The sequence below is a fragment of the Leopardus geoffroyi genome, chromosome C3 (genome assembly GCF_018350155.1).
Source record: "Leopardus geoffroyi isolate Oge1 chromosome C3, O.geoffroyi_Oge1_pat1.0, whole genome shotgun sequence".
Classification (NCBI taxonomy): domain Eukaryota; kingdom Metazoa; phylum Chordata; class Mammalia; order Carnivora; family Felidae; genus Leopardus; species Leopardus geoffroyi.
In genome coordinates this window covers 25,573,581-25,704,318 of record NC_059338.1, presented here as the reverse complement: position 1 = coordinate 25,704,318, position 130,738 = coordinate 25,573,581, and the positions used below count along the sequence as shown (strand labels likewise).

The window sequence follows — 130,738 nt, the reverse complement described above, 5'->3', positions numbered from 1 at the left end:
CCCAACTGAACAGCTTCCTGACTAATTGGGAGGGAAGGAGGGAGGTTTAAGAGAGGGTTGACATGGGGAATGGCCAAGGCCAGGGCACAGAACGAAGGTGAGCACCTCTGCCCTCCAGCCCAGCAGCAGTGTCCACAAACCCTGAATCCACCTGGCGCTGCCCAGACCGCCTCTCACCTCGGGTACACACAACCTTCTTGCACACACGTCTTCCAAAGTTCCCAGCATCCTACTCTGTCTGCCAAGTCAGCGTCCAGGCTTGTTCTCCCAAGAGCACTTGGAGAAGGCCAACCCCCAGCCGCACCTCCTGACTTTCCCTGTCCAGTGGCCTCGTAGCCAGCCATAACCACTTTCCAATCCGCTGACATCCTTGGCGTGGCTGCTTTCAGAGAAGGACGCAAATGCTGAGGTTGGGTGATGTCTTCCAAGGTCATGAAAGTAAGGGGCGGACCAGGGCTTGGTTCTCAGCCCAGCACCACTTCTGCCCCCTGGACTTGCTCACCCTTTTCAGGCAGCCGGTCACCAAACTATAGGACAGTTAGTGCTTGTTGGGAGACATAGTGGTGGGAATTCATATATTCATATATGAATATATGAATATGAGAGAGACCATGAGCCAGGGAGAGGGGCAGAGGGGGAGAGAGAGAGACTCTTAAGCAGGCTCCGTGCTAAGCAACAGAGGGCTTGATCCCACGACCCTGGGATCATGACCTGAGCTGAAATCAAGAGTCGGACACTCAACTGACTGAGCCATCCCGGTGCCCCCCAAGTCAGACTTTTTAAGCTAAGTTGAGTGGGGGGTCACCTGGGTGGCTCAGTCGGTTAAGGGTCCGACTCTTAGTTTCCGCTCAGGTCATGGTCTTACTGTTGTGAGATCTAGCCCTGAATTGGGCTCTGTACTCACAGCACGGAGCCTGCTTGGGATTCACTCTCTCCCTCTCTCTCTCTCTCTGTCTCTGCCCCTTCAGTGAGCTCTCTCTCTCTCAAACACACACACACACACACACACACACACACACATCAAAAAACAAAAACAAAACAAAAAGCTGAGTTTGGAAAGAGCCCAGACAGACCTGATATTGATGAGACTCCCTACTACATGCCAAGCACGTGCGGAAGCATCACTGACCCCTCACAACAGCCCCGTCGCTCTCCCTGCTCTGCAGGTGAGGACAGTGAAGTTAACTGTCTTCCCCAGAGTCATCAAGCAAATAAGAAACCCAGGTCTGTCGGCCATACCAGCCATTGGTCTTCAAGGAGGGAAAGGAGCAGAGAGAAGGAGGTGTGGACAGTGCGGGGCCCTCGGAGCCAGGGGAGCCAACACAAGGCAGGACTCCAGGCTGCCGCTGCTTTGCTGGAGCACCTCGCGAGACCACCGTTGTGGGCAGGCAGCGATGGTCACCAGTTCACAGAGGGGCCTGCCCCTTTAAGAGTTCCTGGGGGGGACAGCTGTTCTGTCTGTTGTGGAGGCTCACATGGGTGGGGGGTATGTTGGAGGTCTATGGCGGAGGGGCATCAAGGCACTCTGAGCTGCCCAAGAAAGCCTGGGGCCCCCAGCGACAGGTTCGCACCAGGCTTCATATGTAGTTAGCGCTCCAAACCTTTCAGTGCAGAAGTGCTTCCAGAGAAGGCAGCTGGAGGGCCCGGTGAGTCTGGTTATGAGCTGAAGGGGCGGAGGGCGTCAGGCGCCATCACCTGGCTCTCTAGCGACCAGGCTAAACAACACAGGCACGTGTTTCCTGGACACCCCCGCCATCATGTCCTTATACCTTAGGGCTCGGGAGCCTGCCCGTTTCACTGGAGCCCTGGGCAAAAGCACCCCTTAGCGAGTCATATCCCCCCTGGTACCACTGTGCCATCTGCTCGTGGAGTAGGTCAGGGATCCCGGGGTCTCGACTGACCTCTCCCTTCACCATGCCCGCTCTGCCGGGCATTTGTAGTTTGCAGCTGCCTGACAAAAGGTCCTAGTTGTGGATGGCTGCAGGGGTGGGGTGGGACCTGGGGCTGGCTCTCCGCAGCCCCACCCTTCCCTTCCTGTGGGCTCCCAGTCGCCCTGCCCCTCCGGTCTGGTCCAGTCCCCCAGGCCGCCACTCCCTTCGCCCTGCTCGGCTGCTTGGACCCGCTGAGGGTCAGCGCCGTCGCCAGACCTCCTTGTCTTCCTCGAAGCAGCGCCCTTGTGGCCCATCTTTCCACCTCCGTCCGTTTGGACCCCTGCTTCCATCTTGAGGCCTCCCAGCACTCATGAGCCCTTCTGTCTCCAGAGCAAATCCTCACACCATGAATCGGTCGCTGGGCCCAGGACGCCGAGGTGCATGGGGTGCCCTCACCTTCCAGGGGCTCAGCCCTGCTGGCGGAGAAGGTGTCTCCATACACCTTCTTGTCAAGTGCTCTTTGAGTGCCAGGCGCTATGTTGGGCCCTGAGGATGGGGCAGTGAAAGAACCGCCATGTCCCTGCTGTCAAAGAGCTTAGAAAGATGTCACCCAGATACACACATGGTACATCCAGGGGTCAGAAGTGTGATAGGACAAAATTGAGCAGGGTGAGGACAGATGTGACGGCCGGGGGTGGGGGCTCTGACAAGATCAGGGGCAGCCGTGACTTGAGGGGGGGCGGGGAAGGTGGACCCCCAAGGACAGAGCATTCCAGCAAAGGCCCCGAAGGGAGCGTACTTGAGAATGAGCAAGGAGGAGGCAGGCTGGAGCACAGTGGCCGGGCAGGCTGGTGAGGCCGCTGGGGAGCACGTTGGACATGCCAATGCCTGGCTCCAGCTCAGATCGGTTCGCTCAGACCTGGCGGTGGGGACAGGCATCAGTAGTTTTTCAAAAGCTCCTTAGATGACCCTAATGGAGCGTGTGCAAGTGAGCAGGTTTGTCAGGACTTGAACCCAGGCCCGCCCGCCTGAGCAGCACCACCGGCCTCCTGGGGAGATGTGGGCGGCCGGCGGCCAGCACAGAGGATGCACAGCTGGGGTCCTGAGGACTGGGAGCAGCACCCTCGCCCTCCAGTCACCTACAAGCAAAGGTCACCATAGGCACCAGAGGGTTAGCCAACAGTCACTGCGCCCCCACCCCACCACACGCCCCCTGCCACCAGCCAGCTCCTCCTCTGGGCCCTCTGGACCTCCCACCATCCACCAATGGGAAGGGCAGCATAGGACATGGAGGCCGGAGGCCGCTGTGCCTGGCGGCCTTTCTGAAGGTCGGTGCTCAGCTCCGATGAGGGTGTGCCATCGCCCGAGACAGGACAGGACGGGGCAGAGGGTACGCTGCCTGCCGGCGCCGCCCCCGCCCATCAGCCTCTTCTCCTCTCCCTCCTTCCCTCCTTCTTCCTGGCTCTCGCTCCCTTTTCCCCTCTGCCACGCCCTCTTTCTGCCCCTCCCCCTTCCTCTTTGCGGGGGGAACACTTAACCCTGGGGAGCCATCAGCTGACCTGCCCTTCTCCCTGAGGAAGAAGATCTTGCGGCCTCCCCAGCCCGAATCCCTGAAAAGCTCTCCTGAGGCCAAGCTTCCCTTTCTTTCACCCTCATCCCTTTTCTAGTGACGTCGACACAAGCAGGGGGCATGGGGCGCTGTGGCAGTGGCTGTGCGGCCGTGGGGGGTGCAGCCAGAGCGTGGCAGGCACGTGGCTTTGTCCTCCTGGATGCAGGCAGCACTCCTCCCTGCTTGGAGCTTCTGCCCTGTTCCTATTTCCTGACCCCTCCCCCCCTCCCCTCTCCCCTCTGTCTCCTCCTTCCCCTCTCCCTCCTCCCTCCCTGCCTCCTTCCCTCATTCATTATTCATCTGAGGGCTCCTGACAATGTGCCAGGCTCTGTTTCCAGTACCACCCGGATACAAACTTGACCCTGACTTAGACCCTACTTGGGGGAGCTCAGAGTCGGAGTCAGTTAGGATGTGGTCTTGGCTTCCTCTCATGAGATCTCAGTTACTTGAGGGAAGGAGAGTTGTCTTTTAAATTTTACCAAGTTCTTTTCTTTTCTTTTTTCCTTTCCTTTTCTTTTCTTTTCTTTTCTTTTCTCCTTTTCTTTTCTTTCTTTTCTTTCTTTTCTTTTCGTTTCTTTCTTTTCTTTTTGTTTTCTTTTCTTTTCTTTTTTCTTTTTCTTTCCTTTTCTTTCTTTTCTTTTCTTCCTTTTCTTTTCTTTTTTTTCTTTTCTTTCTTTTCTTTTTGTTCTTTTCTTCTTTAACATTTCAAACACAACAAAACCTTTTTATGCCATCCAGGTTTTCCCTGGAGGAGGGGTCAGCTGGGTCCTGGGTTCCTGAGACGGAGTCTTACACATCCAGGGCTCCAAAATACACAGGCCTGGATTCAAATCCCATCTCTGCTGCTTGCAAGCTGGGCCACCTTGGGCATGTTACACCCCTCTGTGCCTCAGTTTCCTTCTCTGAGGCATCACCCTTCTTCACAGGATTGTGAGGGTTCATGAGAACCCTGGGGCTGGCACCCAGTGCTCGGTAAACGGTGGCATGGGTACGCTGCGCGTGCCCACCCTGGTCCCCAGCAGCAGGGATTCCAGCCCCCTCCTTCCCCCCGGGATCCCAATCCTGGCATTAGAATTGGCCGCTTTTTCGTTTCTTGCTTTCTTCACCCTTGATAAGATCTGTTATTTTCAACAATGTATTAGGCACCTTCCATCTCAAGGATTTTGCAAGCCTTTAAGATGACCTCAGCCCAGAGTAGTGTCTCCACAGAGCTGGGGAAGGAAGCATGGAAAAGTTTACAATAAAAGCATTGGGTCAAGGTGTCACTCAAAGTGGGTCAGCTGCCTTCTGAGGTAGCCAGTGCTCTGTCCCTAGAAGCACTGTGGCAGGGGCTGGGGGAGCACCTGTTGGGAGCTCTGGGGGCGTGCACTGCCTCTCCTAAGTCCTACTGGCTTGCAGAGGAAGGGGCCATCTGGGTCGGCCGGATCCGTACCTGGTCTGACACTACTCTTTGGGTCTCCACTTTGCCAAGCGGGGAAGCAAGGTCTGGCCCACAGGTGAGAAGCATTGCTCAGAGTGGCCGAGAAAAATGTAGTAAACCGTGGCTGTGGGTTGCAAACCTCCTTCCCCCTGGACTCCAGGAGGCTTGGGCCACCCTCCCAATCAGGTCACTCGCTTTAAGACCAGACTACCTTGGCTTTTCAAGAGCTGGGACTGACTCTGGGGTGTGGGAATGAACAAACCTGGGGTTCCAGAAGCTGGAGCTGTTGAGGGTGGGAAGGCTGCCTTGGGGAAGAGGGGATGGGGCCAGGGGTTAGAGAGGTGATCCTCAGCCACCTGTGACTGAATGCCTCTGGCCAAGAGTTCCACCTGGTAATGGAAAGGACGGCCCAGCTTCACCATACAAGGTAGCGGGGAAGGTCAGGATTCACAAGCAGGGCAGAGGTCAAGAGCAGAGCGCTCTCTAGTGCCTGGCTGCCTCGACTTGAATCCTGTTCCACCACCTCCTGGTTGTGGGGCCACATAACATGGCTTCTCCGTGCCTCAGTTTCCCCATCTGTAAAATAGGGTGAGCGTAGGATTAATGTGGAGATTAAACGAGTTAATACATAGGGGTGCCTGGGTGGCTCAGTTGGTTAAGCATCCGACTTTGGCCTAGGTCATTATCTTGCCGTTCCCAAGTTCGAGCTCCACGTCGGGCTCTGTGTGGACACCTCGGAGCCTGAGACTGCTTCGGATTCTGTGTCTCCTTCTCTCTCTCTCTCTGCCCCTCCTCCACTTGTGCTCTCTCTCTCTCTCTCTCTCTCTCGGGAATGAATAAACATCAAAAAAAATTTTAACGAGTTCACACACGGAAAGCACTCAGAATTTATTGGCCACATAGAAAGCACCACATTAAGTGTTAGCGTTGTTACCTGTCTCCCAGGATAGAAGCAGACATCACTCACCCTCTGTTTTCCCAGTGAGTGCCATGAGGGAGCACTAGAGGGAGGAAGTACTGGGGGGGGGGGGAGGGGGGAGTCCAGGGATGAATAAAACCCCTTCTGTCCTAGGGGAGCCACTCTTCCTCCCGAACTGCCATCAGAGCTGGAGAATTCCGACGTCCCTTATCCTAACACATCTATGTTCCAGGCAGAGTGCTGTGAATTTAACAAATTGACTAAATTAAAAAAAATGTCCTTTGTTTCCTTCAACAGACATTTATTAAACCATCTCCTTGGCCCAAGCAACCCTGTGAAACACTAAAGATTTAGAAATAAGTAAACAGTGCTCTCTCCTCAAGGAACTCAACGTCTGGTCAGGGAGAGATAAGCCGATTGCGGGAATAATAATAATGGCTTCGAAGTGGGCTTCGTTTATCTGCTCCTCACAGATGCCCGGGTGATAATCCCAGTGGGTGGGAGTGGCCTGCCCGCCGTGAGCCTCCCTCCCCTCCCCTTCCTCAGCCCCCACAGTACCTGTGAGTGTTACAAGCCTCATAAAGTGAGTTGCACCTTTACACTCTAGGTTTGGGTCAGGGTCGTGAGGAAACATGAATGAATATAAAAATGAAACGTCTGATCCATCAGGAATCTTCCCACTGATGGTCCTACCGGCATCTTCGCAAGGTTCCCAAGCCCTATGTTCCCCAGCCACTGAGCCTCTTTCTCCAACTGTGTCTGACCATCCACTCTGTAGTGTGACCATCTACACTCGTGCCGCTGGGCCAAGGACCCACCCTTCCCGGAAGGGGCTTCCTCTCTCAAGCCTCTGCACCTCCAGAGTCCATCTGTCCGTGTTCCCTCTGCCTGGACTTCTCCTTCCACCTCCCTCAGCAGCTCCGGCTCAGTCAGACTCACTGGGCCTTGGCCAGGTGCTTCCCCTTGCTGGGAGTCAGCGCCCCTGTCCCTAGAGTGAAGGGGGGCCCCAGATGCCCTAGAGTGTCCCCTCTGCTCCAGATTTTACACCAACCTGTTTCCACTTCAGTGTTTTGTATGAATCATTTCCCTCCCTCCTCCTTTCAAGCACGTCTCAAACTCCCCTCCTCCAGGAAGTCTTCCGTGATCCACCCCATGAATATTTTCTGTGTGCTCAGTTCTGCCGGCACCAAAGTGCTGACACTAGGGCTTCGGGGGGTCTCAGCCTCTCATAACCCCCATCACCCAAACGTCACCCAAATACACACAACCTGAGTAAAACCAGAGCTTGACATGGTAATGTGACCTCGAGGTAAGTCATCCAACACCCTCCACCTCCAACCAGTCCTACCCCCAAGCCTCACTATCTAGAAATTCTAACAGCCTGCGTTCTGTACTCGGGTTTCAGTGTCTTCCTAGGGTTCAGATTGTAAACTGTCTGGGCGGTCTTCACTGCCACCCCAACTCTAACTGCTTTGTTAGGCGAACAACACCAGTTGGTGAATTTGTTTGCAATGACTGAGGCACTCTCATGCACACGAGCCCATTTTGCTCTGAAAACATCCTGTGGGGTAGACAGGGCAGGCACGATTACCCCATTTCACGGATGTGGAAACTGAGGCCCTGGGACGTTTAACACCTTGCACACGGTTAGTTAAGTGACAAAGCAAGGTCTCCCATCAGGTACACCTACTTGCCTCACTGAACTAGTTTTTTGCCGGCTCCGATTTTAATCCGTTCCAGTGTGGAGCTGTTGAGCCCTTGGCCCCCAGAGCTGGCAGGGGAGCCAGAATAAGCAAATTTGACTTCTAATCTGACTCGCCCAGCTGGTTCGGAAGACAGCCACTCTTCACCTTGCCTCTTCCACAGCTGCTCCGGGCCCCTCTCTGCACCCCTCCTTCTTCCCCCACCCTTTCCCACTAGCTCTGGGAGCCTTGGGATGGGCGTGGGGTGGGCTCCCAGGAGGATGTGAGCCTAAGGACAGGCGGGATGTTTTTCCGACTCCACATTGTTCTGCCCGTGCCCATTGTGTGGGCTGAGAGCTGGACGTCACCGAGTCGCCTGGCAGGCTTTCAGCAGAGCTGGGGAACATTTCCGGAGGGAACTGACCCGTTATGAATGATGGAAGCTTCTCACAAGTGTTGGCATTTCTTTGGTTGGGCCAGACTCGGGGAGCCAAGGCAAGGAAGACTCCCAGACTCCCCACTCCTGGCAGCCGGCTACCAGACTAAAGGTCCCAGGGACCTTGGCTGACCCGTGGTTTGCAGAGAGGGCCTAGTCCCACAGCGAGAGGGGTTTGGGAATGTAAAGTGGAGGGGAAAGGGGTTGGGGGCGAGGGTGGGATGGAGGACTTGCCTACGAGGGGCCAAATTGAACGGTTATTCTGTTTACATCACCTGACTCCAACTTGGGACGGCTCACACCTGAGGACGGGAACCGGATCTGGTCACCTTGGAAAGCTCGTGGAGCTCATCCTACAGGAAACGCGGGTCAGAAATGTGTTAAAACAGTTCGGCGTTTGCCATGGATGAGTAATGCTGGGTGTACGCCCAGCTCTTCCCTCCCAGGGAAGGCATTTAATTTGTGCACCCCCCCCCCCCGCCTTTACCACGTGGCTGGGTGTGCCCCCGGAGAGGTTCCCCGATGTGTATCGATTTTCCCACAGTTTGATTTCATCCTCAAGAGGCCGGCATAGTAACCCGCTTCTTACAGATGAGGAAAGCGTCTCACAAAGGTTAAGGAATTAGTTCCAGACCACACACACACAGCTATTTCGTGGCAGAGCTGAGCTTTGAACCCAGGTCTGTGACGCTGCAAAATCCACATTCTACAGCAGGATTTCTCAACCGTTCGCATCCATAAGAATTGGTTGGGGTGTTAGCTAAGAATGCAGAGTTCTGGGCCCCGTCCCCCACCCCACCCCTCAACAGAACAAGGTTAGGTGACTGGAATCTGCATTTTTTGCCAGACAACACAGGTGACTCTGAAGTGGCTGGGGCACAATCAGAGAAACACTGCCTTGGGGTCTGGACTGCCTTCTGTGACTTTAGCCAAAGAGAGCACCAACCTGGTCTGAAAATGTGGGTGCAGCCCGATGCCCCTGCCACGACCTCACGGTGGCCTCACCTCACGCACATGTCCCTTGCCTGAGGAGTGAAACCCAGGAGAAGCAGCCTGGAGCCTATTGAGGACGACCAATCTGCAGCCTAGAAAAGTCTCCCGTCGCCCTTTACAACATGTTAAGCCCACAAGCGAAACCTGAGTGACAAAATCAGGGATAAAGGGGTCCTCGTTCATCCCTTGGATGTTTATGGACCTCTGCCATGGGAAAGGGTTTGGGACAGACAGCTGAGATCCTGAGCTGGCCAATAGTACAGGTTTCTCAGAGCTGGGTGCCTCCAGGAACCTCCTGCTTTAGAATTATTTGCTGTGTGCTGCGAATTCAGAACCCTGGGCCCCAACCCAGACTCCACAGTCAGAATCTCGGGGCCGGGTGAACTCTGGAAATCTGCATCTTAAATACCCTCCCCGGGCGATTCTGAAGCAAACAGAGGTTTGGGAAGCAGTGCGCAAAGGGTCTCGAAGGCAAGGAACTCCTGCGGGGATCCCAGGAAGGCCCCACAGCTACAGCATTGGCTGGGAGCCCTGGGGGGCAGCTGTGGGTGAGTGGCAGGAGGGTCACGCTCGGTGCGTGCAATTCTGGGTTTGAATCCTGAGCGAGTGGCAACCTCCCTGAGCGCAAGTGCTCACAGGCTAGATGAGGATAGTCTGGGCCACCTCCCTGCATCACCATGAAGACCAGGGGGCATGCTGTAGGCCCTGAATGGTCCACGGCACGGGTGTGGTGGCACGAGTTTATTCTAGGTTTTTAGGCAATTCCAACAGAAGGATCCTGGCAGCATCTGGCCTCCAGCTGGCACGGACACACTTCATGCCCCTGGGGAGCCAAGAGCTGGGCTGGGTGTGGGGGGTTCAAATTCAGAATCATGACTCTGGACTCTGATGGAGTGGCCCGGGGCATCCTTAGAGGGTCAGGGCTCAGGCTATGGCCCACAGGACCCTGACACCCAGATCAGGCCTCGAGGGCTGTTGCCACCCCTTCACTGCCCTGTCTGTCTGTCCACTCCCCTGTCCATCTGCTTCCAAGCCCCTTTGCTCCTCTCCAGGAGGTCACACTAAAAGCATTGGCTCTGAGGGGCCAGCTCAGGCCCTTCCTCACTCTACCCTCACTGTTCCTCCTCTTGTCTCCCTGCTGTTGTCCCTACCGAGCTGGGGGACCTAACCGTTCCCCCTCTCCACCACCCTCAGCGGCTCTGAGGACGCTGCCCGCTCTTCCTTGACCCGCATGCCCTCTTTTGAGGCTCCATTCCCCACCCACCCCGCGAGAAGCCCAGGGTTATCCTTAGATCCGCAGCCAACTCTTTCCGGGGGGGAAGGACCTGCTAAACTAATTCACACTCAGGAGGTGGACGAGGCGTCCCTGGGCCCTCGCCGGGAATGTGTGCGCTTTACAAGAAGCTGCAGGAAGGAGGCAGAGCAGGGCTGGCAGACGGCCTCTCCCCTGGCAGCTTGGCCTTGCAGTTAAGGGCACAGGCTCTGGAGCCAAAGGGTTCAGATCCCGGCTAGACCATTCACCTTGGGTCACCTGCTTTACCTCTCTGTGCCTCAGTTGCCTTGTATGCAAAACAGAGATGTGGTCAGCGAATCCATTTCCTTAACACAAGAGAGCACTCAGAACATGTCTGGGACGTACCAGGTCCTCGGTAAATATCAGCCATTAGCGCTTATTAATGGAAGGGTTTCGGACACGGGAGACCGTTAATGGTCTGGGCTCCATCAGTAACTGCCCGTGTGCACCCAGGGCCATGTGCGCCCCGCCTCCAGCCTTCGTGGCGCTCTCATCCGAGGGCGATGCTGCAAAGGGAACCAGTGTCCAGACTCTCAGGCCGAGACTCAGCCTCTTGGGAAATCTGGGGAAGAAGGGTGAGAACAACAGTGGCCAGATTAGGGGCAAGGTCTCAAATAGCATCCCTGAAGCCAGGGCAAAAATGGACGGGAGAGGAACTTGACATCTTCTCCGCTGTCGTTTCCTTTAGGTTCAGCTCCCCTGTGAACTGGGGGCAGGGCTTGGTGAGAGATGGGGGGCACAGGGGCGGGGGCGCAGTTTATGAACCACTGGGTCTCTGGACTCTGGGAAACCGGGAAGGAGTGGGATTCTCTGGCAGCAACTTTCTTCTGCAAAACGGAAAGAAAATTCAGGTCCTCCAGGCAGGGAGACAGACGGGCAGGAGGGCCCTGCTCCAGTCACCCCTCCGGCTCCCACCCCGTCCCTTCTGGCCAGCATCCCTCCAGATAGGGGCGGGCAGGAAGACTGGAAGGCTCCTGGAGGGCGGGGTGGGGGTGGGGGTCCGTGGACAAGTCTCTGCCGCAAATGTCACCTCGTCTCCCAGCCCCGTGTTCTCCAGGGACATGAAGAAGGGGACTCCTCTACTTCCTCAGAAGAGCCACCCCGGGAGAGCCCTGTCTCCTCACACCGGACCACTGGGAGGGGGTCCAGCACCCCTTGTTGGTTTGGAAGATGTGTCCCCGTTTGAAGAATGCCACTTAGGTAGGGGGCCCCGCGAGGAGGGGAACAAGGACTGCGGCCAGGTCAGGCAGAACACCAAGTTCACACCCTAGACACTCTGACACGCAGAAAGGAGACACCGAAGCGGAGACTGCGGCCAATAGTAATTCTCTCAGTGCCTCCATCTTGCAGAAGGTGGAAGAAGCCATGGGGGAACAGCCGTTAGGCCCACACTTTCCTGGCACTCGGGGTGAGTCAGGGCCTGCGCCGCACCAGGAAGCACGGTGACTCATAAGACAAGGGCCACACACATGAGGAATCCAGTGCAGAGGGGGACGGTGGGTTACCCGGCCACAAAGGAGGGCGCCCCTGATTCTATCTGGGAGGGGGGGATATTTGAGCTGGACAGACTGGGTCGCATTACTGCAGGACAGGGGAGAACAGCCAAGGGGCCGTGTTCACGGGTCATAAACCCTCCCAGGGGTGCGGGGTGGGGGGGGGGAGGGACGGGGAACCACAGAGGAGGATGCAAATGCAACAGGGGCCTCAACGTGCACATTGAAGGGATTCCTGCAAACAGTGGGGAGGGGGAACATACATGGCTTTCTCCTGATCATTAGAAGCAATATATCTTTATCATTAAAAATTGGGGGAGGGGTTCCTGGGTGGCTCAGTTACGTGCCCCATTCTTGGTTTCAGCGCAGGTCATGATCTCAAGGTTCTTGAGATTGAGCCCTGCGTCGGGCTCAGCACTGGCAGCACGGAGCCTGCTTGGGATTCTCTCTCTCTCTCTCTCTCTCTCTCTGCCCCTCCCCCACTCTTGCTGTCTCTGCCTCTCTCAAAAATAAATAAATTAAAAAAAAATTTTTTTATGTTTATTTTTGAGAGAGACAGAGACAGAATAGAAGTGGGTTAAGGGGAGAGAGAGAGGGAGACACAGAATCCGAAGCAAGATCCAGGCTCTGAGCCATCAGCACAGATCCCGACGCGGGGCTCGAACCCATGAGCTGGGAGATTGTGACCTGAGCCGAAGTCGGATGCTCAACCGACTGAGCCACCCAGGCACCCCTCAAAATAAATAAATTTTTAAAAATTTAAAATAAGTGAGGGGAGAAACAGAAAAAGAAGAGAGAAGAAAATTAAAATCACTCATCTGCCAGCTACCCAGAAATAACCACTGTTAACATGTTGATGTTTTCCCTTCAGATTCTTTTTTTATAAAGAGAACTTTAAAAAGAGGATAAGTATGATAAATACAATATGTAATATACAGGCATATTATATAGCAAAATACATATTTCATATTAAAGGGTTATGTTACATTAGAACATAATCTGAATTCAGAGAATATAGATTAACAAACAATTATTTTATAATAATTTAGTATGTGTGCTTTTTAAAAAACTAAATTGAGATGGTACAAAGGGGAGTTTTAAATTTAATTCATATATATTTAATAGACAACACATCTGTGTGCTCCATAATTTAAAAGGTCCAAGAGCATTTATAGTGAAAGTGTCCCTTGGGGAGCCTGGGCGGCTCAGTCGGCTGAGTGTCCGACTTCAGCTCAGGTCATGATCTCACGGTTCATGGGTTCGAGCCCTGTGTCAGATTCTGTGTTTGCCTCCCTCTCTGCCCCTCCCTCACTCATGCTCTGTCTCTGTCTCTCTCTCAAAAATAAATACACATTAACAATAATAATAATAATAAAAAAAATTTTTTTTTCAACGTTTATTTATTTTTGGGACAGAGAGAGACAGAGCATGAACGGGGGAGGGGCAGAGAGAGAGGGAGACACAGAATCGGAAACAGGCTCCAGGCTCTGAGCTGTCAGCCCAGAGCCTGATGCGGGGCTCGAACTCACGGACCGCGAGATCGTGACCTGGCTGAAGTCGGACGCTTAACCGACTGCGCCACCCAGGCGCCCCAATAAAAAAATTTTTTTAAAGAAAGTGTCCCTTTCACCCCATCTCCCAGCAGCTAGTTCCCCTCCTTGGAGATGTGATTGTTGCTGTAAACCTCAAAGGACTTGATTCATAGACAACACAAACACATCTTATTTTTTCCCCTTTACACAAATGTCACAAGAGTGTTAGCCACTTATTCTGCATCCCCCAGTTTTTACTAAATATATCTTAGATACCACTTCCTATCAATACATAAAGTGTTCTCATGTTTGTGACTACATGATATTCCATTATATGGCTGTCTCTAATTTATGTCTCTACTCAGTCATTTGGGCTTTCCACCATGTTTTGCCTAAGTAAACAGCGCTGCGATAAATAACTTTGCACATATGTCATTTTGCATAAGAACACCTCTCTAGGGGTACCTGGTGGCTCAATCGGTTAAGTATCTGACTTTGGCTCAGGTCACGATCTCGAGGTTCATGAGTTCGAGCCCTGTGTCGGGCTCTGTGCCGACAGCTTGGAGACTGGAGTCTGCTTCAGATTCTGTGTCTTCCTCTCTCTCTCTCTCTCTCTCTCTCTCTCTGCCCCTCCACCACTCGTTCTCTGTCTCTCTCTCTCTCTCAAGAATAAATAAACATTTTTAAAATTTAAAAAAAAAAAAGAGAGAGTGACCCTCAGTCTGAAAACCATAAAACAGACATATTAAGAGAGAATTGAAGGGGCGCCTGGCTGGCTCAGTTGGTGGAGCACGTGACTCTTGATCTCAGGGTCATGAGTTCAAGCCCCACATTGGGGGTAGGAGTTTACTTTTTAAAAAAATAAATAAGCAAAAAGGGAAAAAGAGGGAATTGAAGATTTCTGTTTAAAGACAGACTACTGGCCACACATGTGTGTTGTCCCTCCTGTGACCCCCCCCCCACCAAAATGACAATAAAGCAGTGACGAAAAGCACATTCTCCTAATGAGGAAGAGAACAGGAGGAAGGCCAGCACAGGTGAACATTCTCGGCGGGTGTATGGGAGCGGACCGGGAGAAGAGTGGTTGCTGGTGAAGGTGAGGAAGGGAGCCCAGAGTGGGAGGCGGCTGAGAAGGCCCCACATCGTCCCAGCAGGACAACAGGGGAGTTCAGGCCTCAGAGAGGCCGCGGGGTTGGACGGCCCAGGGGAGGAAGGAGACCCAGCCATGGCTGAAAAGAGAAGGATTGGCCAACAGTCTAGGAAGACCCGATTCCTAAGCAACACATAGGGCAGCAGGGTTCCATCCCCAACTGGAAGGTTCAGTGACCGCAAAGGAGGGCCTTCCACTTCTGCTACTTGGAATCCCCCCGTGTGACCCAGGCTCCCTTCCCAAAGGAAAGGAAACCTGCCAACTGGCCAGCCGAGCCTCACTCTTAAATACAGAAAGACAAAGATCATCAGACATTTGACAAAAGGCTCAGATATGAAAAGGAAACAAAAGTAAATAATTAGGGGCAGGGAGGATGCTCCATAAGAAAGAGAAGTAACTTGGGAAACAGAAACACAAGAAAGCTTTCAATAACTGACAGGTATTTTCAAGTGGATTTGGGGACCTGTTGCATCCCTAAACAAGGACAAGATGCTATGAAAGAAGCAACCAGAAAATAAACGTGAGCTACTAGAAATTAAAGATAGGATTATGGAGGGGTATCTGGGTGGCTCTGTCGGTTAAGCATCTGACTTCTGACTTCAGCTCAGGTCATGATCTTGAGGTTCGTGAGTTTGAGCCCCTCATCGGGCTTTGCTCTGACAGTGAGGAGCCTGCTTGGGATTCTCTCTCTCTCCCTCTCTCTCTGCCCCTCCCCTGCTCACATTCTCCCCTCCCCCTCAAAATAAAGAAATAAACATTAAAAAAATAAAAATAGGATTATGGAAATAAATATTTCAGTAAAAGGTGTTGGAAGGTAGAGAATTAGAGAATTACTCTTATATCTGGATAGAAGTCTATCCACAAAAGAAGTACAAAGAAGATGGAAAGGAAAAAAATTCTCAAATAAGAAAACAAAACAGGGCGCTTAGTTGGCTCAGTCGGTAGAGTATCCAACTTTTTATTTAATGTTTATTTATTTTTTGGGACAGAGAGAGACAGAGCATTAGTGGGGGAAGGGTAGAAACAGCGAGAGACACGGAATCTGAAGCAGGCTCCAGGCTCCGAGCTGTCAGCACAGAGCCCAAAGTAGGGCTCAAACCCACGAACTGTGAGATCATGATCTGAGCCAAATCGGACACTTAACCAACTGAGCCACCCAGGCACCCCTAGAGTATCTAACTCTTGATCTCAGGGTCATGAGTTCAAGCCCCACATTGGGCAAGGAGCCTACTTAGAAAAAAAAAGAGAAAAAAAAAGTAATTCCCCAAAACCAAAGAATTTTCAAAGGTAAAGGGGACACCAAGAATCACAAATGAGTAAGAGATCCACATATCTGTCATGGTGAAATTTTAAAATAGCAATGACAAACACAAGATCCTAAAAGTTTCCCTAGAGGGGGAAAAAGTTTGTCTCTAAAAATACAAGAATTAAGGGCGCCTGGCTGGCTCATAGGTAGAGCATGTGACTCTTGATCTCGGGGTTGTAAGTTCGAGCCTCACATTGGGTATAGAAAGTACTTAAAAATAAATCTATTTTTTAAAATATTTATTTTTGAGAGAGAGAGAGAGAGTGTGTGAGTAGGGGAGGACAGAGAGAGGGAGATACAGAATCCGAAGCAGGCTCCGGGCTCTGAGCTGTCAGAACAGAGGCAGACACGGGACTCGAACTCACAAGCCACGACCTAAGCCAAAGTCAGATGTTTAACTGACTGAGCCACCCAAGCAGCCCTTAAAAATAAATGTTGAAAAAAAAGAATCAGACTAGCTTCAGGATTCCCATTAACTAAGGCTACAACAATGCCCTCAACATCGTGTGAAAAAACAATTCTTTTTTTTTTTTTTTTTGAGTTTATTTATTTTGAGGGGAGGCAGAGAGAGGAAGTGAGAGACTCCCACACAGGTTCTTCACTGTCAGCACAGAGTCCCATCTAAGGGCTTGATCCCATGAACAGTGAGATCATGACCTGAGTCAAAACCAAGAGTCTGGCGCTCCACCGACTGAGCCACTCAGGTGCCTGAAAACAAGCAATTCTTAATGCAGAAGTCTATATCAATCCAGATTACCATTCCAGTGTGAGGGCGGAGCCAGGCCACTTGTAGAGATGAGGGACTCAGAAAATCACCCCTTCTTAAGAAACGGCTTGAAGGTGGGATACGGGAAAATGATAGTGTAAACAAGAAAAAAAGAGAAGGAGGGAAGGAGAAAGGGAGAGAGAGAGAAGAGGAGGCAAGAGAGGGAAGGTGGAAGGGAGGGGAAACCAGTGGGACCAGGCCAGGGCATCAGTGAAGGGAAGGAGTCCCAGGGGAGAGACAGACAGCTGTGTGACGGAGAAGCAATTCACCCAGGGGCGCTTGGCTGTCTCTTTAGAAGAGCAAATGACTCGTGATCTCAGAGTTGTAAAACAAACTCAAGAAAATGATATTGTTGAGTGAAAAGAAGAGAAGGGCAATGAGAAGAAGAAGGAAGTCAATATGAGACTCTAGGATAAACTAAAACAAATAAAGGGAAATGCAATTACAAGGCATTGCTGGCCCTTGCCACGGACAATATTTACATGGTCACAAATGCACACATCATTGACTGGATTCAAACCATTAAAACCAACCTATAGGCAAAGCAGGAAGACCTGATTATGGCTAGAAAGTTAGAATATCCTGTCAGCAACATTTGAGCATTTCAAGTAAATGCTCAGAAGACAGAAGGTGGGAAGGAGAGCCACAGGGGAAACATAGGAGAGATGGTATCCGTATCCCACAAAATAGTGAGTCCAAACTGGCAATAGCCAACGGCATGAGAAATAAATGTGTTACTTGAAGCAGCAAAGGTAGTCGACAGATTTATTTTCATTTTATTTAGAGGAGCTGAATAAAAACAGCTGTCTAGCCATGTTGGGAGGAGGCAGGGAAGAGGGTTGTATGGATGATATATGTGAACTACCTCCCTATCCTTCCTGGTTACAAATCAATAGAGGATATCTCAAATGGAGAAATCCAGAAACAGCAGCATAAGCGTATTATTTAGAGACATGGAAATCACTCCCAGAACAGCAGAGGTAGAAGTGGTCGCCTCTGGGGGGCGAAGTTAGGGGGGAGGAGGGATGAGGTAGGGCTGTATACCGTAGGCTCCTCTGTTCAACTGTGTTTTCAACCCTACGCATGAAATACTTGGATATAAAAATTTAATTGCATCACGGGATAAATGAGAAGGCAGGCACTGAGAGCTTGTGTGCCAGCACATGAGTGCCGGAGGCCAGATTCAAGGGAATTAGACACCTGCGTCATGAAGTACCTTGCAGGTAGGACTGAAAAATGACCAGGATAAACGTCGACGACGTTGGAGATGAGAAAGCGTTCTGATTTTCACAAAGAGCCAGAAGGTATTTCTGGAAACCATAGACCAAACGGCTCAGTATAGAATCCTGGCAGAATTCTAGCACAGATTATTAAACAGATGGCTTGGGAGTGCTTTGGGATTTATTTATTTATTTGTACTCTGCCTCGTTCCAGAAGGGAGGATTTGTAGAGGCTTACAGAGACGTATACAGTACAACAAGATTAAAAAAAAAAAATTATGTGAGAAAAGATTCTCAAGTAGTTAACCAGAGTGTTGCTATGTGAGCCCAGCAAATGTACTGGTAGGTAGACGCCCGAGAGAACCGAAGTAGGATCACATAGAAACTTGTACCTGAATGTTCGTAGCGGCATTATCCATGATACCCCAGAAGTGGAAACCCAAATGTCCATCAACCGATGAACGGAAAAGCAAAATGTGGTGTATCCGTACAATGGAATACTGCTCAGCCACAAAATGGGCTGGGTACTGAGGCATGTCACAGCATGGAAGAGCCTGGAACACACGCTAAATGAATGAAGCTAGACATAAAGGCCACACGTTATATGATTTCGTTTATACGAATTGTCCAGAAGAAGTAAATCTATAAGGAAAGAAGGTAGACAGTGGTTGCCAAAGGCTGAGAACAGGGGGAAGGGAGAGTGACTGCTAACGGGGATAGAGTTTCTTTCTGAGATAATGAAAACATTCTGGAATTAGGTAGTGGTGTAGGTCACACAATCTTGTGAATATACTAAAAACCACTGACTCGTACGCTTTAAGAGTGAATTCTATGGTATGGGAATTATATTTCAACTAAAAAAAAAAAAAAACATGGAAAAAATGGGGAAAGGAGAATAAAAGGACGGACAATAAAAAGGAACCAGGTCAGTATGCAATACATATACTATAAAATTCTGTATAGGTGACCGAGGTGGACCATGCCCTTGGCCATGAGCTTTCCAGCAGCTACTAGCAGCTTAGAACTAGTGTTAATTAAATGACTCCCAGCATCCGTACGATAAAAAAGAACTGAATGTTCGGGTGAATCACAGCTTTTCTTGGTGCTGACGCCCAGCAGATCTCTCTCCTGTGCATCTTCATCTAGGGCTCCGTCGGCAACAACATCCCTACCAAACATAACTCCGTTAACAACATATCCTGAGGGCCCTCAAGCGAGGCATAAAGCCCAAACACAATTCAATGAGGCCACTTTAATGAGGGGCCTAAAAGGTGTGCCAGGATATGCAGACAAGCCTTTGGTGGTAAAATGTAGATTCTTCCGACCTTGGCTGCACCTTAGAAAGCCCTGGGGAGCTTTTGCAAAATACCAACCCGGGACTCCACCCGCAAGAGAGTCCGACTTTCTTCAGCTTCCAGGTGATTCCAATATATAGACAAGTCTGAGAATTGCTAATTAAGTAGATGAATGGTACATCCCTCATGAAATCCCCCAGGAACGTGATCGCTTGCCTCAGAGTTTATTCATAAAGTCAAGCTTATCGTAAACTTTAAATTCGTGTACTGGCACTTTCTGAATGTCTGCTGTGTACCAGGCAGGTGCTGTGCTGTGCCCCTGAGAACAGAAGGGTTCATGTGTGACCCAGCCTCCATCCTCAGGGAGCTGACAGTTGATCCGCGTTAAGGACACCCCAGCTGGTGATCACAGGAAGGGTGGTAAGTGGAGACGGAGAGAACACAGGTCCCCGGGGTAGCAGTGGGTGGGTGGGAACCTCCCCGCGGGATAAGCAGCTCGCCTGAGCTCCGAAACGAAAGGTGAATTAGCGGGGCGGGGGGCGGTCAGGGTTCAGTATGTCTCTCAGTGATTTGGATGACAATTAGTAACCACACTTTATGAATGAATGTGAGGTGTCATCCTTACCCCGGAACAGCTGGAGGGATTGCCCTTCCGCTGAATGACTGAGTTGGGACCCAAAGTGTGCCCGCAGGGAAGAGGAACCCACACTGAAAGCAAATGAGACTCAGGGTAGAGGAAGGCAACCGGGAGGTGTAGACAGCGCCGGCCTCGGTGATCTACCAGAGGCCCGAATGTGTTCTCATGTCGTTCCGCCACAACCCGGCAAGAACGTGATATGTCACAGTTGAAGAAAATCAGGCTTATAATGTCGAGCCCTGAGCCGACACCGTCGAGGGCAGGGCCAGAACCCAGTGCGGGTCTGTCCTGCTCCCACGTTCCCGTTATTCCATGTGTCCTGTACTGTATAGGACTTCAGTAAACCAGCCGCACATAGGGGTGCCTGGGGGGCTCAGTCAGTTAAGCGTCTGACTTCGGCTCAGGTCATGATCTCGTAGCCCGTGGATTGAGCCCCGCGTCAGGCTCTGTGCTGCCAGCTCAGGGCCTGGAGCCTGCTTTGGATTCTGTCTCCCTCTCTCTTTGTCTGCCCCCCTCCCCTGCTCACACTCTCTCTCAAAAATAAACATTAAAAAAATTTTTTTTTAAAGAAAGAACAATAATGAACTTAGGCTCTCACAGACACAATATTGAGCGAGCACACTATTGTTTCTGGGGTGAGTGCTGGAAATATTCTATATCTCGATCTGGGTAGTGGTCACCAAAGTATGTACACATATAAAAATTCACTCTGTTCACTTAAAGCTTGTGCACTTTAAGGGTGCCTGGGTGACTCAGTCAGTTAAGCCTCCGACTCTTGATTTTGGCTCTGGTCACGATCTCACAGTTGATCTCATGTCTGATCACACGATCTCACATCTGAGCTGACAGCACGGAGACTGCTTGGGATTCTCTCTCTCTCTCCCTCTCTCTCTCTCGGCCCCTCTCCTCCCTCAAAATAAATAAACTTAAAAAAAAAAGACTTGTGCATTTTAATGTACGTAAGTTTAACCTCAATAAAAAAAAAAAAAAGTAAACAAGGGGTGCCTGGCTGGCTCAGCGGGTAGAGCACGGCACTCTGATCTCAGAGCCATGAGTTTGAGCCCCACTTTGGACCTAGAGCCTACTTTAAAAAGAGTAAACAACAAGTTATTATATGTCACTTGCTTGGCACAGAGTGGGCACTCAATATATTGCTGTCAAAGCTTCTAGAGAGGAGGAGGCGGCAAACCCGTCGCGCTGTGTGCAGCTGAGACCACGCGGGAGCCCTGAGTGTAGTGCAACGAGCCCCCATTTTTATGAGGGTCACTAACAATCAGAGCATGGCATGATGGGAGAGAAGCCTGGCGAGGGGTCTGGAATACATGGCCAACGACCGATGGCTGAAGGAAGTTGAGAGGATGTTGCTGGGGACAGTGAAACTTAGGAAGAACGTGAAGGATGTCTTCAATAGTGAATGGCTCGCCGTAGAATGGGAATTAGACTCTTCCTCTGTGACTCGAGAGCACTAATTCTCAGACTGTAGCCACATCTGAATACCCTGGGGGGGGGCAGTTATTAAAACAGATGACTGAGCCGCACCCCCAGACTTTCTGATCCAGTCTGGAGCAGGAGTGAGAATCTGCCTTTCCGTTTCTTTAAGATTTTGCTCTTAAGTAATCTCGCACCCCAACGGGGAGCTCAAACTTACAACCCCGAGATCAAGAGTCACATGCTCTGCCAACTGGGTCAGCCAGGTGCCCCTAGAGAATCTTCGCGTCTAGCAGCTTCCCAGGACATACTGATGCTGCTGGTCATATTTTGCTAGCCACTGTATTCGTGTAAAAAACCATAGAGCAGTTTGTGCTGTCGCAGTGAGGAAGGAGGAGGAGGAGAACTTATTGAGAATCTGGTATACCAGATTCTTAATATCTACACCTCCTGTGTTGCACTCAGTCTACATTTTCTCACAGTAAGGGAGACATGATTCTTCCTGCTTTATTTACTTATTTTTTTAAGTAATCTCTACACCCAACACGGGGCTTGAACACACAGCTCTGAGGTCAAGAGTCCCATGCTCTACCGGCCAAGCCAGCCGGGCGCCCCTGTTCTCCCCATTTTAGAGAGGAGGAAACCAAGGCTCAGTTTTCACACACATCTCACACTCGACCCCAAGCCTGGACGTGCTAAAGCTTAGGCTGAGCAATGCCATGAATAGAATTCCATTTCTGAGTGGAAGGATAATTTCAGAGGTCCTTCCAACCCTCAAAGCGAGACTGGCTTTAACGAGCCCTTTTAAGCACTAACATGCATTCAGCAGCAGCTAACTGCTATGCTATATTCTCTCCAGGATGCATGCGGCCACCGGTCTAACTCTTAAGATGCTTCTGGGCCATCTTACCGGCTCCCACCTCTTCTATCCTTCTTAGAACCTGCAGTCAGCACCCCCCCACTTCTCCACGCAGGCTGAGAACTCGGTTCACCCAGGTATTTGGCAAAGGAGGCTTTTTGTACACATACCCATCTCTGCTGTCAGCATTTATGTGGGGTAGGGGGGCTGGGGCATCTGGGTACAGTCCTTGGCACCAAGTTGTCTGCCACCCACCCCATGCCAACCCCAGACAGAGCTTGCCAATCCGCTCTCCACACTGTGACCGGCAAAGCAATGACGCCAGGGCTGTGAGGATAAAATCCGGACGTGGGGGAGGGGCGGCCTCATTCCCTAGAATGGCCAAAGGAACTGCAGATGTGCTTAATGACCTTGAAGTAGAGACTTCACTCTACTGCACCCGCCTTGCCTCCTCAGGGTCTGGGAAGCAGAGACCAGGGGGTCCTGGGGACCGAGAGCAGGCCCACGGTCACTTAGCAGATTCTGCCCAACATGAAATCAGGCCCAAGTCTAAGTGACCTCCTCTAGGCTGTGATAATCAAAACTTTTCTCTTTGCACATGTTTTAATATTCAAGGTTTTCAATTCTTTTTAAAAAATGTTTACTTATTTATTTTGAGAGAGAGAGAGAGAGAGCACGTGAGTGGAGCAGAGAGAGGGAAGGAGAGAGACGGAGAATCCCAAGCAGGCTGGCTGCACACTGCCAGAGCAGAGTCCAGTTCGGGGCTTGATCCCACAAACATGAGATCATGGCCTGAGCCGAGATCAAGAGTCGCACGCTTAACCAACCGAGGCACCCAGGCGCCCCAAAGATTTTCAATCCTAACAGAAACAGTAACAAAGACAAAATACAATCGCGATTCTGTGCACTAAGGAATTTGGGCAGCTCCCACGTACGTGAAAGGTTGGTAGTGAGAGTACGTGGCTTTTATTTCACTCTCTGTTATATCATCTTGTTTGCTTTCTCCCTGAATGTTTCCCGGATGTAGATCACTGTTGATGGTCCAAAATATACAATTGATTTATTGTTTATCAACTTCAAGGACTAAGTGGGAGTCACTGTAGGGCAAACATCTCTCACCACACAGCCAGTCCTGGCAACTCAGTGACGAACAAACCCCATGGCCCTTGCCTTGGAGGAGAGGCGGTAGACAGGTGATCAGCAATGATGTAGTTTGGGGCCCTAGGAAGGTCAGGGAAAGCTTTCCAGAGGAGGCGACCCTTGAGGCAAAGAAATAGATTTCAGTCAGCAAGAGCCTGAGGACCCTTCACTCCTACAGATCTTTTCTGCCAATGCAGTCAGTTTTTCCGTTTTTAGCGTCTCAAACTGCTTTCCAGAGCTAGTGAGGGACAGGGATAATTCCCTTCCAATTTACAAGGAGGGAAATCAGACAGTGGCTAAGGGACCATCCAAGGTTTTTCTGTAAAATTTAAGAGTGACCACAGGGTGCCCAGCTAGGGTTAGATACTTGAATACTCAACACGGGAAATATAGGACAGCCTCTGCCCTTGGGGAACTTGTTATCGCTGGGAGATAAGATATGCAAATGAAAAGCCAAAAATAATTGTTAAAGGCAACGTGCAAATAACTCAGCTCCCCAGCTGTTTATCCAGGACTCGCTATCTGAAAGGCATTCAGTGAGGCACCTGGGTGGAGGTGGGGAGAGTCAAAAATATAGGTAAATATGTCCCAGGCCCTTAAGAACTCACCGTTTCACTGGCTGCAAGGGAGGCTGGGTGACAGGAAGAGGAACCTAGCAATCCATGGATACAGCTGTGAAGATTGTAGGAGCAAGAAGTCAATCAGGGGCTGGCTAGAATTTAGGGGTTGGATAGAATTTGTCCAGAAAAGGTTCCTGAAGGAGGTGGACAGCGTGATGATACTGGAAAACAGGAGACAGAGAAGAAAAAGAAGAGAGAAGAAGAAAAATCTTTTCACACACCCATCCTTCCACATTTAGTTCAGTAATGAAGCCCTCCCCGGGCAAAATGGGATACTGCCCCAGGCTCTCGAAGCATCCCCATTACAGAGCCCCGTGGCTTCACCTGTTTCCCTGCCTGCTAGTCCCAGTTCCAGGGCTCTGCCCGAAAGAAAGAAAGAAAGAGAGGGACGCCCGGGTGGCTCAGCCGGTGAAGTGTCAGATTCTTGGTTTCAGCTCAGGTCATGATCTCACAGTGCATTTTGTGGGATGATGCTGAGCCCCAAGTTGGCACAGAGCCTGCTTGGGATTCCCTCTCTTCCTCTCTATCTGCTTCTCCCCTGTGTGCTCTCTCTCTCTCTCCCTCAAAATAAATAATAAACTTTAAAAAAATTTAAAAAAAAGAAAGAAAGGGCGAAATAAAGGAAGGAAGGAAGGCTTGACTCTAAGGGGGTTGGGTATTCACAGTAAAGTGCCTCACTTTGCTTTTGTTTACTTATTTTTACTTTCCACTATTTTGTCCAACTGTAACTTACAGTAAAAGACACAAATCATAAGCATGCGTATGTTTGTACAAGAATGAATATTTACATATGTTTATAGCTGTGTAACTACCACCCGGATCAAGCTATAGAATGCCTCTAGCACCCCAGACACTATGGGCTGCCTCACGGTGCACCGTACCAGGGTCACGGCTACTGTGGCTGGAGGAGCTGCCCCAGTAGGGTGATAGATCTGGGGAGTACCATCTATAGAAATTATGAAAGAATTTTAGGTGTTTGGGCTGGAGAAGCCAAGTGCTGGGGCCAGGTAGTGTGTGTGAAGGGCTAACATGCGCGGAGCAATTAGACTTGTCCTGTGGGTGGCGGTGGGGAGTCACCGGGAGGGGCATTCCAGTTGGGCATGAAACCCTTCCTAACTGGAGCTGACCCACGTTGGAAGCAGACCCACAGGAGATGATAGGTAAGGTCCTCAACAGTAAGAGGTATCAGCCAAGAACAGGACTGACGAGCATTTATCAGCAACTATGGGGAGAGGATAGGGGACTCAATTTGGAGATTGTTCTTTCCAACTCGGAGCTTCTGTGGTTCTGGAATTCTGTGAAAATGGCAGAGAGGACCCAACCAAATGCTTGTGGTTATGATTCATTTCTTTTTTTTCCTAGAGGAGAACTTTTTACTGAACCACAAATACTGTGTAGACCCTCCATTATCACTACTGAATAAATAACTCTTACTACCTACCAACCCACTGAGCCAGAGAGGCCCTGGGGCTCTGCTCCCATGTGCTCAGAGGAGAGGAGGGATGGTGCCTCTGTGAGATGAAACCAGCCCTGCAAGAAAAGTGGATTGCCCCCTCCTCGTGCCAGGTTGTCAGGAGAGCACTCCCTCCCTGCCCCCCAACCTCCTCAGCCCTTTCAGCTCTGGTCCCCCTGGAGGGCCAAGTGGGCATGATGTCGTGGTTCCTGCCACCACCAGCAGAAGTGACACTCTGGACCTTACTGCTCCGCCTCCGGGGGCCAATGCAGGAACCCTGGCTCCCTCAGAAGCAGGACCACACAGGACTCGCCAGTTCTATAGCCACCTGGGGGGAGGGACAGCCTGTGTCAGCCCAGCCGCAGGCTCCTCCAAGGACTACTGGTCTGGAGAGTGACACCTCTCACCCCACTCCCCCATCCGTTTTTTTTCCAGCAAAAAAGGAATTCTCCCCCAGGACCCTTTTTACCTCTGGAGGATTACTTCCCAGCTCCTCTTGGGACTCCTCCAGATCGCTGCCCACCCCCGCCCCTCACTAGGAAGAAGGCGAGAAGTGGAGTTTGGAGAGAACACCTTCATCTTCCTCCTTCCTGCACCTGTCCAGCGCGCAGGGATGCGGCCGGGGAAGACCAGCTCTCAGGCGGAGCTTCGGGTGCAGATCGGATAGTTCCAAGGTTTTCTGTCTAAAATGCTTATCCTCTCGAGGGTCCAATGAAAGCCATGAACACTCTCCCAAAGGGGGAAAAAAAAAATGTATGTAGGAGATTTTATCTTCTATTCTGGGGGCCGATGGGGGCGCTGTCAGACCCTTGAAGTGCATCTGTGAAGCACCTAGGTGTAGGGGGGCGCTGTGCTGGGGGGGGGGGGGGGTTCCTCCACCGCAAAGCCCAGGCCAGGTTGGGGGGTGAGGGTGGGGATTGTAGCTCCCCAAGCCTAGGCGAAGCGCTGGAAGGTCCAGCTCTCCAGCCTCTCCGAGCGTCCGGGACGTCTCTCGGGCTCAGTTTGCCCAGCTCTGCAATGGGCGCGCGGGCCCCTCCGCCCCCGCGGGGCTGTGCACGGACGCGGGTGGGACGGACAGCTGGAGAGGGGGTGGGGGCGAAGCGCTGCAGGCGGTCGGTCTCCTGCAGCCGGGGAGGGTGAGCGTGCGTTCGGGAAGCAGGGGGAGGCCGGCGCCCGGCCGCGCGCGAGGAGGGCGCGGGCCCCGACGCGGTGCCAGGCGGCCGCAGAGGCGCCCCCGCTGCTCCCCGGGCCCGAGGGCGGGGCCCCTCGCCGGGCCGCCCCTCCCCGCCCCTCCCTCCCGGCCGCCGGCCTCCCCTGCCCGGCCGGCCCTCCCGCGGGCGGCGCGGCACTCGGGCACCGGCGCGCGGAGCCAGCAGCCGCCGAGCCCGCCAGCCGGGGCCATGGGCTGCGACGGCCGCGTGTCGGGGCTGCTCCGCCGCAACCTGCAGCCCACGCTCACCTACTGGAGCGTCTTCTTCAGCTTCGGCCTGTGCATCGCCTTCCTGGGGCCCACGCTGCTGGACCTGCGCTGCCAGACGCACAGCTCGCTGCCCCAGATCTCCTGGGTCTTCTTCTCGCAGCAGCTCTGCCTCCTGCTGGGCAGCGCCCTCGGGGGCGTCTTCAAGAGGACGTGAGTGCCGGGCCCGCGCGGGAGCCCCGCAGCCCCCAGCCCCCGCCGCTCCTCCGCACGGCCGCGCCGACCCTTCCCTTCCCTTCCTTTCCCTTCCTTCCTCTCCTTCCCTTGCATCCCTTCCCTTCCCGCCGCCCGCGTCCCTGCCCCCGCGGGGCTGGGGCCGCGGGGCGCCCTCGCCTTCTGGCGGGCGGCGACCACCTCTCCCAGCGCCGCCAGCCGCGCCCCGCCTTAGCTGGACTGCCTCCCTCCCCCACCCCGGCTCTCCCCGGAAAAGTCTCTCCAGAGACTGAAGGTGACTTCTGGATTATTTATTTGCCTTCGCTCACCCCCGCCAGGGGGTTAAACCCGGCCCTCAACCGCTCCCCCACCCACGCGCCACGGGCCGAGGGGTGATGGAACCGGGGGCGGTGGGACGGCGTCTCCCTCCCGCACCGCGGGTCTCAGGTTTGTCAGTAGCCCCTGCTGCCGGGGGCGGAATTGGAAGTGAGGTGGAAGGAGAGTGGGAGTGTCACCTCAGGGGCCGTGCCAGGTGCCAGGGCTGGCTGCGGCTTGACAGAGCGCCCTGGGGCGGGCTCCACTCAGACCATCAGCTCCGGTTCAGCTGACACACGCTGTGCCTTCCCCCCCCCCCTCCCCCCGGGGCTGCGGGGCTGCTGGGTCCTGTGTGTCCCTGCTTCAGAGGGAGTCAGGGTTCCTGCATCGGCCCCCGGAGGCCAAGCCCTTCTGCCTGGGAGACGCTCAGCACCAAATCACTAGGGCCACGTAGGGGAGGGGTGGGCTGTCCCACGCACAGCTTGGGTAAGTTGACCCTCCAACTCTGGGGCCAGGGTCCCCCTCCACTTCTCCCACGCCATGTTACTCTTCCTTGGCCTCTGCTCGGGACTCGGCCTGCCATGGCCGCGAAAGATGCCCCCTTTGGATACCATCGCAAAGCCTCCTTCTCCCCCGGGCTTACGTTGGACAGGGCCGCCCCCGCGGAGCCCTCCGGAAAGGCAGCAGGATTGCTCGCCTAGAGCAGCTGGGAAAACAGACCCAAAAGCAGGGGATAGATGGCTTGCAAACTGGAGGCTGCTGGAGATTTCTCTGGTTCTGGTTCCTGTCTGGGTGGTTTTCTGGGCTGCATGGACTCAAGCAAGCGGAAGGCCCAGGAACAAAACCCCGGTTGGGCTATCCCAGAGAAACGGGGGTGGGGGGCATGCCCAGCCAGGTGCTCTCACCCTGGGCTCACTCCTAGAGGTATCCCTGAGCTGATGGAGAGAACACAGGCGTCATGCAGACAGATCCCACTTTAGGACGCCCAACTGACAAAACATTCCCAATTAGGGAGTGATTATCCCCATTATCAAATTCTTTTGTAAACGGAAGAATTCTCTTGAGAGGCAAGTCTCGTGGACACTGGTTTTTCTTTGGGCTTTGTGCAAGGTTGGATGCATGGGGGATTCCGCAAATCTTAAGAGAAAGCTCCGGATGCTTCTTGATTCTGCCTAGAGGTTTAATTAGAAATCCATCAGGATGTTTTTCTGTTTTCTCTCCTTCCTTTAAAAGCGTGTTTTGCCTCACAAAAGCTCCCTTACCTGGCACTTTTTAGGAACATGCGTAGTGCAAAGAACGGGAAGGGGAATGGGAGTCATTTGAAAGGGCAGGTTGGCGGGCCAGGTTCGGTGAAAGCAACAACAGAAACAGACACACACCCAAAGGGGCCATCTCTTCCTTGCTTGCTGTGCACCTCCCTCGGGGCTCCTTACTCAACAAGGAGCTCTGAGCAGGCAGTGGAAAGGGTCGTGGGGCAGGAAACCGGCTCACAGAGAAGAAAAATAATGCTAATAATAAAACTAACTTCGGAGAGCTCTTTCTCAATGCCAGGCACTGTTCTTAGCTCCTCACTGTTCGTAGCAACTCATTTAAACTTCACAACAACCCTACAGAGTAGTACTGTTGTTTCTATGTTGTGCCTAAGGAAGCTGAGGCACAGAGAGGTTAAGAAACTTGCCCTGAGGGCCCCTGGGTGGCTCAGTCGGTTGAGCATCCCACTCCGGATTTCAGCTCAGGTCATGATCTCTCCGGTTCATGGACTTGAGCCCCGCATCGGGCTCCGTGCTGACTGTGCGGAGCCTGCTTAGGATTCTGTCTCCCTCTCTCTCTGCCCCTCCTCTCCTCCTCTCTCTCTCAAAATAAATAAATAAACATTTTAAAAAATTTAAAAAAAAGAAACTTGCCCCAGGTCGCATCATACAGCTATTGAGTCAGGTTTTGAACCCGGGCATTTGTCTCTGGAACCAGATACCCGGGAAATGGCTCTTGCTTTCTGAGTAGTCCTCTCGAACTGCGTAGGGTACAAGTTATACCCTGTCCTCACCAGGCAAAGGCATGGGGCTGAGTATTCCTGAGCTGACGCCTCTGGGAAGGGGGGATCTGAGGGGTCAGGTGGAGGGCCTGAGTCCTATCAGTTCAAGCTCACATTTAAGTCCTGGACCTCAGTCCTCCCAGCCCCCAAACAAAATGTCATAAAGAACCCTTTCCTTTGGCTAGGAGCGAAGTGGACTTCGGGAGGAATGCAGGATTTGTCACAGGGGTGGCCTGTGTATAAAGGAAAGTGACAACCTAGCTAGGTCTGGACGACTCAACACAGTCCCCCATTTCTCAAAACAGACAGAACCGCCAGTAGCCCTAAAAGCGGCCACTAAAGCTTGATTGCTTGGGGCCTGACCACAAATTCAAATGCTAATACCCCCCCACCCCCACACCAAGTGCTTTTCAGCTTAAGTGATTAGCCGCGAGTGCAGTGTGGCCAGGCTGGTACTTGTGAGGGGGATGGGGGTTGGTTTAACAAATGGCAAGAGCCAGCCGGTACAGACACACGGGAGAGGTGAGCGGCTCGGGACAGCCCGAGTCCTGCCTGCTGCTGGGCCCAGACTGAGGACCAGGGCTGAAGAGGGTTTCTGGATGCCTCCGTGGGGGCATGCATTGGAGGGTCTGCCTGTGGACAGCCGCGGGCGTTAGAGCGGGACCGGACAGGACAGCACAGGAGCTCTCTGCTCAGGATCAGTTACTGCCCACCCCCCTCCCGCCCCCGGCCCCACCCCCAGCTTCTAGCACAGACAGATCTTGAGGGAAGCTGCCATGTGCAGGCCAAAGGGAGACGGGTACAATTAGAGTCAGAAGAATCTGGACTAGACCTTCCTTAGAAATATCTTGCGTATCGAGAGCAGGGAACCATTCAGAGAAGAGAAAACTGCAAAGCCACCTGGTTGGCAGGGTGTATAGGTATGTGCTTTGTCAGACAGGAAAGAGAAAGGGGTATTTAGATAAAAGGTTAGGGTTTTTGTTTTCTTGGTTTCTTGGGGACCTGTCTAACCACCCTGGGCAGTTTGGGAGACCCCTTTATCTCAAAGGCATCAGGGTAGATAAATGGCTTTCAGACCTTCCCCAGCCTTCTCCCGGCCTCACCTTGGCCTCTGCCCTGCATGCACCCTCTTAATTGAAGGCTTGGGCTCTTCCCCTCTACCCTATTCACTGCCTCCTTCTCTACCTATCATTTTCCCCAAATACCTGCAAGTCCTGCCCTGCCCAAGACCCAGCTCTGACTCCCTCCTGCCCGTTGCATGAAACCTAGTCTTTCCTGCAAGGTTTCCCAGGCCACCATCAGCCCTGCTTCCCCAAGATGCTGGCCCCCTGAAGTTTCTGGAACACAGTACAAAAGCCAGTGTCTTCCCCTGAGCTGGGCCCCTGGTCGGTCTCCCGTCTAAAAAAGCCTCTGCCTCTCCCTCCAGCAGTGTGTCTCCCTTTCAGCACGCAGAAAACCTGGGCTGAAAGCCTACTTGGGGTCTGGCCCCAGACACCGTTCTTGCTTTAAAAACTCATCTCAGTGTGGGAATTACCATAAGACCCAGCAATGCCACTCTTAGGTATATTAAGACCTGTCAACACAAAACCTTGTACAGGAATGTTTATAGCAGCATTATCCAGTTTTTAAAAAGATTTTATTTATTTTTGAGAGAAATAGAGTGCGAGCTGGGAAGGGGCAGAGAGAGAAGGAGACTCAGAATCTGAAGCAGGCTCCAGGCTCTGAGCTGTCAGCACAGAGCCCGTCGCGGGGCTTGAACCCACGAATCGCGAGATCATGACTTGAGCTGAAGGCAGAGGCTTACTTGACTGAGCCACGCAGGCGCCCCAAGCAGCATTATTCATAATAGCCAAAAAGTGGAAGCAAACCAAATGTTCATCGACGGATGGATGGACAAATGAAATGTGGTTCACCCGTACGGTGGAGTAGTATTCAGCCGGAAAAAGGAATGAGGTCCTGATAGATGCTACAACATGGAGGAACTTCGAAAACGTCATGCTAAGTGCAAGGAGCCAGCTACAAAAGACCACAGGCTTCCATTTGCATGGTTCCAAAACCATGGTCCAAACCGTGGACCATTTGCATGGTCCAAAAGACCTGGTTCCATTTGCATGAGAGTCCGGAATGGGAAAACCTATAGATACAAAAAGCAGAGCGGTAGGTTTCTAGAATGTGGAGAGGAATGGGGAGGGGCTGCCGATGGGTATAGGGTTTCTCTCTGGGTCTAGGGGTGAGGGGAGGATGCCCTAAATTTAGGTTCTGGTGACGGGTTCACAGCTCTGAACATACTAAAAACCACTGAATTATACACTTTGAACAGATGAGTTTTATGGTATGTAAATTATATCTAATTTTTTTTTAAGATTTTTATTTTTTTAAGTAATCTCTATACCCAACGTGGGGCCCGAACCCACAACCCCGAGATCGAGAGTCGCACGCTCCACTGCCCCATCTCAATTTTTTAAATGAAAACAAAATCTCAAAACTCATCCCACCCCTTCATTCACTTGTCCAACAAGCATCTTTCGAGCCAAACCCCGGTTTAGGGGAGAATACGATAGACAAGGTCCCTGCTCTCAAGGAGCTTGTGCTCTGGAGGACCATTGTAGTGAAATGAAGGAAACAAAGCAGGAGGAGGATGGAGAGTAAATAGTGTTGGGGGAGGGGGTACTTTCACCAGGTGGTCAGGGAAAGCTCCTCTGAGGAGGGGACAGTGGAGCTGACATGTCAATGACAGGAGAGAGCCATGCATGCAAAGAGCTGCAGGGGAGGGGTTCCAGGCAGACAGAGCCGCTAGACCATCCTTGCAAGGCCAGCACCCAGCGCACCAGGCAGGTCGTCACACACAGGATGTACCCCCCCACCTGAGTCTAATAGGGCCTGAGCCCTGCCTTGGTCTGGGATCTCCCCAAAGGCAGTCTTTCTTGTTCCTCCCTCTGGGTGTCCCCAGCCTTAACACAGGGCCCTGACCAAGCTGGGGTGTCAGTATGGGAGCGGCCAGTTAGAGGGGAGCCACGAGAAGGCAAAAGTTGCCCCTTCCCTCTTGGCCGGCTCAAACTGTTCTCCAGCCTGCCCTAGCTCCCAGGGTGTGGCCTTGACTCCTGGTTTCTTGTCCCAGACCCCGACTCCTCTCTTGGAGGCTGCCGGCTCCTTTTGGGCTGGAGAGAGGCTCAGGCTGCCGCTGTTGCTTCCTGGGTTCTGGGCACTTCTCCTCTTCCCTGGTCCCTCCAGGAAGATTATCAGGGTGGACAGGGGGACGCCCTGAGGCAAGAGTGTGAGAATGTCAGTGCCCATGCTGGAGTCACTCCCATGGAGGTGGCATGGAGCGGTCGTCAGCAGCATTTTTACCCACCCCTGGGACGTGGAGGGCAGGACGGGCTGGCTGGCATCTTACTGTTTACGCCTTTCCTCTGGTTTGGAGCCAGGCAGCCCCCCCCGCCCCTTATCACAGAACCAGGAGGGCCAGAGCTGCCACTCCTGGCAACGCCAGGTCAAGGTGATCACGTGTGCCCTCTGGGTAAAGCAGAGCACCTGGGCTGACAGGGTCAGCAGCGTGTTCAAGGTCACACAGCAAACTGGTGGGGCGGGCACCTCCCGCAGAGCCACCGCCAGGCTGGGGGAGGACCTGCTCTCTCTCCCCCGTTTCACCTGCCACTTGGAGCCGTCAATGAGTAACTTGGACATTTCTCAGGCTTCCTGAGGAAGGGTTCCCTCGACGGTCTAAGCTGTTCCTACATCTCCCCAGGCCTTGGGGGATTGCCCACCCCCCCCCCCCCGCTTTAACTGGCCTGAATTAACCTCTGAGTTCGAGATCAGGGGAAGGAAGATCAATAACACGATGCTGGCTTTAGCCAGGAATGGGAGTCCAAAAACTGGATCCTGACTCTCTTCCCCTGTCTGGGCCTGGCTCCTGATCTATACAGTGAGGGGTAGGATTCTTAGGTCCTTGCTGCCACTCCAGCAGTTCCCGCACCAGCCTCCCAGGGTCACCCCAGAGGGCACTGAAGTGGGAACAGAGAATCCAGGAGCTGGCACCCATCTCTGCTGAGCGGACTTCCCTGGGCCTGGCTGCTGGCAGGGAGGGGGGTGAGCACCGAGGAGGGGGACTGGCACCAGTGGCCAGGGCCAAATCCCAGCGAGTGAGCCAAGGACTGTAGCATCACACTGACTCCGCACGGCAGCCTCAGGAGACAGAGCTTACTGGCCCCATTTTATCATGGAGAAAACCGAGGCTCTAAGGAGCGATGTGTCAGTGCCTCGTCCGGAGCCGCCTGCTGGGAAGTGACAGAGGTAGGTCTAGGACCAGTCTTTTTTTCAATTTTCTTTTTCTTTTTTAAAAATCTTTTAAAAATGTTTAGTTTTGAAGGGGAGAGAGACAGAGTACAAGCAGGGGAGGGGCAGAGAGAGAGGTGGGGACACAGAATCCGAGGCAGGCTCCAGGCTCTGAGCTGTCAGCACGGAGTCCGATGCGGGGCTCGAACTCAAGAGCCGTGAGATCACGACCTGATCCGGAGTCGGATGCTTGACTGACTGAGCCACCCACGTGCCCCCTCTTCTAAAAATCTTCTATTGAAGTATAGTTGACGTACATATTATATCGTTCCAAGTGTACAACATAGAGATTTGACATTGGTCTACACGAGGACCAGTCTGACTACAAATCCCACGACATCTGTGCTGCCAAAGCTGTTTTGACATTATTATTCCATAATTTGGAAATTACCCACATTCCTAGAAGGGGCCTTTGACTAAACCATTAAGTGACCAAGCCAATTAGTATATTTCAGTCTGGCTCTGGGGTGTATCTGGGACTTCTTTTCTCTTGGCAGCAATATTCCGATCTAAAGAAATTTGTTCAGGCTGCGTTTTGGAATGCCCAGGCACAGCCCTGCTGGAGAGACTGGGGAGGGCAGGCAGCCCGGGATTGAAACACAGGCTTTCTTGTGCTACGGCTGCTCCCGCTTACTGGGGACACGTCTCCATTTCCCAGTGCCCGGGAACCGCAGGCCCGGTATGGGCTTAGCCCTCTGCAGCCCCGGCTGGTAGGCGGCAGGTTCAGATCATGGCTCAGGGGCTGGTAGCAGATGCAGGAAGGGGCCTCCCCCGGCCAGTTTTCCTCCAGCCTCTCCTTTCTGTTTTCTCCTTATCCTTTCCTGCCTGTCGCTGGGCCTGGGAACAAAAATCCCTCCCCCCCACCCCGGCCATGGGCATCAAGTGTCCTTCTCAGAAATGACGAGGTGAGAGGGTACAATAGGGGAGAGGAGAGGCCTAGACGGGCAGCCCACCATGACCCCAGCCCTCCACGTCCCCCTCCCATCTCCCCAGCCTCCTGCTGCTCCACTGGCATCTGGGCCCTACCTGAGTCTTCGTCTCTTGCCTCTCTCGGTCTCTGTCTCTGACTCTGTCTGTCACCCCGTACAACTCCCACGTCAGCCTCCCAAGTCTCCAGGCCGTCCTGTGTGGGGTCACAAGACGAGCTTCCTCAAGCACGTTTCTCATTTGACCAGCAACATCCAGCAGCCCCGGAGGGCGCACCATCTCAGGGCCGAGCAAGGTGCCAGGCATGGGGGCCTCTGCACTAACGGCTGCAGCGGATGCCTTGGGAGGCCTGCAGTGGGGCCAGCGGTTATAACACAAAGGGTTTGGAGCTGCCATGACACCAGCAGAGGGACCCCTGGGGGCTCATGTTCCGGTGAACAGCTGTTCCCCCATTGCCTCTAAGCCTGCCAAACGAGGCTCTGCTGACTCTGGCCCCTGCTCCCTTCTGGCCGCCCCTCTCCCCAGCCCTGCTGAGTCTGTGGCCCAGCACCAGCCCTTTTACACACACGCGCAAGCTCTGTCTCGTCTCTGCCGCTGTCTCTCTCTCTCTCTCTCTCTCTCTCTCCTCCATGGAAAAGCAGCATGGCATAGGGGTTATCAAGATGATCTGGGTTTGAGTCCAGACTGTCAGCGGCTTTTGCAGTCTTTCTCTGCCTCAGTTTACTGGGGGGTCAAAGAGGCACAACTGCGAAGCCTACCCGCCGGCACTGTCGTGTGCACCAAATGTCTCGGGCACCGTAAGCACGTTAGTTGTCATTTTCTTGTCTCGCAGCCTTCCTTCCCTCTCAGTTTCCCGATCCTGGGACTTTGCTACAGGGCTGATCATTAACCACGTTCGTCTAGGTTTCTCAGGGCAATAATGATAATGTGTTAATTCTTTAAGAGAGTGTGCGCCCTTGACGTGGGACCTCCATGCGTTACTGTAAAGTGGTGAGTGAGGTGGTGGAAAGGGCAAGCCATCCCGTGTGCCAGCTCAATGGGGAGAATATCTGAAGGGGAGACAGGGGACCCTCTTGCCATCCCTGAAGGGAGGCCAGCCAGGGTGAGGCTGGTTCCATGCCCAACATGGGGCTTGAACTCCCAACCCTGAGATCCTTGTGGAGGAAAGGGAAGGGAAAGAGAGAGAGAGAGAGAGAGAGAGAGAGAGAGAGAGCTATAATGAGAAGCTTGCTGTGTTCATCACCTGTGGAGAAGTGGGCATCGCCTCTGTGCTGGGCACCGGGGAGGAAAGGGAGATTCGGAGGCCAGGTTGCAGGAGGCGGAAATGCATGAACCTCAGTGAGCAGTCCAGGCTGTCAGCACCGGGGACCTGCAGAGCAGGGTGGGAGAGGATGCCAGAGGGAACAGGATGGTGGAGGGAACCGGGGAAAGACCTCAACAGGCCTCCCCACAACACAGCCCTCCCTGTCCTCCTCCTAGTGGCCGAGGTGAAGGGAGTCCCGTCTCCCTGCTCACGCAGGGTTGGGATCAGGCAGGGATCGTGATCAGTTATCTGCCCAGCAGATCAGCCCGGAAACAAGAAAAGAGAAAATAACTGATGCTATCAGCAGAGCCCTTCTGATAAAGGATTTAATCAAAGATGGGCCAGAAGGAGAAGCTGAGGGCCCCGGGGGTCAGAGGCAAGCACTTCTGGTGAAGGACGCAGCCCGAGGGCTCTCCTGGGGGCCCCCTTCTTTTCCTTAATGTGCTGGAAACTCACATATGTCTTCTGGCCACACACCCCTCCTCCCGCCCACCTCTCCAGGTCCAGCTGCCAGAACAGCTGTTCATAATCTGAGAAATTTCCTTTATAGCCTCTGTCTTCCAGAACCTTTTTTTTTTTTTTTTAAGTAGGTTTCATGCCCAACATGGGGCTTGAACTCCCAACCCTGAGATCAAGAGTAGTATCTTCTGCCAACTGAGCCGGCCAGGCGTCCCCAGAACCTTCTTGCTGCCCAACCTCCTTCACTCACATTAGCCTTTCAGCCTGGTTCCAGAAAATACAAGGCATCCTTCCTTGCTCAGAGTCTGCTTATTAGGTAGGGGGTACCAAAAAGATCTTGAGAGAGCCCTAGACATTCCATTTACTCACTCATGGGGGGACAGGCCCTCAGCCTGCCTGCTGTGGGCTCCTCTGGGGGAAGGTCACCTCCCAGACACCTCTCAGTGAGGACAGCCACCGGGCCTCCCTTCCAGACACTTGGAGAGTCAAGATCTCTGTCCAAGGTGGGGAGGCACCAAATTACCCAAAGACCTCGGCTGTGGGCTTTGGTTCAGGTGGCTTAGCTTGGCGCCTACAAAGGGCCTGGCCGTCTTGCCATTCCTGTGTGGGAAGAGCGCATTGCAGCCCCGCTGGGGGGTGGGAGGGGATGTTTTGGAAATCGGGTCCCACCCCGGGTCCCACCTCCAGTTTCACGCGTTCGGCACCGTACCCATGAGACGCTCGAAGCAGGCTCCTCCTGTACATCCATGAGAGGAGCAGAAATATCTTTGTATGTAATCTTTTCTAAGTAAGCCATTGATTTATTTATAAGCTTTTTAAAATATTTATCTTTAGACGTTTATTTCTGAGAGGCAGAGAGCGGGGCAGGGGTGGGGCGGGGAGGGGGCGGGGCAGGGGCGGGGCGGGGTGCGGGCGGACAGAGGATCCGAAGCAGGCTCCGCGCTGATAGCAGCGAGCCAGATGTGGGGCTCAAACTCAGATCCTGAGCCGAGCTGAAGTCGGTTGCTCAACCGACTGAGCCACTCAAGCACCCTAAAGGTTTATTTTTATTTTTATTTTTATTTTCAACGTTTATTTATTTTTGGGACAGAGAGAGACAGAGCATGAACAGGGGAGGGGCAGAGAGAGAGGGAGACACAGAATCGGAAACAGGCTCCAGGCTCTGAGCCATCAGCCCAGAGCCCGACGCGGGGCTCGAACTCACGGACCGCGAGATCGTGACCTGGCTGAAGTCGGACGCTTAACCGACTGCACCACCCAGGCGCCCCTAAAGGTTTATTTTTAAGTAATCTCAATGTGGGGCTCAAATCCACAACCCCGAGATCAAGAGTCGGACGCTCTACTGGCTGAGCCAGGCAGACGCCCCTCTCCGCAAACAATTTGACGTTGAAACTCGCTTGTAAGTAAAATCATAGCAGGTGCACTTTGCTAAGTGCCATCACGTGCCGCTTCACACCGTTTCTTGAGTTCTTACGGCCGCTCTATGAGGTAGGGGTTGTTACCCAAGAAGACTGGGGCACAAGAAACATCTCGCCTGTGAACCCCTAGCTAATAAGTGACAGAGCTTCTTCAGCAGCCCCCTCCCCCCTCTACCAGAAGCTTCCCCTGAGGCTGCCCAGCGAGCGGGGGACAAGGAGGGGGCTCTTTATTTGAAGGCCCCAGGCCCCTCCCCTGACCTCACCCCTCTGCTACCGTAGCCTGGCCCAGTCGTTATGGGCCCTCTTCACCTCATCCCTGGCCATCTCCCTGGTGTTTGTCATCATCCCCTTCTGTCGAGATGTGAAGGTGCTGGCCTCTGTCATGGCACTGGCGGGCCTAGCCATGGGCTGCATCGACACCGTGGCCAACATGCAGCTGGTGAGGGTCTACCAGAAGGACTCGGCCATCTTCCTCCAGGTGAGCCCGCACGCAGCCACGGGGCTGGGTGGTCACGGGGAGCTCCCGGGAACCTGTCCACCTCTCCCAGCCCCCCTCCCTGGGGTGAGGTGTCTTTTACTGGAGGCCAGGTGGTAATGCAAAAAGAGAAAAGAGCGCCGGGGTCTTGGTTTTATGTGGCCACCTCCAGCTGGGCCACACTGGGCCACTATCTCTGGACGCGGGCCTCCTCAGCTCTAAAGTAGGGTCATGCTCCCTGCGTGCAGGGTGGTCCCAGGGACCCAGGTGCTCCAGAGAAGAGGTTCTTTGTGAATCGGAGTGTGCCGTGACGGGAGGGCTTGCTGTTTTCTCAGCTCCTTGCCCGTCTCTGTATTTCTCTTCCTATCCAGCCCTTCCCTTTATCAAGCTCCCTTCCCTTTGGGGTGTTAGCTGGTAGGTGTTATCATGGGAACAGCCCCCAGCTGGAGTTAAGATCTGGGAAAGAAGGAAGCGGGAGGGAGGGAATTGGCCACTGTCACCCAGTTATCCCCGGACAAGAAGGTGACTGAGAGGAGCTTCTGTCCTCATCCCTCCTGTGTCCCCATCGCTCCCCACTCTGGGGCCAGGCAGGCACTCCCCAGATGGAACACAAAGTTGGGGGGAGGGTATGAAGCCTGAGCCATTCCCCCCCCCACACCACTTCTCCTCCCCCCTCCAGGTTCTCCATTTCTTTGTGGGCTTTGGCGCCCTGCTGAGCCCCCTCATTGCCGACCCCTTCCTGTCTGAGGCCAACTGCTTGCCTGCCAACGGCACGGCCAATGCCACCTCTGGAAGCCACCTGTTCCACGCCTCCAGGGTCCTAGGCCAGCACCACACCGAGGCATGGCGTTGGTCCAACCACTCGCTCTCCGGGCTGCCTCCGCAGGACCGGGCAGGGACCCGCGTGTCGTATGCCTTCTGGATCATGGCCCTGATCAATGTGAGTGCCACCGGGGCAGGGCCGGGTGGGGACAAGTGGACTGTCACACGTGTCAGTCCATAGCAGCTCCCAGTGTAGATTCTCATGATTCCGAGCAGTGTGCTGGGCTCAAGCGTGCCCTCAGGAAGGCAAGGGGGCGGGAAGACTAACCCCCCCCCCCCAGGGATGCATCTGAATACAAATGGGGTCGCAGGAGATCATCTTGAAGGTCCTCAGTTGTCACAATCCATGATTGCGATTCTCCAGGGAGGTAAAGCCATGAGCAGGTTTAGCACAACGGAATCAGGGTCAACTTTCAAGCCATCCGAGGCTCCATGGGAAACCAGCTCTCTCCCCCCAAGGCCAGATGAAGGGGCTCTGGGACAGAGCACCCCAGGCTGTATGGGGCTCTTCCCCGGGCTCCCTCATCGCCGGTGGGATTCCCCTGTGTCCTGCTGTGAGGTGGGCTCCCGTGGGGGTCAGGGGATGAACAAAATGACCACACCATGGCTGCCATGGTGGGAGCAGAGTAGAGAGACCACCTGCCTGTACTGGGTCAGTTACTGAGGCCCCTCTGCACCCCGGCTCTCATCCTCCCTGTCAGCACCGACTCTGTCCCTGGCCGGAAGCCTCTGGTGGTCTTTAACCCAAGACAGATTCCCTGCCAGTAGCCCAGGCTGGGGCCGGAGGGACAGGTGGGGAGACGCCCCTACCCTCTCTCCAGCTTGGGAAGTACCGCGAGGAACAACGGGAGCATCCCTGGCCCCCTGGCTCGGCCCGGCCTGGGCTGCGGGTGCGGAATATTCCAGGCGGCCATTGGCCCGGCTGCGGGATGGAGGCAACGTATGGCCCGTCGTGACGAAGGGCCTCGGTTTGCTCTGGGCCCACTTGTCACCGCTCTGCAGTGGCTGCCCAGCTGCGATGCCGTGCACGTAGCACTGAAAGGGGTCTTCGAGATCATCCAGTCCCCCTGAGCAGCACAGCAGGGGGCGTCATGCCGTCCCTGGCACAAGGGCCCGATGAGTGGCTAGCAAGACGCTGGCCAGGCTCTCACCCCGACTGCCAGCACCAGCCTCCTTCCTGCTGCCCCATAGTAAGTGCTCGTTTTTCCTTTCTTCGTAACTTTCCTTTCCTTGTACCAGAATCTTCACCGGGGGCTCTGAAAAAACACACGCCCCTCTCTCGCCCTTTCCGTTTTCTGCCCACGCCTGTCACTGCTTTGGAAACAACCCAGCTTCGGGCCTGTGCCCTCCAGGGGGGCACCTGTAAGGGGAAGCGTCGCCATCAATACCGTGTCAAAGCTGAGACGCCAGGACCAGGAAGCCGGAAGGTCCAGTGTCAGCCCGAGCCCTGTTTTCTCTTGCCCCACGAGGTGCGGCCTGGAGGCACTTTGTTTGTGGCAGGATGTCCGGACTTTTTTGTTGGTTTGTTTCTGAAGATAAACAGTCCACCACAGAAGAGAATGGGGCTGTGCATGCTTGTGGGAGCATGCACACACACACACACACACACACACACACACACAGGCAGCCTCCCCAGAACTCTTGGACTCTCCAGGTGGAGCCTTTGCCTTCTCTGAATGGGCTTCTTATAAAGACAGGCTGTGTTCTTACCAGGCAACCCCAGCCAATCCTCTGTGAAGCCCTTCCCACCGCCCACCTCCCTGGAAAGCCCCGCTGGAGTGACCGGGCTCTTTCACAGCTGTTTCCCCTCGGCCTTCACCCAGGCATTCTGCCACCGCAGGCCTCTGTGTGTGGGTTTCCTGTTTCCCCCATCAGACTGGAGGGAGGGTTTAACTCTCCCCCCCCCCCCCCCCCCCCCGTCAGACCTGGGACTCCCGAGGGCAGGGGTCATCTCCTCCCACTGAGGCCTGATTTGCGGGGCGTGTGACTTGTTATCTTTGAGTGTGGAGGGAGGCTCCCAAGGTGCCCTCGGGGGGCGGGAGCCCTGGGAAAATGCCACCCCCCAGCCCGGGGCACCAGCCTGCCTCCGGGAAGGGAGAGACCGCCTCAGAGCAGCACCAGCCCAGCTGCCTCCCATCTCTGTCAGCGCGGAGATGCCCGGCGGGCTCTGGGCAACTTGCACAGCTCCCTGGGCTTCCTCTCTGTCCTAAGCAAAAGGAACTCGATTTATGTTGCAGCAGGGAGGGCAGAGGGCAGACTTGATGGGGAGCTTCCTGGCAGTGAGGGCGGTGAGACGCAGGCAGGGCACCGGAGGGAGGCGGTGGAGGCTTCTCCAGGCAACCGCAGGGGCAGGAGCTATTTCTCATCGCCCTGAGGAGTTCACTAAACCCAAGTGGCTTGATATAAAATAGCAACGCACACAACACCGGGCTCGTGGGTGCGGGTGTTGCCCGGACCGTGCATCTTTCCAGCAAAGGAGCCCGTGTCCCGGTTTTCCTGTTTAGACAGCGAGCCTCTGGGGACAGGCCCTCTACCTCCTCGGGTATAACATCACCCACACAAGCCCTGAGGTGGGGTCTGACCAGACAGAATCAGGGTGCCCCGGGCTCCAGTCCAGCTCTGCCCTTCCCTCCCCCGTCAGCCAGTGACCAGGCACTAACACTCTCTGGTCTCTCGCTTACCGATCTGGTCTCTTCCCGTTGTAACGGGTGATGACTAAGTGACAGTTTTGAGCCTCAGGTCGCCCCATCTGGAAAATGGGGATAACGAACCAAAGCAGACCTTCTTCGTGAGGTGTCATGTGATCTCCCAGCATGAAGGAGTGGGGGGGGGGGGTCCCGCTTCGGCACCGTTCAGAATAAGGACCTTAGAAACAACTTGATCTCTGACATCTCTCCTGTACCAGCGGGGAGGCCTGGTGTGAGTCCAAGATTTGTATGTGACAAGGAGCTGTCTTTAGAAAAACGGATGTGGTTAAGGTTGGACAGTCAATACACCTGGCGGCATTCGCTGGGGATGGCCTTTAGGTGGACACCCTTAGAAAAGAACCGTCTTCTCTCAGGACTGTGCAGACCCGTGCCGGTCGACCCCGTGGTGGTGTGTGCAGGTGAGGCACGGGAAGGGGAGAGCCTGATGGGAACAGGGCTCTTCTGACCCTCTGCCCGCCCCCCCAGCTCCCGGTGCCCATGGCTGTGCTGTTTCTGCTATCCAAAGAGCGGCTGCTGGCCTGCTGCCCTCAGAGGAGGCCCCTGCTCCTGTCCGCAGATGAGCTGGCCCTGGAGACGCAGCCTCCCGAGAAGGAAGACGCCTCCTCACTGCCCCCAAAGTTTCAGCCACACCCAGGTGGGGGCTCTAATGAACTTTCACGCTCACGGCCCCACACCGAGGCTTCCCTAGTGACCCCATCCCCCGGAGGGTGAACGTACATCACAGGCGATGATGGTTGGAAGCAAACCCCGGGCACCCATGGTCCCGTTTGGCAAGACACGGACCAGCCTGGCCGCAGGAGTGGGGCAGGCAGGCTTCTGGCTCCAGCCTGCACTCTGCCTCAGGCTGCCTGTGTGACCTTGGGCAAGTGACTTGATCTCCCTGAGCCTTGCTTCCACCAGGACTGAGGTGGACAGGAGCTGTCCCTGACAGCTGGCTGGAAGTTAGGGAAGGTGGGCGGCAGTAACTGGTCCCCAACCTGCCAGGCTCGCCCATCTGGCAGCCGCTTACCCCGGGGCCTGCAGAGGGGAAGGAGCAGAAGCTGAGAAGACTCAGCCCTGTTCTCACGTCTCGTCCAGGGCACGAGGACCTGTTCGGCTGCTGGCAGAGGAAGAACTTCAAAGGAGCCCCTTACTCCTTCTTCGCCATCCACATCACAGCCGCCCTGGTCCTGTTCATGACCGACGGGATGACGGTGAGCCTGCCCGCCTCCCCGACGCTCAAGCTAGGGGCGGCAGGAGAAAGAGGGGAGCTTCAAGGTGTCCTAGAGGGCTCACCTGTTGTGCAGTCAACTCATACATTTAAACTAAATAAAAGTCCTAGGGGGCGGGGACTGTCTGAAGAATCGTTCGCAGCCCCTGGGTACTATGGTCGTCTGTCCCAGCCAGCTGTTTTTATTCTCCTTAACTCTGTGGGTAGGGACCCCTCTGGTTTGTTACCAAGTGCAAGCTACCCACGTTTCTTGAGAGGCAGAGGTCTGTTCCTCCAGATAGAGGTCATGCCGTGTAAACGCGAGGGCACGCTGCTTCCCGGAACGCGTTCCAAACCTCAGCTTCTCAAGCCATGTTGTAAACAAGCTACAGTCAAGATTTGGGCCCAGCTATTTATTCTACGAGTGACCTCTGTTAATACTGTTTAGTGCCTTTTTCCAGAAATCTCGTAGGATTAGATCGGGATACTTTTGAATGGCCGATGGATTAACCGATTGCCATGCTGGGGCCTCTCCGAAGAGAAGGCCCTAAAACAGGTGACCCAGTGGGAAATACTCGTGACAGTACTGGTTGACTCCCAACTCTCAGTGTGACCTTGGGCGCGTCACTTCTCTCCGCCCCCTCCTCCGTAGAACGAGACGCGACACGTGTGCCCACCTTGTTTTCAGCTGTGGTGCCCTTCCTTCAACAAGAAACCGTCCATGGAATCCTCATAAATGAGACGTGTGGTTGTGCTCTGCTCTGGTGGGGAGGGGGGAGCGGTCCAGACCTCTCGAGACCCCCTGTGGAGACCCGGAGACACCCCTCTCCCTGTGTCCCCAGGCCTGCGCCTCTGGGCCGGTGGAATCTGTAAGCTCTAACTCCCCAGGGTCTGTCCTCTGCTCTGGCCGCGAGTGTTGTGTGATGTTGGCCCTAGGCCCACCTTTGAGCTTCTAGGGGCAGGACCAGTCCTCCCTCAGCCCTCAGCACACCTGCCCCGACCTGGTCTTCCTTCTCTGACGGCTCAGCTGTGCCGCAGGTGTGCTCAGCAGGGCCCGTCTCTCCACAGGGGGAGTACTCAGCCTTTGTATACAGCTATGCAGTGGAGAAGCCGCTGTCTGTGGGCCACAAGGTGGCTGGTTACCTCCCCAGCCTCTTCTGGGGCTTCATCACCCTGGGTCGGCTCATCTCCATTCCCATCTCCTCCAAAGTGAAGCCAGCCACCATGGTGTTCGTCAATGTGGTAAGTGGCCTCCTTCCACTTCTTGGAGACGCAGGAGGACCATCCACTCCTGGCCCTACCACCGCCCCAGGACATTTGCTCGGGACTGGACAGGGAGGGAATGCAGGAGTAGAGGGAGGAGAGCAGGGGGGAGAGAGATGCCGGTGAGGAAGGGGGGAATCCAGAAGGTGGAGCCTATCTGTGTGACCTTGGAAAAATCCCTTTCCCTCTCTGGGCCTCTGATTTTGTACCCATCAGAGAAAGGGGCTGTAGGAGGTGGTTACTGCCATGCGTGGAGCAGATCTCAGCTGACAGTCTGCCAAGAGTACAAGTGAAGCGGGTGCTGGCCTTGGTCCTCCTGTGTGACCTTGACGCCCAGCTGGTCAGAGCCCCGTGGCCAGCGGAGGCCAGGCATCCCCTGGCCTTCAGAAATCACCGTGTCTGGGCTGGAGCCTAGGAATCTGCATTTTGAAACTCTGCCAGATGATTCTCAAGTACCAGGCTGGAATGTAGGATGGTGTTCAGGGAACTGGTCTGCCCAGAAGGCAGGGGTTCCAGGCCCAAGCGATGGGGTCAGACTTTCGACCTGACGTGGGTCCATGTCACTATCTATGACAAAGCGTCCAGATTACAGATTAGGGTCGTCTAGCCCAGCCTCCCTCCAGGGCTCAAATCACCTCTGTAACATCCCCTCCAGGGAGTCCACAGTCTGTTTAATAACCTCCAGTGACTGGGAACTCACTACCTTTCCAGGCAGCCCGATCCACTGCCAGAAAGTACTTCCCTGAGTCAAGTTTCTAGCGGCAAGGGGGTTCGGGAATAATGTTGGGGCTACAGACACCGAAGATCATGAGCCCCAAGAAAAGCCTTTGTATCTGACCTTGTGCTGGTTGATGACTTTTAAGAAAGAAATTACTTTTTTTTTTCAGTTTTTCTTTCTTTCTTTCTTTTTAATTTTTTTTAACGTTTTATTTATTTTTGAGACAGGGAGAAACAGAGCATGAACGGGGGAGGGTCAGAGAGAGAGGGAGGCACAGAATCTGAAACAGGCTCCAGGTTCTGAGCAGTCAGCACAGAGCCCGACGCGGGGCTCGAACTCACGGACAGTGAGATCGTGACCTGAGCCCAAGTCGGACGCTTAACCGACTGAGCCACCCAGGCGCCCCTCTTTATTTATTTTGAGAGAGAGAGAGAGAGTGAGCTCGTGACCCGAGCCAAAGTCAGATGCTCAACCAACAGAGCCACCCATGCCCCTGAAAGAAATTTCTGTTCGACATAGAGGGGAGGCGGTGTGAGCGGAAGCCAAACTCAAGAGGTTGAGGGCCGGACAGGAAGCGGAGGTGTGACCGTTGCAAATGGTCCTGAGCTGGAGGAAGTTTTGTCTGACAGGAGCCTGTTTGGAGGCAGAGGAGAAAAGGAGGGAGGGAGGGGTCCCATTGTCAGAGAGCAGGGCCCCCCCCCACCCGAAGGGAAGAGGGGATGAAGAGCAGTGGAGAAGGGAGTGTCATCCCAGTGAAGAAGAGGGCCAACATGATACTGCCGGGAAGGAGCAAGTCTGCACGAGTCCTGGGGTGCAGAAGGCTCCGGGTACGTGCACTACGGGGGCCTCTGCAGGACCCGAGGGCAGCTGCTTAGACAGAGGAGGGTGGGGCAGGACTCTGAGTTTGGAGGAAGAAAAGCATCTGAAGCACCCACATGACAGGCGCGGATGAGAAAAACTCACCCGGACCGTTGGGTTTTGTTTTTTACTTTTTAAAATTTTTTAACGTTTCTTTATTTTTGAGAGAGACACGCGCGAGAGAGACACAGAGTGCGGGCAGGGGAGGGACAGAGAGAGAGAGAGAGAGACACAGAATCCAAGCAGGCTCCAGGCTCCCAGCTGTCAGCACAGAGCCCGACGCAGGGCTCAAACCCCCAAACAGTGAGATCATGACCTGAGCCTAAGTCGGCCGCTTACCCGCCTGAGCCACCCAGGCGCCCCTGGACTGCTGGGTTCTAAAAGGAAACCTAGATTCCTGGGCCCAACCCAGACCTCACGAACTGGAAGGTCCAGGGGAGGTACCTAGTGATCTGTATATTTAAACAACACCCCAGGGGGTTCATGTCACCAAGCAGATTTGGGAAAACTGTCCTAGAACAAGTGACTCCCAAATACATTAGTGGTGGTTTGAGAAGATACGGATTCCCGGGCCCCTCCCCCGGAGACAGTGACTCGGGGTGTGGAGAGGGGCCTTGGCGCCTGGATTGTTTTCGGACCTTTTCAGGTGCTTTTGGCGGGCACCCTGGCAGGATTACAGGTAAACAGCCGCGAGCAAGTTCCCCTCATGCTGCCGATTCACTCCTCTCGGTTTTAAACTAACAGTCACCCTGCTCTCTGTTCTCCTGGGTCTCGACAACCCCTTCCTGGTGAAGGAACAGGCACTTTGTGCAGGGCCTGTGGGCAAATGCAGGGGTACCAAGTTGTACAAGGCGGGGCTCTGCCTCGGGGAGCTTATGGTTGGCTAGGGGGCTGGGGAAGAAGAGGGGCAGGGGAGGGGAGGGGAGGGGAGGGGAGGGGAGGGGAGGGTGAGCGGGGCGTGCCCTGCAAGGCCGGTCAGCAGGCGCGTGTTTAGCAGGTGAGAAGCAGGTGGGGGGTGGGGGGGAGCCTCACGGAGTGGGAGGAGTGGGAGGAGTGGGAGGAGTGGGAGGAGCGGCTAGTTCGCCCTGGGCATGCGCACTCCGTCTTAGGTCACCCCGGCTAAAATAAGAGGTGTTTTTAAAGCTCGCCCAAGTCTGGAGATTTTCAGGGTGGCTCATCAAGGCCCGCCTGCAAACGTGTGGTGTGTAAAGGTGCTGCCAAGGCAGCAGGAGGGGAGCAAGAGCAGAATCTTCGCCGGCTCTGCCCCCGACATCTAAGTTGAGAGCTGACAACTGAGAAGGTGCCAGCGGTGTGAACGGCAGAGGAGTCGGGGTTCCTGGCTGATGGCACTGCTGGTTGCAAGGCCCAAGGGGGGAGCTAACTGGGTGAGAGCGTGGTGGGGCAGGGTCTGTGGCGGGGAGCAGAGAGGGAACAGGTTGGGGAAGCAGACATGGGCTAGATCCTGGAAGGTCTTGTAAGCCAGGTTAGGGGTTTTATTCCAAGTGGGAGAAAAGCAGGCCTTTAGAAGGTGTTAGGCGGGGAATGGACATGATCTGCTCTGTATTTTATTTTAATTTTTTTTTATGTTTATATTTGAGAGAGAGAGAGAGACAGTGTGTGAGCAGGGGAGGGGCAGAGAGAAACAAAGAATCTGAAGCAGGCTCCAGGCTCCCAGCTGTCAGCACAGAGCCCAACGTGGGTCTCGAACTCACAAGCAGTGAGATCATGACCTGAGCTGAAGTCGGTTGCTTAACCGACTGAGCCACCCAGGCGCCCCTGATCTGCTTTGTATTTTAGTATATGTGCTGCTGAAGCGAGCACAGATCTGCTTTGAAGCACGCTGCCCTGTGCTGTAAGAGCGTGGATAGATCTAGAAGGGAGACAATGAAGAGCCACTCCTATAGTCCAGGCACAAGAGAGTGGTCCGGGATGGGTACGGAGAGGTACAAGGGTGCACAGCGTTTTGGGGGTGGAGTTGACAGGACTTGCCCTTGGCCTGAAGGTGGAAAGAAGGAGGAAACAAGATCAAGGACATACATACCTTCGTGACAGGGCCTGACCACAGGGCGGATGGGGATGCCCTTCACCGATGCGAGGAAGTGTGTTTGCTGGAGGCAAGGCCGGGCTCTGTCTGGACCAGGTTGTCAGTCGTCCAGTGGAGTTCTGGACACAGGTCATGGCCAGAGGGATGGATTTAAGCGGCTGGGCGTAGAGATATTTGAAACCGTGGCGCCGGACCAACAGGGAACACAGACAAAGAGCCAGAAGGGTCTGGGGCCGTGCCAACATTTAAAGATTGAGCAGAGGAGGAAGAAAGAGCAGTGAAGCTGTGGGGCCATTTTCTGTGCCAAAGAAATACATTATACTTGGAACCTTGGATATGTCCGCCTCTCTCGCGTTGGTCCGCCTCTCTCCGTTGTGAAGAGGGTGTCTTCCCCTCAGCCGCCATTTGTGGTACACCCCCCTCCGGGGCAGCAAGTCTTTCGCTAGGTCTCAGGTCTCGGACCAAGAGATCTTGCAGCAGAGACGGAGGGGCTGGTAGAGAAGCGTAAAGGGAGGGGGCTCGCGGGTTGCGATCACTGGCTTGGTTCTTCCAGCTGGAGCAAATCCCCGGGATCTGCCTGTGAGTGTGACCGTCCCTTCCCTCGGCACGCTCAGGTCATCTGTAAAGCGGCCGGGGTGGGGGTGGGGGTGGGGGTGGATGTGGTTTCTTACACACCTTCTAGCCTTCTGCTATGTAATTTTATCTTTCTTTTTTCTGGAAACAGAGGTACTCACCCAGGAGACGCTCACCTGAAAACCATGGTTTTTTATGCAAGATCCTTGTGTCTGGAGACATCAGGGAGGGCACACACACAAACACTAAGACTGATATTTGTCACAAGAGTCACACTTGAGGAGACCCTGCGTTGCCATCATTTTCCTACCACTCTTCCATGTAGCTTTTGTAACCCATTTCGTGGACTAGGAGGCTAGAGAGATCAGGGACTTCAAAGCCCCAGACTTGGTCTTTTGCCTCCAGACCCGGGCTGCCTAAGTTTCCTCCCAGAGGCATTTTGCCTAGAAAGTTTTCAATATTGACATAAAAACCTTTTTAAGGGATTTAGAAAAAGCGGCACTTAACAAAAATATGCCCGTGTGACAGAGACCCTTACTGAACCAGGAAGATCTCTGGTCCCCGAACCCATCACAAGAGTCTCTAACCACAGGCTGGAATTTGCTCATGGGAGTCTGAGCTGAAACCGAGGAACCGGGCCACAGTCACGGACCCTCCGTCTGGGAGGTTTGCCTGGATTCCCAGAGCGTGGGGACCCAGCCACCCACACCCTCCCCAGCCAGCCCCTCCTGCTGCCTGCAAACGCATGGCTTTTAGGGCCAGAAAAGCAGCTCCTCTTCATGAGGAGTGGAGGGCAGAGAGCTGGTGGCGTGGCTGGAATTCCCCGTGCTCCAAGATAAGACCTGAGGGACAGGCAGTACTGCCTCACCAAGCGCTTTTCAAGTGTGTATGGCCCGCCCTCTGCCTAGCGGTCTTGGCGGCTCATCCCCCAGGGGCATCCTTGGCCGAGACCCGGCTGGGGAAGGTGCAGTTCCCACACAGTCCACAGGGAGGCGCCCTGGTCACACAGCGCTGCTCTGGGGTCCGAGAGGAGCTTTCCAAGTCAGGAGCCGGACGCCCAGCTTTTCCCAGTTCCTAATAGCCTCCTTCTCTGCTGTTAAAAGGTGGGCGTGGTGGTGACGTTCCTCGTGCTTCTCGTTTTCTCCTACAACGTCGTCTTCCTGTTCGTGGGGACAGCCAGCCTGGGCCTGTTCCTCAGTAGCACCTTCCCCAGCATGCTGGCCTACACTGAGGACATTCTGCAGTACAAAGGTGGGTGTGCTGGGGCGCAGAGCAAAGAGCGCCCCCCCTTGGCTGGGTGCGGCTTCCTCCCCCGACGCCCCATCTTTTCTGTGGTATTCCAGCCAGATCCCCGCCCTCCTGACTCGGGTGGGAACTTGTTCGCAAAGTTCTGACCCCCGTGGAGTTCCCTGTTCAACAGTATGCCCGTGTCATGTGATTTCAGGCCACTGAGAAGCTGTAAGCTTCTCTTTCCCGTTTTCTTTTCTCCCACGGCAGTGCCTCCTGAGGCACAGCTGGCATTTTGTGAAACACCAGTGTGCTGGAAATCCCAAGTTCAGAGACCAGCAAAGTTGCGCAGGAAAGTTAGGGCATAGGAAGGGGGTTTATAACTTATCAGGAATAGTACCTCCTTGCTCTGCTGTTCTTGCGGCTGTTTTTGGAAGCACGGAGAATTAGAACAGCGGCTCCACACTTGATCGGGGGTTGTCCTGATGGGGTTCTTGGATGCCGGAAACCTCAAATTCTCTGCAGTAATCTCCCTCCCCTGCTGTAGCCTCCCCACCGCGTGTAGCAATGAGCAATGATCCTTTTTTTTTTTTTTTCTTTAAATGGGTTAATTAAAAATAATTCTGTTTGAACATTTAACATTACCCTTAGAAGTAGCTAGAGTGCCCTGGGGTGTCGGAAAACCAACATTGAGGAGGAGTGATTTCTTTAGGGAGGAGTGAGGAAATGGTGTATGGGGGGGGGGGCGGTCTGGAGCAGTTAGAGCCAAAACCAGCGCAGTTATCCCCAGTAACAAGAGACGGCAGGCCTGGATCCGCGAGATCTAAGGATGATCTCCAAACCCCAGTGAGTAGACGAAAGCAGCGAATTAACGTTGGTATCACACATCACGCGGTGGATCCCAGAGTTTTAAGTGGTCAACAAATGTTAGACGACACGGGCATCTGGCCAGCTCAGTCCGCGGAGCATGTGACTCTTGACATCGGGGTCGTGAGTTCGAGCCCCACATGGGGTGTGGAGCCTACTTAAAAATAAGTTCATTAAGTAAGCCAAATGTTGGAGAATAATAATAAGTGGTCACTCAGATCTGCCCTCTTCTCATTTCCCACCATCCCTACCGCAGTTCAGGCCTTTCCCATGACGTGCCTGCTTGGAATATTTCATGGTGCCCCGTTTTTTCCAGTCTCTGATCACCTCCATCGCTGCCTCCGCAGGTCTTGGCCTGTGCCCTTCAGATTTGCCTCCCTCGGTGGCGGTTCTCAGTGTGGTCCCACATTAAAATCACCCAGAGCGCGTATAACACAACCAGAGGCCTGGGCTTTGTTTCCATGACACCTGGCGTAATTGGTCCGGAGCCACTGGGAGGCTCTGAAGTGCAGCCAGGGTGGGACCACTTAGCGGCGGGTCTCCAACCTGCTGCAGAGGGGTCCCCGTGAAACACACAGTCACGGCCTTTGTGTATTCCGGTGGTGCTCTTCTCCTTTCACCAGCCTCCCCTGCCCACCTCTTGTACTCAGGGCCTGCGTCCTGGCCATGCTGAATTACTTGCTAGTCCCTGATGGCACAAAAGCTCTGCTCTGCCTGGAGTGCCCGCTCTACTCCGTCTGGCCCCTTTACCTGCCTGCTCAAGTCCCTCCTTCTCTACCCCTTCCGGAAGTTTCTCTGATTCCCCCTGGAAAGATGTGTCCCTCTCCTTTGTACCTGCCTCTCTTGTTTGACCCTCATGGCTTTTGTACCTATGTTATCTGTGCCCTCTCCTCAGCAATGTGCTCCCTGTGGGCACCAGCAGGGAAGGAGGGCAAGAGCATAGGCTTTGAGGTCATTGGCAGACCTGGATGTGAGTCTTGCCTGCACCCTTTCTGGCCTTGAGACCATTTTCTCAATTTTCTTCCCCTTTCTGAGCCTCAGCTTTCTCATCTGCAAAACGGGGGCACAAATACCTATCTTTAGGATTGTTTGTGCATTTGACGAAATGTAAAACACTTGACTTAGCAGCTTAACTGACTCACAGGTGCTCAAAACATACGTTAACTCTAATTATTCATCTGACTACTCGGTGTTTAGCTTGGTACCTGATGCCCAGAAAGTACTGGAGGGTTTTTGAATGAATGAGTGGAATAGACAGTGGGTGCTACTGGGATTCAGAGAAGGGAGTGACCAGTGTTGAATCCACACAAAGCTTCCTGGAGGAGATGGGACGTGAGCTGGCCCAGGATTTGGAAAGGCAGAAGGAAAAAGGGAAGACATTCCAAGGAAGAGTGGGGCAGGGGCAGTGAACAAAGTGACAGCAAAGGCATAGAGACTAATGTAAACGTGAGCCAGACCAAAAGAGGAACTTGAAGCCTAAAGTAGGGAATGATAATCTCTGTTTTAGTAATCAGTCAGTCAACATTAAGTATCTATCATATGTTGGTCACTGGGCTAATAATAAGCAGTAGTGGACGCCACTGAATACACTTCAGGGCACAGTCCTCTCTCGTGGGCTCGCAGCGCAGAGGGGAAGGCTACCCTGCAAACAGTGGGGTACCTGGGGGAAGGGTGGAGGGCCGCGGGACACGAAGAGCAGCTACCGCAGGGTTAGGGACGGGGGAGATTTCCTGGAGGAAGTCTAAAGGAGAAACTTCAAAGATGAACAGGGGCTCAGCCCACGAAGGGGAGGAGGAAGAGGACCGCTCAGGAGGGAGGGAGGGAACGCAAGCGTCAGAACCCGGCGGTGAGCACGAGTGTGCAGGGCGGGAAGCGAGACCGTCCTCCTGGCGGGAGGGTGGATTGTGAGCAGGTGTGATGGGAGTCTGAGCTCTCAGCAGAGACCAGGCCCTGCAAACCACATGAAAGCATTTGGACTTTATCCTGAAGGCAGCGTTGAAGGGGTTAAGCAGAGAACTGGCAGGGGTTCGGGAGTTCACTGTGTCCAGCACTGTGCTAAGTAGTTACCACTTAGTAAGTGGTGTATCAGATTCACCACACAGCAGCCCTGCGGAGAAGGTGTTGCCATGCCCATTTACAGAAAGGAAACCAAGGCCTAGAGAGGGGGGAGAACTTGCCTGAGGTCACACGGCTGGTAGGTAACACAGTTGGGCTTGGGACCCGAGTCTGACTCTGAAGCTTGGGCTCAGGGGGTCTGTGGCCTGTTGCCAGAGTGAGCGGAGGTGTGGCTGGTCAGTACGATGCCAGGGCAGTGAGGACCCTGGTCTGCCTGGAAGAGAGGGCTGGCCTGAGGAGATCAGGGAATCTTTGCGGAAACGTAGGGGGCAGTCAGATTTGGAAGGACTCCCGAATGCCAGGCTAAGCAATTTGGAAGTTACCCTGAAGACAACCCTGAGTGACTGAAGGTTCTAGAACAGTGAAACTATAATGACAGCAGGACCTAAGCATTCCCAAAGCAAAGTTAAAGACTGAGGTCTGAGAAATCTTAGGAATTCGAACTCGTCCTCTTAGGCAGTCACACCATTTTCCAGGGTCTCCCCAGAAATAGCCGGGATTGTACCAGCTGACTTGTCTCCTTAACTTGCTTTTACTAACCCAAATCCTTCTCTTTTGGTTAGGCTGTGCGACCACGGTGCTGGTGACAGGGGCAGGAATTGGCGAGATGGTTCTCCAGATGCTGGTTGGTTCGGTATGTGGGAGACCCTAGGGGCAGGGGACAGCATTTGGGGAGCCCCCCTCCAAGCAGGTGGGAAGATGTAGCCAGCCACCTTCTGAACCCAAGCTGTCCCTCCCCTGGGGGTCCCACACAGCAGGCAGGGCCCCCCTCTGTTACCTGTTTCTGCTTCCGCATGTGAGACCTGGAGATGTGAAGGGAGGTGCGGTACGGTCCAAAGCAAACACAAGTCATGTCTGGGAGCGGGGCCAGCGGGGCCCTGTGGGAATGTCACTCAGCTCCCAGAGCCTGGGATGGGATTGAGTGGCGGGCGGGAGCTCTTTTCCCGCCCCTTCTCAACCTACCGCCCCCACCCCAGCTCCGCTAGCCTCTGGCCACCCTACACAGGGCCCAGCTTTCCTGCCCATGTCCTGCCCTCATCAAGGGCCAGCCCTCCCACGTCTCTTCATACGTACCCGTCCTCCCGGGTGCACCAGGAAAAAAAATACATCTGCCTTTGTTTGAAGCTTCTAGCGCCGTTGTTACGCCCCCTTTTACAAAGGAGGATATTGAAACTCAGATAAATGAGCAACTTGCCCTCGGTCAGTCATACTTCTAATAAGTGACAGGATGTTCAAACCTAGGTCTTTGGGTCTCCCAGATGCCCCTAATCCCAACCCTCCTTTCCTGATCTTGTGCCCTGCCGGGAGGAGAGCTACACCTCCTGATAACACTCCGCATGGAAATGACGTGAGGTCTGGGGTTTGCTTCAGTGTGATCTAGTGCAGGGGACAGTGGAGGGGCACGGAGGTGCTAATTGCTAGTCGGGTGACGGGCCCAGGGGAACTCCATAAGCTCCTTTGGCCTGTGTTTTAAATTTTCCATGATAGAGAGACATAGGTCTACACACATCCTCTGCAGAGTTCTGGTTCGGCCCTGTGGGTATAGACACGGTCTGACCAGAGTTTTAAGGAAGATGGAGAGATTTGCAGAAGCTTCCAGATACAGAGCGAAAAGGGACCGCAGGGGTCACGAGCAGGATTTCTGCCTCCTCCAGACACATAACCTCGAAACGAGGCCAAGACGTCCCTCCTACTCACCACCCTGCCCGTCGGTGTGACGGGCCTCAACCTGACTGCGGAGCCCGCCGGGGGTCGGGGAAAGCTGCTTCCTCCAGTGCGCCTTCCTGTGAGGCTCTGACGGCCTGCGTCTCTGTGTTTTCCCCTCTGGCAGATTTTCCAGGCCCAGGGCAGCTATAGCTTCCTGGTCTGTGGCGTGATCTTTGGTTGCTTGGCTTTTACCTTCTATGTCTTGCTCCTGTTTTTCCACAGGATGCACTCTGGACTCTCATCAGGTAAGGAAAGAATCTGTTGCTACACAAGAGGAGGAAAACAAAGTGAGGCGAGGCTGTGGGAGATGCTGTAGATCGTAGCACGCCACAAATACTGTTCTGTTCCAAGTAAAATGCGAGGAAGTGTTTATTTTTCTACAGCTTCCTTTTCCCCTCTTCCTGCTTTGCCATGCGATTGTCCGCACTGGACTCTTAGGGCAGGAGGGAATGGGATAGGCTGACTCATGGTTTCTCCATCAGGAGAGGGGCACGGATCGTGAACTTGGCTTCCTGCATCCCACCATGCCGTGGGACCACGGGCCAGGATTCCCTTTCCAGCCCGTGTGGGGCCCTGAAAGGCGGCCTCTGCCTCCTTGGCTGGAACACGGCCCAGAGGCCTAATTGGCCATCTCTTTGCAGTTTGGGATTTTGACTCTAGTCCCGATTTCTTTTTCAAAAGAGGTCCTTCAGGCCAAGTGGCAAAGAAAAGCTCCTTTGGGGCAGAGACACCTCCTAAGAATAGTCTCATTCCTGGAGACCCAAGGCAGGGGGTGTCCCGAGGCTATTTTCATGTCCCTGAGCCTCCCAGCCTTTCTGCCCGGAGATCTCAGAGTCCCAGGTACTGTATCAGCTGTGCACGTAGCCAGTTCTTAAGAGAAGGGGCCCAAGCGGAGCCCTCATCCTCTCCATAAAAGCAACATGATCACCAAAAAATTGAAGGAATGGGTGCAATCCAATCTCTCAGATGACCACTCAGTTTAAAGCCCAGGAGAGCAATCCCGCCACCACCCCCCCCCCCACACCCCGGTCAGCACTAACTGTAGCCCCACTTTTCCAAGGTGGCCGGTACCAGCTGGTGTCTAGCCTAGCACTCAGCATGGAGCCTTCATTTAGGCCACACATTCGAGAACTATTTGGTGAATATCCAATGAGTAACACCCAATGAGTTCCCTATTGGTGGGAGACCAAAAGAAACCTATATTCCCTGAGCCCCAGACGCGAGTCTCAACGAACTCCCTCCACCAACAGTTTGCCAGAACCAGTAAGTCTGACTTTCTGCTTGTTCTCCCTTATGGAGCCATAGGATGGGAAAAGCAAAAGCCCGGGGAAGCTCTCGGAATGAATAATTGCCGCAGCTAATCAGAGCTGCTGACGCATGCTACCTGTTTTTTCTGTTGTAGTTCCTACCCAGGACAAAGCACTGGGAATGGAAAGCCCAGAGTGCTACCAGAGGTAAAACTGGGGGAAGGGGGCAGGCGAAGACGGCCGGCCTCTCGAGCACCAGCACAGACCAAAGTGTTCAAGAAATTGGGGGTCGCCCTGGAGGCGATCTCTCCACGCCTTGGCTCGGATCTTTTCCACAAATACTTGGTTAGGTAGAAGAAATTGAACGGACTGGGAAAATCATTAGCAGTTTACTGGATGGATATTCAAGTTACCTTCCTCTCCCCCGGTTCGGACCTTTGGTAAGAGGTGTCCAGGATACCCCGATGGGAAGGAAGAAGACAGCCACGTGCTTCACTCCATTGGCCACCGACCACCTCCTGCATGGACCATCCCCTGGGTTTGAATATCACTTTTCGTTGAAGTTTGAAAGAACAGGTTGAAATTGTAAAGTTCGATGATCACTGCTTGCTGTAGATATATTTGAAATCAGTCAAAACAAACCCCAAGTTAGTTCCCGGCATGCTCAAATGATTTATGTGCTTTTTACTTTTTGGTAAGCCACGGTCCCTCAAATTCCCGTTGCTGATATCCGTAGTTCGTTTAAAATCTAAAACATCGAAAGGAAAAGTCGAATCTTGCTACCTTTGGGACACTAATTCAGTGGTATGCTGGGCTGGCTCGTACTAGCTGATAAAAGCTGGTCGTTAACATTTCCTTTTGAGAGCTAGTTGTTAAAACTCGGCCAGTATTAAACATGAGATTTTATAGAAAGTGAACAATTCCGTTAAAGACAAGGGAAAGAACCACTCAAAACTCATCACTTCCTTGAAGGTATCTAAGCGTATTGTACCTGTACAGGGGAAGTAGGATACGGAGGTGTGGCTCTGTCCATCTCTTCCCAGATGCGCTTTCAGTGGTAACGTGTCTGGTGGCCCGAGATCAGCCACGTGGGAGGATTCACCCCATAGAAACTGGCAGAGGCTACACATCCTCCCCTTTCTCTTCCCCCCCGGAGAGCCAGTTGTTAAACATCTACCTGCAAGTACCCCACTGCTGACGATCAGTGCTAACGGGCTCAGAAGCCGTCTGGGAGAATGGGACGAAGGTTCCGGTTTTCTTTTACTTGACCGCGCTTACGCGAAGTGTAGGCACAGCACTAAGAAATTCTCAAAAATACCTGATTTAAACTTTACATCTTTTGTCAAGGAAAACAGCTCTTTGTACCACGTCAGGTGGGTTTCCTTAACAAAAAGCTGGGACTGCCGAGCGATGCGGGGGGAGCAGCACACCGAAAGCAGTGTGGAGGAGGGGGCTCTCCCGACCGAGCAGATCCCCTAGTAACCGAGAGGGCACAGAGCCTGCCACTTGGAAAGGGTGAGACCACGGAGACGTCTGTAAGTAGTAAAATGGCCGTGACGGTGACCGTACGTGCGCTTACCTGCAGCTTCTCTGCGTTATGTACAAACGTGCATGCGTGGCTATAAAAAGGGGATCGAGGTTCTCTGTAGCCCGAGCCACGGGCCCCACACTGAGCAGCGTACCCCAGATCGGTGGCCTTGTCATGTCAGCCGGCTGCGTCTGCCAGCATATCCTGTGTGGTGACGGGGCCCTGGCCGGAGAGTGGGCGCTGGCCTCGCTTTCTAGCTGTGCGGCCCTGGGCGGGTCCCTCACTGATGGTCTTCCAGCCTTGCTTGTTCTTGTTAAATCGAAGTGACATTTCTAAAAGAACTTACCCTACCTCAAAGGAATTCTGAAAGAATGAAGTGGCTTTGTTTAAAGCAATTATTGTATGCCTGACCTAGAAACTGCTTCATAAATGCGAGCAATTTTTATTTTTAAAACCTCTTCATAAGCAGATTCGAAATTGTTCGTATGTTTGGTACATAATTATTGTTAAGTCAAACAGATCTAAATTCTTTTGAAGGCTGATGGTCTAAGGGTGTAGTTTTAACTATGCCTGTAAATACTTAAAAATAGCTGATGGCTGCTGGACTTCAATGTGCAATCTAACTGGAGTGACTGACCTGGACAAAAAGAAAGTAGCTGTATTTTTCTTGTGGTTTTTCAAAACAAACAAACAAACAAACAAAAAAACCCCGCATCCTTTTTATACAGATTTACAAAGAAGGATCAATGGCTTTATCTAAGATGATCATGATTAATTTGAGAATATAGAAAACGAGATTGAAGCAAATCTAAGTGTACCTTTCCTGAAATAAAATATTTTAAATTTAACAAGTGTGTTATCCATTATGGACGATCGAGCCTTTTATATGCAGCTCAGAAACAAATGACCAGATATTTTCCAAAGAGAGGTCTCTCTTAAACTGTAGGTTCACATGGCTGATATTTTTTTTTTCAACGTTTATTTATTTTTTGGGGGACAGAGAGAGAGCATGAACGGGGGAGGGGCAGAGAGAGAGGGAGACACAGAATCAGAAACAGGCTCCAGGCTCTGAGCCATCAGCCCAGAGCCCGACACGGGGCTCGAACTCACGGACCGCGAGATCGTGACCTGGCTGAAGTCGGACGCTTAACCGACTGCGCCACCCAGGCGCCCCACACATGGCTGATATTTTAGAAGAAACAAAACTGTTAGACTGAGAATCACTATTTCCCTCGTTCACATAATCAGAATAAGGGAAGGCAGAGGTTTTGAAACCCCACTTCAAAATCAGTTCCACAGCAAGTGGGGCTTTTTACCTGATCTCCTTTGAAGAGTGTGACATTTCAGAGTGCAACGGGATCACCCTGTTCCCAGATGTCCGTCTGCTGCTTGGAGGCAGGAATCTAATCCATCTGTACGCCAGATTCACTGAAGGAAGACAGACTGACCGAGCGGTCTTTCAGAGGATTGATTCATTTATTCGTTTTTAAAAGATTTAGGGGGTGCCCGGCTGGCTCAGTCGGGAAGCACATGTGACTCTTAATCTCCGGGTTGTAAGTTTGAGCCCCACGCTGGGTGCAGAGATTAAGAATAAAATCTTTAGCAAAAAAAAAAAAAAAAAGATTTATTGGGCCACCTGTTATGTCCAAAGCACTGATTAGGTGCGGAGAGTCGGCAGAGAATGAGATAGAAGCATCTGCCTCAGATTACACTGCAGTTGAAGACAGAAAGACAGGAAAGGACCACGCCGGGAGATGAAGGATACTTGAGTGCCACAGAGGAACATAAAGCAGGGGAGTGGGAAGAGGGATTGGCAACAGATGCTCCTGGAAGCCTTCGTAAGGAGGTGCTGTCTGTGCTGGCACTAGATGACGGGCGGGAGCAGTGACTCCAAGTCCCAGGGAAGGCTCGTAGGAGGCAGGGGAAGGGGTGAGTGCACAGGCATCGGCCAGCATTCGTGTGCCGTCCCTGAGAGGCAGCAAGCTGGCCAGTGAGGCTTAAATGCAGTGAGCAAGGTGGTGACAGGAGCGGGAAGCAGGCGGGAGTGGCAGCGAGGGGCCAGATCCTACTTGCCATGGCGGGAGCACGGATTCTGTTGTTTTTATGTGAAATCGTTGGGAGTTGCGAGCAGGCAGGGCACGTGGTCTCATTTACACTTCTAAAAGTAATACTCTGCTTGTTGTGAGAAGAAACTGGGGGTCCGGAATGAAACCGGGACACCGGCGAGGGCACCACTGCCTAAACTACGCAAGAGACGTTGGTGGCTTAGACAATGTTGGTAGCATCCGAAGTAGTGAACGCGATTGGATTCAAGCTCTATTTCGAAAGTCAAATGGATAGAATTTGCTGCTGGAGTGGGTATGTATGGCTGTGAGAAAAACAGGAATCTAGGATGACCCCAAGGCACTGACTTGAGTTACCGGCTAGATGACGAGGCCAGTGAACACTGGAGGATGAAGGAGGTGCTCCACAATTGTCTTGCACATGTTCGTTTTATGATGGTATCTCGGATGTAAAGAAGGCTAGTAAGTATAAATGCACAGAGCTTCAATGTCAAGCCCAAAGATATAAATTTCATGGTCACATACCTATAGAGCTTAAAGCTGTGGGACTGAAGACGACCACCTAGAGAGAGAACATATGACTAGAAGGTTGAGCCCTGGGGTTCTTCAACACTTAGTGGTTTAAAAAATATATATATGGTCCAGCAGAGCAAATGAGAGAAGCCACGGAAGGAGGAGGAAGTTCAGGAGAGACTGTGGTTTCCTGGAAGGCACCATGAAGACTAAGTATCTCAAGGAGGAGGAAGTAACCAAAGCTGCCAGGAATTCTGATGAGGACTGAACATCGACCACTGGACTGGGCAACATGGAAGGTGGCCTTGACAAGAGTGGGGTTTCTGTCAATGATGCTTTGAAAAGCACATGGGAATCATAACATCGACTGTGACGTTTCAACAACCTCCTCGACACCAACGCTTTCCGTCTGGCAGAAATGATCTTTCCTGTTTGATTTTTCATCACACACTGTCCTCTTAAAGTTATCCCGAAGGAAGTCACTTTCATGAACTCCAGTTACAGGGCATATTCCTCTTTTTTTTTTTAAGTTTTATTTAATCTCTGCACCCAAAGTGGGGCTTGAACTCACAATCCCAAGATCAAGGGTCACGCTCCTCTGACTGAGCCAGCCAGGCACCCACAGGGCATATTCCGGTAAGTGCAGTGCTTTATAGTGACAAACCAGTGTGAGAGCTTTTTTTTTTTTTTTTTTTTAAGTTTATTTTTGAGAGAGAGAGAGAGAGAGAGAATGAGAACGAGCAGGGGAGGGACAGAGAGAGAGGGAGACAGAGGATCCAAAATGGGCTCCACCCTGACAGCAGAGAGCCTGACATGGGGCTCAAACTCACAAACTGAGGTCATGTCCTGAGCCAAAGGCAGATGCTTAACCGACTGAGCCACCCAGGTGCCCCAAAAGCTTACAACTGTTAATGATTATCTCCAACCTGGTAATGCAAGCTCTGGGAAATTACTCAATGTTAGGGCATTAGTTTGTCATCAGATGCATCTATAAATCACAGAAAGTGATTGCAAAATGGACATTATGCCTCTCAAGGGAATGTGTCAACAGCCAGAAAGGTTAGAAAATGGTGGATCGAACAGGCTTTTTTACTGAAGGATTTCTTAGAGATTTAATATTCTAATATGCATCTTGAATCTCCAAGAGGTGGTGACCCCATTTCCCAAACGTATTCGACCTCCTGGGACTACGGTTTTAGATAATATTATTTTGACGACAGCAGTTTAGGAGGATCCGGCCGTCGTCCTAAGTGGTTACTACCCAAACACGCTGAACATGGTTTACCCACCATCTGAAGTGAAGCTTCATTGCCCCCCACGGAACCCTTACTCCATCTCATTATCTCCCCCTGGAGACAAGAGACCGCCCTCTGTGACGTAATTTGTGCCATCTAGTAACCCCACTTTCCCCCATGTGTATTATATCAACTCAGCTCGGAAAGGGCCCAATTTCATTAACTTAAAGAACTCAAGTCTCCAGTGTCTTATGTCAAGAAACAATGCCTAGAGCAGAAACAAGCAAAATATGGTGCTCACAAGGGCTAGAATGAAAGAATCTAAGTTTCTTAAAGTTAAAAAAAAACAAACAGGGGCGCCTGGGTGGCGCAGTCGGTTAAGCGTCCGACTTCAGCCAGGTCACGATCTCGCGGTCCGTGAGTTCGAGCCCCGCGTCAGGCTCTGGGCTGATGGCTCAGAGCCTGGAGCCTGTTTCCGATTCTGTGTCTCCCTCTCTCTCTGCCCCTCCCCCGTTCATGCTCTGTCTCTCTCTGTCCCAAAAAAATAAATAAACGTTGAAAAAAAAAAATAAAAAAATAAAAAAATAAAAAAAAGAGAAAAAAAAAAACAAAAAAAAAACAAACAGAAGTGAAATTTTCACACGGGGAGTAGTTTTTCTAGCCCGTCAGTTCTCAATTCCTTTTTATGGCAACAATCATTTTACAATCTCCCGTTTCCAGCACCTATATCCCAACTCAGGCTTTAAATATTTTATTTTTTTTATTTTTATTTTTAAAAATTTTTTTAATGTTTATTTCTGAGACAGAGAGAGACAGAGCATGAGCAGGGGAGGGGCAGAGAGAGAGAGGGAGACACAGAATCAGAAGCAGGCTCCAGGCTCTGAGCTGTCAGCACAGAGCCCAATGTGGGGCTCGAACTCACAAACTGTGAGACCATGACCTGAGCTGAAGTCGGTCGCTCAACCGACTGAGCCACCCAGGCGCCCCAGGCTTTAAATATTTTAATGTAGCTACACATCAAATAGTTGACGGCCAGGTTTTAATAACCACTGGGAAACTGAACTTTTTTCTAACCCACATTTAGCACGGATGAAAACAGAATCCAGAGACTATCTCAATGGGTGTGACAGGAAGAATCAATTCAGAGGATCATTTTGTTAAAAATATTTATTTAAAAAAATACAATTGTCGTCCGTATCTAGTTGCACATATATCTATTAACATATCTATGTAGTTTCAGACTTCAGTAAATTTGCTACGGTGCTTTCTTAAAGCTAGCTTGCCATTATACAAAGCAAATTCCTCTGTCAGTTCCTGCATAAAAATAGTTGTTTTTAACATACCATCTTTCTAAAAAGACACATATCACCATTACAGAATGTAACAAAACTTTTGCATAAAACTTGAAGTGAGAGAGAAAAAGCGATCACCTGATTGGTTATCAGAGCAACCCCTTGCTATGTCTGGAGATGCACTGAGTATCAACGGTCCTTTTCTCTTTTCAAAGCAGCATATCGTAAAGCCCTCAAAGTGCTAGCGCATCCTCTTCCTCACCTACCTACGCTCTGTGTGAAGGTTCTTTGCCACAAGAATTAGAATCCGAGACTCTGGCTCCCGTCATTCTAATCAACCTTAAAACAACACCCCTTTGTTTCCCAACAGGCTAAGTCCCACTGCTGAGCTAGAAGACAAGGCAGCTTCTCTCCAGCTGCCCCAACAACCAGTATAATTTCAATAAATGTTAGCAGTTACCATCATTTTCGTTGCTGTTGTAGGAAAAAGAAGAAAAAAGCAATGTTAATACTTTGAAGATCTCCCTAACGTAAATCATACTGAAATTATAACAAGTCACTAGTGCTGCTCTAACCGTCATTCATTCCTTTGGGTAGGTGTGCACCTGCATCACATAGAAACGGTCCATTTATACAGAAGCGGTGGAGATTAGGTATCGTGAGCGATAGATTTCAATAAACAAGGGGGAAACAAACAGCGACAGAACTGTCTTCTCAGCCAAGTGGATCTGGGTTGGAGGGAAACACCCCAACAAGTTCTGATTACCACACAGCCCGAATTAAGACACTGATGTAAAAAACAAAAAAACAAAACAAAACAAAACAAAAAAACAAACTTCTCTCCGGTGTTAACGCCACAGCAGCCATGTTTTTCCTCTGCATTATACACTGGGTGGATGAAAATCAAATGTTCACTATCTAATAACATTCCATTGTCAAGTGACGTCCACACCTGAAGATCCAGTTAGGACTCATAGAAAATTCTTAGTTTGTTCTTCAAAATGCAAAGTTACACACTTTTTTAAAAAACCAACTTGATTATCTGGCCAAAAAACGGGTATAATTGTAAAACATTAGTTTCGGGTCAAAAATTGTATTCACCTCAAACCAAAGCTATCAGTGGCAAAATGACTGGACTGAGTTTCATACTGAATCTTCCCTGCCCACAGAGGTCAGTGAAACTGCAAGAAGGCAAAAGTGCAGAAACCGACAGGACTGTGATTAGGAAAATCAAACGGCCAAACCGAATAAATAGGCCGTGAGTGACCAAAACTTAATTGTGTTAATTTCTATCTTTACATATATGCATATTAGTTAATTTCACTAACAGTGAACAGGGAAGTTGATAAGATATTGCTACTTCTTACATAAGCACTGACTGTAATGTAGGCCCTGGTAAAACTGCCCTCAAAAACAAAACCCATGAAATGTCTTAGAAGGGACTGTGTCCCCTGCCTAACAGACAATGAGCAACAACGATAAAACAGAGAAGAAACATGTAATTGGATAGTTTACAAAGCTGAGTGTACTCCATCAATTGCAAATCATTTAAAAAGTCATACGTTTCCACAAAGCAGAGTATTAAAAGCTTGTAAATGATTTTAAAACATCCTAGCCAAAAGAGCATACCTTACAGAGCCTTGAAGAACGGCTCATCAGGTAATCCATTTACCTCTTCTCCAAAGAGTCTTAATTCCAGAAAACATAAACGAGAAATAGACATTACTTCTCTGACCCTCCATATCCTTAAGATGAAATGAATCAAAATTACCATTGTGCTTCCAGTTATTAATAACAAAACAGTGCTAATAATGGTGCCCCCAAAAGTGCCAAGTGATTTAATACCAGTATGAACTCTATTCTGGGCATATTTGGACGATTCCGTTGGCTACGGCTCGGGCCTAGCCGCAGGGCATGCCCACCCTGTCCTGATCCCAGGCCTGTCCTAGCACGGCTCATAATCCTTGGAGGGACAAGACTCAGAATGGGCCCTCAGGAGATGGGAAACAGAGCAAGCTGAGAAGAACATTCAGCCCGAGACACTCTGAGGTTTCTGCTAATGCTTATTATGTACAGTCTGAAAGGGTAAACTAGACTACAAAGCCACAACTCCTCCACTATTTTATCAATTCACGGTCAAATCTGTATTTTAGAAATACTACTCTTAGTATGAACCCCCTCTCTGAGAAACTCAGACCCCAACATAACAAGGATTTTACACAAAAGTGATAGTGTAGAAATGTTAGGAAAGGGCATCTGTATTTGAGCAGTGATACGTGCACAAGCGAGTGGGTTAACGTGGCTTTGTTCAGCACATGTCACACGCGGCCTCCTATTTCTAAAAATGCTGGCAAGCAATTAGTCTTTAAGGCCTATGAGTCTAAGAATTTAAAAAAACTGAAATGTGCAAGGCATTAATTTTTTAAAAGTGGCAACTGCAAAGTGCAGCCAATTTTTTTTTTTAAGTTTTCGTATAAAATAGCCTGGGAGCCATCCTAGAGGATGAAAAATATATGTTCTCTCTGAAAGACAGATTTGTTTACACACACACACACACACACACACACACACACACACACACACGGTACTCAGCCGATAAACCAGAATGAATTTGAAAAGAAATGCTCCAGTCCCCCAATTACATATTTCAAAATAAAATTTTAAACCTCATAAAACTTTCTGATATGTATTACACTAAAAAAACTAGAGTTCAAGAGCCTTACCATGTTTAATCGTATCCCTCATGAGTTTTCTTGTTAAAGGTTTCGTTTAAAATGATGTTAACGACAGCTTGAATTTCTTGGTTTCTGCAGAAAGCCTGAAACCCAACATCTCCCCTCTCACACAAACCACTCTGGACTTCCATGTTTCGCAAGCGCTCAGTGCGAATGGCGGCATCCTAGCAATTGCCATTTGCCGGCAGGCTGTCAATCTAGCACTTACTTTTTTTTTTTTTTTTTTTTTTTTCCCAGAAAAGCCTGAAGAAACTGGCAGCTTCAAATGGAACATTTAAACTGCATCAACAACTCACCTTTCAGACTGTTCTGTTTACAGGTCAAAACATGACTTTTGTGCTAACAGGTTCTACCAAGTACGAGAAATGAAATCAAACCGCCTTTTTTTTCTTGCTTAATATACTACCACCCACGAGAATTCTAGACTCTGAGATTAAAACTTCAAACTTCAGTAAGCAGAATTCTGATGACCTAAGAGGAATAACAGGGCACCCTGCTTCAGGTAATGCTAGCAGCATTAAAAATAATAACATCTATTTGTTGACCCCAAAGCAAGAAGATAGTTAGTGAAATATTTTCCATAGGACCCATTCTCTGATCAGATTATCTGCTAAAGAAAGATAATTATGGTTGGCCTCCACTTCCCTACTATGGCTTAAACAATTAACTTCTCAGCTTCATTTTAGAAAGAACATGTTCTGTCATGCCCTCAGCTAACAGACTACATACATCATGAGTAGTCTTTTTAACTTTCTCATTGGTTTGGGAATTCATTTGGAGCTTTCTGCACAAAGACACCTGCACCCGTCTCCATCCTTGTCTACACACCTCAGCACAATTCTAGATTTCTGGCATGGGCAACTAAAATATATACAAGTAAGTGGTAAATAGCACAGACCCATTAAGGAAAGTATTTCTTCAAGAGATGCTGAAATGTTCCAACAAATTAAAAAAATCAAAGCTTACAGGGGCGCCTCGGTGGCTCAGTCGGTTAAGCGTCTGACTTTGGCTCAGGTCATGATCTCACGGTTCGTGGGTTCGAGCCCCGCATCAGGCTCTGTGTTGACAGCCTGGAGCCTGCTTCAGATTCTGTGTCTTCCTCTCTCTCTGCCCCTCCCCAGCTCACTCTCTGTCTCTCTCAAAAAATAAATAAAAATATTAAAAAAAAATTTTTTTAAAGCAAAGCCTGTGAATGCAGCAAGAAAGTGGGGGTGATTATCTATTTTAGCATAAAGCAACTTAACATAATTCCAAATCTGTTGGTAAAATACAGTATTAATAAGGCCAGAAGAAGTTTGTAAGCAGGCTGGTAACATAAAAGTAAATTAAAGAGTCATATCTAGTATGAAGACACAAGAGCCAACAGGCTGTCAAAAATAATATGCACAAAGCTCTGGAAAACATTTGGTAATGGGGTTATTTACAAAAAAGAATTAATACAAAATCTCAGGAAGCTGAAGACAACTTTTACTGAAAAATTCCAAATCAAACTTCTAGGGGTTTTACATGAAAATCAGATCAAATATGTAAAGGAGTTCTCCATATATCACAACAAAAGTATCCGCGTTATATTTTCAAGATTAAGCAGTGAAACAGTGTCCCGAGTCCGTGGTCTTTAAGGTAAAGCACGTGCTGCCAGAAGGTGCGCGAGACCATCTACTGGGGCGGGAAGAAAACAGTACAACTTCCAGTCAAGATTTACTGTTTAGACCATCCTTAATTCCTATTTTTGTGTACATCTCAGAACGTACATGTGCCTTTCCTACAGCGGCATACAACTCCACTTATACACGTATGATTTCGCAGTAGGAAATACGGTGTTTAACACTTTTATTGATCAAGGTGTGCTCGAAAAGGCTGCAGACTGCTTTTCTGAAATGGCAATGAGTGCTTCTAGTGCTTAAATTCCCCAGAAACATACAAAACTGCCTTTAGAAATTCAGAATCCTATCACCTGTTCTGAAACCAGGATGAAACAAAGTTATGAGGCTACAACTCACACAACAGGTTTGAATGGGACTGGAGTGATGTTACCAATAGCCTGCAGTTAAGCCACAGAATCCCACACCTCTTTATTTATTTACTTTCCCCTCCATGTCTGAGTCGCACAGTATGGAGAAAACTAGAAATTGTGCCCGGTGATTGGATTCAACAGTCATGCCTGTTTTGATCTCTCATACAGTATGCAAATCATCGAAGAATTCTTCCAGTTTAAAAAAAAAAAAAATCCAGGACCCTTTTTCATTATATACACATATACACATGCATACATGTATGTGTGTGTATACAGGTATATATATGTGTGTGTATATACACACACACATGGGCTCATGGGCTTAGTTTCCATCAAAATCTGAAGAAAAAAAAACCCTCTGCTTATATAGCTTACATTGACTTTTTTTGAGGGTTTCTGGATTATTCCATCATGTACGTATTTTTAAAAATCAATGGAAGTTTCTATCTTTGTTAAAACACACAAAATATGCCATGAGGAATGTAACCTCACAAAGGCACTGACAAACCATTAAAAAAAAGATTACTGAAGCTAGCCATGTGATTTTAATTTTGTGTTTTAAGAAATCAGCATATGAACAAGGAAGAAAATTATTTTAGAAATTATGTGAAAATCCACCCTAGGATGGAATAAATGCGGTGCTTTGCTGGCTCAGTGTGTGGCTTTGAGCCAACTGTGTTCATCCCTTCTCAGCTCTAAGGTAGTGGCTTAAAATCAGCCACAGGGGAAATAATTTAATCATGGGAATCAGCAAATGCTACAATTGAAGGATTGTTTTTTCCCCTTCAGAAAGCCTGGTTGTTAAACATTTCCCAGCGTACAAATGAGTAGATACGGGCCAGAGCAGATGAAAAGCTAAGATAACCACAGATGTCTCAAAAGCTCATTCAACCTGCTCCCTTATCTTCACTTAGGCTACTTTTGCCCACCAGCGAACGTCCTGGCAAAGTGACTTGTGATGGATACCAGCTAGATACTGAACAGAAGTCTCCCCAGTGAATATGGATCTTAAGTGGTATGTCACCTTTGGATGCTAAGAACACCGGATGCTCAAAAAAACATGAAGCTGAGAGTTTTCCAGGAAGGAGGTAGTTTACTAACAGAATGGTCTGCCTCATACACTTGAGCTGAGGTTGTAAACTTTCATTTGAAAAAGGAAATACACACACACACACACACACACACACGCACATGCACACACTTCTCCACGTCAGTTGATCTCAAAGAGAAAGCAGATCATCAATCTCCTGAGGCCCGCACCTCTCGGAGGCTTCCGGGGTAGGTTTATAGACAAGAGGCCTCACAAACACTGGTTCCCAGGAAGCTGCTTAGACTGAGTTTTAATGGTGCCCTTCGTTCCCAGGCACCCCTGTGCTAACACAGTTAGTCATCAAAGATATTGTCTATGAAAACAACCAATGGCTTTTCTCCTTTAATTCAAAAAGATAAAATACTTTTGTGCTTTCACAATTTAAAATATCTAGTTAAATCGAGCCATCAATACTTAGATTTAATGTACAAAATATTCATAAACCTAATAAAACTATCCCAAAGTGCTGCTGAGGTCTGATTCCAAATAAGCATGCCCACGAAGCGACTCCGTGTGGGAGAGAAGTCCACCGTCCGCTCCCCATCACTACCAAACATTGCCTCCAGAACTGTCGCGCACCTCAGGAGCACACCTTTCAGCCCATAGCCACGGACGAACCAGTGAACGGGTCCCCAAGACGACAGATGTGAAGACGGCTCCCTGAATGTTGTCCCTCCCTGACTACTAACTAACATGCATGTCTCACACTGTAGCTTCTCCACACTGTATAGAAACATATTTAAAGTGAATATTCTACATCTGGAAGATGCTGGTTCCTGTCAGTGTCATTTGGAGCCCTCAAAACCTTACTTCCTCATTCCATTTGGTTTGGGACTCCATTACAGAACTACTTCTAGGGTTAAAAGATGAGGTTCCTAACGGGCAGTGTTGTAGTGCTGGTCGTGGCATATAATCTAATCCTAGGCTTTAAAAGCCAAGTTTTCCCAAAGATTCCACTGTGATGTTGGTTATCAATTCAGCTTGGACTATCCACAAATCTGTCTACACCTGGGGCTGAGTACCATATGATAATATTTTATAAATGTGGTAATGTAGAGATGAAGGCCTACGTTTTTTGCTACTACTGTGAACAATCCAATCCCTGTACATGAGCATTTCCAAACAAATTCTGCTGCTCTCTAATAAAAAAACTTTTTTTCAAAGACATAACATCTTTACCTCACTATACATTTGGAGGCTTCACTTTGCTTTTCATCTTCCTAATTACATCTTTAAAACAATCACAACCCCTAACAACCTGAAATTTAGAAGATAAAATATGCAGTGAACAGAAAAGAAAAAGTATCTTCTAACTGGGAAAGAAAGCCCCACATGTGGTTTCAAGTTATTCAACTGAATGTTTTACTTAGAGATGCCTCGAGATTTCACAACCCAGGTTCATCCTAAAAGCCATCACTTACCATCCTGTACATATCATGGGTGTGTAATTATACCACCAGCGAGCAGACATTTCTGTGCTAGAGATGGGGTCCCCTATTCTCACCGGTTGTTGCAAAACGTGGTCGTAAACCCCACGTTTAAAAATCTTCCTATGCTGAAACAGACCAGGCTCCATGCTGTTCACAGGTTCAGACAAGATCACACACACGGCTAAGAGACCCACCCCAATACAGGTAATAAGATGCCTTGCCGTGGACTGCTTACACATGTTATAGTTCAGAGCAAAACAGAATCTCCCCAACAGTACTGCTCTAATCTTACTTGGTGTGAACAGGAAGGAATCCTTTTCCTTCGCTGCTCATACATAGCTCACTTTTAGTTTTTCCACAGAACACACTTAGTCCTAAAGATATGGCCAACTGCATTTAACATTTCTTCAACTAATATACTCAAAGCACAAATGTTTTCCTGGCCAAAGGGTCCCGATAAGGCAGAAGGAATAACTTTGTTCTTAACTGCTCCTACAAAGCATAGCTAACTGCTAAACCCCACCAAAAATTTCTTTAAACACAAAGCTCAAAATATTCAGGGGGGAGGGAAGGAGGAAGGGAGGTAGGGAGGAAAGGAAGGAAGGAAGGAGGGAGGGAGGGAGGGAGGGAGGGAGGGAAGGAAGAGGAGGAGTTAGGGAGGGAGAGGGCAAGAGGGAGGGAGGTGGAGTTTGGACTCCCAATTAAGGCATTTTTATATACAGTCCAACTTGAGTCATAGTCAAAGGGAATCTTAGAAAGGCATTTCAATGGGGAATGGCAAAAATCACAATAGTCGATTATCAGCATTGTAGAACTATGAATCGCTCACTTCAAATGTAATCATGTCGAATGTCTTTCTGTTTCTTTACTCCTTGGTTCTCTCATTCCACAAGTGCATAGGTTATGTTTTCTGTAGATCTGGGGAAAATGGGCCAGGGGTGGGTGGTCCATCCAGGCCAGACACAGTGAACGGTCCATGACTGTTCAGTACAGAAGGAAACTGAGAAAGAAAATGAAAACACATTATCATCCTATTACTCAACCCCAACTTTCATTTTCTGTCCCTGCTACATTCCCTGAGGCAGAAAATGAAAGCCACCTGCAGTGGCTCACAGGACAAAGGTAGTAACCGTTTATCATGGAAGAACATGATGTCGCAGCAGAAACTTTAAAGAAAAAAACTGTTCGTCCTACATGTTACATATTACAGTCTCCAGCCTACCTTGAAGGAAGGAACAAACCTATGAGGCCTTCCCTTATAGCCAAAGGTATACAGGTTTACATTTAACTTCATATGAAAGTTTTAAAAAGTTCAGTAAATGACAACACGCACGACAGAGTACAATTCAATCATAAAACAAATTGCAGACTGTCAAAAAGAGGTCCGGAAAGAGATGCCCATCCATGAACTCTACAACTGGTGTAAATAGAGGTAGTCATCCTAGAAGAGCCTTCCCCATCATGTATTCTAAGACCAGTTCTATAGGGAGAGTCCGGGCTGAAGCCACATGAGCACTGTAGCTTTGCCTGAGGTCTCTGGTCACTCTCTAACTCAATTATCTGTGAGAGGCAAAGAAAAACATAAAAATAACATATGAAAAATTCTCAACGCTTTCTAGTCAATAACTTAGAATGTTTTACAAAATAAGAAAATGCAGAAGGAGGAAGATTTTTAATTTTCTTTTTTCCTTACCATTTCATTTCCAAAAGAACAAATGAAAAGTTAAATTACAAAATATAAGAAAATCTCCCAAGGAGTCTCCCCTAAATAAGTGAATGAACCAACCAAAATAAACTCTATGAGTTAAAAAGTCTAGGTGTCTGAGGCAAAATGATGGTTAAAAGCTGTAAGACCCTTCCTATGATCTTGGCTAAGGGATAACACAATATCCATTTTTTTTTTAAAGAGTTTTTTAATGTTTTATTTATTTTTGAGACAGAGAGAGACAGAGCATGAACAGGGGAAGGGCAGAGAGAGAGGGAGACACAGAATCCAAAGCCGGCTCCAGGCTCTGAGCTGTCAGCACAGGCCTGACACGGGGCTCAAACTCATGAACCGCGAGATCATGACCTGAGGCAAAGTCAGACGCTGAACTGACTGAGCCACCCAGGCGCCCCACAACATCCATTTTTTAAAATATGTATTTAAAATGTTAATAAATACCAATTCTAAATGAATGAGAAATGGGCGTATTTGATAAACTATACTCAAAATTTTTCTCTTTTAAAAAGCCTCAAGTAAAAAAAAAAAAAGCCTCAGGTAAAAGAGAAAAGCTACGTGCAGATCCTCCTGCAAATTCACACACACACACACACACACACACACACACACACGTGTATATTTTCTTCTTTTAAAAAAAAAAAAAGAGAGAGAGAGATTTCTAGCATTTAAAATGACAAGGAGGGGCGCCTGGGTCGCTCAGTTGGTTAAGTACTGACTTCAGCTCAAGTCATGATCTCACGGTTTGTGGGTTTGAGCCCCACGTCAGGCTCTGTGAGTGCTTGCTCAGAGCCTGGAGCCTGCTTCAGATTCTGTGTCTCCTTCTCTCTCTGCCCCTCCCCCACTTGTGCTCCGTCTCACTCTGTCTCTCAAAAATAAATAAATGTAAAAAAATAAAATTTTTTTTAACGACAAGGAAAGGAAATCGGGCAGGTTCAAAATCTACAGTACCGAACAATCCCTGGTCTAACTGAAACGTACGTCACAGTGAACAATGGAAAGGAGACGTTGGCTGTATTTGTCGGAGCTGTTCGCTGGCTAGAAAATCAACACTTGGAAGGCATGTTTGTTAAACACAAGTTTTATAATGATGAAACCAAAGGGTGAAGACACTGCCTTTTGGCCCCACTCTTCGTGGACCAGGCCCCAAGTGCAAGAGACAGACCTGTGGGTGTTTTACCTGGAAGAGTGTGTTAGCACCTTGCAGCCTGGCTGGACTCAGGGGAGCAACAGGGCTGAGAGTGCTCCAGAAATGGATACTGGAGAGCAGGGGGCTCGGTGTCAGTAAGATGGGCGTCTGCAACACACAAAACAGCAACGGTCACTGAGGACTGTTTCAACCTTATAATAATACACCAGCAGCCCTGAACCCAAATATTGTCCTAGTCTCTGCCCCAAATCTCTCCAAAATTTTATCATGAGGGAAAGCTCAGAAATTATTTTTACCCTCTAAGAAAGGTCAAAATGTCTTCTCACCTGTCTTTTGTAGGGTCTTTCCCAAATACAGAAACCAATCTGGTCAAGTAGGGAGAAGTAACAGGTAACTAAGTCACAAACACGGTTCCCCTTAGTAACGGGCAGTCTGGGAGTCATGGATTTAAGGTTACAGGAGAGGTGACTGGAGACAAGCAAGTGAAGAAATGGCTAATGTAACTGTGCACACTTGCTACTCAACATCACACCAGTTGTTCTCACGTTTCTCAGAATGTATTGTTTTCCAGCTTTTGAGGTTATCACTGTTATTTTATAAGATACCAACCAGTTCTATAAGACCAAAAAAAAAGAGAGAGAGAGAGAGAGAGAGAGTAGTTGCTTTAGGAGGAAGTTGGAAAATATTCATCTCCTTGCAGAGACCATGAATCCTTCACAACACGACTCCAAACCTTTCACTGCAGCGATCCTGACTGGGTGAGGAACGGGGTGACTTTCACAGGGTCACAGCTAACTTTTCTAAGACAAACCTAAATAGCAGCAGGAGAACCTGATGTTATAAATTCAGGATTTGTTTAAAAAGGTGAGTCGGTGGCGCTAAAAAGAAGGGGTCAGTTACCTGGGAGAACAGCGCTGGCGTGAGGGAAGCCGTGGGGAGAGACGGGCTCAATATTCCCAGCGGGCTCGGGTCGCTGCCCGTGATCACGAGGATGGGTGCCAGCTCTAACCCTTTGGGTTTCTTGGATCTCGAGGAATTCCTTGTTTTGTCCTTTTCCAGCAAAGCTGAATCCTGGTCTTTAGGCTCCAGCGACAAGTTCTCTGGAAGTTCCATGGGCTGAGAAGCCACCGAGTCGATGTCTGTGTCAAGGTCAGGGTTAGGGCTCAGCGGCGGCGAAGGCGTCCCAGGAGGCTCCTGCACAGGAGGCGGTGCGGACGCACCAGGTGGGGTGGCAAACGCGGTCGTTACGCTGCAGGCGGAGGTTGGGGCTTCCAGGGAAGGCAGTTTGGGGGAAGCCAAAGTCTCCAACGCTTGGAGAGTTTCTTCTGAGGACGGAGAAAGGCTTGGGCCGGCCGACAGGACGGCGGCCACAGATTCAACTGGTAGCTTCTTGGAAGGCGTTGTTACGAATTTGATGACGGACGGTGTTGGCTCCTGAGGAGGTTTCTTCTCTGCCAACTTCTCGGCTGGGTTCTCGAGCTTGATCGGTTTGAAAAGCCTCTTGTTGGAGGAGTTCAAAGAGTTGAGGGTAAAGGAGGAGTACAAGCCGGAGTGTATGTAGTCGTTGCGGCTGGAGGTCCTGGCGCCAGGCTGAGGCAGCCTCTCCCTGCCCCCGCTCTCCGCATCTCTGCAGCTGCTGGTGACTTCGCCGCAGCCTCCGGCTTCCCCGTCCCCCTCAATCCTGCCCACCGTCATTGGGTCCATTTTCAAGATCTCTGGGTAAGAGACAAACTTGTACACAAACTTCTGACCATTCACTTTTTTAATGATATTCTGTAGATAAACAAAATAAGCATTCTTACACTTTCTCATAAACTTACCTCCCACAGCTCACGAAAAAGCTGGCCTAATAACAGACTCTATTTGGCAAGTAGTTTACCGAAGAGCTTCAAAACCATCTATGTTTATCTAGCCACACCAAAGGCAGTTCCTACCACCGTGGAGCCCAAGTTGAGTGTTTAAGTGTCTCATTAACAACTGAACCAGTATGTTACGTAAAAGGGAGATTTCAATTGCTTAACACTCTCAACCAAATATCGGCATTAAGTCAAAAATCACTGAACTGCAACCTCAAATAGTTCCAAAGGTACAAGCCATACGCATCCTGAGGAAGCAAAAAGGAACAGAACGTTACTTCTGCTGAAGTGTCCACTTCGTTCTGAAGTTCCAGTTGTTTCTTAGACAGACAGAAAAACTGGTTAAGATCAAGCTCTTCAGAGCGAAACAAATTAAGATCTCAGCTTCTCATTCCAATTCTATCCATTTTGAGCCACTTATTGTACCTCAGTGCCCAAGAACGTATCCAAAATAAGAAATTAAACAAAAAATAAATGTTAACTAAGAAACCAAATCTGTGCACTAACAGCTCTTCTTTAAGGTATTTGTGTTGCCTGGGTTAAATTAAAAAGTAAAAAGTAAATAAAGCTAAAACACAAGCATATGTGTGACAATTTTTAAGTCATGATATACACAAGAATGTTTCTTTTAGCCTTGAAATCTCCTATTTTCTGCTCCTTATTCCAACCCTGTGCTCATTTTTCCTTTAAAGATGACTGCAGTTAGGAACAAAATATGTATGAGGAGTGGAACTCTGCAGAAATAGAGCTGGCACACTTACACATTTCATCCCAATTCCACACTGCTGAAGTTATCAAATAAACTGGATCAAAATAATCCAAGGCAGTCTGTGATCGTTTTGCAACGTACACAAACATCGAATCGTTATGTTGCACACCTCAAGCGAATATAACGCTGTAGGTCAATTATGCCTCGATTTAAAAGAATTTGAAATTAACCAGGACATGAGTAGTTTCATAACCTCAACAGAAGAGAGGAACAGGTCTTATTCTGAGGTGGATGCGTATTACCTTTACATAATAGTATCGGAGGGCTCGGCTGAGTTTGTCGTAATTCATGTTAGGCTTGTTCTTACGAATCCCCCAGAGACGAGCCACCTCTTCTGCCTGCAAAAGCTTGAACTCCCCATCATTAGACGTCCAGCTGATCATGTGCTTGTTCTGAGGCTCCTGTAGGAGCTGAAGGAGGAACTGCCACAGGGTGATAGCACTGTCCATAGCAGTGAGCTGAAAAGAGGCAGACAGGGAAGACACGCGATGGTATGAACAGCCACCACTCCCATAACACCCTATGCCAGGCGCTGTGCTCTAAATGTATTACTTCATAGCATTCCCCCAATAATCCTACAAGACAGATACTACCGCGGCCTCGTTTTACATTTGAAACCACTGATTCAGAAAGAGTTAAGTCACTCCTTGTCCGAGGCTGCACAGGTAATTGGTGGAGCTGACGTTTAAACCCAGGCAATCTGGATCTAGAGACCAAACTCGGAAGCATGCCACACTGCTTAAGAAAAGTCTTGCTGGGAGATAAAGTGAGTTCTTTAAGTCCCGGGAGTGGTCTCGGATGACGGCCAGTCACCAGAGGACCACTGCCACTACGTTTTAACTGAAAATCTCCTCCTATCCTCCAAGACCACCCTTTCAGCATCTATACAAATCAACCCAGTTGGTTTATCTGCCAGGATGTGTGTGTGTGTGTGTGTGTGTGTGTGTGTGTGTGTGTGTGTCACAGTGGCCCAAAGCTATAGGGAATAATCTACCTGTGCTCCATTGGCCTTTCTCCTCCAAACAGTTTCCATTCTCATAAATTAATTTACATTTAAATTGGCAGCACTGAAAATTCAACAAAATGCTCCCTGATTTATCTGACAAGTTCTATCACCATTCTGCCCACAGAGCTTCCATCTGCATAAATTACTTTTTTTTTTTTTTTTAAAGTAGGCTCTACGCCCAACGTGGGGCTTGAACTCACAGCCCTGAGATCAAGAGTCGCATGCTGTACCAACTGAGTCTGCCAGGCACCACCACACATCCTCTTTCATTTGATTAGTAGCCTTTATGTGATTCTCAAGACATGAAATTAAAAATCTTTCAATATCTCAGGTTTCAGGATTTCCCTGTTTCGGCCAGAGTTTCTCAGCTTTGGCTCTATTGTTCGGGCCAGATAATTCTTTGTTCCTGGAGGCTGTCCTGTGCACTAGGACAGTGAGTTTAACTCACTAGATGCCAGTAGCACCTCCTGACCGGTTGTGACAATCAAACATGTCTCCGGCCATTGCCAGATGTTCTCCTGGGAGACAAAATCGTCCCAGTGGATACCACTGGTTTAGGCAACAGAGCTGCAAGGAAATGTCCTCACAGAGTTATTTTCTTCACAGAACTTCAAGATTCCCATTAGGAAGAATTCTTTATGGCAGAAACTCTGCCATCCTAAGAAGCACTGTATATATATAGCACATCCTAAGAAACCTGTAACTGAACTATCCACGCACAAGAAAACAAAAACAAAAACCCTTCCTTTCTTTATCTAGGAATGACATCTCAATGGACCAAAATAAGACTTGAAAACAAATTAAATCAATTCCATTAAAATACTACAAAAATAGGTAATTTGGTTGACATCAAAATGTAAAACTTTTGAGCTGCAAACAATATTGTCAGGTGAAAAGACAATCCTCAGAATGGGAGAAAATATTTTCAAATAAGAGACTTGTATCAGAAATATATAAAGAATTCTTACAATGAAAAAAAAAAAAAGAAGTAAAGGAAGGTGCAAAGACATTTCTTCAAAGAAGACACACAAACTAGGGCACCTGGGTGGCTCAGTCGATTAAAGCACCGACTTCGACTCAGGTCATGATGTCGCAGTTAAAGAGTTCCAGCGTGCGTCTGGCTCTGTGCTGACAGCTCAGAGCCTGGAGTCTGCTTCAGATTCGGTGTCTCCCTTTCTCTCTGCCCCTCCCGCACTTGTGCTCTGTCTCTGTCACTCTCAAAACTGAACATTTTTAAAAAACCATACAGGGGCGCCTGGGTGGCTCAGTTGGTTGGGCAACCGACTTCGGCTCAGGTCATGATCTCACAGTCCGTGAGTTCGAGCCCCGCATCGGGCTCTGTGCTGACAGCTTGGAGCCTGTTTCAGATTCTGTGTCTCCCTCTCTCTCTGACCCTCCCCCGTTCATGCTCTGTCTCTCTATGTCTCAAAAATAAATAAACGTCAAATAAAAAAAATAAATAAAAAAGAGTACAAAGAATAATTTTTTAAAAAAGACAAATTGACAATAAGCTCATGAAAAGATCCTCAACATTAGTTATTAGGGAACTGAAAATCAAAACCACGTAAGATACCACGCCACACCGACTAGGATGGCTATAATCAATAAGACGGACAATAACAAGTATTGGCTAGGATGTGTCAAGAGTGAAACCCTCATGCATTGCTGGCAGGAATGTAAAACGGGATAGCCACTTTGGAAAACTGTGATATTTCCTCAAAATGCTAAACAGAAATACGATCCAGCTGTTCGGCTCCTAGGTACATACCCAAGAGAACCGAAAATACATGTCCAACAGACACACTTGCACAGGAATGGTCACAGCAGCATCATTCTAGAATATCCAAAAAGTAGAAACAACTCAAATGTCCATCAATTGATGATGGATGGACAAGCAAAATGTGGTGTGACTACTGGAATATTATTCAGCTGTAAAAAAACAGACTTTAGGGGCGCCTGGGTGGCTCAGTCGGTTAAGCGTCCGACTTCAGCTCAGGTCACCATCTCACGGTCCGTGAGTTCGAGCCCCGCGTCAGGCTCTGGGCTGACGGCTCAGAGCCTGGAGCCTGCTTCCGATTCTGTGTCTCCCTCTCTGCCCCTCCCCTGTTCATGCTCTGTCTCTCTCTGTCTCAAAAATAAATAAACGTTAAAAAAAAAAAAAAACAGACTTTAGTACTGGTACATGCTACAACATGGACAAACCTTGAAAACATTGTGTTAAGTGAAAGACACCGGCCACAAAGGCCACATATTTTATTTCGATTTATATGAAATGTTCAGAATAGGCAAATGTATGAGACACAATGTAGATCAGAGGTTGCCAGGAGCTGGGTGGAGAGAAGAATGGGGAGTGACTGCTTATGGGATGATATAAATAAAAGACTGCAATGGTGGTTACACAACTCCTTGAATACACTAAAACCACGGTCTTGTACAACTTAAGTAGATGAATTTTATCTCAAAGATGTTAAAAACACTACAAACATTACAAAAGCACGGGCCTCAGAAGCCTAATTCTAACAATGTGTATGTAACTCACAAAGGATAGGGTCCTTAAGGGTCAACTATCTCCGCTCCCAAAAAAGGCAGGAGAAACCGAAGTGGAAGATTTCTGGGTTTCCGTAACTTTTCTGAGACACTCAAAAATGTCTTCCAATAATCCTCACTCGTCCCTTTGAAGCCGGCTGTGCAGATATGGTCATCCAAAAGCAGAGATGGGAAAATGATAAAGAACAGAAAGCAGGAGATGTCCCCAGTCACACAGTTAATGGAGAAGCTGAGGCCACGAGTCCAAGTCTTCCACCAGAGTCACACTCTGTTCACCAGGGAAACCACTCCCTGGATGCATAACAGCATTCCTGCCAGCAGCTGGGTATAAAGAAGTATTACATATTAGACACTAAGTGACAATAGCCTAGAACTATGAAGTGCAACTTTAATATTAAGTAACTATGTCCACTAATCTCTGCCATGGCCTCACTTAAACTGAGTTGAAAAGGTAGTTTTAGGGGCACCTGGCTGCTTAGTCAGTTAAGTGTCCAATTCTTGATCTCCGCTCAGGTCATGATCTCACGGTTCATGGGTTTAGGCCCATGAATTGTCAGGCTCTACACTGACAGTGTGGAGCCTGCTTGGGATTCTCTCTCTCCCTCTCACCCTCTCTCTCTCAAAATAAATAAACTTTAAAAAATAAAAATTAGGGGCGCCTGGGTGGCTCAGTCAGTTAAGCGTCCGATTTTGGCTCAGGTCATGATCTCACGGTTCATGAGTTCAAGCCCTGCATCATACTCGACGCTGACAGCTCAGAGCCTGGAGCCTGCTTTGGATTCTGTGTCTCCCTCTCTCTGTCCCTCCTTCCCTCTCTCTGTCCCTCCTTCACGGATGCACGCTCTCTCTCAAAAATAAACATTAAAAATAAATAATAATAATAATAAAATGTTTAAAAAGTGGTTTTATATTATGATCCACCAAGTATAGGGGGGGTATCATTTCTCTCAACTTACCAGAGATAATGATGCCTGTTTATGGCTTTTAATTACATATGTTTAACACCTAAATGATTTTTTTTCAGTCTAAACCTGTTCAAAGTACTTTCTAATACATTTTTAGCTTAACCAAAGAACTGTCTCCATATTTCCAGACATCATCTTCATATCAATAATGCTTATGGGGTTGGGATGTGGGCATGTGTGTGTGTGAGAGAGAGAGAGAGGAAGAGAGAACACCAGTGGGAGGGGAAAGGGAAAGGGGAGTAGGGGAGAGAGGGAAGGGAAAAAGAGAACTGAATCTCAAAACAATCACAAACTTGGTACCTCTAATTCCGTTTGTTTTTGGAAAAATTCCCAAACGAAATCCGAGAATATTAATACCTATCACATAGACAATGCATGGATCCTACAGGTTAATAGCGGCTAAGATATGCACACAAAGACACACATAACCATCCACATCTCCACCACGAGCACACAGGTGCCGTCCTGAGCGGAGGGGAGGCTCCCGAAAGTACGGAGGCTCCCAAAGGGGTTCGGGGTACACCTTCCAACTCCCATCTTCCCAAGCTGGTTACTAGGGGGCCAGGGCACGGACAGAGTCAAGTGCTGGTGGACGCTACTTCAGGCCGAACTTAGCTGCCCTGGGAAACGCTGAGGCTTCTTTAGGGCTCAGCAGTGCCTCCGGGAGAGGAGGTTGTTGAGAATCAAAGAAAAAGGGCCTTGTGGTTTTGGAATGAAGTACTGGAAAAGAATTGTCTTTTCCCAAAAACTAACAAAGATATAAAATGGACATCTCCAGTGGGTACCTTAAAGGAATGTTTTCTTCATTCAATTTTAACAACAGGTTATACTCTTTGACTGAAAAGTTGGTGAACCTCTGGGTATACAGTCAGGTTGAGCCTCTTCATTTTAGTTCCTAAACGTGTGCTACTGATATGAAATTCAATGATTTCCTCAGCCATAAAAAAGAACGAAAGGGAAAAAAAAAATCCAGAAGACAATTAAAAACGTGAAACGAAAAAACAAAAAATACAAATACTTTTATTCTAGCTACTTATCAATAAAAACCTTTACTTTCCTTCACAGGAAAACCCACGTTTTCTAAAATGACAATTTTAAAAGAGTTCTTCAGAAGTCTGATGAGGGAAAGAAATACGTGTTGCAAATCAAAGAACTGATTTTTGAGGTGTTAATGTTGAAAACATAATTGATTCTACCTTGACACTTGAAAGGTAGCTCTATCCCTATGCTAAGCTGAAAGAAGGTATGTTGACATAACCTATTAGGGAAAGGAAGTCTCCAGTCAATGAAACTTTTTCCACCCTAAACATGTTTATAATACACATAGTCCAGTTGCTGCGGTGACCCACAGCCCGACTATTTTTCAGAAACAGCAGCCAAAACCCAAATAATGTCTCCAAATTCAGCGTGCTGCTTAAATAAAGCAAAACCAAATTATGAAATGTATCAAGACTTGTTTTGAATCAGAATCATCATCGTTGAAAAATAATCAGGGGTCTCTTAACTGTACCCTATATTAAAACAATAGTAAAAGTATAGCTACATTGTGGTAAAACTCGAAGGGCAGTATTTCCCTAAGAACATAATGAATTTCACTCATGCAGGGAGAAAGGAATTCCTGACGGGGAAGGGGTGGTGAAGGGGTGGGAAACTGAATCACAGCTACATGTAAACGAAAACACCGCTGACAGTCCTAAATATTAAAGCACCGAGTCTTCCACGTAGCGGGGTGGTGGCTGGGAGACGGCAAAGAGATGAAATTGTCGAGATAAGGAGTAAGACTCCAGAGTCTTCAGGTGAATGCCCTAAACTTCAAACAGCAACATCCGGGGGAAAAGTCAACCGTGTATCCTTTGACTAGTTCAGTCAACAATACCCCTGATTTCCTGCCGAGGCCACTTAATAGCCCGCCCCCCCAAAGGCGTTTCCAATTGACCCTCCCAGGAACCTAGAAACGACCAGCCTCGCCGCAGCTGTACATTAAGCGGAAAGTAAAGGGGGCAGGGGGCTCGCGGGAGAGAAGTAGAAAAAGAAATGAAACTTGACACCGGATGAGTAGCGAACTTGGGGAGAGGCAGAGACTCGGGTGACCGTGTGCCCCGGAGCAGATCAAAGTCCGGGGAAGAGCCGCAAACTCACGCGGCCTGGGTAAGCACTGAATTACTGTACTTTCATTTTCCAACTTCCTGTCACCACAAAGAGTCAGAATTCGCCCCCCCTCCCCGAGGCAAAAAGCCACTGCCACCCGACGCCCCAGGGACCTCGCGGGACTAAATAAGGGGCGAAGCAGGGGACGGGACGCGCCGAAGTCCACCTGCGCGCCGCGGGGCAGCGGGCGGGGCAGGCCCCAGGGGAGCGCGAGCCCGCCCGCCCCCGCCGCCACGCTCACTTCCTGTTGTGCCGCCTGCCCCCCGGGCCCGGCCTCCGCCCCCGCTCCCCGTGGCTGGGGGGCGGCGGCCGCGAGCACCCGACAGGGCGCGGGATGGACGGGGGCGCGCGGGGCCGGCCGCTCACCGAGGCCGCGCGCGGGGCTCCCTCCGGGTTTCCGCCTCGAGCGCGATGCTTCTCTCCGCCCGCCGCCTCCTCACGCTGGGAGTTCGAGGACGGCGCGGCGGCCGCGGCGACCCCCGCGGCGGAGCCGGAGAAGGCGGCGGCGGCCCAGCCGAGCCCGCCGGGTGCCCGCAGCCGCCCGCATCGCCCGCCGCCGCCGCGCCCGCCGGGGCTCCTCGCGCCCCGCCCTCCCCGCCCCCGCACGCGGCGGTGGCGGCGGCGGTAGCGGCGCGGGTCGTGGGGCCGCTACCCGCCGGGCGCGCGCTCGGGGCGTTCCTCGCCGGGGCCCGGCCTGCCAGTCTCTCCGCGGCCGCCGCCACTCTCAAACCCCCCGGCTGCGTCCGGGCCCCTCCCCGGCGCCGTAGCCGCCGCGCGTCACTTCCGGGGGCGGGAAGGGTGGGGCGGCTGTGGGAGTAGGACTGCGAACTGCGGCCGTCCAGAGCCCCGGGTCCGGGGGTCCGGGGGTCCCGGGAAGCGGGTGTGCGCGTGGGCGCAGTGAGGGTGCCCCCTGGAGCTCCGCACTCGCCACTCTCCGCCGGACTGAGTGGCTACTAACAGCTTGCTGAAGCGCCCGACAGAGTCCGCAGCACCAAAGCTGCCATCTGTGCGGGGGTGGGCGGTGGGGGGGACACCTCGGACGGCCTGGGGCCTCACCGCATCTCCCGCTCCAGATAGTGGAGGTGGCGCCCGCCGGGACCACCTTTGTTGTTGCTAAGCTGAAGCGTGAGGGCTTCTCTTTCCCCGGCCACTTGTCCTGCCTTGCCCCTGGCTAGATGGACGGGGGAGTTGGTGCCGCTGCAGCTTGTTCATCCAAGTACCTGCTCCCAGGACATTAAGAACACCCCCGATGAATATTATGTCAGCACTGTGGCTCGCTAGCTCGGGGACTGACAAATGGAGTCAGACCTGGAATCCAGTCGTGGCCTTGTCCCTCACTAACTCCCAGATCTTAGTAACTTTAACCTCCCCAAAGCTTCATCATCTGTAAAATGGAGAGAACCCAGTCTCAGAGTTGTGATGATTAAAGCAGATAAGGTGCATAAGTCACCTAGCAGAGTTTCTACCACATAGGTTCTCGTAAATAGACTTCCTAAGGAATCAAGCCACACTTGGTATTAGCGACTAGTTGAGTAATTTAGCAGCAGCAGAAGAGATGTGCAGTCTGTAAGCTGGACTGCTGAACCCTCGAAGAAAAAGCTTGCATATTCTTTTTAACAAGAAGCCAACTAGGCCGATGTCTGAGTTACTTGGTCATATACTAGCTGTAAGACCTGCAGTGAGTTACTTAACCTCTCTGAACCTCAGTTCCTCATGTAAAATGAAGATGATCATGTGCAGCGTTGCTGAAAAGATCAAATGAGATAAAGACTGTAATGTGCTTCGTGCATTTCCTGGCACAGAGTAGACACCCAGTGAACGATGATATCATTTGCTTTTGCCTCCACCTCACCCCCCCCCCCAATTGAATTCAGGGTAAAATTAATTGAACTCACAGAGTAAAATATGATCCTATAATCCCTGTGTAGGCTTTTGGAAGAGAATTGGCACTTCATTTTATTTCCAACCTCCTGCCCTAGTACAGAGTAATTGTAACACGGAGGTATTCCTGTAAGACCGGCGCTACCAAAAGATGTTAGCTTTCTAAAAATAATTTCACCAGAGGATGTAAACATATTTTCATAAAGAGGAAACCTGCAATAACTGAAAAACACCAGCACTCTTGGCCTCTGATATAAAAAATTCTCCTTACAGCAGTTTCCATTTTAGAAACTGAGAGGAAAAAATAAGAATTATTAAGGTAGGCTATTTAAGATACACTCTTGGAAACATTTGTTTATAGAAAGATTTCATTCTAAACCTTGTCTCAAGAACAGTTAAGGCTAGCCTGTTCTCCCCAAGCTACAGTAAACATCTGATTCAGCCCCAGGGTCTATTGTATCACAACCCCTTTAACACTGAGCTGATAGTATTGTCAATTGCAGTGTATTTTTGGAAGAGATCCTACTTTGGGAGTTCTTAAATTAGTCCTAGCAAGTCTGCTTTTAAATTGACTTTTTTTTTTTTTTAAATAGTACATGTTGACAGCAGAGAAACTAGAAGATAAGTCAGATTTCAGATTAGTGAACTTGGGGGGGGGGGTATTGTGTCTGCTTTTCCCACTCAAGATTCTATAAATACAGAATCTCTCCCCATGGTTCCTCACACAACAGATGGTTGTTTTTGCAAACCCCATGGTGGTTATGTTACTTTTTTGTTACTTTGGTCACTTTCTCACTCAATAGTTAGATTTCCAATGGTAGCCTTGGCTACTCAGGGCTATGCCAATTAAATTTGCAGATTTTCTTTAAATATTTAATATGTGTTTTTCTGCTTGAACTGCCCTAAAATTGTGTTTTTTAAGCAATCGAGTTATCCCAGCCCTGCCAGCCCTGCTCCCCTAATTTAATTACATTTCCTATCCCAAGAACACCTAGTTCTTACGATTATTTCTTCTGAAAGCAACTTCCCTTTCCCTCTCTTCTTTTTCACTGCTTCATCATTACCCCAAATTAGTGTCCCTCTTTCCTAGAGAAATATTTCATGGACTCTGACTGAGCAAGCATGGAACCATCTGATTGCCTGTTCTGTCTTCCCCTGCGATGTCTTGTAGCACATGAAATAAACAAGAGAGAACTTTAGGTCAGAGGAAGCCTCAACACCCCCAGATAGGGTCAGATGTGAAGTATGGCTGACACGAAAGAATAAAAATCTGGGATTTCTGGGTTCTAGCTTTTCAATCTCCCTAAACTCCAGACTTGATCTTCTTGAGAAAATCCTTATGACTTATCCCTTCCGGGCCTCACTTTCAACATCTTTAAAAAATAAAAAATATTCATACCTTTCAGCTTGTAGTCTGTGGTGGATGGAGGAAAAGAAGAAGACAGTCGATCAAACTATGCTTTGAGTACTTGTTGAATGACCCTATAGTTATGACATTTGTGGGACTTGAAATGGTAAGGTTATCACTGAAAACAGAATGCAGGCTGACTGGATACTGAATATGGCAGCATTTGCCAACCCCACTACCTGCCAAGGCCCTAAAATTCACCAAAGACAACCAGTAACATGCTGGTTAGAAGTATCTTTACACTAAGACTATTTTTCTGGGCAAAGAAGTTCCATCCCCAACAATAAGACTTATAATCAGAGGCTATTCAAGGTCCAGAGAAAAACCCACGAAAAGGTCCTTGAATAAGGTATTTGTAGCCTCTGAACTATGAGGGAAGCTCATGGAAAAATCTTTCAGCCCTAGCTGTAATCTTCACCCAACTCCCTGTTTTCCCAGAGAGGACATGACAAGACATGACTTATTGCAGTTACGTGCCTGGGGCGTAGTACCTGCCTAACACATTTCATGACCTGTCCCAAACACACCTCAAAAATAACTGCATCTTCTTTTCTTCATTGGAATCTATACCCAGCCCACTTCTTTCCTCCTCCACTAAGGTTTTTTTTTTTTAACTTAAAACAATGTTATTGGTCTTTGAAACAGGTACTTTCTCTTAGCTGTGAAAATTGATACAGAATATGTACTAGAGAAAAAGAACAGAACCGATCACCTCTTTCCTAATTGCCCTTTGCAAAAGATGCAGCTTGATTGACAAAAGTTCATGAAATCCACCTTGTGGGTAACCATATAAGATTCTGTGTGGTTTGACTAACTCATGGTAGGATATGTACTTCTCTGAATTCTAAGCCAGAAGTTTTGCTTCCTCTCTTGTGTGTTTTATGGCAACTGACCTGAAAATTTTTTTCACTTAAAATTAATTCAGATATGACCACCGAAAGGTTTTCATTTTTTAGGAATTGTCGGTCGTGGACCAGCGACATTGGCACCCTCAGAGACCATTATTACTATCCACGACTTCCATAGATTTTAGAGTCCCCCCGCCCCCTGCATTATCTCTTTTGATCCTGTTGACATAGACAAAGAATTCAGCTAAGGATCCAGAGATGCTGGGGAAGGAAAAGTCAGGCTGGGGTAAGTGCAGCTTTTACAGCGGTGTGCTTTGTGGTGAGGAGGGAGAGGGAGGGAAATTACCACCTCCCACCGCATTCAGGAACATTTCCGGAAAGAGGTGGAGTTTGAAAGACTTGGTGCTAATTCAAAAATGTGTAATGCCAGCTTTTTTCTGCCTTACTTTATTTATCCAGCTGCGAAACAAAATTAGTTTTGCCATGCTAAAGAACACATAGCTGGTGAGTTGGATACCCACTTCAGAAGTGGGACACAGCCACCGGCTTCCCTCCTTCAGACTCTCAAGGAAGAAAATTTGAATTCTGTCTAGGCTCACCCCATAAAATTGGGAAATTGTTGGTCTACAGGGCTTAATCCCCCCTCCTTCTTTCTCTCAGATTCTCCCTGCTTCTCAGAAAATGCAGCTGTGATGCATGTAACCGATTATGTCTAGAAATCAGACTCCAATGACAGAGCCCGGAAGTGGAGGGAGAACAGGGGCTCTCCTATGATGGAAAAGAATCCGATGACAAGGTCTCATGGAGCAAAGAGAATTCTGGTTAGGTTTTGTTTGGAATTCTATCCCTGCCCTGTGTGTGTATACCTTATCTGTGTTTTTTTGCTTCCTCCCCACCCCCAACCCAGCCCTCTCTCTTGGCCTTATTTTTCTTTCCCTGTCTACTTTTCCTTTCCCTTAATATTTTTAAAGCTTATTTATTCACTTATTTTGGTAATCTCTACACCCAATGTGGGGTCAAAGTAAGGAACCCAAGGTCAAGAGTCACGTGCTCTTCCAACCTAGCCAGCCAGGCACCCCTTTCCCTTTTTACCTCTCTGCCTTAACCCTGCCACTGGCAGCCTTGAGAATTTATTAGCCATGAAAAGTGGTCCTTAGGCCTGAGAAGATTTCATATCAATAAATATATCTTTGGGAGCACAGGGCTGGCTCAGTTGGTAGGGCATGTGACTCTGGATCTCAGGGTTGTGAGTTCAAGCTTCACGTTGAGGGCAGAGTTTACATAGCAAAGAAAGAAAGAGAGAGAGGGAGGGAGGGAGGGAGAAAGAGAGAAAGAAAGAAAGAAAGAAAGAAAGAGAAAGGAAGAAAGGAAGAAAAGAGAGGGAGGAAGGAAGGAAGGAAGGAAGGAAGAATTAAGCAATGCTTTATAAAATATATATGTAATTTTTAAGCATTAACTGTGTGCCGAGCACTGCACTGGACACAGGAGATGCAAAGATGACCGAGACCAGTCTCTTTCTTTAGAAGTTTCTAAAAGAGGAGGGGCTACAACCCATTGTGACACAGGAGGGGGTGTTAGTTAAATAGGGGTGAAGACTGTGCTGGGGGAAGGGAGGAAGGTCAGAGGCTCCTGGCGTCCTGGGAGGGGGGTACTTGGAGGAAGCGGGAGAGGGTTTGGAGGGCAACGTTCTGTTTGGGATGCTCTGCCTGTTCCCCTGCCCAGCTGGGCTCATGGGGCCGGCTCCTACGTTAGGTCTCAGCTCAGCTCCGATGTCACCTGCTCTAGGGTGTGTGACCTCCACTGTCTTCTGTGGCGGCCAGCGCTGACCCTGCTTGTGGCCTCCACCACGCTCACCTTAAGTTTCTCCTCTGTTCCACCCTTCAGACCGAGTCCTCCAGAGGAGAGCCTAGATCTCAGTCACCTTTCCAGTCCGGGACGCGGTGGCGCAGGCCCTCTGCCAGGTGCTGCTCAGTAAGTACTAACGGGGCGACTAGATCAGCAGGGCCAAGGGGGCCCGGGCGCAGCCCAGCGTTGCTGACGGGAGGTGCGGGTGCACCCAAAGCTTGAGCCCGCCCCCCTCGCCTCCTCTGCTCGGTGCGGCCGCTCTGGCCTCTCCCGGGTCCTGAGTTCTCACCTCTCCATCCTGCCAGTCAGCACGGTCGCTCTCGCCTGTCCTAAGAAAACTTCCCCTTCAACCATCAGCCTATCTTTTCCTCCCTTTCAGTATCAAACTTCAAAAAATAATGGTTTCTATCTGCGGCCCACACTTTCTCAGCTTCCACTCACTCTCCAATCTCCCGGATATGTCTGCTGTCCCCACCACTGACTCTTTGAGGCACCACCCCACCCACCTTCTCCCAGTCCTCTTCAGGCCCAGCTTAAGACATCCCCTCTTTAGGTAAACACTCTCTGACCTCCAAAGCAGGCTTAGGTGTCCCGTCTTGGTGCCTTCCAGGAGACGCTGGGCTCTCTTGGCCTCCACGATTCTCCCTCTAGCTCTCTAACCAGTTTTTGTCTCCTCTGTCTTTGGACTGTGGTCCCTCGACTCATGCCCCACGCGGGACCTCATTCTCTCCAAGGCTTTCTTCACCACCCAAAATGCTGAGGACCCCCAACCTTTATTTCTGACCCCAAATTCTCCCCTGACCTCTGGATCCCTGTCTCCCATTTCCTACAGGGTTTCTCCTTCTGAATATCCTCATAACCTTTCCATCTAGGAATATATGACTTGAGGGGCGCCTGGGTGGCTCAGTCAGTTAATCGTCCAACTTCGGCTCAGGTCATGATCTTGTGGTTCGTGGGTTGGAGCCCCGCATCGGGCTCTGTGCTGACAGCTCGGAGCCTGGAGCCTGCTTCGGATTCTGTGTCTCCCTCTCTCTCTGCCCCTCCCCTGCTCTCTCTCCCTCTCTCTCTCTCTCTTTCAAATACAACTGAACATTAAAGTATACACATATACATGTATATATATACATGTATATATGTACATGTATATATATGTGCATATATATGTGTGTATATATGCACATATATATATATATATATACCTTGAACTCATTGCCTATACCTGCCACCTGAACCAAATCCTCCTTCCTTTTCCAACTGTAAGCGCCACCCGGACCGCTCAGGTACCCTAACCGTTCCTTCTTCCTCACCCTCCATACGCATTCCGTGGTCTGTTGTACCTCCTCTCTAGAATATCTCACATCCATCCCCTCCCCAGGGCTCTCAGTGTCTCTTGCCAGGACTACGGCAAGCCTTCTGCTTTCTCTCCCGGCTTCCAGGCGTGTCAGCCCACGTCCACACTGCCACGAGGGAACCTTCTGGAACACACACTTGACTGCGACACTCATCTGTTTCAGAGTGTCCAACAATTGATTTCCCTGCTGCTTCCAAGGTAAAGTCCAAACTCGAACCTGACAGACCTGCGATGGGCAAGGTTTAAAGGCCACGTCACCCTTCCGGTGATCATCACTAATCACTGTTTTGGTCAGTGACCCTTTCCATTCCGATCCCTTTTCAGCCTAATCCAGCCTCACGAACTACAGGCCCTGGAACACGTCCAACACCACCAGGACTCCAGTCTGTCGTCACTACTGCTCTCTCAGCCTGGACCGTCCCCTCCATTCCACACAGTTCCCTGAAAGCGAACAGTGTGGCTGTCATCTTCGCACAACCCGTGTGTCCCAGCCTTGTGCCTGGCACATAATAGGGACTTAGTAACTTTTGAATAAAGAGCTCCCAGGTTTTTAAAAAAAAAAATTTTTTTTTAATTTTTTTTTTCAACGTTTATTTATTTTTGAGACAGAGAGAGACAGAGCATGAACAGGGGAGGGGCAGAGACAGAGGGAGACACAGAATCTGAAGCAGGCTGCAGGCTCTGAGCGGTCAGCACAGAGCCCGATGCGGGGCTCGAACTCACGGACCGTGAGATCATGACCTGAGCCGAAGTCCCGAAGTCGGATGCTTAACCGACCAAGCCACCCAGGCGCCCCCCAAAATTTTTTTTTTAATATCTACTTATTTTGAAAACGAGAGAGTGAGATGATCCCAAGCAGGCTCCTCACTGTCAGCGCAGAGCCCAACGCAGGGCTCGAACTCACGAACCGGGAGATCATAACCTGAGTCAAGATCAAGAGGTTAACCGGCTGAGCCACCCAGGCGCCCCAGAACCCCCAGTTCTTAGTGTCACTTCTTCACTGCTTCTCCCGGCCCCAGTGAGATGTGATTGTTGCTTCCGGGCTTCATTCATTTAACAGATTTCGTGAGTTCCTGCTACGTTTCAGGCACTGTGCTGATGGTGGGGGGTGGGAGATACAAGAAAGTTCAGTCTAGGTTAATAGACTGTCAAGTAAATAATTATAACACCGAGGGTAGGTACTGTGATGAGTCCTCTGTCACGCACCTTTGCCGTAGAGAAACTAATACGAAAAGCCAAACCATGGACATGCTCGTTGGGGAGCATGGTGTTTGGGCAGCGGGAAGGGGTTGGATGAATCAAACGTTCATCCATTCAGGCTATTCTAACAAGGTACCACAACCTGCGTAGCTTCCAAACCACAGAGATGTATTTCTCACAGTTTTTTTTTTTTTTTTAATTTTTTTTTTCAACGTTTATTTATTTTTTTTGCGACAGAGAGAGAGCATGAACGGGGGAGGGGCAGAGAGAGAGGGAGACACAGAATCGGAAACAGGCTCCAGGCTCTGAGCCATCAGCCCAGAGCCCGACGCGGGCCTCGAACTCCCGGACCGCGAGATCGTGACCTGGCTGAAGTCGGATGCTTAACCGACTGCGCCACCCAGGCGCCCCATTTCTCACAGTTTTGAAGGCTGGGAAGCCCAAGAGGAAGGCATCAATGTGGTGGAATTCTGGTGACAGCCTGCTTCTTGGTTCATAGCTGTCAGCCCTCTCTGTGCCCTCACGTGGTGGAAGGGCTCAGGAAACTCTGTGGGGTCTCTTATACAAGGGCACTAATCTCATTCGGGAAGGTGCCACACTCATGACCTAAGCACCTTCCAAAAGCTCTACTTCCCAACACCGTCATCTTGGGGCGCGCGTGTGGCTCAGTCATTTAAGCATCCGACTTCTGCTTAGGTCGTGATCTTGCCGTTCGTGAGTTTGAGCCCTGCACCGGGCTCTGTGCTGACAGTTCAGAGCCTGGAGCGGGCCTCAGATTCTGTGTCTCCCTCTGTCTCTTCCCCTCCCCTGCTCACGCTTGGTCTCTCTCTGTCTCTCAAAAATGAATAAAGATTTAAAGAAAAAACCCCCTAATGCCATGGTCTTTAGGGATTAAGATTTCAACATATGAGTTGGGGAGGGGAGGGGCCGAGATTTGGACCATAGCACCTGATAACTGGATGTTGCAGCTGCACCAAGGGCTGTGCCTGCCACAGACAAGAGAGCCCCTTTTCTGAACAACGTGGGGCCAGTCACTCCCAACACTGTCTTCATCTAGTCCCCTCTTTGTATTTCCTACCGACCACCTCCCTTCTACGGAGACATTCTCCTTAGCTGTCCTAAAACAGTCGCCTGGGTTCTAGCCAAAGTCTGCCACCTTCCCCTAGTTCTGTATCAAACAGGAGAGGAGGAAAAGTGTACCCCTGTTTCTAGCCTATATAAGCTTCTTTCTCTTAGAGCCATTTGTGTCCTTGGGAGGGGGGCCTTAGTTTCTCTAGCCGAGCGGAGCGCTTCCTACAGCACGGACCAACCTGTTGGGCGGGGTGAATGGTCACGTTCCTCCTCTTCGGACCCCACTATTTGTGGCAATCGGTCATTCTCCACAGCCCCGTATCAAAGAATCCCAGGGTTAGAGGTACTTAAGAAGAGTGTAGACCAACCATTCCTTGTGCATGAATCTCCTCCCTGACACGCACCAAGCACTTGTCCGGCCCGTGTTCCGGGACTTCCAGTGCAGAGAACGCCCGAGCCCCCGCAGCAGCCCAGTTACCCCTTGACTCTCGCAGTCTGTGTTCCCGGAGCCTTCCCCAGCCCTGCGCTCCGGAGAACACGGTACAGCCCCTTTCCTTCCTCTCCGGGTCAGCCCTTCCGACAGCTGCTGAAGACTGCTCCCCAGCCCCCTGAGGGGGTCTCTCCCGCGCTGAACACATCCTCCTTTCCTTCACCTTCCTCACACGATGGGGTTTCAAGTATCCTCACCGTCTTGCCCATTGCCCTTGCTCTAAATAGGATGGGCAGTTACTGTCGTGGCCAGATGGGCTTTCTCTTTGACCCAAAGAGAAAAATCCATCATAAGCTTCATGCAAGCCAAAAAGCAAAAACAAAAACAAAAACCGAAAAAAAAAAAAAGCCCCATCACACCTAAGGTTTGAAAATAGGCTGCTGGCTGCCTCACCGCTCCAGATACCCCGCCACCCACGGCACCCACGGCACCCCCCAGCATAACCAGGAAGGCAGAAGGCATGCACTAAAAATGTTCTTTTTTAAAAGATGTAAGCGCTACCGCTAGAGATCTGTATTTTCAGAAGTTTTCTGTGAGCTCACTGAAATGAAGGCGTGGGCCACCTCCACCATTCGTCCCGCCGCAGGGACAGTCTCAGCTTCCCAGCCTAGCAAAGCCGGCACTGCTCTGAGCCAGCTCTCGACAGAGTAATGAGGAGGTGAGGCCTGTGGCCCCCACCGTCCTCCCCGTCCCCTGTCTCCCATCGTCCTGAGTGCCCCCTTGCCTCCAAACCATGCCGTCTCCACGGGTCACTTCTGCACTTCTCTGAAATTCTCGCTGGCCAAGGACCTCCAAGAGGGTAGGAACTATGTCTGTCTTTCCACCCTCTACCTCTGCTATCCCCCTTTGAAAATTTCTCCTCCGAAAACATACCGAGTCACTTGTATTCTCTTACGGATGAGTGTCAGTACCTTATCTTCCCAGGGATATTTGTCTTCTTTCTCTCTCTTTTTTTTTTTTTTTAATTTTTATTTATTTTGAGAGAGAGCATGAGCAGGGGAGGGGCAGAGAGAGAAGGAGGGAGAGAGAGAGAGAGAGAGAGAGAGAGAGAGAGAGAATCCCAAGCAGGCTCTGCACTGTCAGCATGGAGCCAGATGTGGGGCTCGAACTCATGAACTGTGAGATCATGACCTGAGCCAAAACCAAGAGTCGGATGCTTAGCCAGCTGAGCCACCCAGGCGCCCCATGTCTTATTTCTAATTATGGTCTCCAGTTAAGGAGACTCCAAGCATCAGCTAAGTGAGCGTGGTTGGTGGAATGTGCAGCGGGAAGAACCTTCCTTCTTGGGCTCGCACAAGTAACATCTGTAAACTGAGGCAAGTGTTTGATTTCTAGCTCCGACATCGATGAGCTGCTGACTTGTCTGGTGTTAGTAAAACCTCCTTGTATTAGTCATGCTTGTCCCACGAAACACAACCTATGGGATGCCCGTAGAGAGAACGATTTGTTACAAAGAACAGGCTCCCACGGCCGTGGAAACTGACATGTCCCAAACTGTGCAGGTGGAGTTGGTGAGCTGCAGGCCCGAGAGAGCCAGTGGGTGGTTCCAGTCCAAGTCTGAAGGCCACCAGGACAACCGTGGTGTAGGTCCGGTCCTAAGACCAGCAGGCTCAAGGCCCAGAAAAAGCCAAAGTTTTAGTTTGAGTCCAAAGGCAGGGAAATGTTGATGTCCCAATTCAAAGGCAGGCAGGAAGGAGGAAGGTTTTGCTCAGAGGCAAGTCAGCTTTTTTGTTCTGTTCAGGCCTTCAACTGATTGGACAGGGCCCACCCACATTGGCTTCACTCAGTCTTCAAATGTAAATGCTAATCTTATCCAAAAACACCCTTACAAACACCCGCAGAATGTTTGACCAAACATCTGGACACCCCAGCCCCCTATCAAATTGACACATAAAATTAATCATGGATATAGATGATTTGGGCAAGCCAAAAGACCTAGCCCTGGTGGTGAACAAGAGACATCAGATGGGAAAGTTCTTTGACCTCTTGGACATGCAGGCAAGGCCATCCTTGGTATTTCACTCCACCTTTACCCTGGCCCCCATCCACCAACCCCACAACTTCTTTCCACTCCCACTTTACACTTTATATTTTTTTTAACACAAAGGGATTTTTCTTTATATATATATATATATATATATATATATATGTATATATATTCTTTATATATATATTTATGTATATGTAAATATAAATATATAGTTATTTAGTTTGAGAAAGAGAGTGAGCAGAGGAGGGGCAGAGAGAGAGGGAGAAAGAGAGAATCCCAGGCACTCTCCCCACTGTCAGCACAAAGCCAGACACGGGGCTTGATCTCAAGAACCATGAGATCATAACCTGAGCTGAAATCAAGAGTCAGCCTGAGCCTCCCAGGCGCCCCTATTTTATTTTATTTTTTAAGTAAACTCTAGAAACTCAAGCATGGGGTTTGAACTCATGACCCAAGATCAAGAGCCACACGCTCTACTGACTGAGCCAGCCAGGTGCCCCTCCCTCTTTTTTTAAAGTTTATTCATTTTGAGAGAGAGAGAGCACACACTCTAGGAGGGATAGAGCAGAGAGAGAGAGAGAGAGAGAGAGAGAGAGACAGACCATCCCAAGCAGGCTCTGCACTGTCCTTGCAGAACCCAACAAGGGGCTCAATCTCATGAACCCAACTGTGAGATCGTGACCCGAGCCGAAATCAAGAGCCGGATGTTTGACTAAGCCACCCGGGCGCCCCACACTAAGACATTTTTTAACGCAGTTTAAGAAAATATGATTCATAAAATTCATAGACACGAAGTGAAATGAAATACCTCTTTCCATAGAATACTGAAACAAAACCCACAAACTCATTCAAATTAATGTGAAACCGCTCATCATTCACGCAGTGTTACTAAACTAATCTAAAGGTGAAAAGGTACTACAACAAACCACATGATCCACAGAGAGAACACAGCCTCTGTCTTCAGCCCAGCCTCTTGATAACGGGAGCAACATTTAGACGAGGTGGTCTACTTGCTTAACGGTAAGGTGGCTTCCACTGCCCGTTCATTTTGTTTGCTCAATACTTCATGTCATCAAGCAAGCAAACTTAATGAGCTCCTACCACGCGTAGCTACAGATCTAGACTTGGGGCAACAGGACAAGGGATGAGATGTGGCCTTCGCCCTGGGAGAACCTGTTGGGGAACACGTGGCAGGGCCCTGCTGGGGCTTCCGCTCTCACTTAGCACCGCGTCTCCTGGGAAGCCTCTCCGGTCCCCGGCACCGGGCCACCGCCCAGACTGGGCTGGGGCCCCACCGTGACTCCCCTCGTCCTGCGCCCCTCAACACAGCACTGGCACACGCTCCGTGATTGCCTCTGCGTGTCCCCGAACCCCTCACTGGTCGGGGGCCTCCGAGGGTAGGGACCGCTCCTGTGTCTCACCCGGCCACATCCCTGGCCCGTGCTCGTTGCTTCATAGATGTTTGCGGAAGGAGCGAGCGGAGGAATAAGGCCAACAAACTTTGGTTCAGTGTACCCGAGGGCCCTATGGGAGCAGCGTGCGATGGGAAGCCTGAGGAGGAAGTGATTAACTTCGAGGCCCCAGGAAAGGAGATGTCTGTGCTGAGGCTTGGAGAATCCGTACCATCTCAGCAGCAGAGAAGAGGCAGAGGGCTTTCCGTGAAGAGAGGGCCGCAAGTGCAGAGGCACGGAGGCCGGAAGGAGCCAGGCTTGGCCGACCAGCAGGAGGAAGCGCATTGCGGCTTGAGGAGGCTTGAGAGGCTGGGGGGACGGGGCTGGGGTGGCCACGGAGGGGATACAGAGGTGGACAGAGCCACCGGTGAAGGAGCCTGCTTGCCGCGGGCGGGTGAGTCCCCTCAGGCTGCTGTCCCTCACGTGTGGGGCCAGCGCACAGGGACAACGCAGGCTGCGGGCGAGCAGGGCCCTCACAGCAGTCGAGAGGGTGGAAAAGGGAGATAGAGGCACAGTGAATACAGGAGTCCAGGGCGCCTGGTGGCTCAGACAGGTAAGCGTCTGACTCTTGCTTTCGGCTCGGGTCATGATCTCACAGTTTGTGGGATCGAGCCCTGCGTTGGGCTCTGCGCTGAGCGTGGAGCCCGCTTGGGATTCTCTCTCTCCCTTCCTCTCTATCCCTCTCCCTCTCCCTCTCGTTCTCTCTCTCTCAAAAATAAATAAACATTTTAAAAAAGGAATAGAGGTGCCTGGGTAGCTCAGTCGGTTAAGCGTCCAACGTCAGCTCAGGTCATGATCTCGCGGTTCGTGGGTTCGAGCCCCGTGTTGGGCTCTGTGCTGACAGCTCAGGGCCTGGAGCCTTGCTTTGGATTCTGTGCCCCCTCTCTCTCTCTGCCCCTGCCCCGTTCACTCTCTCTCTCTCTCTCTCTCTCAAAAATAAACATTTTTAAAATTTTTATAAAAATAAATAAATAAAAGAATAATACTCGCTTTTCAGAAAAGCTTCAGAGATAATGCAGAGGCTTCTTGTAGTCTCCTCACCTCCACCTTTTTGCAATTGATGATAAGTGGAACAAAAATAGCCCTGAATCAGTGCACCCTGGGACAAGTCACATCGTCTCAGTCGGCCTCAGTTTTGTCACTGGTGAAAAAGCAGTATCTGTCAGTCCTCACCCCCATGCTGTCCCCACGTCACTGTCATAAAGTCACTGGGATGAGGCCAGCCTGTGAGGTGGTCTCTGGGTCCGGCCTGCTGCTCCCGGAGCCCGCTTCCTCTCCGGGACCTAGGTCTCCTAGCAGCCGGGGAGTGGGGGCAGCACCCGGTGCCCATCCCCCCCCCCCAACAGCCCCATCTGAGCTGCAGTGATAATGTCTTTCGTCAGCACGGACCCCAGGGCGAACATAGGGTCCAGCATATGGGGAGGTAGACAAATATTATTTGACGAAAAGGTGGAGAGAACGTTACCTGGGGATTATAGAGTACTCAACGGTTCGTGGGGGAGTGGGAGGCACAGGGCACAGAATGATGGAGAGGAGGTCAAATGTCAGTGAGGGGCAGACTGATGTCAAGTCACCAGGGCACGCTAAGCTGCCTCCCGATGTGTGCAGAGGTCCAGTGACAGTGTTGGGTGTCAGAAAGCCCCTACCTTGAACAGGCCTCCAGCCAGTGGTGACAAGACCGCCAGGCTGCTGTAATCAAATCGGACCCTGGAAACCAAGGGCTTTTTCCCCAACGGCAAAGAAGTAACCTGAGATCCAGGCCGTCCGCCAGATGTTCCCCACTCTGACCTTCTTGCGCCGCCATCCCTCTAGAACTGGCTCTGCGAGGACGGGCACCCCAGGCCAGAAAGAAGACCCGTGAGGGTACAAAGGACGGGGCACCACCCACCCAACCCCACCCCCACCCTGTTTCTCCAGTTCCTAGGCTCACACCACGAGCTGGGGCCCAGGGCTCCAGCCCTCTCTGGGGGATGGGCAGGGCCCAGCATGATGGGGACAGAGCGAGCTGTGGAATAGTCCGACCCTCTCTCTCCACCACAAAAAAATCTTATTTTTCCCTCCTCTAAACTCTCTGGCTTATGCCATTTCCACTCACATCCTGCCTCATACGTGTGGGCACGTTTGGTTCAAAGGTGCTTGTTCAAGGGCACCTGGGTGGCTCAGTCGGTTGAGCGTCCGACTTCGGTTCAGTTCATGACCTCGCGGTCTGTGAGTTCGAGCCCCGCGTCGGGCTCTGTGCTGACAGCTCAGAGCCTGGAGCCTGCTTCGGATTCTGTGTCTCCCTCTTTCTCTGCCCTTCCCCCGCTCATGCTCTGTCTCTCTCTGTTAAAAAATAAACATTAAAAAAAATTCAAAGGTGCTTGTTCCTCTCCACCTAAATTCAGCAAATGGTCCTTACGGGCATGAGCCAGACTGCCCTTGTCTGAGAGCCTCACTCATGTTAGTTGTGAGATCTTTGAGGCTATTTGCAGTCCCCTCCTCCTTTCCAGAGTCCCCTTTCCTCCTGCTTCTCTCCTCTCCTCTGTCCTTAGCAAGGAGGACTAAGGAACTACCAACACAAGGTCCCAATGCTTGCGAGTTAGTTTAGCTGGTCCCAGATATTGAAAGCTTGTGCTAGAAAATCCCCTGTGAGCCCCAGCTTCCTGTTCCTGTGTATTCTGAGCCTCCTTTTGTGTACTCTGAGACAGTTTGTACACGTGAGAGGGAGGGCTACCAGTCCAGTGGCCCAGGTTCAATGTTCCAGTGACAGACAGGCTGACATCGATGACTGGTGGTTCTTTTTCTTCTTCCCACATCTCACATACACGCACACTAAAAAGCCCTGGGCCAGGTCTGTTTCCATATGGGAGAAATTAGAGAAGGAAAGTGTGTGTGTGTGTAGTCTTGAACTTGAATTGGAAGTATTAATATAAACTCACAATGTGTTTACATTTTAAAAATGTCCTAGCTTTGTCCACTGGAAAGGCCTAAAAACAATGATGTACCCAGTGACGGGCACTCCTGGTGCAGATTTTATAGTCTCTAAAAACCCTATCCCACAAAAAGCAATCAGAGACCCTTCCAAGAAGTAGCTCATTCCAAATCTGTGGCAGGAAATATACAAGATGAGCCTGGACATCTAGTCATGCCAGAAAGCAGAGAAGCTTTAAAGGACCAAAAAAAAAAAAAAAAAAAAATGGCATCAAAAGGACTCAGAAATCAACTTGAGGGACGCTTGGGTGGCTCAGCTGGTTGAGCGTCTGACTCTTGATTTTTGGCTCAGGTCATGATCCCAGGGTCAATGGGATCAAACTGTGTGAGATTCTCCCTCTCTCTCCCCGCCCCCCCCCCCCCACCTCTCTCTCTCCCCGCCTCCTAGGTCCCTCCCCCACTTGCACGCACTCACTCTCTAAGATAAAAAGTAAATAAAAAATAAATCAACTTGAAGAGGCTTCCACTGGCCAGTCACAGGAGCAATATGAACATGAATAACAGCTGCGAAGGACTGAAACCCATCAAGTATGTTTAAATCCACGAACTCATAACAACACTAAGGGATAAGAACCTCTCTGGCATCGTTAGGGATGTTAGGAAATCAATTCAATATTTTGAAAACTGGTAAATACAAGGAAGGAGTCCAGCATTTTTGGAGAAATATCATTTTCCAAGGTCTATGCAACAGTGGGTTGTTAAGTACAGATAGCAGTGACCACTAATATCAAAAAAGAAAGACAATGCCTGCTCCCTTCTATGGAAGTACACAAATCTACCAGGTAGTCTTACAAAAATTTATCTATCTATATCTATAGATATATATCTCTCTCTATGTATAAAATCTGATCCGGTCTCAGATTTTAATTACCAATTTACAGAAAATACAGGGGCAAGAACATATGAAATGTCACCATGGGAATGATATCAGCAAAATCCAGATCTGTAGGAAAATAACGCAGTTTAACAAATAAATTACAAGGAAAAACATTAATACTGAGAAGGTACCTGCGGATTACAAGAGATCTGAGAGACGTATCAATCCATTGCAACATCTGGAACTTAATTAGGTTCCAGTTTGAGCAAAAACCGTAGGAGACAGGGAAATGCGAACACTGGTTAGTTAATTGCACTACTGAATTAGATTTAGGTCTGATCATAATGATGTGGCTGTGTGTTTTTCATCTTAAAGTCCTTACCTTGTAGAAAAACATTCTGAGATACTCAGGAATGAAGTATGATATCTGAAACTTGCTGTAGGAGAGGGGCGCCTGGGCGGCTCAGTCAGTTAAGTGTCTGACTTCAGCTCAGGTCCTGATCTCATGGTCTGTGGGTTCAAGCCCCGCATTGGGCTCTGTGCTGACAGCTCAGAGCCTGGAGCCTGTATCTCCACATTCTGTATCTCCCTCTCTCTGCCTCTCCCCAGCTTGTGCTCTCTCTCTCTCTCTCTCTCTCTCAATAATAAATAAATAAACTTAAAAATTATTTAAAAAAAAAAAAAAAACCTCTCCCTCAATGGGTGGAGGAGGGAGAGTAGATAAAATTAAAATGGCAAACTGTTAATAATTGTTAAAATTGGGTTTGTTACACCAAGCTCATTTTTCATGTATGTTTAAAATTTTCCATAATAAAAGGTTAAGTAAAATATAGAACATTTAAAAATAAAGTCAATCCTTTTTTAAAATTTTTATTTAAGTAATCTCTGCACCCAATGTGGGGCTCAAACTCTCAACCCCAAGATCAAGAGTCGCATGCTTTAATGACTGAGCCAGCCGGGCACCTCAAATAAAGCTGGTCCTTGCGTATGGTGTTAACCATTTTGACCGCTAGAATTAGGAACAAGAAGGCCAGTCAAGTTTGGAAGGATGAGGGAGGTGGCATTGCAGGGAAGACTCTGAATTTGACCTAAGCCTGGCAGGAAGGGTGAAGGAAGCAAGGCTCAGTGATGTTGAAATCCTAGCCTGCACGTACCAGGTTCGTTCCTACTTCCTATTGCTGTGGTTTAGATAGAAGGTGCTTGTTCCATCTCTTTGGCCACATTATGAGCCCCTTGCGAAGGAAAATGCCCCACTCCCTTGCACTCCGTGCTTTTCCCGCCCCAGCCCTTTCCCCAAATTCCCCAACTCTCCAGTCCAAGAGGTAGCTCCTCCTAGCCCATTGGCCAAGCATTGGAAGAATACTGGTCTGTGGCTCCATCTGCTGGCGATGCTGGGAACTGAACGTGTCAAAACAGCTGACGCTGAGGATTTGAGAGCTGGTCCTTCCCCCTCAGAAAAGATAAACACAGGCCAATTAAACATATAAGAAGCCTTTAATTTCATCACCATAAACATTATACTCTGATTGCTCACATACAGTATAAAATATTTACTCCACTAAATAAATAAGACATAACATTATTGCAAACGGCACTTAAACCCCCCCAGAGATAAGACCTCCTTAGCCCAGGCAGGGGGTACTCCTGAGTTTCTGTGCGAGATTCCCCAAGCACAGATATGCCCTGGGGGCTGAGACGGATACAGGCTCGAGGAGCCACACTCTGTGCTTCTGGTCCTGCAACAGCCCCAAGGAGAGGACTGTGGAGCCAGTGGGGAAGGGTAGGGGGTGGGCAGCTCCTTCATCAGCCCAGCCCTAGAGAGAGCAGAGAGGAGTTAGGAGTGGGGCGCAGGCTGGGCCAAGAGAGAGGCTAAGGAGGCTGCCGAGACCCGGAGCCCCGCCCTCCACGTACCCCCAGCTCCCCCAGCCTTGGGTAACATGATTTGGGATATCAGCTGGGTGAGTAGAGCTTCCAAGCTCCTGGGTTAGGCAGTATGGGGCCAGACCAATCACCCAGGAGAACATTCTGGCAATGCTCAGCCCGATAAACCAACCATCTCTCATAGGCCCACTGGAGATCTCACCCCTTAGACACCAAGATGGCAGAGCTGGGAACTGACTCCCCTCTACTTAGTTAAATAAATAAGTTAAATATTTAAAGGCCTGTGTCCCTATGATGTCAACACAGGGGCCAACAAGCCATGTCCCGATAAAATGTAGTTGTGGGGGAATAGTAGAAAGGCAGTGCTTTGGGGCCAGGCAGCTTCTTCCCTGTCCGATTCTTCCCCACAAATAACTTCCATATTTTCAAATCCTGTGGAGGAGAGTTTCACACTAGAAACTCCCATGCAAGAGCAACATCGAGGGAATCTATGGGATAAGGGGGCTTGGAGATGAGAGACCAGGTGGTTGAGTTTACTCAGCTCCCCAGATCCCTTCTCTGGGCATGTCTTGACCAGGACACTGCCTGTTAACCCTACCTTGATAATCCCCCCGCAGAGTCCTGCAGTCCAGTGCGTGGAGCTAATGAAATGCCCTGCTCTTCTGGCCTCCCTGTAGAAGTCCAGACTGAAGCCTGTTTGGACCAATAGTCAGCCAGGCCTGAAGACCGGGGAGGGAGGGAGAGAGAGAAGCCCCAGGTCCCCTACCTGTGCGGCTACGCACCTCACTGCCACAGGGCGGCAGCAGAGAGCCACACCCCTTTGGCGGCAACAGAAACCAGAGGGCTCGCCCCACCCTGGCCCCAGGAGGCTAACAGGATGTAGAGCTGGGGGGGGGGGTTGGGCGGGGCAGGCAGGGCTGGGACCCAGTGAGGCAGGCCCCCCCTCAGTGGGTCAGAAGTACTCTACACCGAGTATTTGGCCAAGTCGCTCTTATCAAATACTACCTGTGTAGCAAAATAAATGGCCACCAAACCAAGGCCTGCAGCCGACACCATGTAGGCAGTGACAGACTGGCTGAGCTGAACAATGGAGCCCATGAACAGGGACGGGGCCACCTGGGACAGCAGGAAGGCACTGTCCAGGATGGCAAGGTCCAGGCAGATGCCCCGGCCCGGAAGGACCCTGGCCTCAGGCTGCTCGCCGACCACCACCCGCATGGAGACATCGCAGGCAGAGGCCCCACAGAGCACGGGTGGAGACGGGAGGAGGCCGCCGCCTCCGGCACCCATGTGTCCGTTGGGGAAGGGAGATCCGGCCTTGGGGCCCGGTGGGAAGCTGGTCTTCAGGCTGTCCTCACCGGCACTGCTTCCAGCGTCTCCTCGGTACTTGGGCAGGAAAACCTGGGGGGCGGAGGGGAGGAAAAAGGGGACGTGGACATTTAGGTACCCAAGCATAGGATCCCGGCTAGGAGAACAGACCCCAGCATTCAGACCAGGGGCCGGAAGACACCAGGCAACTGGCCTTCATGAGAGTTATGCAGCAGGTGAGAAAGCCAGGCAGACCCTCCTTGGTTTGGGTCTAGTTAGGAGTCTCCTTAGGGGCAGGGGATCCCCCGGGGAGGGGACACATCTGAAACCACAAGTCTAGGTCTGCACTAGCCTCTCCTGGAGCCAGTAAGTGGCAGACGAACTCACAGTACAGGCAAGGAAGAGAGCAGAACCCCAAGGTAAAGGGAAAAGAATGAAGACAGGTGAGAAGAGAGATGTGTAAGAACAGAGGAACAAAATCCAAAGCTGGGGCCCCTGATGGCCCAAGCCCCCACACAGGCTCTCTTAACCCTCCTACTTCCTGCCCCCCACCACTTCGCCTTGGGAAATCTTTCTTAACCTGGAAGAGAGAAACTCTGCTCCCACTGGGGTCCCAGGCCTGTGAGGTCCATGGCCCCAGCCTGGGGCAGGGAAGGTCCAGCAGACTCAGGCTGGAGGAAGAGAGGAACCAGAGGAATCTTCCAGGCTCCTACGGCCTAGCTGTGCTGATACTGAAGCCCTTCTTGCTTCCTATTCACTGTCTGCCTTAGATCAAGGTAGCCTGGCCCTGCCCAGAGCCCCCTGTTTTAGGATAGGGCCGGAATGTATCCGACACTGTCCCCGCGCCTGCTAGCACTGGACAGGAGAGGGCTCTCGAGCTGGCTGTGCTAGAGCCGGGACTCACGGCAGAGATGAAGCCAGGGAAGCCCACGGCTCTTGGCGTGGCCGGAAGTAGGCCAGGCAAGTACAGACGGCGCACAGGGCCAAGTGTGCCATCGATTGCTGCTTGGAACCGGCCTCCCGGGACCTCTCCTCCCTGCCTGCCACCCCCAAAAAGACCAGTGAGGCCGGAGCCTGAAGAGGGCCCTAGGGACAGACCTGCTCTTCAGTGTGAGGGGAGGACTGGCTCTAGCAGGTTGCCTGGCACGAGTGCGTATGCCCACCCTGGCCTCTGGACACCTGCCCTCAAGCCCCCAGCCAGGGCAGTGAAAGAATGGAGGCTGATGAAGGTTATCAGTGCACTGACAGGAGTCTCAGGCGCCAGGCTACCCCAACCAAAACGCCGGCCCCTTCCTCCACACACCCCACCCCTGCAGCCACCTAGTCAATCAACCAGCCTCCTAGCTACGTATTTCTCTGCTACTTCACTCATGTCCTACAGGGGGCGGACATCCATCTTCCCTATGGTCTGGAAGCTCTATGAGGGCAGGCCTACATCTCCTCCCTCATGACACCCCAACTTCTTGCCCTCTGTGTGGAGCTCTGCACCCAGGGCTGCAGCTCACTGAAGCCAGTGAAGGGGACAAAGGTGACCACACGGCTTCGGTCAGGAGGCTTCCCCTCAGAAGGGGGCCCCTGGAGGGGCTGGTTCGCGTGGGGCCAAGCAGGAAGGAGGCCCCCAACTTACAGTGCCCAGGCGAGCGGTGTCAGATGCGTCGGGCTCAGAGATCCGCCGTGGGGGCGGGGGAAGGGGACGGAGGCAAAGGTGTGAGGCAGGAAAAGAAAAGAGAGAATTAGGCAGAAAAAGAAGATAAACCAGAAAGAGAAGGGGCAGTAAGGAGCCTTCCCCACATTGGAGAGTAGAGCAGGGTATTGGTCAGTCACACTGCCCCTCCCTGAATAAAGAGAGCTGTCGCCAACACCAGACCGTCCCCCCTCCCCATCTGCTGAGGCTACGTGCCCCAGAGGTCACCTGCTCCTGCCCCCTGCCTCTGCAGAGAACTCAACCCAGACTGAGGGCCTCCGTTAGGCCTAGGCCGATTCCTCAGGATTCCCAAAGAAGGACTTAGCATTTCCTGCAATCATCCGCTCAAGTGCTTTATAGTTCTGACACCAGGAAGTCATTCCCAGAATCTAATCTACACCCTCCTTCCGCAGCCCACGTCTCTGGCCCTGGGCTACACGGGCTTCCTCTCCAATCAAAGAATGACTTCTCCGGCGTCTCTGGCCAGACTTGGGCTACTGCGTCTCCCCTCCACCCCGGCTCCACCCAGCGGCCAGTGTGAGTACCTGCTTCTCGCGGTGGTAGAGGGAGGCTAGTGTGTAGGGCAGGATCTGCAGGGCGGAGAAGGTGAACCCGGTGAGGGCAGCCGAGGCGGTCACCACGGCCACACTGCGGGACAGGCACATGGTGCCGGCAGCAACAGGGAAGGCCACCACGCTGGCCAAATAGACTGCCCGGGTGCCGAATCGCTGCACCAGCCGGTCCATGACCAGAGAGAAGAGCAGGGAAATGGCGCACTGCAGGAACAGCCCCAGGCTGCCCATCCGGACCCCTGCAGGTGGGGAAGAAGAGGAAGTCAGACCCAGACCCACCCGTACAATCTGGGGAAGGCTCAGAATTGCGGGCACCCGCCATCCCAGCCTTGCTGTGGACCAGACCCGCTCCCTGCATCATCCCCACCCAGATGCGACAACGGGAGTCTAGGTTCTCCCACTGCCCTTAGAAAAGGCGAAGCCTTGGGCTAGGGGCAGAGGAAGATGCTGATTGCGAGGCTCAGCTAGTGCTCAGCTATCTAGGAGGCTGACAGGGAACACAAAGACAGTTCCGCCATTGGCTCCGGGACTAAGTTCCAGGAGGCCTGAGCCGAAGGTCTGGCCAGGCAATGTGGAAAGTCAGCAGGGGGAGCAGAGGGCACACTGAACTTGGGGCTAGGCAGACCTGCGACCCGGCCTTGACTCCTCCACTCTCTTTGGACCTTAAATAAGCTTGGCCTTTTCTGCTGTCAACTTGGGGCAACGACTCTGAGCAAAGTCTCCGCAGCCGGAGGCTCTCCTGAGACTGCCAGCAAAGCTGACCTGCACGCTGGGGGCCGCATGCACAGGCTGGGCCCATTTATCTGATCGGGAAATCGGAGCCCAGGTACACAGCTCCCAGCCCGGCGCAGACTGGGGGCATCTTCCTGTGCTGGACTGTCCCCCAGAGGGAACTCCCTCCCACAGCAGCCCCCTCGCCGAACGCCCGCTGCGGAGGCCTTACCTTCATCGTAGTGTCTCCGTGCCTCAGTGCCTGGCTCAGCCCGGGGCACACCCTGGTACAGCCCCTCGCCCACGAAGTCCGTGTAAAACAGTGTGAAGGTCATGAATGCCATCCAGCTGCACAGTTCGGCCACAAAGAGTCTGCGCAGGGTGCGAGGCACACGGCAGCAGAGCTGGTGCAGCCGGGGAAACAGGGCGCCCAGGTTCCGGAAAGCCAGGCGGGTGTGGCAGGGGCAGCAGCGCGGCGGCACGGAGGGGACCAACAGCCCTTCCGCTGGCTCAGCCGGACCCAGCGCCGCCTCCTCGGCCACAAACAGCGTGGCCGCCACGCAAGTGAGGAAGATGAGAGCGAGCAAGCCAAAGAGGCACTCCTCCTGGGTGCCCAGGTAGGGGGCCAGGGCACTGGCGTCCCAGTCGATTGCAGGCAGGAGGTAGCCCAGGCAGCCCCCAAGGCTGATCATGAAGGCGTAGACGGAGAAGGCCTGGCGACAGTGGTCTGGGTCCCGGAAGAGGTCGGACAGCAGGGCCTCCAGTGGAGTGAAGCACACCTGGCCGCAGAAGTCCAGTAGCCCCACACCCAGGATCAGCAGTGCCAGCTCCAGGGGCCTGGTATCCGGGCACAGCAGTCCCGCCAGCCAGCTGGCCCTCGGGATGAGGAAGAGGCTCAGGAGGACGCCTAGGGACAGGGCCCAGATGAAGGGCCTCCGGCGACCATAGCGCCCGCGCCAGTGGTCACTGGCTGAGCCTAGGAGTGGGACCGAGATGAGGCCCAGCACTGGCCCGATGCCTGCAGGAAGGACAAGTGGTATGAGCCAGAGGCTGGGACCCTAAGGGGTGGTGGGGAAGGGGGCCTAACCTCCTGGGAGAAGGATGGAAAGGACCACGGTCCTCTCGCATGAAGGGCCACCCCCACCTCCGTGCTGGACACAGTGCTGAGTATGGCACACAGGCTCTAATTTACTCCTCGCAACTAGGATCCCTAATGCCCGGTCTCAGGATGGGCAAACTGATGCACGGGGCTACTGGTGAGACTCGTGCACTGGCACCCGGCAAGGGGGGCAAGAGGCCGGGTTCCATCGGGCAGTCTGACTCCAGAGCCTATGATCTGGACAGCCCCCTCTTCCGGGAGCCACCCCACGGTGACCTCTTTCTTGCCTCCGGTGGCTTTTGCAGAAAGCATCTGCAGTCAGGAGCCCAGCCCATGCCCTAGGGGTAAGAAAGCCCAGGCTGGGAGACTCTGATCCTGCTAATCAGCAGCTAGCCTTCGGGCCCAGCTCAATCACCCAACTTCTTATCAGCCTCCATTACCTTCTCCGTGAAATGGATGGCCTCAAAAGGCTGTTGCAAGAACCAAATGAGATAACAGATAAGGTAGAAGGAGTAGACAAAGGTGCAGAGCAATTTCTCCAATGTCTCCTGTGCGCCAGCCAGGCAACGTGTAGGTGCCAGGTGAGATGACCGGGGAATGTCCCTGTGTTTTTTTCCTACTGGGCCCCCTCCAGCCCACGGTCACCCCTGTGTCCAGCAATGTCCACCCACCAGCACCACAGCCTGAGGAACAGCAGGCAGCCACCTCCTCCTCTTTGGGCAAAGGCACCTACTTCCTGGGTATCATGTATCTGGAGCAGGAGGGAAGGAGGATGTGGTGACTCACCCAGCACCATGGTCATGAACTTCTCCTCTACCCCCACTTCCAACAGCAAGGGCGGCACGTAGGTGATACCTGCGGCCAGGCACACCTCCAGGCCGAAGGTCAGCAGGTTGACCAGCAGGAGCTGGGCTTTCCGATGCCGCAGCAGACGGCTCACCCACAGCCTCTGGGCCATGGTGGACCAGGCAGGTTGGGCTCCGCCTGTTCACACACTCCAGAACTGCTCCGTCTCAGCCCTGCTCCAGATGCCCGGGCCTCTCCTCCTTGCTGCCACCAACTGCCTAGGACTCAGCCGGGAGCCCATTTCTGCCAGCCTTCCGTGCAGGTGCGGCTTCTCAGCCCATGCTAGACGCCCGCTGCCATGGGGTGCCTCGGTGCAGACATGGCTCATCACTCAGGTCCTAAAAGGGCAGGGACAATCAAACCCAGAGTGTTAAGTCCTGGGAACCAGGTCTCCGGGATTTGCTCTGAGTTCTCTGAATCCTGAGTTCACTCCCAGGCTGGCAGTGTGGCCGTGCTACCCCCTGCAGCCAATAAGGAAGCGCTTGTTAATGTTAGCCTAAGGCTGACATAACTAATAAGGTAAATATGATTTTTAAACCTCAGCACACTCCAGAACCAAACAGATGTCAAGTTTTTCTCTGTTTTGGAATACCTTTGCAATTGCCCTTGCCTGTTAGTATGGAAAAAAGAAAAAAAAAAAAAATCACACCAATTGAATTCCCAGTTCCCCAGGCTCTGTTATCAAGGTGCCCCTGGAGACCCTCTGCCAGGCCCGGATTGTTTGCTTTTCTCTCTCCACTTCCCAAAGCTGGGCTGTTCAACTGCCCTTTGTTAAGAGTAGTACTTCCCAATCTGCGCAGCCTGGCCACACACCGTGCTGCGCTATAACCTGAGCCCCCAAGGACGAGGACAAGGGGGAAGGGAGGAGAGGCTGTGGTCTGTTGGGTTGGGGGTTAACCTGTCATTGAAACCACTTAAAGAAGGCTCCCGTGGAGGAACCTAGGCCTGAAAACCTCTCCCTGGAGTTTTCTCCCTGTGCTCAACGTTCCTGGGGAAGAAACATTCCCACAGGTACTGCCCAACTGTCACGGGACAATGGGGACTGTTCCCAGGTGCCAGCCTCACCGAGGCGTGAAACTGTAACACCTGGTGGCCACTATAATGACACCAGTAACCGGGGGCTGGCAGGATACCCCACCGCTTTCCAGGGCAGCCCTTCTCTGCTCCCCAAATGGCTCTATTCTCAGCAGAGAGGTCCCCACAGCCCTTCCTGCTAGGCCCGCCTCCTGTGCATAGAGATCCCACGGGGTGGGGGGTGGGGGGGAACCACCCATCCTGTGCCCCCACCCCCCCAGGCAACTGGCAGCCAGGTCTTACTTCCTGAATACGATGGTACCCAATGCAGTCTGCTGTTTAGGGGTGACCACTAAAAAGGCTAAATCAAGTCAGCCACAAAGAGGAGGTGTAGAAGGTGGGGCCTTCGTGAGAAAAGGCAAGCAAGCGTCCCCTAACTTTGTCATCTCTCTCAAAGAGGTGGGACAGAACTTCGTGCCGCTCGTGGCTGGAGTCTGGAGTGCCTTCCCTTGCCTCACTGATTCCCTACCATAAATGCTGCTGAACAGCACTGCTCCTGTGCAAGGTCCACAGCTCTGAGGGCTCCACTCGCGGCCCCACCCCCACCCAGCGCCTGGGGCACCCTCAGTCCTCTTCATTCCCGGCCAATCTCAGCATCTCATAATCCGCCACTATACCTTCTTTTCTCTTTTCAAAGAACACTCAACCTCGCAGGGCCTTATATGTTATAAAGCATGTCGTGGGTGCTCTCTGAAATACACCACAAAGAAATCAGATGGCCATCAATCCTGGGTAAGATGTGTTCATGTCGGCATTCCAGGACTCTGCTGCCGGCAGACCAGGAAGGAAGGGACTTTAGATATGGCTAGGCAACCAGCAGCCCCCTCCCCAAAGTTCTGCTCAGACACAGACCATCCACTTTGGGAAGGGGCGTGGCTCCCAAGGGGGTGGCATGGGGAGAGGGTAAAATACTGATCGAAGGGTCCCTAAGGGTGCTGGGAGGGGGCCACACGCAGGTCCTAGCTGGGCAGTTTTGAACCAAGCCCCTCCCCTGCCCTAGAATCCCCCACAAGGCAGGCAAGAGACTGCACATAGACCAAGACTCCAGCCTGGAGGGAACGGTTCTGGGTCAAAAGGCTTCCAGCCCATTCTACTCCCCACCCTCAGTCTGGGAAGGCCCTGGACACTCACCTACTCTGGGTTAAGGGAGCAGGTCCTCCCTTAGCAAACAGAGACTTTGTCAGACCCAGCCTCACCCACAGCCTGCCCCCATTCCCAAGCCCTCGTTTTCTCCCTGCTGTTTAAAATAAGTAGCAGCTCTTGGGCCAAAACACTAATCACCCCACCTGCCTCCTTCCCTCCCCTAATCCAGCTCCTTGCTCCGGGGAACAGGCAGGACGTCTGTAGCCCACAAGAGAGAGACTAAAAGACCAAAGGGGGGTGAAGACAGGAATTTCCCTCCATCCTCCTTCAGCCCAGATAGCTCATTAGCTGCCTCCCTCTCCCTCCTTTCTCCTGCCCCCTCCCCCCTTCTTCTTTACCAGGTAACTGGGGGCTGGGCCAGGTGAGGAATTCATTGAAAGAGCGGGGTAGGAAGTGGGCAGGCTCCAAGCCCAGCTCTGCACCCCACTGTTCTTAGGTTGCTAAGCCCGTCCTCCCTCTTTTGACTTGTACTGTGCCCTGGGGTCCAGAGCACTCTTGCCACCCCTAGAGTTTATTCTTCCAGGCCCAGAACCGCCTAAGGAATTCCAAGCCCGTAAGAATATTCTCCCTTCCAAAGCTCCCTGTTCCGGGTCGGCTCTTGACACCTTCCCCCAGGGTCCCAGGCCGGCCCACTCACTCCAGAGTCCTCAGGGAGGAGGGAACTACAGAGGACCCCCACAGCACGAACCAGCCACCTGCCATCCCTCCAGTGTACGAACAGAGAAGCCCAGGCCCTGCCCAGTGCCCAGGCTCAGACAGGTGGGGGACAAGAAGTCTTCCGCATCAACTCCTGTCTGCAGCCTGCTGCAGCCCCAGGGCACGCTTCCCACCAAAGCTTGTAAGTGACAACTGACTGCTGGGCACCCATTTTGGGACTTCCTCAGGAATACAGGCAGGGAGACGGAATCCAATTCTCCCCAATGCCCTCCTGTGTCAGAGGTGCTTCTGACTCCAATCTTCCTGTCCTGCTGCTCCTGGAGCACTCTGCCTGTCTAGCAACCAGAAGATCAACCAGAAGAGCCAGCCTCCAAGGGCTCACCTGGTAGGGAGGGGGCGAGAAGAGGAGGCAAGTGAAGGTACAGAAAGGGGGAGGGTGGCCTGACCACCCCCCCCCCCACACACACACACACAAAAGAACAGCAGCCTTCAGGGAGGACAAGTCCCTCTCAAGTTCCAAGTATCTCCTCCTCTCCGGCCCCCCAATGACAGGACAACAAGAAGGCTGCAAGAAACCCAAGACCTCCAGAAACCTCCACGGAGCTCTGCCCCAGGCCATCTTTCCTCACCCCTGGGGGAGCAGAACTCTAGCACCCTGGGGACAGTCAGTGAGCCCAGCCCCAGACCGCGGGAGACCTTCGCTCAACCCTCTGGCGCCCACCCTAGCATGAGGGGCCTGGGAAATATTTACCCGAAGAAGACACAGCTGAAAGCAGAGTGGGGGTGGGTGGGGTAAGAGATGGGAAAGACCTGAGGGCCCCCCACCATCCCCTCGCACACCAAGGAAATCCCAGCCAGACCCCCAGAGGGGGCAATTCCTCAAGGTTCACGGGTGGTGAGTGGACTGGACAGACCCTTGGGCTGGAGCGCCCCCCTCGTCAGGTTAGGCCTCAGCGAGCACAGGGAAATGAAACTGAGCAGCAAGAACAAACTTGGCCTGAACTTTCTCCAAAATTCAAAAGACAGAGCGAAGGAGGTGGGAGGAAAGGCGAGAGCCCACTCCGGTAGCTCCCTATGGGAAGGGAGGGTCAGAGGGACGCATAAAGAGGCCTTTGAGGGCTTTCAAAGGGGCTCCTGCCACCCTCACGACTGAGGTGGAGCTGGGGGGAGCGGATCCCCTCTGCTGACAGACAGAGGCCAGGGCAGCCCAGGCTGGGGGCAGCCCCGCCGCGGGCCAGTGTCAGGCAGCAATTCTATGGGCTCTTTATGCGCCCGCGTCCCCGCACCCCGCCCAGGCACATCAAACGCTGCGGCCCCCACCCTGACCCCAGCAGCTCGGAGACCCGCGTCCTCCTTCCGCGCTCACAAAGACGGCCAGGCTTTCTCACACGCTCCTCTACCCCTCTCAGCCCCCAGGCAGCCCCTCCCGCAGAGAAGGAAATGGGGTGGGGTGGGCTCCCTCGAGGAATAATGACTCGGCGGCAGAAAGGGGGTGGGGTCACGCCTGGCCAATCTGCCTGACACCAGCCCAGCACCCGAGGCTCTCCTGCCCCGGGACAAGGACGGAGGGCAGGTGACGAGCAACCCCCGGGTGGAGGCTGCAAGACTGCGGGAATGGGGACCCCAGAATGTCATTCCAAGTTGAGCTCTCCCAGGCCCTCTAAGTTGGGTGGCAGGGAAGAGGGCTGGGGGTTCACCAGCCCAGCATCCCTGTGACCCAACCCTGTGCCTCAGTCCCAGGGGCCCAACGTCCTCGGCTTTACCTGGTAAAACCTAGCACACAGCACTCCCGAAATGAGTTCTGCCCCCATGGGGCCTTGGGGCGCCCCAGAAAGAGGCCGTGCTGGCCAGCCAGGAGTCCTGAAAATGAGCATCCTTGTGAGGCAGTGGCTCTCATTACAGACCCGGTTCAGGGATGCTGGGCTGTGGGAACTGCTACCTGGGCAGCTGTGGGGGGCGGGGAGGGGGGGAGGGGCGCACAGGATTAGACTGTGCACGGTTTCAGTGTCTTCCAACCCACATTCAGTCTTTGACTCTCCAGGCTCCAATTTCCAAAGAAGTGAGGGTCTGCCTTCCCCAATCCCACCCTATCAAAAAGGCCATGATCTGAGCAAATACCCGAGGCCTGCACTTTGCAGGGCTTCCCCAGACACCTGCAAACTCTGCTCGGAAAGCAGCCTCCACACCTCAAGGGAACTGTCAGAAAGAATAAGGGCTGGACAGAGCAGGGAAGAGCCCACCCCCGCCCCAGACTTGCTCCCTAGCTTTGCCTCTCCCGGGGCCCAGAGGCCAGGGATTTGCAGTTCGCCCTGCTGCGCTGCCTTTTCTTCACTCGGACTGGAAGCCTTCTGCTTAGCAGCTTGTCAGAGAGAGTGAGGGGGCTGCAGGCTGGGACACAAAGGGGGATTAGGGAGAAACCTCTCGGCCTGCAGAGTAATCCATCAAACTCTCTCCCGGCTGCCAGCACCGGCCCCTTCCCACTCAATTCCCCTTCCAGCTGCTGCAGCCCCCCACCCCCACCCCCTCCGGCTCCTGAGCCCTGTCACTTCGGGCAGCAAAGAGAATCCCAGGCCCTGGGGGGGCAGAGGGGGCACACCACAGACACTGGGAAAAGGGCAACGGCTCCCTCCCCCCACTCACCCCCAATGTGTGAAAACCCAACAGGTGGCAGTGGCTTGGAGGAAAGTTGCTTTTGTTGCCCTGTCTGAGAGCCCCAGCCCAGCTTCTGAAAGGAAACAAATGCCGAGGAGGTTGGGGGAAGGGGAGGGGAGAGGAGAGGATGGGCGGGAAGTCCCTGGGGCCCCACTCTTATCTCCCCTCCCCTCTGCAGTCCAGTGACAGGAGTTCTGGGGCTGGCCTGACCCTCACCTTGGCCAGTCAGTCCTGGCCAGCCTAAGCCAAGGTGAAGCACCTTCCCAGGCGGTTGTCAGGCAATCCCATGGTGACCGTCTACACGGACACACATCTGACTCCAGGCAAAGACCTCCCAATCAGACTTCCCTTCTGAGAACAGCTGTGACCCAAGGTCACACTGGGTCACCTTGACCAAGTGCCCTCCAAACCTAGACAATCAACCTGCAGCTCCCTTCTGCCCGAGGGGCCGCAGGCCTCTGAACCCTGGCAGATTCTGCAGGGTGACCTGGGTGTGGCAGTCAGCCTGACCTGGGTTTGCACGCCAACTCCACCACTTCCAACTCTGTGACCTGGTTAGTTGCCCTCCCCGAGCCTCAGTTTCCTCGTCTGCAATTAACTAACAATAACAGCTAACCCTGAGGCTTACGACGTGCCAGGTCTTCCTCCAAGCATTCTAATCTTCCAACCGCCCGATGAGGTGGGTACAATGTTGAATATGCCCATGTGACAGGCGAGGAGCCTCAGATGAACACCACCAACTTCACAGCGGTGGGGTCTGTTGAAGAGACAGCCTGTGGGAAGTTCGAGGCAGCCCTTCCTTCAGTTGTCTGCGCCTCCCCAGCAGAGAAACCCGGGAGCCGGCTTTCCCATTCCGGATCAGGAGCAGCAGAGGTCAGAGGGGGACCGGCTAGCTGCCCTTCTAGGCCCCGCATTCCCCCCTCACCCACGTGCCCCGCACGGCCTCCAACGCCTCTCTCAGCCCCCAGAGGCAGGAGGAATGCCAAGAATGTAAATGCCTCCCCAGGTGCTGGCCCCAACAGGTGAGGAGAGGTCACTGCAGTGGACCTGCCTGGTGGCTGAGGAGCTGGAGGCTGGACTAAACATCCACAGTCATGAGAAGACAAGGGTGGATCCCATCCCCAGGGAAAATAATCACGGTGGCTGACAGCTACTCACTGTCCAGAACGTGTCTGGCATGGGCTGGATACCTGACATACCTTTCTCTCTAATTCAAACCATTTGAAAATCCTGCAGAGTGCTCTGAACTGGGAACCAGGACCATATACTCTGGTTTCAATGACTTTTGTAGCTGTATAGCCATTTTACGCGTCCCTCCACCCCGGGACTCACACGTGCAAAATGAGAGCTAGTCTAGATGCTGTCTAAAGTGCTTTACAAGCGTACAGCTAAAGGATCTCACACCCACCCACCCCCTGCCCTTGGCCTCAGGTGTGGTGCTCTCTCTCGACAGGTGCCTACTGAGTGCACACTGACAAGGCCACATGGCATTGGGGAGGAGGGTTTCATAGCCTTCCACCAAAGAGAGACACGGGGAACCAGGCGGAGAGGGGCTCCCCGGCCGCACTTAAGCCATCCTTTACCTGCTCAAGTACACTGCTCAAGTACAACAGGGTGCCAAAGATTAGCGGACACCTGAAACTGAGCCAAGTGACTGAGACATCTGGGGCAGAACTGGCCTCCTCCCTACTCCCTCCCGGAGCTGGACTCTGTTCCTGGCAGCAGTCGGTAAATTCTTTCTCTACCTGGGCCACAATAAAAGCTTCCCTACAAAGTGGGGTAACGGTACCAAGAAATCCCTTGGTCCAAGGTTGGGGGTGGGGGGTGGAGAATGAGGAGCTTGGCAGAGCGTGCAGGCCACTGGGAAGTTCTCTCTCCCTGCTGCCTTCTCAGTTCCTACAGCCCTGCAAAGTGAAACCTAAACAGCCTCTCTCCTAGCGAATTTGAACTCGGCCAGTCAGCCAGACAGGGCAGTTCTCTCCATCCTGCAGAGCCAACCCTTGCCCCCTTCCTGCAGACTGGCCTCCCTCAGGAGGTGCAGCCCACAGGAAGGAGGCCAGGGGGTGGAGGCTGGGCAGACCTACCCATCCCAGGCTGGGAGGGGGGCCAGGGCACTGGTCCTAGCTCTGTTGTGTCCCACCTCTAGGATCTCAAATTCAGTGGTCTCTCGGGCTCTTTCAGCCCTGATATCCTACAGTCTGTAACTAGTCCTATTTCTCATCAGAGGGCTCGGGGTCAGATCCAGCCCCACGGAAAGGTGTTCTCAAAAACAATTGCTCAGTGATGAGCAGTGTGCGAGGGGGCTCCAAAAAGGACTCTTTTATTAAAGGGTCCCAGTGTGCCCACCCCCGGAGGAAGTATGCCTCAGTGCATGCAACCTAACCTCCCCCAAAGGAATGTCAAAGAGCACTAAAACTCACTCACCCACCCACCTATCCATCCATCCAACACTCACTGAAATCCAATTCTGTGCCAGCCCACTGTGAAGGGGCCCTGGGTACAGAAATGACTGCCTGCAGCCCCCTTTAGCAGTGCTGAGACACAGGTCCCTGGAGTCGGGGCCCAAGACATAGGGCGTGACCAGTCCTCCCAGGGCTTCCTGGAGGAAGAAGCCATGTTGCTGAGCCTTGCAAGATGGGCAGGTAGGAACTATGCAGAAAAGGGCAGATATTTGCAAAACATAGTCACTGGAGCCTGGGACCTCCACACACACCTACCTCTCCTTTTGGCCCTGACCCAGTGAGGTACCATGGCAAGAATACCAGACCCCAAATTGTGGCAATGGGTTTCGATCTCAGACCTGGACCCAAGAGAGAGGAATTTATCAGCACCGGGCCTGGTTTTGCTTCCAAAGTAGACACCATGCTCCAGTTACTTCCCCGGGATGCCCTCTCGCTCACCTGACCCTTGTCCAGCTCAAGTCCCATACCTCCTTCAGGGCTCCTGGGAACCCAAGTTATCAAGGATCCCCTCTTTCCTCCGAACCTTGCTGTGCTCAACAGGCAGCCCTCAGGATTGGATACTGCTAGTGGTCCTCTGGTCTCCTGCCCCACTAGCTCTTCAGCTCCTAGAAAGCAAGGACCACAGTCCCTGTCCATGACCTGGATGGAGGTGTGGAGTGCTCAAGAGAAGGCCTTCCAAGTGAGGCTGAATCAGGATTCCTGTCTGATAAATCTGACCAACCTGCCAGGGATTCAGGCAGGGCCATAGTCGAGGTATTTGGGTGCACAGCTCTTTCTAGCGACAGGAGCCAGGAGTGGGAAGCTAGACTGCTACAATCCCTAGGGATGGGCCATGCACTCCCAGCTTGGACCCTATTTGTCACCTCAAAGGACATCCGAGATTAGAGGCTGGGGTGGGGCATAACAAAGAGCCTTGAGGAAGAAGGGGCTTGTCTCTGGCTAGCTGCTCCTGAGGGCATCTATCTGGCTGGGCATTAGGTCTGGCCTGAAACTGGTGACTGAGGGACTATGGGCCATGGGACCAGGGGCTGGTCTCATCCCAGTTTCCCAGAGAGAGTGATCTCCAGAATTAACAAAAGAAGGGGAAGGGAACAAACACGTACTAAGCACCTGGTCTGTGTAGGCACTTTGCTAAACATGCTCATCTCATTTAATCCTCACTGTAACCTTGCACGGTTTTACAGACACAGACGCCAAGGCCAACAGGTGAGGCAGGCCCGTCTCTAGTATCAGAAGCAAGAAGCCCTACAAGTCATTCAAGGTCAGTGGCAAAACTGTGGACTTCTTCCCACAAGGGAGGAAACACAGACTTCATAGTAGGAAAAGGGATTAAACAGGAAGTTCTGGCCAGATATCAGGACCATCCCGTGACGGCTCGGTCAGCTCCCGCCCCCAAGCAGGGACACTTAATACACTAGACAAAGCTCCACGCTCCAGCTCTATTGCCGGGAGTCAAGTGGCATCAGCGTTCGAGACCCCGGGCCTGGCACCAACTGGTCCAGCCTCTGTCCTTGCTCTCCAGCAAACGGGGCCACTGACTATTCAAAGAAAGCCAGGCTGCATTTTTCTTCTGGACATCAGAAAGCAAGGCATCCTAAGCGCTGAAGGGGGTAGGACAGAACAGAACCCCAACTTCAGTGTGCCCCCCTCCTCCTCATACAGTGTCCCTAAAAATCACAGCAGGTAATCTGTCTGCATAGAAGGCTCTTGACCTTTCAAGCTAGATATATATTCGCCTCCGTTATTTCATGTCACTCTCTTCCAACTTGTGGAGACAGGGAGGGCAGGGTTTCTGGACAGATTAAAAAACAAGTTGCTCATGGTATTGACGCAGGAGAAACCAGGATGTCCAGTCCTGGTGTATTCTCTGCACCAGACCACAAGTTCAACTGCAAATAGGTCATTCGCAGCTTGCATATGGTTATACGTGGTCTAATTCCCTTGCTCCGAAACTCTGGTTTCTAAGTGTAAACAGCAATAATTACTCCCATTGTTACCAAATAACAGCAGCTGACATGTGTCAGGCTCTTTTTACACAAGCTGCTATGCTTGGAGCTTTACCTATATCAGCCTGTTTAATCCTCATGATATTGTGAGGTGGGTACTATTATTCTCATTTCACAGAGGAGGAAGTTGGAGCACGGAGAGGTGAAATAACTTGCACAAGAGGAGATGGGATTGAAATCCAGGCAACTGCGTGCTGGAGGCCAGTCTCTTAACCAGTCATACGGACTCCCCAAGGTCCAGAAGACCTTGCTCCCAAAGAAACAAGAGCAGAACCCAAGAATAGAGTTCCGGGCTAGGTGCTGCTGTGCATTCGGTCACAGGTGAGAGATACAGTAAGTGCTAGCTAACATTTATTGAGCACTTACTACTTAAGGCACAAAGTCCAGTGCTCCGTACTCATGATTTAATAATATACATTTTTCATATTTTACATATTACAATCAGATATTTATATTTAATTTAATAAACAAAAAAAAAAGCTATGGGGTGCCTGGCTGACTCAGTCTGAAGAGCATGCAACTCTTTTCTTTTTTTTTTTTTTTTTTACATTTATTTATTTTTGAGAGACAGAACACTAGTGGGGAAGGGGCAGAGAGAGAGGGAGACACAGAATCCGAAGCAGGCTCCAGGCTCCGAGCTGTCAGCACAGAGCCCGACGTGGGGCTGAACTCACAAACCGTGAGATCATGACCTGACCCACAGTCGGATGCTTAACCGACTGAGCCACTCACGTGCCCCAAGCATGCAACTCTTGATCTCAGGGTCCTCAGGTCCTGAGTTCAAGCCCCATGTTGGGTATAGACATTACATAAACAAACAAACTTAAAAAAAAAAAAAAAAAGCCGTAAGGGCACCTGGGTGGCTCAGTTCGTTAAGCACCCATCCAAGTCTTGATCTCAGCTCAGGTCATGATCTCACAGTTTGGGAGTTCAAGCCCCGCACTGGAGTCTGCACTGACAGTGCAGAGCCTGCTTGGGATTCTCTCTCTCCCTTCTCTCTACCCCTCTCCTACTCTCTCCCTCTCTCTCTCCCTCTCAAAAAAAAAAAAAAAAAATCTGTAAAGCATTATTATTATCATCATCCCCATTTTGCATCCAGGGATACTGAGACTTTGAAGAAGTAACTTGCCCAACCTTCCATGGCTAGTGGAGTAGCCAAGATATAAACCTTGTCTGACAGTCTAGGTTTTTATCCACAATGTTGTGTTGTCAGGCTCTGATGGTCCAGATGATGGTACGTAATTTCCCCTTCGGAGTCCTCGGACCATCCCCACCTTTCTGCCTTTTTCCTCCAGCGCCCTGCCCAGGCTGGGGAGGTGGGGGTGGGGGGCTCCACCACCTGGTGGCCTGGAAGGACCTCAGGGGGCCACCAAGAATCACTGTCCAGTCCCTCCTCCACCTTCAGGATAACCCAGAGAGCCAGGCGGGGCAGGAGAGTTCACCACACCCTCCATGAGGACACAGGAAAACTGCCCCTCGCACACCCCACACACATACTCTAATTGGGGCCTGGATGTCCACAGCTGTACATTCATCCACAGCTGTATTTTCCTCTTCAGACTCATCCTGCTGACTCAAGCTCCATTTTTCTGAGCACTTTTAGAAAAACAGAGTCCTGGCTCCATGACAGGCCTGGGGGGAGGAGATAAGGAAGGAATGAGGGGATGGGACCCATCCAACAGAAGGGCCTGTGACCTCAAATACCGTAGCACTCACTCCCTAGGAGGAGTTGCTCCATGGGTTTCCTCAGGCTTCTCTTCCAGCCTGCCCCTCCTGGGCCTTCCCCTCCCTAGCCCCCTGTGCCAGCCTGCCCCCCCAGGCCTTGGGCAGGTGAGCCCACACGAAGGCTGTCTCCTTCTGAAAGGAGAGCTGCCAAGTGCATCAGGAAAGGCAGCCAGAAGCCCCCAGGGCCTCGCCCCACCCCTGAGCAATGCTTCCAGGAGCCCAGTAAGGGTCACTCTGGGCCTGGGTGCACTGGCTATGGGCAGCAAAACAGCAGCTGGGCTATTCTTAGCATCCGCTCCACTGGGATCAGGTCTGTGTAACAGCTGAAGGGCAAGTCCTCACCAGGTACCCACCATGCCAAACCCCTCCCTAGCCCCAACTGTGGCCCCTGGGGAAAAGAGGAAGCAGGGTGGCAGGAGTAGCCCAGGGGGAGGGGTAAAAGCTGAGCAAGTCAAGAGTGTGTGAGGAAGATGGAAGCTGATCCAGAGGTCAAGGGCAAAGGCAAGTGGGGGGGGGGGGTTCCAGCGCTTGAGGGGAACGGGAGACTCCGGCAAGCACTGGCTCTCACTCAGGAGAAACGCCGCAGGTCCCTCCCTGGGAGCTTCTCCAACAGGCCATGCTCTTGCCTAAGCCCAGAGCCCTGAGAAGCTACAGCAGATGCCCAGGTACCATCTCATCACACCTGTTTGCCGATCTCGGCACTCTCACCGTCCCTCCCACCGGCCCTACCCGAGAGTCCCGGGAGGCGAGGAGAAAAGGGCCTCTCCTCTTCCTCCTCCCCTGAAGGATAACCGAGGCGGAGAAGGGGGCAGAGGAGCTCACACACGCACACACTCCCGCTTCAACTCTGCCTGCAGCCCGGCCCCAAGACTAACGTCCGGGAGCGCTGGGCCACCTACCCCTCCCTTCGTGACCCCTCACTCTCGTCCCGGCACGCCGGCCCCCGAGCCTGAGGACCCCGCGGCATCCCGGCCGCCGGCCCCTCTCCCGGCTCCCCGGTCCCGGACTGTGCGCGCCGCGGTGACTCATCCCGTCCCTTTCCGGTGAAGCCAAGACAAGGGAAGAAAATAAATGCAACTTTCCGAAGAAAACTCTGACGCTGGAGCTGCAACAGGAACGAGTGGCCGGTCCATCCCGCGGTCTGCCCGGCCCGGGGCCCCCCCGGGAGGGCCCGCTCCCCGCCCACCCGCCGCCCGGCCCGGGACAGCGGGGGACCCGGCGCTCCAGCCCAGCCCGCCCTCCGCGGAAGAAAGCCCGGCTCCCCCGGGACCGAGCGGCAGGACGGGGGGCGCGCCCGGGGCCCGCCACCTCCCCCGGGAGTCGCGCGCGGCGCACAACACGCCACCCCGCGGAGCTCGGCCGCGCGGCGCCGCTCCCTCCGCCGCGCCGGGACCCCCTCCCCCGGGAGAGCGGGGGGCGCGCGCCTACCTGGCCGAGGCGTGCGGCTGTCACCCGGGGCCGGCGCGTGCGAGCTCGTCCCCCCGCCTCCTCCCAACGCGCGCCAGCCGGCGGCTTTTAAATCTCCAGGTTGCTCGGCGGGGGGAGAGAGCATGCGCGCTGGGGCTGCGGGAGGGGGCGGGGCGAGGCGGGCCGGGGGGGTGGGGTGCGGGAGGGGTGTGGAGGGGTGGGGCTGGTCCCCTGGGGAAGAAAGCGGGAGGTCTCGACGCCGTCTTTGTAGCCACCACCGAGACGGGCAGCCCCCGCGTGGCTCCCCGACTGCCCTGTCATTACCTAGGGCAGTGCACCGCCCCCTCGCCGCTCGCCACCAAAACATTTAGGTAAAAGCTGCCCGGCTCCGCGGGGCACCTCCCCTCCCCGGGGCCAGTCTGTGACCATTATCCGCACGTGCTTTTCTGGCCGTCAGCCTGTCCCAGGGCTGAGCTGCACCCCACCCACCCAGGACCAGCCCTTGAAAGGAGATGTCACAGCCTCCCCCAGTTACTCTTCCTCCTGTTTGCTCTCCTCTGAAACAGAAAGAGCTCCCTTAGAGCTAACGCAGCCCCTCTCTCTCAAGTTAAAAGCCAAATTTCAATTTTTTTTGTCTCCTTAAGGATGTGTATGGGGAAGAGGGAGCGATACGCTGCCAGTCAACGTTCCCTTTGTCAGGTAGCTGTTGAGCAAGGTCCCAACAGCTGTGTGTTTCCAGGATGCCGTGGACGAGAGTGGAACAATGCAGGTGGGAGACAGAGAACTGGAGGCCCAGGCTGGCCTTGAGGTGGGGGAGGCCCACATGTGTCTTTTTTCCTTCAGGGAGTTTAACTAGGGTGGAGAGAAATCCAGTTTATGTGGCTACTTGACTTGAATGCCACAAAAACCACAGAAAGATACCTTTGAAGGGGAGGAGCCAGTTGGCTGTAGCCCTGGGCTGGGCACTGGGGCACTGGAACCCAGTGCTGGCCCTGTCACCAACCAGGTGTGATGTGAAGCAAGTCCCTTCCATATCCTGGGTCTCTGTAAGGAGTTGGCCAGATCATCTCTCAGGGCACCCGAGCTAACAGGCCAAGAACAAGAAGAAAGGGAAGTGGAGAAGGGGGAGAGAAGCTATGGAGCCCTGGTGGCCGTGGGGAAGAGGGTGCAGGAGAGAGCAGAGCAAAGTCAAGAACTTTCCGAGTCACTAACCAACTTTAACTTGGAAACTGTCTCAGCACTCACTCCTCCAACAGGTGACCCTCCAGAGCCCCAGTGGCTTTCCCAAGCCTTTGGAAAACCTGTGTGTGGCGGGCAGAGAGACTAGGGTAGAGTCCTGGGTCCCTGAGCTGGTGTCCCCTCTGCCCCAGAAAAGAGGGCAGGGGTCAGAGGGAATTCCAGGGAAGCTGGAAAATTACAGAACAGGAGAGAGTGGATGACGGTATTTTCGAGGCCTGGGGAAGGAACACTGGGAGCAGGAGGGACTTGTCCTGCCTCAGAGGAGTAGCACCCCCTCTCTGCCCCCTTGACTCGTTGCCAGGGGCCTACATGCCTTCTGCCTTGTGGCCTGGGGAAGTGCAAGGAGGGCGCAGGGCAGTGAGCAGACTGCGTGGTGTGAGGTCCTGGACCCCGTCCAGCAATCTGGCTGGATTGACCCTTCTTCCCCCAGCCAGGTGAAGGCCCTCCCACCCAGCACAGGGCGCTGTAGGGCTCTCTGCTGTGAAGATGCTCTCTCCTCCTTTTTCTGCTGGTGTAGCCTCGTGGTGTGATAATAATCATTAACTATTACCGATTGTGCCAGGCATTGCCCTAAATGCTTTCCATGTCTTAGCTCATTCCTTCCTTATGGCAACTCAACACATGGCTACTGTTTTCGGAAAAAAGAAACTGAGGCAATCCCTCAGTCCAATTACTGCTACCCACCCACACATACCCATAGTCTCTGGGCTCCAGAAATAAGGCAGAGGCTCACAGTGACTTCAGAATGTTAGAGAAAGTCCTAACACCCATGCTATGACTCACAATGCCGGGTCCCTCTGCACAGCGGCTTCCCTGGGCCTCAGTTCCCCGTTAAATCTGTAGGAAAACCACCATGTCCCTTTTCCTTCCTCCTCCCTGCCCCCATACGTGTGCGCTCACAGTCTCTCACACACACACACACGCACACACACACACATGCACACACACACACACACACACACACACACACACAGCTACTCCCTAGCCGCTTCCCATTTATAGGAAATGGGGGATGACGCGAGGAGCAGGGCCATCCTTGGGGAACTGCTAATAGTCTGACTGGATATTGGAGAAACCAAAGATGCTGGCAAAAGTGCATTAGCAGCTTCTGCTCCAGCCCCCACCCACAGCCCCTTCCCATTATCCTTAGGCTCAGAACAAGCATCATCCTCTTTCTATAGAGATAAGATACCCAACTGGGGCTGGTTAGCCTGGAAGAAGGCTGAGAAGCCTTGAAGGACTTGATGTTCCCATCTCCTCCTGCCGCATCCACCATCCAATGGCTGTGGTCCCTTTGCGGCCTCTTTGCTTCTTCCCCTGCCTGCCTCAGGTTGAGGGGTGAGCGGTCTGTTTGAGTGTAAGAGCCACCAGCAGGGCCAAATCCTGGCTGTACTCTAGGAAGGGGGAGGGATGGGTCCCCTGGACATGGCAGTTCCACTTCTGGAATTTCTTTTGCGGCAAAATAATCAAAGAGAGGTGTATCAGGAGTATGTGCAAGGTGTTCATCTCATCATTCTTCATACGGTGAAAAACTAAAAACAGTTTAAATGTAGCATAATAAACCATTGGCTAAGCAAATTTGGCGAAATCCGTATAGCAGAACGTTATGTCACCATTAAAAATGGTGATAACATAAAAGCATTTTATTTATTTATTTATTTATTTCAACGTTTATTTATTTTTGGGACAGAGAGAGACAGAGCATGAACGGGGGAGGGGCAGGGAGAGAGGGAGACAACACAGAATCGGAAACAGGCTCCAGGCTCTGAGCCATCAGCCCAGAGCCCGACGCGGGGCTCGAACTCACGGACCGCGAGATCGTGACCTGGCTGAAGTCAGACGCTTAACCGACTGCGCCACCCAGGCGCCCCTATTTATTTATTTTTAAATGTTTATTTGAGAGGGAGAGACAGAGAGCAAGCGCCAGGAAGGGGCAGAGAGAGAGAGAGAGAGAGAGAGAGAAAATCCCATGCAGGCTCCTTGCTGTCAACGCAGAGCCCGATGTGGGGCTCAATCCCACAAACTATGAGATCATGACCTGAGCCAAAACCAAGAGTTGGATGCTTAACTGACTGAGCCACGCAGGCACACCTAGAATAATTTTAATTGATAGAGGAAACACAGATGATATGTTACCAATGAGAATAGCTGACTACGAAAGAGTATGCACAGGATATACATTTTTTAAAAAATTAGGTGTATACTAATGCAATGTGGTATCTTGGATTGGATCTGGGGAGAGAAAGGGGCATTAGTGGACTTAGCAGAATCCGAATAAGGTCTGCAGTTTAGTAAATAGTACTTCGCCTGTGTTAATTTCTCAGTTTTGATCATTATACTGAGGTTGCGGCGACAGCACGGGGAAACTAGCTGAAGGGTATATGGGAACTCTGTATTATCTTTGCAGTTTTTCTGTAAATACAAAATTGTTCCAAAGTAAAAGTTTAAAACATTAGGTATATATTGGGGCGCCTGGCTAGCTTAGTCAGTCGGTAGATTAGAGACTCTTGATCTCAGGATACTTGAATCCAAGCCCCACATTAGGTGTGGAGCCTACTTAAAAAAAAAACAAAAACAAAAACAAAAAAACCTAAGTGTAAGTCTATACAGAAGAAATGATTTAAAAAGCAAAACAAAACAAAACACAGGGATGCCTGGCTGGCTCAGAGTGTAGAGCATGCGACTCTTGGTCTCCAGGTCATGAGTTCAAGCCCCAGGATGATTGTGGAGCTTACTTAAAAAAACAAACAAACAAACAAACAAATAAATAACCGAAAGGTGAAGACTGGCTTTCTATAAGTGGGAAGGATGATTTTGATCTCAGGGGGCCGGGGTGGGGGTGCACTAGGGAAACGTCTGTATCTCCAGGTTTCTTGTATGGATCATAGATTGGTTTTGTAAATAGAAAGGATCCATAAACATCATTTTTTAAAAAGGGAAAGGATAAAATAAGATGAAGGAAGGAGGAAGAAAGAGGGATGAGAAATCACCAGGGACCTGAGCAGGAAAACCAGCCCCAGGGCCTCCTTAACTAAGAGGTTGGGGTGAAGAAATGAGACGGAGCAGAGTCTGAGGAAAATCAAGAAAGAACTGGAGGGATTATACCCACACACCTGGGCCATATTTCCACCAGGACCAAAAACTTCGTGGGCACAGAAAAGGAAGAAATTGAACCCAGTGAAAGAACTAGACAACCGCTTGTCCCCCCCCCCCCGCCCCCCACCTCAAACCTCAAGCTTGGGGATGGCAGTGGCTTCTAGTTCCTGAGGTCACCAATGCTCCCCTTCCTCTGTCATTGCTAGAAGGTAGAGCCTTGAAACTGCTCACGAGCGGCACCTGGGCGGCTCAGTCAGTTAAGTGTCCAACTCTTGGTTTAGGCTCAGGTCATGATCTCACGGTTCTTGAGATCGAGCCCCGCGTGGGGCTCTTACTGACGGTGCAATGCCTGCTCAAGATTGTGTCTCCCTCTCTCTCTCTGCTCCTTCCCTCTCTCTCTCTCTCTCTCTCACTCTCTCAAAATAAATAAACTTAAAAAGTGCTGGCGAGTGCAGCTCCTCATTACACAGCAGGGGACAGTCCAATTTAAGTGCCCCCACCCCCCAATGCAGAGCAGGTTTTAAAATAACAACAAACACCTTCAAAGATACTTCAGGAAACTTCCCTCAGACCAGAAATCCTTTTACAAAGAGAACTTTCCTCTGGATTTAAACTTCCTTCTGAGTTCTCCCTCCAGCCCACCTGGGCCCCTTGGGGAATCACTGGGAGAGACGGAAACTACCTCCAAAGCAGAAAGATCCAGCTGAGCAGAGAGCAGAGGTGGGGAAATGTGGCCCAATGTTCCTTGCAAAGGTGTTGGCTTTTCTATAGACGGCAGCAAAATCCATGTCAAAAAGGAACGGCTTCAGAGGGCCAACCTGGAGCAGAGGAGAGAGTCACAGGAGGCAGATCATAGATGAGTGAAGCGAAGGGAGCAGGTCCCAATCAGCTGTAAGCCGATTATTAAGTATGACAGGCGGCTTTCAGGTACCAGGTAAAGGGTGAGCCTGGGTGAGTACAAGAGTCCTTCCCAGCTCTGAGAGCCAGTGAAACCCATCCTGCTCTTCTCTCAAAGACCAGATCTGAGTCCTTTAGCCTCCCATATTTTAGGGGCATCAGCAGAATGTTCCATCAAGGAGCTTAGAATGGGAGCGGAGAAAAGTAATGCCATCTCCTTCCCCTGAAGAGTTGCAGGAGTGAACCAGACAACTTCCCTGTAAGTGCCTAACTGGGAAAGACACTTGTTAACTGGGCTGGGTTCTGAAATGCGGGGAGCAAGGAGGTGATTATGTCACTATGAATGCCGGGGACTCTACTCTGGGAGCTCAGACCGCCTGAGGGGCTAACTCACCAGGGTGGGGTTGGAGAATGGGGAGGGACAGCCCGAGGCGACCCAGCTCCCCAGCTCCCCGGCTCCACGCCTGCCCTGAGCTCTCACCAGCCGGTCTCGGTCTCGGAGAGGCTGTGAGCTCCAGTGGAAAAAAGTGTGGGCTCTCCAAGGCCACTTACCAGGCATCCAGTCATTCATTTTTCATTCAACAAACGTTTATTAAATAACAATTACAAATCAGGCTCTGTGCTACGATGTAGTAACCTGATGCCTGCCAGGAAGCCACTTAACCTGGGAGGCTCCATTTTTATGCAGAAAGCTTGTTGGTAAGGATGCAGGCTGCTGCCTAAATATTGCCCTTAGAGGAGAATCTCAATGTGTGTTTGTCCATCCTGTCTTATACGCAGATCCTAAGGACGCTGTGCGGAGACGGAAAAGAACATGCAAGGTACGCTCTCTGCCCTCGTGGAAGTTACAGTCTTCTCAGGGAAATAGAAAGTGCTGCAAAGATATGATTCAGCAACAGATCAGCAAGCACAGAAACCTCAAGGCTACACACCAACTCCAGAGGTCAAAACGATCACAGAGTTCAGTGGGAGACGTCCAGGGAAGCCAGGCAGAGCCGGGAAGTCCTGAGCTGGGGCTTTGAGGCCAGTAAGCTGGTGACAGCGAACGATAATTACTTGTTTCTGTGCTATACTTACCGGCTTACAAAACACTTTCACAGACATCAGGTTTGATTTTCACTAGTGATGAGGAAGCATCAGGCAAGCTGAGGGCAAAGGACAGGCTAAGAGTACCCCCCACCCAGGTGGAATATGTGTGCTATTCCCCCAGCCACTCCTGGCTACCCAAGAACAAAGGAGAGGGGTTTAAGTGCTTGCCACGGTGACGTGGGAAACTAAGGCAAATGAAAAATTAAATTCCCTTACCGCCTGTAGCCCACTGACGAGTCCTTGACACAGGCAGAGTGACCTCCCTCTGGGAGCTCAGCTGATGAGGACGCTTTGCTAGGGGCAAAAGAGAATCTTGGCTCAACATTATTCTGGCCCTCCCCCCAGCCAACCTGGGTCCTGTAAGTCTACTTTAACATATAAAAAATCCTTTGAAACCTTCCTTTATCTCAACGGCCCCAAGATATATGCTGGCAATCATCCTCCAAGCTTATGGCCCTCTGATAGACATCTGAACGGTCTCATGACTGAGGTCTTCTAACCGGTAATACATGGCGTTTTTCTAACAGCAGTTGGCCCCTCAAGGTCCCAGAAACCTTGCTTCCAAAATACCTTAGAGACTTAACTCTATTCCTAACCCCCTCCCAACCTGAGGGTATATAACTGGCTACTCCTCGTGACCCCAGGGCAGTTCTTCCTGCCCACGGGTCCTGTCCCCATGTTTTAATAAAATCACCTTTTTGCACCAAATGTGTCTTCAACAATTCTTTCTTGGCCATCGGCTCTGGACCACCCCCACCAAGACCCCAGAGATAGGCGGGTGCCTACCTCCTTTTACAGATGGGGAAACTGAGGCCAAGTTACTTGCCCAAGGTGGCCTCAGTGGAGGCAAGTGAGAGAGCCTGAGGTCCCTCTTTTGGGTGTGGTCAGAGCCCTGAGTTCCCTGCCTGGCGGCTTCTGCCAGGGCTCAGCTCTCGCTAGATCAGTGCTGCACCTCGGTGGTGTGTGAGCGCAGAAGCCGCAGCAGGCCCAGACAGAGCCCAGACCAGGAGGCCACAGAGCTCAAAGGGGATTTGGTTGCTGGCTGTGACTCCCCAGTCTCCAGAGTGGGGAAATTAGAGGGGTCAAGAAAGGGGCAGGACGGTGCAAGGGAAGAGGCCCCAAGGAAGGTCTCCTTCCATTCTTCCTGTGGCGCTGACTCCCTGGACTGCAAGGCAGAAATAAAAGGAGGAGGAGGAGTCTGCCATACCCACCATTAAGTGCTCTGACACAGGGGCAAGGAGGGCCGAACGAGGGGGAAAACGCTAGAACTGCAGCAAGAGGGGTGGGAGTCAGACTAGAGGAGGGACTTCCCAGGCGATCCAAGGTAAGGTGTAATATTACTAACCTCCCTTCTCTAAGTATCCCATGAAGCTGAGTCCAGAGCAGTACAGCCAAGGAATAAGGGATGGGCGAGATGGCCTGTGGCAGACGCCATCTTGGGAATCCGACATGGGGAATCCTCTGGGCTGGGCAGCTTTTCCCATTCCGGAAGGGATGACCTGAATGTGCCAGGAGCTGTAGGGAATCTGGGTTGGAGTGACTTTTGGCAGGAGTTACTACTGTACCTGGGCCTGGTGTGTGTCTGCGGGGTGAGGGGAGCTGATACTAATTTAAGTGGCTATAAAGCCATTCTCACGGTCCTGATGCAATGCTCAAGATAATAAGCAAGTGAGTAATTAATAAGTAGATTGTGAACTAACCTTTTGCCTCGGGGTATGGTACCACTTTTGCACAATCCATCCCCAGGCCTGCAGGAAAGAGAGGCACAGGCCTGAGTCTTGGTCTGGGCAGGGCCACCAGCCTCCAGACTCTGGGGCCCCAGAGACACAGAAGGAATTGGTGGGAGGAGCCTTTCTGCTGGGCTCCAAGGCCAGGAAAGGGAGGAGGAACGAGACACAAAATCTGTTTTGTAGATTTTGTTTGGTTTTCTTTTCTCTTCTCTTCTTTTCCTTTCTTTTTTTCAAGTAGGCTCCATGCCCAACATAGGGCTTGAACTCATGACCCCAAGATCAAGAGTCACATACTCTACCGACTGAGCCAGTCAGGCACCCCTAGTGGTTTTTTTTTTCTTTGATTAATTAATTTCAGAGCCCCTCCCAGGGCTGCCATATACAGTTGTACATGTTATTTATTCACTCCCCAAGCATAACTAGGCAAGGCTCGTGGCTGCATCGGCCTTTCTCTGCATTGCATAAAAACACTATATGGGCTGGCATTAGCACTGGCATCTTCAGTGGACCAGGCTCTGTGCCCTGCTCTGAGGAATACTTCCTGTCTCTCCCCTCCTCCGCTTCAGTTCGCTCCTGTCCTCCTACCCCCGTTTTTAGTCTTACACCCACACCCAGAATAGGCTCTCCAGAGACTTGGTGGGTGCAAAGATCATAGACTCTGGCGTTAGACACACTTGGGCTTGCTGGCCAGCCATGCCCTTACTGGTGGTAAATTAAGGCAAATGACTGAAATTGCTGAGCCAAGGCTGCCCCGTGCAAAGTGGGATTGTAGGACCCATCCCACAGGGTTGTGTGAGAACCATGGAGCCTTTAATTTAATGCCTGACACAGAGCAGTAAACAATCACTGCCCTGGTCCCCTGTCCCCTCCGTCTCCTGCCTTCCACCCCCATCTCTGCCAGGTTCTGTCCTCCTTGCCCTGCCAGTCTGTGTCTTTGTCCCCATTCCCCATTCCATGAAAACAGCAGTCCCTTGCATGTAAATGTCAGTGATTTCAAAACCCTTGCACAGACACCTCCCATTTGCTCCTGACCACCCAGAGCAGCAGACAGGAAAGGTATCAGTTCTGTGTTTATAGGATGAGGACACAGCATTGGAGAGGTGACTTATCAAGGCTTACGTGGCTACAGAGTGGCAGAGAGCTGGACCAGAACCCAAGGCCCACTCCCCTTGTACTGAGCTCCCCGGGGAGGGGGGGGGGTCCCATGGGGGGTTCTAGAACTTCAGCAACACCTTCCAAGAATCAAAAAGGGGAGTGGCAATTGCCATGTGAAATCCATGTATTTAAAACCTCTCTCTCTTCCACCTTCCTGGCCCAGAGCAGGTGAGCAGAGGAGGAAAGCCAGAGACCAGAGGGGCGGGTAGGGGCTGTTGTTCTAGTCTGGGCAGGAAGCAGACTGCTATCTTGGGCTAGCTGCCGGAAGGCTGGGCCCCATCAGAGATGCTGAGATCAGACCACACGCAGGGGGCTGCCTGGATGTGAGCGGTGATAGCCTCCCTAGGCCTCGCAGCTCTGGGACAAGCCTCCCTCCCATCACATCTCCTAGATTGTATAGAATGTCTCAGGCTCCAGGCCTCCGCCTCTGCTTGGGACATGCTATGCCTTGGTTATTTCAAGGTCACTCAGCCACTTTGGGCTTGGAGGCTCGCTCTGCCCATTGCAAGGGGTGGGCCCAAAGATCATAGCTATCCCCATGAACATTCCCTCCTGGGCTTTATGGTTTTCATGCACAACGTGGCACTCGGTCCTCACAATGACCTTGGGAGACAGGTGTTAGTAAAAAAGGGTATCGTAAACTTGGAGAGGTAGCAAGTGACTTGCTGGGTCTACACACCTGCTAAGTGTTGGAGCCTGGCCCTGACCGCCAGCCTTCTGACCGTGTCTCCTTCTACGGAAGGAGACGTAAGGGGGTGGAGGCCGCCGGCTGCTGGGACCTGAGCAAGGTGGGGCAAGACCACGTTCTGTCTCTGTTCCCCGAGGTCTTTGGTAGGATGGGCCTTTCCTTCCTTAGAGTGTGCAGGCCAGTGGCCGGGGCTCGGCCCAGCCCTCCGGACTTCCCAGAGCTGGCAGACAGTGGGGCCAGCAGAAGGACGAGGCCCTGGAATAACACGTTTCTGCCTCTGCACTGTGCCCTGGGCCTCGGCTTCCCGACCGCCCCCGGCACCCTGGCTTGTTCAGGACAGAGGCCCTTGCATTTTCATTCCTGTCTCTTCCCTGCACACACATCCCCACCCCCACGGCCACAGCGTTCCTGCATCGTCTCTGCCACACGGAGGGGGAGCCTCCCAAGGTGATTATAAGCTCCTCAGAGAGAGAGGCCTGTCATTAGGAGCACACTGGCCACTTGCCACTTCCTAGAAGCAGCTAGCTCTCCTGGTTGTTTTTTTTTTTTTTTTTTTTTTTTCCTAAGAAGAACCTACCAGGGCTCTCACAGGCTGCCTCCTAGACCGGTGCCTGCGGTGCAGACGTGGAGGAAAAGGGTACCCAGGGCTCCTCCCTTGGGTGGCCCGCCTCTGGCTTTGAGAGTTGATGTGCCTGAGGTTAAGCCACTTCACCCACCCCACCTTCCACCTTCTAGGAAAACGCTAAGGGCAAGGGGAGATTAGCTGAGCCGCAACAGGGCAAGGGGCTCCCGTGGGGCACTGCTCTGGGGGCTCCTTCCCCCAAAGGCTTCGCAGGTGCGTGGCCCCCCCTCCGTTTGTCTGGCCGGGGGTGAAGCGGGGCC

The 130,738-nt window shown here is 51.6% G+C and overlaps 3 protein-coding genes and 3 long non-coding RNA genes across 21 annotated transcripts; 2 read left to right on the top strand and 4 right to left on the bottom strand.

The window, feature by feature from the left end:
• Positions 1-24,348: 24,348 nt before the first annotated feature.
• On the bottom strand, positions 24,349-26,681 carry LOC123586807. The gene is made up of 4 exons (XR_006706962.1): positions 26,583-26,681; positions 25,697-25,852; positions 25,112-25,451; positions 24,349-24,965 (listed from the first exon to the last, which is right to left on the bottom strand). It is a non-coding gene; the product is annotated as an uncharacterized LOC123586807 (long non-coding RNA).
• Positions 26,118-57,728, top strand: MFSD4A (major facilitator superfamily domain containing 4A). 6 transcript variants are annotated; one of them, XM_045456246.1, is made up of 10 exons: positions 26,193-26,753; positions 37,819-38,017; positions 38,694-38,954; positions 42,010-42,178; positions 42,622-42,737; positions 43,802-43,975; positions 49,293-49,440; positions 52,962-53,032; positions 54,328-54,350; positions 55,508-57,728. In XM_045456246.1, the coding sequence occupies exons 1-10, from the start codon at positions 26,524-26,526 to the stop codon at positions 55,704-55,706; spliced, it is 1,590 nt and encodes a 529-aa protein (XP_045312202.1). In that variant the 5' UTR covers positions 26,193-26,523; the 3' UTR covers positions 55,707-57,728. The 6 variants fall into 6 exon arrangements, with proteins under 6 accessions (XP_045312205.1, XP_045312206.1, XP_045312202.1 ...); XM_045456248.1 differs by having other exon boundaries at positions 26,201-26,753; positions 54,230-54,350; XM_045456251.1 differs by lacking the exon at positions 26,193-26,753 and adding an exon at positions 33,372-33,390.
• Positions 30,957-31,480, bottom strand: LOC123586808. Its single transcript, XR_006706963.1, has 2 exons — positions 31,198-31,480; positions 30,957-31,133 (listed from the first exon to the last, which is right to left on the bottom strand). It is a non-coding gene; the product is annotated as an uncharacterized LOC123586808 (long non-coding RNA).
• A 4,112-nt stretch (positions 57,729-61,840) lies between the features above and the next one.
• On the bottom strand, positions 61,841-88,910 carry ELK4 (ETS transcription factor ELK4). 5 transcript variants are annotated; one of them, XM_045456240.1, is made up of 5 exons: positions 88,754-88,862; positions 74,990-75,205; positions 73,023-73,895; positions 72,153-72,269; positions 61,841-70,252 (listed from the first exon to the last, which is right to left on the bottom strand). In XM_045456240.1, exons 1-5 carry the CDS (start codon positions 88,757-88,759, stop codon positions 70,154-70,156), a joined length of 1,311 nt encoding a protein of 436 aa, XP_045312196.1. In that variant the 5' UTR covers positions 88,760-88,862; the 3' UTR covers positions 61,841-70,153. The 5 variants fall into 5 exon arrangements, with proteins under 5 accessions (XP_045312196.1, XP_045312198.1, XP_045312199.1 ...); XM_045456242.1 differs by lacking the exon at positions 88,754-88,862 and adding an exon at positions 81,780-82,143; XM_045456243.1 differs by lacking the exon at positions 88,754-88,862 and adding an exon at positions 80,051-80,171.
• On the top strand, positions 81,065-89,315 carry LOC123586805. Of its 6 annotated transcripts, none has more exons than XR_006706961.1 (6): positions 81,065-81,413; positions 85,659-85,836; positions 86,211-86,346; positions 87,435-87,521; positions 88,832-88,944; positions 89,071-89,315. It is a non-coding gene; the product is annotated as an uncharacterized LOC123586805 (long non-coding RNA). The 6 variants fall into 6 exon arrangements; XR_006706958.1 differs by having other exon boundaries at positions 85,644-85,836; positions 86,211-86,371; XR_006706956.1 differs by having other exon boundaries at positions 81,067-81,413; positions 86,211-86,371.
• Positions 89,316-100,210: 10,895 nt separating this feature from the next.
• SLC45A3 (solute carrier family 45 member 3) lies at positions 100,211-120,113 on the bottom strand. 2 transcript variants are annotated; one of them, XM_045456239.1, is made up of 6 exons: positions 119,984-120,052; positions 118,328-118,462; positions 106,777-107,174; positions 105,124-105,909; positions 104,154-104,419; positions 100,211-102,017 (listed from the first exon to the last, which is right to left on the bottom strand). In XM_045456239.1, exons 3-6 carry the CDS (start codon positions 106,946-106,948, stop codon positions 101,580-101,582), a joined length of 1,662 nt encoding a protein of 553 aa, XP_045312195.1. In that variant the 5' UTR covers positions 106,949-107,174; positions 118,328-118,462; positions 119,984-120,052; the 3' UTR covers positions 100,211-101,579. The 2 variants fall into 2 exon arrangements, with proteins under 2 accessions (XP_045312195.1, XP_045312194.1); XM_045456238.1 differs by lacking the exon at positions 118,328-118,462 and having other exon boundaries at positions 119,984-120,113.
• Positions 120,114-130,738: the final 10,625 nt, after the last annotated feature.

Excerpts from the sequence above, each read along its gene's own strand:
- ELK4 (XM_045456241.1), bottom strand. The coding sequence starts at position 88,900 with ATGAGTGTCGCAGTCAAGTGTGTGTTCCAGAAGGTTCCCTCGTGGCAG. Across the intron at positions 75,206-88,753 it reads GCCCTGGGGAGGGGATGGAT|CTCACTGCTATGGACAGTGC; the intron begins GTGAGATATTCT and ends GCCTCTTTTCAG. Across the intron at positions 72,934-73,022 it reads CGCCAGCGCTGTTCTCCCAG|GTTTGTCTTAGAAAAGTTAG; the intron begins GTAACTGACCCC and ends GCTGCTATTTAG.
- SLC45A3 (XM_045456238.1), bottom strand. The coding sequence starts at position 106,948 with ATGGCCCAGAGGCTGTGGGTGAGCCGTCTGCTGCGGCATCGGAAAGCC. Across the intron at positions 105,910-106,776 it reads GTTCATGACCATGGTGCTGG|GCATCGGGCCAGTGCTGGGC; the intron begins GTGAGTCACCAC and ends TCCTTCCTGCAG. Across the intron at positions 102,018-104,153 it reads TCTACCACCGCGAGAAGCAG|GTTTTCCTGCCCAAGTACCG; the intron begins GTACTCACACTG and ends TCCGCCCCCCAG.
- MFSD4A (XM_045456246.1), top strand. The coding sequence starts at position 26,524 with ATGGGCTGCGACGGCCGCGTGTCGGGGCTGCTCCGCCGCAACCTGCAG. Across the intron at positions 38,955-42,009 it reads GGATCATGGCCCTGATCAAT|CTCCCGGTGCCCATGGCTGT; the intron begins GTGAGTGCCACC and ends CCGCCCCCCCAG. Across the intron at positions 53,033-54,327 it reads TCCAGATGCTGGTTGGTTCG|GATGCACTCTGGACTCTCAT; the intron begins GTATGTGGGAGA and ends GTTTTTCCACAG.